General features: G+C 47.3%; 1 protein-coding gene across 2 annotated transcripts; it reads right to left on the bottom strand.

The window, feature by feature from the left end:
* Positions 1 to 24306: 24306 nt before the first annotated feature.
* ZBED4 (zinc finger BED-type containing 4) lies at positions 24307 to 75492 on the bottom strand. 2 transcript variants are annotated; one of them, XM_063927127.1, is made up of 3 exons: positions 75161 to 75492; positions 40620 to 40690; positions 24307 to 31523 (listed from the first exon to the last, which is right to left on the bottom strand). In XM_063927127.1, the coding sequence occupies exon 3, from the start codon at positions 31314 to 31316 to the stop codon at positions 27852 to 27854; it is 3465 nt and encodes a 1154-aa protein (XP_063783197.1). In that variant the 5' UTR covers positions 31317 to 31523; positions 40620 to 40690; positions 75161 to 75492; the 3' UTR covers positions 24307 to 27851. The 2 variants fall into 2 exon arrangements, with proteins under 2 accessions (XP_063783197.1, XP_063783198.1); XM_063927128.1 differs by lacking the exon at positions 40620 to 40690.
* Positions 75493 to 121896: the final 46404 nt, after the last annotated feature.

Here is a 121896-nt window from a genome sequence, read left to right as displayed (position 1 = left end):
CGAGCTCCTGGGCCTTCTCCGCCGGGAGAAACACCTTCTTCTGGTCTGTGTCCAGAATCATGCCCAGGAAGGGCAGACGCGTCGTAGGAATCAGCTGCGACTTTGGAATATTCAGAATCCAGCCGTGCTGTTGCAACACTTTCTGAGAGTGTGCTACGCTGATCAGCAACTGCTCTCTGGACCTCGCCTTTATGAGGAGATCGTCCAAGTATGGGATAATTGTGACTCCTTGCTTTCGCAGAAGCACCATCATTTCTGCCATTACCTTGGTAAATATTCTCGGTGCCGTGAACAGACCAAACGGCAACGTCTGGAATTGGTAATGACAGTCCTGTACCACAAATCTGAGGTACTCCTGATGAGGTGGATAAATGGGGACATGCAGGTAATCATCCTTTATGTCCAGAGACACCATAAAATCCCCCTCTTCCAGGCTTGCAATGACCGCCCTGAGCGATTCCATCTTGAACTTGAACCTTTTCAGGTAAATGTTCAGGGATTTTAAATTCAATATGGGTCTGACCGAACCGTCCGGTTTCGGTACCACAAACATTGTGGAATAGTAACCCCTTCCCTGTTGAAGGAGGGGAACCTTTACCACCACCTGCTGGAGATATAATTTGTGAATTGCTGCTAACACTATTTCCCTCTCTATGGGGGAAGCTGGCAGGGCCGATTTGAGGTAATGGTGAGGGGGCATCACGTCGAATTCCAGCTTGTATCCCTGAGATACAATCTGTATAGCCCAGGGATCCACCCGTGAGCGAACCCACTGGTGGCTGAAATTCCGGAGACGCGCCCCCACCGCTCCTGGCTCCACCTGTGGAGCCCCAGCGTCATCTGGTGGATTTAGTGGAAGCCGGGGAGGACTTCTGTTCCTGGGAACTAGCTGTATTGTGCAGCTTCTTTCCTCTACCCCTGCCTCTGGCAAGAAAAGACGCACCTCGGACTTTCTTGCCTCTTTGTGATCGAAAGGATTGCATTTGGTAATACGGTGCTTTCTTAGGTTGCGAGGAAATATATGGCAAAAAATTTGACTTCCCAGCCGTAGCTGTGGAAACTAGGTCCGAGAGACCGTCCCCAAACAATTCCTCACCCTTATAAGGTAAAACCTCCATGTGCTTTTTTGAGTCTGCATCACCTGTCCATTGCCGAGTCCACAGGACCCTTCTAGCAGAAATCGACATTGCATTTATTCTAGAGCCCAGTAGGCAAATGTCTCTCTGGGCATCTCTCATATATAGGACAGCGTCTTTTATATGCCCCAGGGTCAGTAATATAGTATCCTTGTCCAAGGTATCAAGTTCCTCAGATACTTTATCTGTCCATGCTGCTACAGCACTACACATCCAGGCCGACGCAATTGCCGGCCTTAGTAGGGTACCTGAATGTTTATAAACGGACTTCAGGATACCTTCCTGCTTTCTATCCGCAGGATCTTTTAGGGTGGCCGTATCCTGTGACGGCAGGGCTACCTTCTTAGATAAGCGTGTCAAAGCTTTGTCTACCCTAGGGGAGGATTCCCAGCGTAACCTGTCCGTTGGCGGGAAAGGATACGCCATAAGCAACCGTTTGGAAATCTGCATTTTTCTATCTGGAGATTCCCAAGCTTTTTCACATAACTCATTTAACTCATGTGAAGGGGGAAAGGTCACCTCTTGCCTTTTTTCCCCAAACATATAAACCCTCTTGTCAGGGACTGGGTTTTCCTCTGAGATGTGCAATACATCCTTCATTGCTATAATCATGTAGCGGATGGCTTTAGCCATTTTAGGCTGCAACTTTGCATCATCGCCATCGACACTGGAGTCAGAATCCGTGTCGATATCTGTGTCAACAATTTGGGATAGTGGGCGCTTCTGAGACCCTGACGGCCTCTGCACTGTAGGATCAGGCATGGGTTGAGACCCTGACTGTCCCAAGGCTTCAGCTTTATCCAACCTTTTATGCAAGGAATTTACATTATCATTTAAAACCATCCATCCAATCAGGTGTCGGCGGAGACACCACATTCATTTGTACCTGCTCTGCTTCCACATAGCCTTCCTCGTCAAACATGCCGACACACGCGTACCGACACACCACACACACAGGGGATGCTCTATTTGAGGACAGAACCCCCACAAGGCCTTTTGGAGAGACAGAGAGAGAGTATGCCAGCACACACCCCAGCGCTATATGACCCAGGAATTACACAGTAACTTAGTGTTTACCCAGTAGCTGCTGTATATACTGATTTTGTGCTAAATTTATGTGCCCCCCCCCCCCTCTTTTTACCCTCTTTCTACCGTGAATCTGCAGGGGAGAGCCTGGGGAGCTTCCTCTCAGCAGAGCTGTGAAGAGAAAATGGAGCTGGTGAGTGCTGAGGAAGAAGCTCCGCCCCCTCAGCGGCGGGCTTCTGTCCCGCGATTTTGTGTAAAATAATGGCGGGGGCTCATGCATATATACAGTGCCCAACTGTATATATGCCCATTTTGCCAAGAGGTCTCTAATTGCTGCCCAGGGCGCCCCCCCCCCCCCCCTGCGCCCTGCACCCTACAGTGACCGGAGTGTGTGGGTTTAATGTGGGAGCAATGGCGCACAGCTGCAGTGCTGTGCGCTACCTCATATGAAGACTGGAGTCTTCTGCCGCCGCTTTTGAAGTCTTCTTGCTTCTCACGCCGGCTTCTGGCTCTGCGAGGAGGACGGCGGCGCGGCTCTGGGATCGGACGACCAAGGGTGCGTTCCTGTGTTCGATCCCTCTGGAGCTAATGGTGTCCAGTAGCCTAAGAAGCATGACCTATCCACAGTGAGTAGGTCTGCTTCTCTCTCCTCAGTCCCACGTAGCAGAGAGTCTGTTGCCAGCAGATCTCTCTGAAAATAAAAAATCCTAACAAAATACTTTCTTATTAGCAAGCTCAGGAGAGCTCACTAAGGTGCACCCAGCTCGTCCGGGCACAGATTCAAACTGAGGTCTGGAGGAGGGACATAGAGGCTGGAGCCAGTGCACACCAGTATTCCTAATTCTTTCTTAAAGTGCCCTGTCTCCTGCGGAGCTCGTCTATTCCCCATGGTCCTTACGGAGTCCCCAGCATCCACTAGGACGTTAGAGAAAAGTACACAATTTATTTTGCATATAAAATCAATTAATAGAATATTATTAAACAGAAACGCACTGTAGAATTAATATGGTAACCACACATAGATCAATTTCACATCATAGTCCTTTGTAGGCACAAGATCTGTTTGTATATTATTTCCACTAAATCCTCTGAAAAATAGTGCTTTCTATATGTATCCAAGCACGACCACACAATGTCCCATTACTTTACATGGAATAAACTGCAAAGGGTTCTTTGTTATGTAGTTTCATTTGTCAGCAATAGAGGTGATGAAATTCCTCCAAGGGCATGCGTTTGTGCTATGACCCCTGCAATGTCAGATGCGTCTGGACGAAGCGGTAATGGTCGGAGCAACAGTGATTGTAGTGGAAGTCCCGGGGAGGGAGGATGCGGCTTGAAGCTAAATAAGCACTGTGGGTGGTCTGCAATGTTAGCTTCTCTGTAGTCAGCACAGCCGATTTGAAGTTCACACCAGTGCGGTCTGGATACCTTGATGCGTTTCTCCAGCATATAAAAGCATAGGTTTCTTCAGTAGGTAATCCAGATAAGTGGGGAAGCAGTATTTAAAGAGCTCAGTGGCCAATAAGCTTAGTCCATCAATTTAATCAATAGATCTCAAACAGGCGAGCATTAGTATTGTCTCCATTCTGTGATTTAGTATACAAAAGGCATTATATACACAATTTGGAGATCCATATATTATAAAGAACACACTAACCAAATCATACAAATATATTTGTTATTAAACATACAAAATATATCATGATTCAATATATTCATAAGGCATCGTGGAGAGAGAACAAATAAAGTGTGCTTAACAGTAAAGAGGAGTCAAATATATCTTTAGGTTCCAATATACAGTGCCACAGTGGCGCTCAACACACTAGTAACGAGGACAGCTAAGAGTAGGGACCTGGGTTCGAGTCTCATATAAAATTGATTATAATTTTTATTATTCCAATTTTTTATTTTATATATATATATATATATATATATATATATATATATATATATAAAATTATTAAATGTAAATATAGGAACAGTAGTTGATTCTTTATATTGTAGTAATTGCAGTCCTAGATAAATAAAACAAATACACATTACTTGACACCAACATAATATAGTTGGCCTCACAAAGGGCAATTTAGCACAGCATTTAATATTAAAGCTAATGCTTATTAAGACAGATGTTTGGCTTCTTATGTCCAATTGTAATGACACTTTTATTCAGAGAGGGCTCAAGACTGAGCTGCTAAGCATTAGTTTACATCTATTCAATATATTAATGTTCCATATTATTATTAATAATAACCTTGATAGTAGACCTTTCTCCATAATTAACCCTTTCTCCAGACAATTTAATGGGTTATATATAGCACATAATCTGAAATAGGATACTCTTCTTAAGTAATGCAGTTGATATTGTACTTTTATTTATTTATATACATATATATACACACACACACACACATATATGTAAACAACATACACTATATATATATATATATATATATATATATATATATCCAAAAGTAAGAGAAGAATAGAGAGAGAAAGCACACAGGAGGAGGCATTATATGAGAACACTTCACATAGAGACCAAACAGAAGAATTATTACTCAGAATGATTCCATTCTAGGTACAGTTAATATTTTTAGGGGGCTAGATATTATTAATTTCAATGCAATCATTCAGGCCGTTCAGAAATAGGGTACCTAAGGTGTGGATCCAAAAAGCCTCCCATTTGCAGAAGAGGTATCTATCACCTCCCCTGCTAGTAAGCTTCATGTGTTCAACACGTTGTAGTTTTATACATTTAACATCTTCCCTATGTTTATCAATCACATGTTGTACAAGGCTATGCTTACTGGTACCTCTGAGAATATTATTTTTATGTTCAAGAAATCTCGTGTGTAGCCTACGGGTGGTACGGCCCTCATATTCAGCACCACATATACAGCAGTTGATCACGTAAATAACATATGTGGTGCGACAATCTATCACTCCTTGTATATCGAAAAAGGTTCCATAGAAAAACAAGTGAATCCTATTTACCTTATCCATAATGAAATTGCACGTAATACAGTTATTTTTCTTACATTTATAGCATCCCTTCGGTTTTTAACATTTTTGTATCCCTTTGCAGTTTATTCCATGTAAAGTAATGGGACATTGTGTGGTCGTGCTACTATCAAGGTTATTATTAATAATAATATGGAACATTAATATATTGAATAGATGTAAACTAATGCTTAGTAGCTCAGTTTTGATCCCTCTCTGAATAAAAGTGTCATTACAATTGGACATAAGAAGTCAAACATCTGTCTGCACTTTTTTGCGGAGGATATAGTGGAACTAATATACAAACAGATCTTGTGCCTAAAAAGGATGATGATATGAAATTGATCTATATGTGGTTACCATATTGTTTGGAAGCAGGCTGATGGGCGGCCCAGGATTGCTTAGATTTGGGCTTAGTGGTTTTGGAAGCTCGAGCCTGTCTCAGGTACGCCTTACCCTTTGCTTTCTCTGGAGGTAGAAAGGAACGAAAAGTGGTACTCTTTGCCTTCGGGGCAGAAGGATTAGTACTTGGGGGAAAAATGCAGTCTTAGCAGTCGCCAAGTCAGTCAAAATCTTATTTAGATCCTCCCCAAATAGGATGTCTCCCTTAAAAGGGAGCACCTCCAAGTTCTTTTTGGAGTCTAGGTCCACCTTCCAGGACCTCAACTACAGAATTCGGTGAGCCAGTACAGACGTAGTAGATGCTTTGGCTGCCATTACACCTACCTCATAGGACACCTCCTGAATATAGTGGGAGGCTGTGGTAATGAGACAGATATTGTCTGGCAGTGTCAGAAATATCCTGAGGCAGCTCATCCTCTAATGCCTGGAACCATGCTTCAATTCCTTTTGCGGCCCAGGAGGCTGCTATAGTGGGTCTATGTACAGCACCGGTAAGGGAGTAAAAAGACTTCAGACATCTCCCCACACGCTTATCCATCGATTCCTTCAGTGAGGTGACAGGCAAAGTAGATAACACCACAAGATGGGTGACATGAGAGTCCACCGGCGGTGGAGTTTGCCACTTATTAACTCTGCAGGGATAGGGTAACGAGCTAGCATCTTTTTAGCCAGGGAGAATTTCTTTCCTGGAGACGACCAGGATTCCTGACGAATGTCAATTAAATGGTCAGAATGTGGTAAAACTACTTTAGTAACCTTCTGACTTTTGAATTTATCAGGTTTCTTAGACACAGTAGTGCGATCTACCTCTTCAATTTGTAGAATCAGCTTAATAGCCTCCACTAGGTCAGGAACATCAACCTGAGTTGGATTGTGAGGAGGAAGCGGCCCGCTTAGATGACCCCTTGACCCCAGAGGGGCGTGGGGTAGACTTATCTAACCAAAGATTGATTTAATTAATGTATCTGGGTAGACAGAGTGTCCACCCAGGGCGGATTAACTACAGGGACAATATGAGGCAGTAATGGCACAGGAGGTCCCACAGGGGGCATAAGACGTGTCACAAGCGTATTCAGCATACTTGAAAACATTGCCCAAGGTGGTTCTTGATTGACCACAGGTGCTGCAGGCTGACTAGGAGATGTATAACACCCAGTACCTGAACCATCAGTTAAAACTTCCCACTCAGGTAAATCCTTGGTGCAAACACAGCATGAGGCGTCCACGGATTTCCCGCCTGGTGTGGCAGACATTATAGGGAATGTAGCAGTACAATATAGCCAGACACACACAATACCTGCAAATAACCCCCTGATTTATGTGACCGTACAGGACACAAGCAGAGAATTAAAGTGGTATGAGGTGACTGAAATACATTAAAAAACACAAAACAGTATATACTGTGTTGCACTATATAGATATGAGACCCTGACGCACCTAGTCCCCCAGGGTACAGAATATAGTGATAGCAGTAAGTGTGATACACGAGAAGGAAATCCACACAGCAGCTACAGGCACACTCAGTCACAATGCAGAAGTTATTTCAGATAAACAATAAAACTGCACTGGACTAGTAAAATTACATATACCCACATTTTTATATATATATATATATATATATATATATATATATATATATATATATATATATATATATATATGTGATAATATCAGGCGGCACTCACAGCATTGTAGATACTGGTGAATAAACGGTCAAACTCCGTATGAATGTGTCAACGTTTCAATTTCATTTAAAATTGTCGTCAGGATACAAACAATACAGTGGCGTCACAAGGCGGGTGCGGGGGGTGCGGCCCGCACCCGGGTGTGACACCTGGAGGGGGTGACACCAAATGTCAGCTCCTCCGTAGTGACAGGAGCCAGGTGCTGCAGTGTGAAATTCCGCTACAGCACCCGGCTCCTGTCATAGCAGAGGAGCCGACAGCACACTGAGACCGTCTCTGGGGGAAGCCCAGCATCTCCGGAGATGCTGGGCACGCCCCCAGAGTGACGATACCAGTATCCCCGCGAAGCCACGCCCCCTAGTTGTAAGACCACGCCCCCTTTTTGCCGCGATCGCGGCAGTACATCAGGGGTGCGCACCGGGTGTCACCACACCTGGTGACGCCTCTGAAACAATACATTAAGATTCTCACCTTATATCCCCACCGCTGTGTGTGCGTCTCCCGCCCGCTGAGGCGCCAATCCAGGACGCCGAAGCTGAGCGCTATCGGATGACGTCAGAACTGAGCGCCCTCACGGTCGCTCTGAAACCCATCACCATAGCAACAGTAAACATATCCCAGTGCTGCAATTAATTACAGAGGAAAAACAGCTAATAATCTCCATACTGAATGATTGCAAATACATATATCGACTAAATCGCCAGTCATAGTCACTAATCATTATACTAAAGTATATATAAAAATGCCACAATTTTACAAAGCTTAGTAGCCATAATCATCAGATGGTACCATATATTGCAAATCAATTAGCTGAGCCTGTACGATTCTAGCCACTAAATCAATGATTACATAGCTTAAATAGGTATATTAAAATATTAATATGCGAAAAGCATTCGCCCTATTAATTAAAGCATGATAAAGGAAGTTTCTCATTTAATCCACGTGGAGACAGCACATCAAGTTTGAAAATCCACCTAGCCTCACACCTCAATAGAGCTGCCCCCCTATCTCCCCCTCTCATAGACAGAGGGATGTGATCTATCATGCGATACTTCCAGCCGGTCCCACCTGGGTGATCCTCTTACCTCCTCCCTGATGTGCAGCCACGCGATCCTGGAGAGCGTCGGCAGCGGTGTGCCTGTGGACTGGTGCGCCTCCACTGCAAATACCTGGGAACCGGCTGTGGGAGTATGCAACGCTGCTGGGGAGGTTATGGAGCCGCAGCACAGCATGTCATAATGACATAGAAAGTGCTGCGGCCCTTGAAGTCTTCTAAAAAAAAAAAAGCTCTTTTCAGGGCAGCCTAGCGCAGCCCCCCGTTAAGTGACCTGCTATGCAGGCACCAACTTACAAACTGAGCTTCAGTGTCCAGAGGTGGTGCAATGCATCCTGGGAACAGTCAAAGCTTGAGCCTGTTGGTGCCTTGGATCAAGATCTAACTCTACACCCCGATGTATCCCCTGTGGAACACAGTGGGCCCCGCTGCAGAAAAGTCAGATGGAGATGAGGGTGCCGACAGCAGCGGGGAGCCGGGAGGACGCTGCCGTGAGCGGCAGTGGTGAAGTCCCGTTTGCTGGAGCCGGGAGGACGCTGCCGTGAGCGGCGGTGGTGAGGTCCCACTTGCTGGAGCCAGAAGGACGCTGCCGTGAGTGGCGGTGGTGAGGTCCCGCTTGCTGGAGCCGGGAGGACGCTGCCGTGAGCTCCGCTGCTCTCCCCCTCTCGGCACCTTCATCTCAATCTGACTTTTTTTTAAAGTCGGATTGAGAGGGTCACTGAATAGGTCATGTCGGATCCATTCCGACAAATTCATGTTGGAATGGATCCGACATCAATTGAATATACCTCATAGTTATAATTTGTCACTATGGAACAGTAAATGCACTAACTACTGTAGTTTAAGGTACCCCACTATACGAGTTTTCTTTATTTTTTTTTAAGAATATAGGCAATGTTAAAAACGTATTTATCCAAGATACAAAGCATGCCTAGACCTAAAGATCCTAATCAGTATTTTCTACAGGATTTCCGATACTGCTCTGGCGGTTCCGGTATGAATGGTCGACCATGTTATGGTCGACAGTCAGGTCGACATGGCCACATGGTCGACACATGAAAAGGTCGACATGAGTTTTTTTACTTTTTTGGTGTCGTTTTTTGCGTAAAGTGACTGGGAACCCCAATTAGTGCATCGCTTCGCTCGCCATGCTTCGGTCATGGTGCCTTCGCTTCGCTCGGCACAGATTACCATTCCAATCGTAGTCCACGTGGATCGTAAAGTATGGAAAAGTTCCCCAAAAGAAAAAAAAGTTAAAAAACGCATGTCGACCTTTTCATGTGTCGACCTTTCATGTGTCAACCATTTTCATGTGTCGACCATGTGTCCATGTCGACCATGTCAATGTTGACCAATAGTGGTCGACCTAATGACTGTCGACCATAACATGGTCGACCATCTGAACGGATACCGCTCTGGCAGACATAAAAATATAATAAAACAATGATCTCATGAACAGTTCTTATCCAACAGCACAAATCATGTCCTGTGATACCTGACCATTTGGTTCAGCTGGAGGTCCTTTCTGGTTCAGCCACAACTACTATGGTTAACAGGGTACTCATATAACGTTCAATCAATATGGCTAATACACCATATGAAAGTAATTGTAAAAGTCTGACTACATCCAATATAATCATTCATACACTTCTATCCAACTAGTGGAGGAAACAACAGGTCAGAAGGAATGATATCCACCCACCAGCAGTTACCAATATTAGTTCACCTTATAAAGGCATCATAACAGAAATGATTGCCCATATCAGCTGACTGACACAATACAGTAGTGGCCAAAATTGTAGAAACCTTTTGGAAAATTTCTGCTTTTAGGGTTTAATTGCCTATAACTGCATTATTTTTAAAGAAAATCATACCTAATGAAAGTATATACCACTGCAAAGATAATTTTATACACAATATTATGTAGTCCACCGCAATGAATTATCTTTATTAACTAAAAAGTTATAGCCAAATAAAGTTAAGGAGACTTTGTTATGTAAAGAGTGGATTCTGAAACCTGACCAATAGGAGGGTTTGTTCTGAGAGCCAATCAGTTGTTGCGATTCCACAAAATGGATCCTATGAGGGGTTAGCATGAGTAAGCTCACATTTGACAACCAGAATTGATAATCAAAAAACGAAATAAGTTATTTTACTATCACTAAGTTGGTTGCTGTTTTTTATGATTATTTTTACTTTAATTTCTTGCAGTAAGCTGGGCAACTTATTTAGGATGACAAAGTAAAGAGAGCTGACTGGTCACCTATAAAGATACACAAAATAATTACTTTACATGAAGAAGGTAACACCTACAACAATAATAACGAGAAAAAGATTTACCGGTAGGTTTAAAATCTTATTTTCTCTAACGTCCTAGAGGATGCTGGGGACTCCGTAAGGACCATGGGGATTATACCAAAGCTCCCAAACGGGCGGGAGAGTGCGGATGACGCTGCAGCACCGATTGAGCAAACAAGAGGTCCTCCTCAGCCAGGGTATCAAACTTATAGAACTTTGCAAAGGTGTTTGACCCCGACGAAGTAGCAGCTTGGCACAGCTGTAGTGCCCAGACCCCGCGGGCAGTCGCCCACCTTCCTAGTGGAATGGGCCTTAACCGATTTTGGTAACGGCACGCCTGCCGTAGAATGCGCCTGCTGAATCGTGTTACAGATCCAGCGAGCAATAGTCTGCTTAGAAGCAGGGCCGCCAACCTTGTTGGATGCATACAGGACAAACAGTGCTTCTGTTTTTCTGATCCTAGCCGTTCTGGCCACGTAAATTTTCAAAGCCCTGACCACATCCAGGGACTCGGAATCCTCCAAGTCACGGGTAGCCACAGGCACGACAATAGGTTGGTTCATATGAAAGGATGAGACCACCTTAGGTAGGAATTGAGGACGGGTCCGCAATTCCGCTCTATCCATATGGAAAACCAGATAGGGGCTTTTATGTGATAAAGCCGCCAATTCCGAAACTCGCCTAGCCGAAGCCAAGGCTAACAACATGACCACCTTCCAAGTGAGATATTTCAACTCCACTGTTTTAAGTGGTTCAAACCAATGTGACTTAAGGAAACTTAACACCACGTTAAGGTCCCAAGGCGCCACCGGAGGTACAAAAGGAGGCTGAATATGCAGTACTCTCTTCACAAAAGTCTGTACTTCAGGTAAAGAGGCCAATTCCTTTTGAAAGAAAATGGATAAGGCCGAAATCTGAACTTTAATGGAGCCTAATTTCAGGCCCAAATTCACTCGTTTGTAGTAAGTGAAGAAAACGGCCTAGATGGAATTCTTCCGTAGGAGCATTCCTGGCCTCACACCAAGAAACATATTTACGCCATATTCGGTGATAATGTTTAGATGTCACGTCCTTCCTAGCCTTTATCAGCGTAGGAATGACCTCATCCGGAATTCCTTTTTCCGCTAGGATCTGGCGTTCAACCGCCATGCCGTCAAACGCAGCCGCGGTAAGTCTTGGAACAGACATGGCCCCTGTTGTAACAGGTCCTGTCGTAGAGGAAGAGGCCACGGATCCTCTGTGAGCATTTCCAGCAGATCCGGATACCAGGTCCTTCTTGGCCAATCTGGAACAATGAGAATTGTTCTCACTCCTCTTTTTCTTATTATTCTCAATACCTTGGGTATGAGAGGAAGAGGAGGAAACACATAAACCGACTGGAACACCCACGGTGTCACCAGGGCGTCTACTGCTACCGCCTGAGGATCTTTTGATCTGGCGCAATACCTCTGTAGCTTTTTGTTGAGACGGGATGCCATCATGTCTATCTGGGGCAGTCCCCACTGACTTGCAATCTGTGCGAAGACGTCCCGATGAAGTCCCCACTCCCCTGGATGCAGGTCGTGTCTGCTGAGGAAGTCTGCTTTCCAGTTGTCCACTCCCGGAATGAACACAGCTGACAGTGCGCTTACATGATTTTCCGCCCAGCGAAGAATTTTGGCGGCTTCCGCCATTGCCACCCTGTTCCTTGTGCCGCCTTGGCGGTTTATATGAGCCACTGCGGTGATGTTGTCTGACTGGATCAGAACTGGTTGGTCGCGAAGTAAGTTCTCCGCCTGACGTAGAGCGTTGTATATGGCCCTCAGTTCCAGGATGTTGATGTGAAGACAAGTCTCTTGACTTGTCCAGAGTCCTTGGAAGTTTCTTCCCCTTGTGACTGCTCCCCACCCTCTGAGGCTCGCGTCCGTGGTCACCAGGATCCAATCCTGAATGCCGAACCTGCGTCCTTCCAAAAGGTGAGCACTCTGCAGCCTCCACAGGAGATACACCCTGGCCCTGGGGGACAGGGTGATCCGCTAATGAATTTGTAGATGTGGTCTGGACCACTTGTCCAATAGGTCCCATTGGAAAGTCCTTGCATGGAACCTGCCGAAGGGAATGGCCTCGTATGTTGCCACCATTTTTCCCAGGACTTGAGTGCAATGATGCACAGACACTTGTTTTGGCTTCAATAGGTTCTTGACTAGAATCATGAGTTCCTGAGCCTTTTCTATCGGGAGAAAAACCTTTTTCTGGTCTGTGTCCAGAACCATGCGCAAGAAGCTCAGACGAGTCGTAGGAACCAGCTGCGACTTCGGGATATTGAGAATCCAGCCGTGTTGCTGTAACACCTTCACTGAAAGTGACACACTGTTCAGTAACTTCTCTCGTGATCTCGCTTTTATGAGGAGATCGTCCAAGTATGGGACAATTGTGACACCCTGCTTGCGCAGGAGCACCATCATTTCCGCCATTACCTTTGTGAAAATCCTCGGGGCCGTGGAAAGCCCAAACGGCAACGTCTGAAATTGGTAATGACAATCCTGTACCGCAAATCTCAGGTACGCCTGATGAGGTGGATATATGGGAACATGAAGGTGTGCATCCTTTATGTCCAGGGATACCATAAAATCCCCCCCTTCCAGGCTGGCGATGACCGCTCTGAGCGATTCCATTTTGAACTTGAACCGTTTTAAGTATAGGTTCAGGGATTTTAAATTCAATATGGGTCTGACCGAACCGTCCGGTTTCGGAACTACAAACAGGGTGGAGTAGTATCCCTTCCCTCTCTGTAGTAGGGGAACTTCGACCACCACTTGTTGAAGACACAATTTGTGAATAGCATTTAACACTATCCCTTTCCAGGGGAGAAGTTGGTAGAGCCGATTTGAAAAACCGGCGAGGAGGCACCTCTTCGAATTCCAGCTTGTATCCCTGAGAAACAATTTCTATTGCCCATGGATCCACCTGTGAGTGAACCCAGATGTGGCGGAAAAGTCGAAGATGTGCCCCCACTGGGGCGGACTCCCCCAGCGGAGCCCCAGCATCATGCGGTGGATTTTGCAGAGGCCGGGGAGGATTTCTGTTCCTGGGAACTAGCTGTGCTGTGCAGCTTTTTACCTCTGCCCTTACCTCTGGCAAGAAAGGACGATCCACGCACTCTTTTGCTTTTATTTGAACGAAAGGACTGCATTTGATAATGTGGCGCTTTCTTAGGTTGTGAGGGAACATTAGGCAAAAAATTCGATTTACCTGCCATAGCTGTGGAGACCAGGTCCGAGAGACCTTCCCCAAACAATTCCTCCCCCTTGTAAGGTAAAACCTCCATATGTCTTTTTGAGTCGGCATCACCTGTCCACTGCCGGGTCCAGAGGACTCGTCAAGCACAGATTGACATAGCGTTTATTCTGGAACCCAGTAAACTAATGTCTCTTTGAGCATCCCTCATATATAAGACAGCATCCTTTATATGGCCTAGGGTCAATAAAATGGTATCCTTATCTAGGGGTTCAATCTTCGCCGATAAGGAATCTGTCCATGCTGCAACGGCGCTACAAACCCAGGCCGACGCAATTGCCGGTCTGAGTAATGTACCAGAATGTGTGTAAATGGATTTCAAGGTTATCTCCTGCTTGCGGGCAGCAGGATCCTTGAGGGTAGCCGTATCTTGTGATGGCAGCGCTATCTTTTTTGACAAGCGTGTCAACGCTTTGTCCACCTTAGGGGATGATTCCCACCGTACCCTGTCCGTTGGCGGGAAAGGATACGCCATAAGAATCCTTTTGGGAATCTGCAGTTTTTTGTCTGGAGATTCCCAAGCTTTTTCACATAATTCGTTCAACTCATGTGAGGAGGGAAAAGTTACCTCAGGCTTTTTTCCCTTATACATGTGTACCCTCGTGTCAGGGACAGGGGGTTCTTCTGTGATATGCAACACTTCTTTTATTGCAATAATTATATATCGAATACATTTAGCCACTTTCGTCTGTAACTTTACATCATCGTAGTCGACACTGGAGTCCGAATCCGTGTCGGTATCAGTGTCTGCTATTTGGGATAGTGGGCGCTTCTGAGACCCTGAAGGTCCCGGCGACATAGGGACAGACACGGGTTCACTCCCTGACTGTTCCTTAGCCTCAGCTTTGTCTAATCTCTTGTGCATTAAGTTCACACTAGCATTTAAAACATTCCACATACCCACCCAGTCAGGTGTCGGCACCGCCGACGGAGACCTCACATTCATACGCTCGCCTTCCTCTCTAGGTGAGCATTCTACCTCAGACATGTCGACACACGCGTACCGACACACCACACACACAGGGAACCTCTTATCTGAAGACAGTTTCCCCAACAGGCCCGTTGGAGAGACAGAGAGTATGCCAGCACACACCCCAGCGCTGTATGACCCAAGACAAAAACACAATATTATGTTTACCCAGATAGCGCTGCTTACATATACAATATGCGCCAATTTTGTGCCCCCTCCTCCTTAAAACCCTCTGTCTACCGTGGTATAAGCAGTGGAGAGTCCGGGGAGCTTCCTCTTAGCGGTGCTGTGGAGAAAAAATGGCGCTGTGAGTGCTGAGGGAGAAGCCCCGCCCCCTCGGCGGCGGGCTTCTGTCCCGCTGAAAATCTTAAAATTTGGCGGGGGCTCATATGTACAGTGCCCAGCTGTACATATACTTATTATTGCCAAAAGAGGTCTATATGCTGCCCAGGGCACGCCCCCTGCGCCCTGCACCCTTAGTGACTGCCGTGTGTGAGGTGTATGGGAGCAATGGCGCACAGCTGCAGTGCTGTGCATTACCTCAGTGAAGATCATGAAGTCTTCTGCCGCCTCTGAAGTCTTATTTTCTTCTCATACTCACCCGGCTTCTATCTTCCGGCTCTGCGAGGGGGACGGCGGCGCGGCTCTGGGACGGACGGCGAGGGTGAGACCTGCGTACCAATCCCTCTGGAGCTAATGGTGTCCAGTAGCCTAAGAAGCAGAGCCTTGAAACTCACAGAAGTAGGTCTGCTTCTCTCCCCTCAGTCCCTCGATGTAGGGAGTCTGTTGGCAGCAGGCTCCCTGAAAATAAAAAACCTAACAAATATACTTTCTGTCAGGAAGCTCAGGAAAGCTCCCTGAAGTGCACCCATCTCCTCTGGGCACAGATTCAAACTGAGGTTTAGAGGAGGGGCATAGAGGGAGGAGCCAGTGCACACCCAGACCTAAAGTCTTTCTTAAAGTGCCCATGTCTCCTGCGGAGCCCGTCTATCCCCATGGTCCTTACGGAGTCCTCAGCATCCTCTAGGACGTTAGAGAAATTATAAGTAAAGTAGATGGCAGCATAATTAAGAGAGGAAATTCAAAACTGTGAAATAAGTATCAACAGACTCAGTCCATTCAAAACCAAACTGGTAAAAGGTAAGAAAAGCTCCACAACACCATGCCTTGATAGATGAAAAAACGGTGCTTGGGAGCCATAAAAAATAGTCTGCGGCAATACAAAATTATTTACGTGAATGTGGTGTAAACACCAGTGCCAGGACTGTTCAACGCAGACTTCAATATTTTATTTTAAATGCCAGAATTCCAAGGATAAAGTCACTTTTATTTCACATACCCAGACAAGATTAGAATGGGCTAAAAAGCATATTAATTAATCAGCAGAAAAATGTAAGTGTCATTTGGAGTGACGAAACCAGAATATGCATATTTGGTGGTGATGGAATGCATTATGTCCGCAGAAGAATTGGAGATTTGCTACCCGAGTGCACAACACCTACTGTGAAACATCCAGTTCGTGTAATGCTGTGGGGATGTAGGACAGTAAAATGTGTGTGATCAAATACATCTTCAAATACATCAGTGTCACGCAGTGGGGAAGGCGGAGCAGTTGGGGTGGTGCACAAACTATGCAGAGCAGTGGGTAAGCAACGTGTGAATAGATGTGCACATGCACACACCATTTATACTCAGTGCAGAGAGCTCCTGGGGCCAGCCCAGACCCTCGAAGAGTGCTGGGCACGTCCCCACAGCGCCAGAAACAGGAGTGAAATGAAGCTCTGCCCCATTATCCCTGGGCTCCACCCCTTTTCTGACTTGGGCACGCTTTTGGCATGCCAAGTGTCCCGACCCACTGGCCATCAATGTTGGGAGGTATGTAAGTGCGGCAAAAGGCTTCCCAACGAAGTACTAATGAATATTGTGCGAAACTAAGAAAAGTACTTTTCCACAGTTCAGTACATATAATTGTTTTCAAAATGTGAAATTGTGTTATTAAGTTCATTGTATTATGTTCTAAATAAAATTGCCGTTGTAATGATGTATGTGTTTTGGTATAATACTAAAATATTAGTGCTATAAGTTCAAAAACGAGATTTATGGTAAGAACTTACCTTTGTTAAATCTGTTTCTGCGAGGTACATTGGGCTCCACAAGGATTGGACAATGGAGTGTAGAGTAGGATCTTGATCCGAGGCACCAACAGGCTCAAAGCTTTGACTGTTCCCAGAATGCACAGCGCCGCCTCCTTTATAACCCCGCCTCCCTGCACAGGAGCGGTTTTTAGTTAACCAGCCCAATGCAGTAGCAGGAAGAGAGACGTTAACGGTTAGTAGCCACATACACCATACTCTCACGACAAGAGAAGTGTCAGCGGCCAATGCCATACCAACCCAAAGAAGCTAAGTGCGTTAGGGTGGGTGCCTTGTGGAGCTCAGTGTACCTCACAGAAAGAGATTTAACAAAGGTAAGTTCTTACCATAAATCTCGTTTTCTGCTGCGGGGTACACTGGGCTCCACAAGGATTGGACAATGGGGATGTCCTAAAGCAGTTCCTCATGGGAGGGGACGCACTGTAGCGGGCACAAGAACCCGGCGTCCAAAGGAAGCATCCTGGGAAGCGGCAGTATCGAAGGCATAGAACCTTATGAACGTGTTCCCGGAGGACCACGTAGGCGCCTTGCACAATTGTTCATGGGTCGCACCACGTTGGGCCTCCAAAGAAGGTCCAACAGAACAAGTAGAATGGGCCGTAATGGGAGCAGTAGCTGACAAACCAGGCTTCACATAAGCATGTGCAATCACCATTCTAATCCATCTGGCCAGGGTCTGCTTGTGAGCAGGCCAGCCACGTTTGTGAAATCCAAACAAAACAAAAAGAGAATCAGATTTTCGAATAGAAGCAGTTCTCTTCACGTAGATACGGAGAGCCCGTACCACATCCAAAGACTGCTCTTTGGGAGACAAATCAGGAGAGACAAAGGCCGGAACCACAATCTCCTGATTAAGGTGGAACGAAGAAACCACCTTAGGTAAATATCCGGGACGAGTCCTAAGAACCGCCCGGTCACGATGAAAAATCAGATATGGGGAACTACAAGACAAGGCATCCAGATCCGTCACTCTTCTAGCAGAGGCAATAGCCAGCAAGAACACCACCTTAAGGGAAAGCCACTTAAGGTCAGCTGAACCCAGGGGTTCAAACGGAGGCTCCTGCAACGCCTCCAAAACCACCAAGTCCCAAGGAGCCACAGGCGGGACATAGGGAGGTAGGATACGCAACCCCCTCTGAGTGAAAATATGAACATCAGGTAAAGTCGCAATTTTTCTCTGAAACCACACCGACAAGGCCGAAATATAAACTTTGAGGGAGGCCAGACGCAGGCCTAAATCTAGGCCCTGCTGCAGAAAAGCCAAAAGTTTGGCTGTACTAAACTTGGAAGCATCATAATTATTAGATGCGCACCAAAGTATGCCAGACCCTATAGTAAATCCGAGCAGTAGCCGGTTTCCGGGCCCGCAACATAGTTTTAATTACCTCTTCAGAAAAACCCTTAGCCCTCAAGGCGGAAGCTTCATGAGCCACGCCGTCAAAGACAGCCGGGCTAGGTCCTGGTAGACACAGGGGCCCTGAAGGAGGAGGTCTGGGCGTTGTGGAAGCAGAAGTGGACGCTCTGACGATAGGCCTTGCAGGTCTGAGAACCAGGGCCGTCTGGGCCACGCTGGAGCTATGAGAAGCAGAATTCTTTTTTCTTGCTTGAACTTCCAAATTACCCTGGGCAGGAGTGACACCGGAGGGAACACGTACGGCAGCCGAAACCTCCATGGCACCGCCAGCGCATCCACGAATGCTGCTTGAGGATCCCTTGTCCTTGCTCCGAAGACCGGAACCTTGTGATTGTGTCGAGACGCCATCAGATCTACGTCTGGAAGGCCCCACTTTTCCACTAGGAGTTGAAACACTTCTGGATGGAGGCTCCACTCGCCGGCATGCACGTCCTGACGACTAAGAAAGTCCGCTTCCTAATTCAGGACTCCCGGAATGAATATGGCCGGTAGATGGCGTTCTGCCCAACGTAGAATCCGTGAGACTTCCTTCATTGCCAAACGGCTTCAAGTGCCGCCTTGATGATTTATGTAAGCCACTGTGGTGGCGTTGTCCGACTGTATTTGAACAGGACGGTTCTGAATTAAATGCTGGGCCAGGTTCAATGCATTGAAGACCGCCCGCAATTCCAGAATGTGGATCGAGAGGAGAGATTCCTCCTTGGTCCACCGACCCTGAAGGGAGTGTTGCTCCAGCACCGCGCCCCAACCTCTTAGACTGGCATCTGTCGTCAACAGGACCCAGTTGGATATCCAGAAGGGACGGCCCCTGCACAACCGTTGGTCCCGGAGCCACCAAAGTAGCGACAGACGGACCTCCGGAGTCAATGAGATCATGTGAGACATGATCCGGTGAGGCAGGCTGTCCCACTTGGCTAGAATCAGCCTCTGGAGGGGGTGAGAATGGAATTGAGCATACTCCACCATGTCGAATGCTGAGACCATTTGGCCCAGCACCTGCATCGCCGAATGTATTGACACTTGCGGATGAGAAAGGAAGCAACGAATCCTGTCCTGAAGCTTCAGGACTTTCTCCTGAGACAAGAACAACCGCTGGTTGTGAGTGTCCAATAGCGCTCCTAGGTGCACCATGCTCTGAGCAGGGACCAGGGAGGTTTTCTTCCAGTTGATGAGCCACCAGTGGGCTTGTAGAAACCGGACCATCATATCCAGATGACACAGGAGAAGTTCTGGGGAATTTGCCAGGATTAACAAGTCGTCCAGGTACGGCAGTATCCTCACCCCTTGACGGCGGAGTACCACCATCATCACCGCCATTACTTTGGTGAAAATTTGCGGAGCCGTTGTTAAACCAAAAGGTAACGCCCGAAACTGGTAATGAAGGTTGCCAATAGCGAACCTCAGGTATTGCTGATGTGACGCTGTTATAGGAATATGCAGGTAAGCATCCTGTATATCCAGGGAGACCATGTAGTCCCCAGGTTCCAAGGCCAGAACTATAGAGCGAAGGGTTTCCATACAGAACTTTGAAACCTTCACAAACTTGTTCAATGCCTTGAGGTTGAGAATGGGCCGGGAGGACCCATTCGGTTTCGGGACTATAAACAGCGGAGAATAGTACCCCCGGCCCCTCTGAGCAAGATACACCTGTACTACAACTCCTGTAACCAGGAGGGTCTGTACCACCGAATGCAGAGTGTTTGCCTTTGTCTGGTCCAACGGGACGTCTGTCTGGCAAAATAGATGAGGGGGATCGGTTTTTGAAGGCTATGGCGTAACCTCGAGTGACGACTTCCGGTACCCAGGCATCTGAAGCGGTCTTCAACCATTCCTTGGTATACCCTAGAAGCCGGCTCCCCACCCTGGGATCCCCCAGGTGGAGGCCCGCCCCGTCATGCGGCAGGCTTATCGGTCTTGGAAGCTGGCTAACGGGCAGCCCAGGCTCTTTTGGGCTTCGGCTTACCAGGTTTGAAAGTGCGGGCCTGCTTGTGGTACGCCTGACATTTTGCTTTACCTGAAGGGCGAAAGGACGTACCTTTAGCCTTCGACACAGAACGAGCGGTATTTGGTAGACAGGCAGTTTTGGCAGTAGCCAAGACAGCCACTATCTTATTTAAGTCCTCCCCAAACAGAATATCTCCCTTGAAAGGGAGTACCTCCAGGGTTTTTCTAGAGTCCAGATCCACAGACCAGGATCTCAGCCATAATATCCGGCGAGCCAGGACTGACGTAGTAGAGGCCTTGGCTGCTAGGATACCGTCATCCGAAGCCGCCTCTTTAATATAGCGAGACGCTGTGACAATATATGACAAGCATTGTCTAGCATGGTCAGAGGAGATTTCAGTATCTAACTCCAAGGCCCACGCTTCAATAGCCTTGGCAGCCCATGTAGCTGCAATAGTGGGCCTTTGTGCAGCACCCGTGAGGGTGTAAATCGCTTTCAGACAACCCTCCACACGCTTATCCGTAGGCTCTTTTAGAGATGTGACGGTAGTGACAGGCAGAGCTGAGGAAACCACCATCCTGGCCACATGTGAGTCCACTGGAGGAGGCGTTTCCCAATTCTTAGAGAGCTCTGGCGCGAGGGGATAGCGAGCCAGCATCTTCTTGTGAGGCACAAACTTCGTACCCAGGTTTTCCCAGGGTTCCTGACGTATATCCACTAGGTCAGGCATTCCCAACCGCGGTCCTCAAGGCACACCAACAGTGCAGGTTTTAGTAATATCCAGGCTGAAGCACAGATGGTTAAATAAAAATAACTGAGCTACTAATTAAGTCACCTGTGCTGAAGCCTGGATATCGCTAAAACATGCACTGTTGGTGTGCCTTAAGGACCGTGGTTGGGAAAGCCTGCACTAGGTGGTCAGAGTGAGGTAAAACTTGTTTAACCACTTTCTGACGCTTGAACCTATCTGGTTTCTTAGGAGGGACGGATGGCTCGGGATCATCCGTAATCTGTAGAATTAACTTAATAGCCTCCAAAAGATCAGGAACATCCACATGTGATCTACCCTCCCCATCAGCCGTATCTGAGTCAGAACCTGTGGGGTCAGTATACGTGCCATCTTCATCAGACAAGGTGTCAGTGACAGCAGTGGATTGTGAGGAGACAAGCGCTCGCTTAGAGGACCCCCTTGGACTTAGGCGAGCGAAGGTCAGACTTTGTAGTAGTCAGGGACTGGTTCAACTTCTTTAACTGAGCAGATAAATTATCCGCCCATGGCGGGTTAACTGCAGGGACCACATACGGTTGTACCGGCATTGGGGGTCCCATAGGGGGTATTAGTGTAAGAACTAGCGTATGCAGAAGCGTGGAAAAAGCGGCCCACGGTGGGTCAGTATGTGCCTCTGTTGCCACCGTCCCACTGGGGGGCAAGGAGCCCCCAGAGCCTACAGCTGCTATATTCTCCTCATATGGGTCTGTGGCTTCAGCAACACCGGCAGTGTGTTCCGCCCCAGAACTATTACCCTCAGAAGCAGACATGATATAACTTGCAGTATGAGGTAACAGTACAATTATCAGCAGCACTATATCTCTAAACCCAAACCCCTGCGCAGTGTAGTCAGCACTAGCAGAGATAAAGGAGAGATATGGTGACTAAATCACAGAGAAAAATACGTAATACAGTATATCTTTGTGAAAATCCTATATTAGATAAAACCTGATGCACCAAGCCCCCTCAGGTTATAGAATATAGGGATAGCAAGTTTAGTGAAAGACACGAAATGGACACCACTCAGCTATCAAATGCACACACAGATAGTCACAGTTTGTACAATGCAGAGGTTATTACTGACAATAATACTGCACTGGACTAGCTTACACAGCTATATAATAATAGATATAACAGCACACAGTAAGAACTGGATGTATATCACAGGGTAATTGTACTAGAAAACCCTGACTAAATGCACTCTCTTACTAACACTGACTAAAAAAGGCAGGTAGAATACATAAGTGTCATGTAAAGTCACAGCACTGACAACCAAACGGCTTTACACAGGAAGATTTGCCTAAGCAGACCCAGGAACAGTGAGCTGAGGGATAATGGCGGCGCAGACACTGACTGGGAGTGAGGAATAGAGAGATATGCAGCTCCAGGGCGGGAACACTTGCTAGAAATGGCACACTGGTGCTGGGGGAGGGGCTTCAGATCTAAGCCTTATCCCCTCTGCTGGCAAAACCACCGGGTACTGTGGGCGATATAAGAATTGGTTTAGAGAGAAAACCTAACCTGAGCCCATGCCCTGGTGATCTAGTGGGATCGCCTGTATCCACCGCCAGCGCGCGTGGCACGCCTCCCACTGAGCACGCCGGATCGCGATAAAGACCGGGTCCCGCCTCCCTGCACAGGAGCTCAGTTTTGTAAGTTGGTGCTGCAGTAAGCAGGCACTGAACAGAGGGGCTGCTCCAGGCAGCTCTAAGAAAAGCTTTTTATGAGGTGAAAAGTGAAGACTTCCAAGGGGACTTCCAAGGGCAGCAGCGGTGGTAAATGTCTTGTGACATTCACTGCTGCAGCTCCAGCTCTCCCCAGCGGTGCTGTACACTCCTGAACCCTGGTTGCCGGGTACCTACAGCGGAGGCTCCGGTTTTCTTCACGTTAGAAACACGCGGCTGGGGCTCTCCAGCCGCGTGTGTCTAACGTGAAGAAAACCGGAGCCTCCGCTGTAGGTACCCGGCAACCAGGGTTCAGGAGTGTACAGCACCACTGGGGAGAGCTGGAGCTGCAGCAGTGAATGTCACAAGACATTTACCACCGCTGCTGCCCATGGAAGTCTTCACTTTTTACCTCATAAAAAGCTTTTCTTAGGGCTGCCTGGAGCAGCCCCTCTGTTCAGTGCCTGCTTACTGCAGCACCAACTTACAAAACTGAGCTCCTGTGCAGGGAGGCGGGGTTATAGAGGCGGCGGCGTTGTGCATTCTGGGAACAGTCAAAGCTTTGAGCCTGTTGGTGCCTCGGATCAAGATCCTACTCTACACCCCACTGTCCAATCCTTGTGGAGCCCAGTGTACCCCACAGCAGAAAATGCACATTTTCAAAAAGGTTTTCAGTTTTGGCCACTACTGTAACTGCAGTATATGGCTGCGGTCTGTTCGTATAGCAAATCTTCCAACATGCAGGACAAATGCGATAATTGCTCCTCAGATAAGACAGTGGATATACTCCCCACCAGACAGCACAGTTATCTGCCAATGTATGACAATGTCAGATAAATGGTCTGTGATCTGACCGTGCTACTAATGCTGCCAGCATTAGTAGAACTCATCTGGTTATAGTTTATATAAAATTATGCAGAGCAAGCAATTACAGGTTATGCTAGAGTCAACATCCATTTTGGTTTGTCTTCAGCAGTGCCAGTTACAGATGTGTACTTAAATATACGCCAAGCAGCACGATATGTCTGGCGCAAGTAGCCAGGTCCAGTGTACCGCTGCTAGCGAAGGGAGTCTTGATATATGATACTTGTATATTGTGTGACGGAGTCTGTATATGGATAACAGAATTTGTGTTGGAAAAAAACCAAAGCAGCTGCTACTGTACATTGTAGCACTTCGTCCAAATTCACAGACTCAAGTCACACACACCGAAATACGTAGCATATCAAATTAATCAGCACACAGTCTCCTAATTGCATCCGGTTGGGATTCATTTTTAGGGGAAAAACTCCCGCCGCTAGCAGAGTCTCGCGGCACGCGGTATGATGAGAGTCTCTGGCATGGCTGAAGCAATAATGTATGAGGGCACATCTGTACGTTACTCAAACCTTTTGAATCAATGTACCATAAAGAAAACAGGTTGCAAAAAAATAAGCATTGATAGGAGCCCATGTACTTTGGGATTATAAACAAAAGTGTTATTGCACTAGAAGTTTTTAAAAAGGAGACGAGAATGATGTAAATAATGGTTTAATTTCAGAAACATCTGTTGACCATTTATAAATACACTAATACATAGATGTAAAAATTAGGTCAGACTTCAGTACAGTATCTTGAACACAAATTACAATGAATTGTAATAGATATTATACAGCAGAAAAAGAAAAACCCTGCAATGCTTGCCCAACAGGACCAATAGCAAGTATTCTCAAATCAACCATTTATTCAAATCGGTTGACAATTTTACATTTGAAAGTAGAAATTTAGAGAGAACATTTTCACTGATTTGTTACAGATATGTAGAAGGTTTTAAATTTATAACAGTTGGGACAATGCAACTATCAGAAGTATAACAAGATGAGTATAAGCAGTGGCCCGAGAGAATATCAATTTCCACTGTGTGCAGGGCTACATTTTAAAATCAGAGGTACAGCGTTAGACATTTTACAAAGGACTCATTAAAAACACACTAATATTAAATAGAACATTACAATTACTCAACATAAAAATGATTAATGTAGAACAATATTGATGCCCTATATGCAGTGTTACAACTGTTTTGCTGTTCATGAACTGTGCTGTTTCTGTAACGGACTACTTAAGCTAGGTACACACTTGTACAATCATACTTTCAAAGCGATTTTTTATTTTACTTGCGTTTGGATCAAAGTGGCGATTTGTGTGTACACACCTTTACAATCTAACGTGCAATCCCCAAAACGAGTCTTAAATATTGGAAAAAAAGATTGTAACACTGTACAAACTACTGATTTCAGGCTAGACTGAGGCCAGATATAAAGGGCCGTACAGACGGGAGATGTGGAGGGAGAGGTGTGCTGCTCAGCACACCTCTCTCCCCCTGCTCAGCACAGCACGATGTGCTGAGCGAGGGGGACGGACGGACGGATGCGGGGGGGCTTATGGGCGCTCATTTCATCCAGCGGTGAAATGAGCAACCTGCTAGATTGGTCTACATGCAGGCACAATCTAGCACTGGCGATAGCGATGTGCAGTCCTGTCGCCGGCACCCCTACACATGGGGCGATGTGATCTTAATTTCTAAGCAATCTAGTCTGATTGCTTAGAAATTAAGTAAACGTCGCTCCGTGTGTACCCACCTTAAACAATTTGCATAATGGGCTTGAAGAGGGCTAGATAATACATGTAGTTTCTGAATTAAAGTATACAAGGTGTATGCATAAGGAGCCTGCTAAAATACATTTGAACATAGCATTGCTTGAAAACAAGTGACATTTTATGGAGTAGATAAAGTTATTAGGCAGAATTCAATTGATTACTCCAGCATTTCTGCTTGCTGCCTCCTGAGGTAGCGAGCAGAAATGTGCGAAAAAGCAATCCCATTTGGGTGGCCAGAACTTTATTCTGGTTTAGCAGTTTCACACGCCTAACCCCAGCACTGAAGGGCGCGATCACTGCTACACAGCTGAATATCGGCCCCCGATCTCCCGTCACTCAATTGAATCGCCTCCATTACATTTATTGCAGTGTCACAATCTCAATGCCATATGCACCTGTAAACATCAATAAAAGTACGTATCAGTCTGCGGCTGGGGAAGACAGTCATTACCAGGACGCTGTGGCAGTCATTTGTGGTGAGATATTGGTCATACAGGGGGAGGTTAAGCATAGTGCTAGCTTGGGGATTGGCAGCACAGAATACTATGTTCTAATTTCACAAATGCTAAACTGGCTACCAATTAAATTTAATGTAAGCACCACTGTAAAATAATAACTGCAGCTACTACTTAAGCATAAGCCCTGTTAAGACAAGCTCTCCTTACAATATTAGAACAAGTTAAGCTATTGATCACTGTGCAATAATTACTGGCAGTGGGCACAATATGGATTATTCTATAAATATATATGTATATGTTTTGACAATTTTAATTATATGCATCTTAGTCAAATTAATTTTAATTATTGTGGATATGCTTGTTATTAAAAAGCTTTTGAATTGTATAAAGAGTGCAAGCATAAAATTACAATTTTGTCTTGTATCTTGTATTGGTTGAAGTATTCCAGACTGCTTCTTGGGAGCAGCATTTTTTGTGATCAACATATTTATTTAAATTGATTAATTTAAGGTGGTTGCGCCCAAAAATATTTAATTTTTATTAGACTACGTAGCGAGCCACATGACAGATTTAATTATGATTGCCCACAAAGACAGCGCTGCTGCTGGAGAAGCACTGAACAGAACGGCTGAAAGTGCATACACACTTCACTTTTGTCCAATGTCGATCTTCAGATGCAACCTGTTTTCTTCCAATAAAACATGATCGAAGGTGTGCTCACCCTATTAAAATATTGCATGAACGGGTCAGGAATCAAAAGGAATGGCTCGATGATTGTATAGGTGTGTACATAGCTTTAGACTCAAGACCAATCCGACTGAAGATCGTAAACATTTTTTCTTTATTACAAATGAGTGACCAATAGGGCTTATGTCATCTTCATGAACCAAATTCACTATAATGAAAATTTTCTGAAAAAACAAACAATGGAACAATCACTTTCTTAAGAGGTACATTAAATATTGGATAAAAAGGTTTTAATTTCAAACTTGTCTTTGAAAGAATGAAGCTGTACAGTCAGGTAGACTGACCACTTAACGTCTTCTACACTGTAAATGCGACTCTAGAGGCTCTTAAGTTATATACACAGCTAGGCTGTTGGCCAGATCAGTTGCCTAACTAGTTGCGTGCTGCAAACAACTGGAGGCTACAGGATGAGCCTGTTATGAATCACTATTTACAGCATGAAACTAGTTAGCCAGTAAGCTCAGCTTCATACTTAACTCTGTGAACAAAGAATTAAAATGAAAATTGCGTTCTACAGTTAACACACCCGTATTTACCCCCATTGTTTCTTCAAACAGCATTTTTTGCACACTTGATATGGGAGTCTGATTTACTGCAGGAGCCAAAGATCAATAGTTTTATTACTAAGTGATGATGAAGCTGGCTGTGGAAACCACTATCAAAGCACAGCAGGACAGTCCGAATTAGTGCTTAGCACCTGCTTAAATTAAATCTTATGTATTATGCAAATGGCTCTTACAGACTACAATAACTGAGCACCTACGATGGAAAAATAACCTGATATTTAAATGCAGCTTTATTTAAAACACACAAGTACAAACACTATCAAAAGCAATGTGACTAAAATACAGTACCTTTTCATTTTGTACATAATTGAAGTAAAACTACAGAATAAAACTGTTTACATCTTTTTTTTCCCCATTCTATAACAAAAAGGATTCACTTTTTACATATGTATTTACAAATATGAAAACAAAAACTATTTCCTAGGTATGACAAGACTGACTTTCTATAGTGATAAAAAAAAATATACAAGATCTGGCTGCCTGAAGAACTGAGTAAGGCACATGTAGACAATATTTAAAGCGAAAAATTGGAACGCAATAGAAAATTACAGTCACTTATTCAATGTCATACATGGCCCCTATAGGAGCGATTTAACAAACATACAAAATTCAGTTATTCAGTAAGCTACATGAATTTTCACCTGGCAATTTTCAATACTGAAAGTAAATTAAAGGGAGATTAACTTTTAAAAAGATTAGCTGCTCAAAATGTTCCATCATTAACCTAGTTTGGTTAAAACTGCCACTTTCATTTGAGGTGTTAAAAAGTTTTTCGGAAGGAATAACGCTGGGTGGACAACCAAGAAATCGGACTGCCAGTTTGGACAAAACTGGCCATGAAGATTTCTTCATGTTCCAGTAAGTTAGTGGATCACAGTTATGCTCAAGCACCTCCTCTTCTAAATAAGTCAACACAATATCTTCAGGTAATTTCTGTTTTACACTTGTAGACCTTTTCATATTGGCCATAAGTGACCATATGTTGTCATCCTTGTGTTTAGGTGGTGAATGTTTGTTACACCCATTCAGAACAGGTGCATCGTCTGAGGTAGAATTTAGTAATTCCAGTTCCCTGATTAATCCTAGTTTATATTCCTCGGCTTCTTCCTCTGAAAATAATGATGCCTTGTACCGAGGGTCCAGAAGTGTTGCAAAAATGTATCGAGGATCGTGAAGTGTTGAGGATAAGCGGCAAACCATAGCTTCCTTAAGAGATTTAAGCATGGTATCTATTCCCATTGTTTCCTCAAATAGCATTTCAATCTTTCGGTTAAGAATGTGAATCATCGGAATTACCTGACTTAAAGTAGCAGTATGCATGCTCATTTCTTTACTGGCTGCCTCAAAGGGTTTCAGTGCATGGCAGACTGACTGCATGACCTCCCACTGGTCACAACTTATCAGCTCTCTGAAACTGCACTCAATTGACATCTCATCAATAGCGCTTTTCTGCTCAATTAACCGTTGTAACATGTGAAATGATGTATTCCATTTTGAGGGAACATCTTGAATTAAATGATGTGGAGGCAATCCATATTCCTTTTGCAACTCTGCTAGTTTTTCCTTTGCCTTTGTTGATCTGTGAACACGTTCACAAATTTTCCTCGCTATGCTCAGTAGATTTTGGACCATTCTTTGACTTTTAATAGCCTCATTTACAATCAGGTCAACTGTGTGTCCAAAACACTCGACACTTGAATGATCACTTTCATTTAAAGTTTTTCCTATGCTATGATTATCTGTAACTGTTATACCTATCTGAAGCCCAAATGCAGTTATCCAGGACTCCCACAAGTATTCTAGATGTTTTAAAACAGTGACGCCATTATAATCACAATCAATTTGGGAAACGTGTAGAAGTGCTGAACAATGATAATCTTCACTTTGAGGCTTGAAAGTAGAATCAAATGTAACCCAGTGAGCAGTAAGAGTCAAGTATTCTCGTGTCTGACTGCTCATCCAGATTCCTGCGGTAAAATGAATTACACCACTCTCTGCTTCTTTTAAGTGCGAGACAATTATGTGTTTCACATTTTCATACATATCTGGAATTGCAATCCTCGAAAAGTAGGATGGAGATGGCAATGAATATTGAGGTTGAAGGTATTCAAGAAGTCTATTAAAACCAACATTATCTACAAACGAGTAAGGTTGAACATCAAGTGCAATCATTTCCGCTACAAGACTTGTGATTTTTTTGGCAACAGGATGACAATCACTAAATTTATCATTGGTTTCATCAAAAGAGGAGGCAGTAAAACCAGCGTTTACTGGAAGGTGTACATCGGCAGTCGGTAAGGCTTCTGAAACACCATTGTTTTGCAGCACATTGTTGTGAAATCGCTGCAAGTGTCGCAGGAGACAACTCGTGCCTAAATTGGTTGGTTTTTTTCCTCTGCTTATTGTGCGTCCACAGTGCATACATACAACTTTAGTCGAATCTGCAGAACAAATTGAAAAATGATTCCACAGTTTTGAGGTCTTCTTGCTGTTTGAAGGAAAAACAACTTGATTATCATGAGTCGCAACAGATGTAAGTTCAGTCATTTTTGAGGATGAGCACTCTGCAGATGCTAAGGTAGCATAAGGAGAATTGGCCAGACTCACATCAAAGCTTTTTTGGTTCAAAACTATTTCTGGATGTCGCCTATATAAATGTCTCATTAAGCAACTTGTTCCTAAATCCCCCTTTTTACCTCTGCTGATCATGCAATTACAATATCTGCAAACTGCTTTTAAGCTGTCAGTTGGTGATAAAGTAAAATGGTGCCAAACCTCAGATTTTAACCTTTTCATAGCTTTTTTGTTTTGCTGAAAATGGACGGGGGTCTCATATGCTGGTGAACTGTGAAAATTGGACTTTTCAGACGAAGACATCAATGCTTCACCTAGATTTTCTGAGGAATGCAAAACTGTTCCCTTGTCAATTAAATCACCATTTGGAACACTACACTGCAATTCTTCTGATACTCTTTCTGGGGAGGAAGGTACAGAAATAGTTTTTCCAGTCTTTCCTGGAGACACTGCAGTAGCAACTACTTCACTGTCTGCTGGCAAAAGGGATGGCAACAGTGTAGGAGGAATAGAATAAGGAGATGGTAAACTTGTGCCTCCGCTATTTTCCTGCAAAACAATTGAACGATGGGCTCTCCACATGTGTCTTATTAAGCAACTGGTACCAAGGTCTTTCCCATTCTTGCCTCTGCTAAATTCATTCATGCAGTGGATACAAACAGCTTTTGAATTATCCAATGGAGATAAATAGAAGTGTTTCCATACAGCAGATCTTCTTCTAGAACCAGATGAATTTTTTGGAGTTGAAATTTGCTTTTCTGTAATATTTTCCACAGCTTCATCACACGGATGGTTTTGTAAAGATGAAGGAGAAACAGTAACCTCATCTCTACCATTTTTTTCAGATATCGACAAGTCTGAGGATATTTCATCTGAAGAGAGCACAGACGAAGGTTCCTCCACTATTTTTTCTGGAGGAGACATTTTTGATGTGAGCTTTCTGATTTTAGTAGGGGTAATATTGGTGTCCACAATATCTTGAGACTGCAGAGGTAGTACTAATGTAGGGGGAGAGTAGGAGGAAATCCCTGGCATATTACCATTTTCAGAGGTGAGAACTCTAGGGTGTGCCCTTCTTACGTGTCTCATAAGACAACTTGTACTAAGGTCTTTTTCATTCTTGCCCCTGCTAAATTCTTTCATACAGTACATGCATATAGCTTTGGTACTGTCCCGAGGAGAAATGAAAAAATGGTTCCAAGCTGGGGACTTTTTTCGATTGCTAATATTTTTGTTTGTAAGTATGCTTTGTGTAACAGCCTCCATTGCTGCATCATACAATGTGGTAGTATATTGTGAAAATAGGACACCATATTCTTCCTCATTTTCAGTAGATAAAGTGTTTGAGGTATCAGCACAATGTTGTTCTTTGTCTTCTTGTTCATCACTGCTTTCAACTTGTTTTGGGTTCTCAACTTCCAGCTTTACTTGTGCATGACTAACATCACCAACGGTTTCATCATCATGTTCAACGTTTGTGTCTCCTAATTGTTCCACTGTAAGATTAGGTTCCATTTTAATGTAGGAGTCCTCTTTAGCCATGTTCTAATATTGAAGGCTAGTCATAGAATGTTCCAAAATATTTCTCTTCACAAAAGGAATTATGTTTTTCTTGAGATTTCAACAATATCCTGTTTTGATTTTGGCCCACAAGGACATCCTTTTAACTTCTCCAAGGTGAAAAATCATCTGGAGCTCTCTTAGGTAAGAACTACTGCAGCCATCAGGTGTCGTTCACGAAAATTGTTCCTATGTTTAAAAAAAAAAGTAAGAAGTTTCAGAGCAAGGAGTCACAATACTGAAAATAAAATTATAGTAGTCAACATACAATAACACTAAATAGAATATACGTTTAAAATAATAAATGTTTAGTGGCATTTTGAAACCACAGCATAACATTTTTGCAATTATACAGTATATAGTCTATTTATCAAATATAAATAGTAACACTAAAATTATAGTAATTATAAAATAGGCAAGCCATAAAATTGAATAGGCAAGTCATACTAAAATCTTTGCAAACAGCATTTTATTGCAAGCTGTACTAGGGCCTTACAAGTTAAAATTAAAAGTTATAAAAGATCTCATTACACTTCCAAACAGCAGCTAAAAAACCCCCCACCAAAAAACAGATGGGAGTCAGCATGTTTCAACACTATACGGAAACCTTTAATGATCAGTGAACACTATGGCACTGATAACACACAAACCAGTGATAACAGTATAACAATCTAATAAATTAAAAAGTCCAAAGTTCCCTCTTAATTCATTATTCTTTTTTCCACAAAACCATATGAATAGGATTTCACCAAATAAAAACCAAGAAGAGAAAAAATATATTGTAATACCTTTAAAAAGTACTTGTGCACCTCAAATCTTTTTTGATAGATATGGGGGTGTATTCAATAGCAGACGGATGCTGCCGTCTTGTCGGAAGGGGTTCCAAACTACTCAAAAAGTGCATTTTTTCCCCCGACAAGTCTGGAATTCCCGACTTGTTGCAAAACACGTGGATCGGCAGAATAATCACCGACCAGCATGCTTCTGTCAGAAACGGGGCCAAATCCGACAGGTTTTTGCCCCCTTTCCGACTCAAAAAAAAAAAAAAAAAGGTGAGGAGACGGGGAGCGGTGCAGCAGGCTACAGGGATGAGAGGTACCTTGACGGCCGATCTCCGGCCAGGCACCTCTCTCCTTGCAGCGCAGCACTGGGCGGCCGTGATGTGCGGCTCAAGCAGCTCCCTGTGTTCTCACACACGGGGAGCTGCTGACAGCCGCACGGACATCAGCCAAATCCGACAGTCGGATTTGGCCACTCTTATTGAATAGGGGTTGTCGGATCCAATCCGACAAATGCATGTCGGAATGGACCAGAATCTTATTGAATATACCCCTAAGACTACCACAGAAAAACTCCTATGCAAATTGTATTCACTGTACACATGTAAATACACATAGCGTTTTGATTGTGGTAACTGGTTAGTTTTGAGCATACTACACTAAAATACTTTCCTGGATTTGGTCTTCAATTTATGAAATCATAAATGAAGCTTTAAAGGGGGAAAAAAGGATAGGAATAAAGCAAGAACTTAGGTTCCACTTGCTATCTCCTATTACTTTAGGAATCCACAAGGGGGAATCCAATTGTTTAATTAGAGATTGTTAGCTCTTCAGAGCAGGGCCCTCTTTCCTCTTGTCGTCAAAGCCCTCTTCTCGACACATTTTACTCACAGCTCTCTCCTACTCAGCGACCATGTTTACCCACTTTTTCTCCGGCTGGTAAAGGCTCATCTCTATCTATGGCCGCCAGCCCCAAGTAGTACGATGATTACTCCCTCGCTACTTACATCTTAGCTGTATTATGTTTTGAGAATTGTGGTGCTCTTTGATACCTGTACTCTATTTTTGTTATTTATTTACTGTAATGCTAAGTTTTGTCTCCCTGTACGGTCCTATGTACAGCGATGCGAAACACTTGTGGCACCTTATAAATAAAATGTAATAATAATAATAATAATAATAATAATAATTACACCTGATCTCCCGTATAAAAGTGACTGGAGATCGTGGGGCGATATTAAATTGTCCCCCATTATTGTGCCCCATTATTTAGCCGCGTAAAGCCCAAACTGGTCACTTTTCGCACATTTCAGCAAGCCACCCCTGGGTGTAGTGAGCGGAAATTAAGGTCTCATGCCCGCTTGCACAAATATTTGAATAGCTGCCAGTGGGCACGCATGTGTGCAGGAACCCACGATAACAATTGAATTCCCCCGTTACTACACTTTCATTGTATTTAATACAACATAGTAAAGGCAGAATTCAATTATTTTTTCAGGTGCGATAATTAATGGGTGCTCATTGTTGAAAATAAGAATTTACTCACCGGTAATTCTATTTCTCGTAGTCCGTAGTGGATGCTGGGAACTCCGTAAGGACCATGGGGGATAGACGGGCTCCGCAGGAGACTGGGCACTCTAAGAAAGAATTAGGACTACTGGTGTGCACTGGCTCCTCCCTCTATGCCCCTCCTCCAGACCTCAGTTAGAGAAACTGTGCCCGGAAGAGCTGACACAACAAGGAAAGAATTTGGAATCCCGGGTAAGACTCATACCAGCCACACCAATCACACCGTACAACTCGTGATACTATACCCAGTTAACAGTATGAACAACAACTGAGCCTCACTAACAGATGGCTCATAACAATAACCCTTTAGTTAGGCAATAACTATATACAAGTATTGCAGACAATCCGCACTTGGGATGGGTGCCCAGCATCCACTACGGACTACGAGAAATAGAATTACGGTGAGTAAATTCTTATTTTCTCTGACGTCCTAGTGGATGCTGGGAACTGCGTAAGGACCATGGGGATTATACCAAAGCTCCCAAACGGGCGGGAGAGTGCGGATGACTCTGCAGCACCGAATGAGCAAACTCAAGGTCCTCCTCAGCCAGGGTATCAAACTTGTAGAATTTTGCAAACGTGTTTGATCCCGACCAGGTAGCAGCTCGGCAAAGTTGTAAAGCCGAGACCCCTCGGGCAGCCGCCCAAGAAGAGCCCACCTTCCTCGTGGAATGGGCTTTTACTGATTTAGGATGCGGCAGTCCAGCCGCAGAATGTGCAAGTTGAATCGTGGAGCAGATCCAGCGAGCAATAGTCTGCTTAGAAGCAGGAGCACCCAGTTTGTTGGGTGCATGCAGGATAAACAGCGAGTCAATCTTTCTGACTCTAGCCGTCCTGGAAACATAGATTTTCAGGGCCCGGACTACGTCCAGCAACTTGGAGGCCTCCAAGTCCCGAGTAGCCGCAGGCACCACAATAGGTTGGTTCAAATGAAACGCTGATACCACCTTAGGGAGGAATTGGGGACGCGTCCTCAATTCTGCTCTGTCCATATGGAAGATCAGATAGGGGCTTTTACAGGACAAAGCCGCCAATTCTGACACCCGCCTAGCCGAAGCCAAGGCCAAAAGCATGACCACTTTCCACGTGAGATATTTTAATTCCACGGTCTGAAGTGGCTCAAACCAATGTGATTTTAGGAAATCCAACACAACGTTGAGATCCCAAGGTGCCACTGGGGGCACAAAAGGGGGCTGAATATGCAGCACTCTCTTAACAAACGTCTGAACTTCAGGCAGTGAAGCCAGTTCTTTTTGAATGAAAATAGACAGGGCCGAAATCTGGACTTTAATGGAACCCAATTTTAGGCCCATAGTCACTCCTGACTGTAGGAAGTGCAGAAATCGACCCAGCTGAAATTCTTCTGTGGGGGCCTTCATAGCCTCACACCAAGCAACATATTTTCGCCATATGCGGTGATAATGCTTTGCGGTCTCATCTTTCCTAGCTTTTATCAGCGTAGGAATGACTTCAACCGGAATGCCCTTTTCCATCAGGATCCGGCGTTCAACCGCCATGCCGTCAAACGCAGCCGCGGTAAGTCTTGGAACAGACAGGGCCCCTGCTGTAGCAGGTCCTGTCTGAGAGGCAGAGGCCAAGGGTCCTCTGAGATCATTTCTTGTAGTTCCGGGTACCAAGTCCTTCTTGGCCAATCCGGAACGATGAGTATATTCTTACTCCTCTCTTTCTTATTATCCTCAGCACCTTTGGTATGAGGAAGAGGAGGGAACACATAAACCGACTGGTACACCCACGGTGTCACTAGAGCGTCCACAGCTATTGCCCGAGGGTCCCTTGACCTGGCGCAATATCTTTTTAGCTTTTTGTTTAGGCGGGACGCCATCATGTCCACCTGTGGCCTTTCCCAACGGTTTACAATCAGTTGGAAGACTTCTGGATGAAGTCCCCACTCTCCCGGGTGGAGGTCGTGCCTGCTGAGGAAGTCTGCTTCCTAGTTGTCCACTCCCGGAATGAACACTGCTGACAGTGCTATCACGTGATTTTCCGCCCATCGGAGAATCCTTGTGGCTTCTGCCATCGCCATCCTGCTTCTTGTGCCGCCCTGTCGGTTTACATGGGCGACCGCCGTGATGTTATCTGACTGAATCAGCACCGGCTGGTTTTGAAGCAGGGGTCTTGCCTGACTTAGGGCATTGTAAATGGCCCTTAGTTCCAGAATATTTATGTGTAGGGAAGCCTCCTGACTCGACCATTGTCCTTGGAAGTTTCTTCCCCGAGTGACTGCCCCCCAACCTCGGAGGCTTGCATCCGTGGTCACCAGGACCCAGTCCTGTATGCCGAATCTGCGGCCCTCTAGAAGATGAGCACTCTGCAGCCACCACAGCAGAGACACCCTGGCCCTCGGGGACAGGGTGATCAGCCGATGCATCTGAAGATGCGATCCGGATCACTTGTCTAACAGATCCCACTGAAAGATCCTTGCATGGAACCTGCCGAATGGAATTGCCTCGTAAGAAGCTACCATCTTTCCCAGGACTCGCGTGCAGTGATGCACCGACACCTGTTTTGGTTTCAGGAGGTCACTGACCAGAGATGACAACTCCTTGGCCTTCTCCTCCGGGAGAAACACCTTCTTCTGTTCTGTGTCCAGAATCATACCCAGGAACAGTAGACGCGTCGTAGGAACCAGCTGCGACTTTGGAATATTCAGAATCCAGCCGTGCTGTTGTAGCACTTCCTGAGATAGTGCTACTCCGACCAACAACTGCTCCCTGGACCTCGCCTTTATAAGGAGATCGTCCAAGTACGGGATAATTATAACTCCCTTCTTTCGAAGGAGTATCATCATTTCGGCTATTACCTTGGTAAATACCCTCGGTGCCGTAGACAGACCAAACGGCAACGTCTGGAATTGGTAATGGCAGTCTTGTACCACAAAACGGAGGTACACCTGGTGAGGTGGGTAAATGGGGACATGCAGGTAAGCATCCTTGATGTCCAGTGATACCATGTAATACCCTTCTTCCAGGCTTGCAATAACCGCCCTGAGCGATTCCATTTTGAACTTGAACCTCCTTATATAAGTGTTCAAGGATTTCAAATTTAGAATGGGTCTCACCGAACAGTCTGGTTTCGGTACCACAAACATTGTGGAATAGTAACCCCGTCCCTGTTGAAGGAGGGGAACTTTTATTATCACCTGCTGGAGGTACAGCTTGTGAATTGCCGCCAGCACTACCTCCCTGTCCGGGGGAGTAGCTGGCAAGGCTGATTTGAGGTAACGGCGAGGGGGAGACGTCTCGAATTCCAGCTTGTATCCCTGAGATACCACTTGTAGAACCCAGGGATCCACCTGTGAGCGAACCCACCGGTCGCTGAAGTTCCGGAGACGGGCCCTCACCGCACCTGGCTCCACCAGTGGAGCCCCAGCGTCATGCGGTGGATTTAGTGGAAGCAGGGGAGGATTTTTGTTCTTGGGAACTGGCTGTATGGTGCAGCTTTTTCCCTCTACCCCTGCCTCAGGGCAGAAAGGACGCGCCTTTAACCCGCTTGCCTTTCTGGGGCCGAAAGGACTGTACCTGATAATACGGTGCTTTCTTAGGCTGTGAGGGAACCTGAGGTAAAAATGTCGACTTCCCAGCTGTCGCTGTGGAAACGAGGTCCGAGAGACCATCCCCAAACAATTCCTCACCCTTGTAAGGCAAAACCTCCATGTGCCTTTTAGAATCCGCATCACCTGTCCACTGCCGAGTCCATAATACTCTCCTGGCAGAAATGGACATTGCATTTATTCTAGATGCCAGCCAGCAAATATCCCTCTGTGCATCTCTCATATATAAGACTACGTCTTTAATATGCTCTATGGTTAGCAATATAGTGTCCCTGTCAAGGGAATCAATGTTATCAGACAGGGAATCAGACCACGCTGCTGCAGCACTGCAGATCCATGCTGAAGCAAAAGCAGGTCTCAGTATAGTACCTGAGTGTGTATATACAGACTTCAGGATAGCCTCCTGCTTTCTATCCGCAGGCTCCTTTAAGGCGGCCGTATCCTGAGACGGTAGTGCCACCTTTTTTGACAAGCGTGTGAGCGCTTTATCCACCCTCGGGGATGTCTCCCAACGTACCCTGTCCTCTGGCGGGAAAGGGTACGCCATTAGTAACTTTTTAGAAATCACTAGTTTTTTATCAGGGGGAGCCCACACTTCTTCACACACTTCATTTAACTCATCTGATGGGGGAAAAAAACACTGGTTGCTTTTTCTCCCCAAACATAATACCCTTTTTAGTGGTACCTGGGTTAATGTCAGAAATGTGCAACACATTTTTCATTGCCGTAATCATGCAACGGATGGCCCTAGTGGAATGTACATTAGTCTCGTCGTCGTCGACACTGGAGTCAGACTCCGTGTCGACATCCGTGTCTGCCATCTGAGGTAGCGGGCGTTTTTGAGCCCCTGATGGCCATTGAGACGCCTGGGCAGGCACTGGCTGAGAAGCCGGCTGTTCCACAGCTGTTATGTCATCGAACCTTTTATGTAAGGAGTTGACACTGTCGGTTAATACCTTCCACATATCCATCCACTCTGGTGTCGACCCCGCAGGGGGTGACATCACATTTATCGGCACCTGCTCCGCCTCCACATAAGCATCCTCATCAAACATGTCGACACAGCCGTACCGACACACCGCACACACACAGGGAATGCTCTGACTGAGGACAGGACCCCACAAAGTCCTTTGGGGAGACAGAGAGAGAGTATGCCAGCACACACCACAGCGCTATATAAACAGGGATTTACACTACACAAAGTGATTTTCCCTATAGCAGCTATACAATACAGTTTTGCGCCTAAATTTAGTGCCCCCCCTCTCTTTTTTTACCCTTTGAGCCTGGAAACTGCAGGGGAGAGCCTGGGGAGCTGTCTTCCAGCGGAGCTGTGAAGAGGAAATGGCGCCAGTGTGCTGAGGGAGATAGCCCCGCCCCTTTTTCGGCGGGATTCTCCCGCTCTTTTATTAATATTATGGCAGGGGATTTTTACACATATATAGGTTTATTAGACTATATTATGTGTTGTTTTGCCAATTTAAGGTACTCTAATTGAAGCCCAGGGCGCCCCCCCCAGCGCCCTGCACCCATCAGTGACCGGAGTATGTGGTGTGCATAGGGAGCAATGGCGCACAGCTGCAGTGCTGTGCGCTACCTTAATGAAGACCGGAGTCTTCAGCCGCCGATTTCCAGGACGTTCTTCTTGCTTCTGGCTCTGCAGGGGGGACGGCGGCGCGGCTCCGGGACCGGACGACCGAGGCTGGGCCTGTGTTCGATCCCTCTGGAGCTAATGGTGTCCAGTAGCCTAGAAGCCCAAGCTAGCTGCAAGCAGGTAGGTTCGCTTCTCTCCCCTAAATCCCTCGTAGCAGTGAGTCTGTTGCCAGCAGATCTCACTGAAAATAAAAAACCTAATAAATACTTTCTTTACTAGAAGCTCAGGAGAGCCCCTAGTGTGCAACCAGCTCGAGCCGGGCACAGATTCTAACTGAGGTCTGGAGGAGGGGCATAGAGGGAGGAGCCAGTGCACACCAGTAGTCCTAATTATTTCTTAGAGTGCCCAGTCTCCTGCGGAGCCCGTCTATCCCCCATGGTCCTTACGGAGTTCCCAGCATCCTCTAGGACATCAGAGAAATTAAATTGCTTTTAGGCGCCCTTTAATTATTGCACCCAAATAGTCAGTGTTTAGCAGTGTAAAGTGACAAAACACAGACTAAACTAATGGACGTCACAGGAAAAGTGCTGGGCACGCAAACAGCAGTCATTTCTCACATTTCCGTTCACCACTTCCGGGGGTGTAGCCAGCTGAAATGGCAGCTGATTGCCACACGCAACAATTGAATTCAGCCCAAAGTATTACCTTTTGTTTTAGTATTTATATGCCACAGAAAAATCACATGTGGGCAGACATCAAATGAATGCACTGTTTGAGCCCCATTAGATGCCAATCATCAAAATAACTGGAAACTGCAATTTTGTCTTGGCCTGTCAGATTTATGGCAAAAGGTCTCCGCTATTGTGGGCAGCCCAATACTGACAGGAAGTCTGGTGTGTAGCTTAATCCATAAAATGTGTGGTCGCACCAGGAAGGGTTTTCCTTGACATCTGCTGCCACCAGTAAGAAAGCCCACTGTGTGGCTGCTGGAAGAGAATATTCCAGCAGCTGCTATCAGAGGGACCTCACAGGCCCTCCGGTTCCCTTCCCCAGCGCTGTCGATCACTGCAGCACCCCCACCCTGTGGCTGCAGAGAGGAGCTTCTGCCTGGAAAATATTGTTGCAGTGGTCTGGTATGTCTGCCATCGATGTTTGTACAGAAGAAATTCAATCATAAAAAAGAATGTATTTTTTTGAAAAAATATGAGCCAGCTCATTGGTTAAACACTGCCATAATATGCTCTTTTTATATCAATTCACTAATCATTTTGCACACTGCAAAAAATGAGAAGGAAAATGTGCGAACAAAGAAGCATCAAGAAGGTTGCCTAATTAAAAACAGTAAACACACAACCTTTTAATTTACCCATCTTTAAAATAGGCGGTTTCACAGAAAATGCTGTGGTAAAACCACAATATTGCTCAACGTCAACTAAGGTTCAGACACTGTCACCCTGACTAATAAATAACTAAAGCTAAGTACTCCTCACTTCAACCCCAAAGTAATATATTTCCAACAAACAAAATAGAATGGCTATAGTTTAATGTTAAAGTATAGTTTATTGCAAAAGTTTAACTGTACACATGTATGAGCACAGTCACTAATACAGATTACTGCTCCAGTGCATACATTGTATTTTCATACAGGTATACTGACCCAGAAAAATTATGTTCTAAAAGAGTCAACGATTACAAATAGTTGTTACCTAAACAGAACTGAAAACATAAAATTGCTGTGAATTTTAAAGAGCAGAAACAACCAGTTACTACTGTACCATTAATATCTTGTTCAACAGCAGCATATTTAACACCACAAAGACTCTTCCATGTTGGACAATTGTATCACCTAAAAAATGAATAGATTAAGAAAATTTAATATTTTAGTAATACCCACATGTATAAATCATTATAAAAACTTGAAAAACTAAAATGACAATTTTCTCATTGTAAAAAAACAAACAGATAATGCAGTTTTTAACTGATTGCCACACCACGGGACAGAATGTTTCATCAATCTAAATATCCCAAGTAATTCTCAGTCTGCTAAAAAAAAAATTGCCTACAGAACCCAAATTTTACCTACACTATTTCTGACAAATGTTTAACATCAGAAAAAAAGTGTGTATATACACACATATATAGGAACAGAGACTATGCTATTATTTATTTCAACAGTATTTTCCAACCTATCTGAATGACTCAATATTTGCTGCGTAAATTTTTGACGCACATTTTAAACACCTAAAGAAATGAAAGCACAATCACAACAGAAGATAAATCAAAGTTACTATTCACATCAAACCCACTTAAAATAGGATATTAATACCTACTGGTCAATCCTTTTCTCCTAGTCCGTAGAGGATGCAGGGGACTCCAAAAGGACCATGGGGTATAGACGGGATCCACAGGAGACATGGGCACACTATAAGACTTTGAATGGGTGTGAACTGGCTCCTCCCTCTATGCCCCTCTTCCAGACCTCAGTTATAGGAACTGTGCCCAGGGAGACGGACATTTCTAGGAAAATAATTTTTTTGGTACACAATGGGTGAGATACATACCAGCTCACACCACAAACACACCGTACAACTGGACTAGCAGGAAACCAGAGAACAGTATGAACGAAAAACAGCAACAAGCTGAACATAACTGATACACAACCTTTGTGTAATCGAAACAACTAATAATACAACTGCAAGCAACAGTCCGCACTGGGATGGGCGCCCAGCATCCTCTACGGACTAGGAGAAAATAAGAATTTACTTACCGATAATTCTATTTCTCGTAGTCCGTAGTGGATGCTGGGACTTCCGTAAGGACCATGGGGGGGGGGGGGGGGGGGGGTAGCGGCTCCGCAGGAGACTGGGCACAAAAGTAAAAGCTTTAGACTAGCTGGTGTGCACTGGCTCCTCCCCCTATGACCCTCCTCCAAGCCTCAGTTAGGATACTGTGCCCGGACGAGCGTACATAATAAGGAAGGATTTTGAATCCCGGGTAAGACTCATACCAGCCACACCAATCACACCGTACAACCTGTGATCTGAACCCAGTTAACAGCATGATAAACGTAGGAGCCTCTGAAAAGATGGCTCACAACAATAAACAACCCGATTTTTTTGTAACAATAACTATATACAAGTATTGCAGACAATCCGCACTTGGGATGGGCGCCCAGCATCCACTACGGACTACGAGAAATAGAATTATCGGTAAGTAAATTCTTATTTTCTCTGACGTCCTAATGGATGCTGGGACTTCCGTAAGGACCATGGGGATTATACCAAAGCTCCCAAACGGGCGGGAGAGTGCGGATGACTCTGCAGCACCGAATGAGAGAACTCCAGGTCCTCCTCAGCCAGGGTATCAAATTTGTAGAATTTAGCAAACGTGTTTGCCCCTGACCAAGTAGCTGCTCGGCAAAGTTGTAAAGCCGAGACCCCTCGGGCAGCCGCCCAAGATGAGCCCACCTTCCTTGTGGAATGGGCTTTTACAGATTTTGGCTGTGGCAGGCCTGCCACAGAATGTGCAAGCTGAATTGTACTACAAATCCAACGAGCAATCGTCTGCGCAGAAGCAGGAGCACCCAGCTTGTTGGGTGCATACAGGATAAACAGCGAGTCAGATTTTCTGACTCCAGCCGTCCTGGAAACATATTTTCAGGGCCCTGACTACGTCCAGCAACTTGGAGTCCTCCAAGTCCCTAGTCGCCGCAGGTACCACAATAGGCTGGTTCATGTGAAACGCTAAAACCACCTTAGGGAGAAATTGAGGGCGAGTCCTCAGTTCTGCCCAGTCTGAATGAAAAATTAGGTAAGGGCATTTATATGATAAAGCCGCCAATTCAGAAACACGCTTGGCTGAAGCCAGGGCTAACAGCATGACCACTATCCATGGGAGATATTTCAATTCTACAGTGGTGAGTGGTTCAAACCAATGTGATTTTAGGAGACTCAACACTACATTGAGATCCCAAGGTGCCACTGGAGGCACAAAAGGATGCTGTATATGCAGTACCCCTTTGACAAACGTCTGAACTTCAGGCACTGAAGCCAGTTCTTTTTGGAAGAAGATTGACAGGGCCGAAATTTGAACCTTAATGGACCCTAATTTTAGGCCCATAGATAGTCCTGTTTGCAGGAAATGCAGGAAACGACCCAGTTGAAATTCCTCTGTAGGGGCCTTCTTGGCCTCACACCACGCAACATATTTCCGCCAAATGCGGTGATAATGTTTTGCGGTTACATCCTTTCTGGCCTTGACCAGGGTAGGGATGACTTCATCTGGAATGCCTTTTTCCTTCAGGATCCGGCGTTCAACCTCCATGCCGTCAAACGCAGCCGCGGTAAGTCTTGAAACAGACAAGGTCCCTGCTGGAGCAGGTCCTTTCTGAGAGGTAGAGGCCACGGGTCCTCCGTGAGCATCTCTTGCAGTTCCGGGTACCAAGTTCTTCTTGGCCAATCCGGAGCCACGAGTATAGTTCTTACTCCTCTCCTTCTTATGATTCTCAGTACTTTGGGTATGAGAGGCAGAGGAGGGAACACATACACCGACTGGTACACCCACGGTGTTACCAGAGCGTCCACCGCTATTGCCTGAGGGTCCCTTGACCTGGCGCAATATCAGTCCAGTTTTTTGTTGAGACGGGACGCCATCATGTCCACCTTTGGTTTTTCCCAACGGTTTACAATCACTTGGAAGACTTCTGGGTGAAGTCCCCACTCCCCCGGGTGGAGGTCGTGTCTGCTGAGGAAGTCTGCTTCCCAGTTGTCCACTCCCGGAATGAACACTGCTGACAGTGCTACCACATGATTTTCCGCCCAGCGGAGAATCCTTGCAGCTTCTGCCATTGTGACTTAGGGCATTGTAAATGGCCCTTAGTTCCAGGATATTTATGTGAAGAGACGTTTCCATGCTTGACCACAAGCCCTGGAAATTTCTTCCCTGTGTGACTGCTCCCCAGCCTCTCAGACTGGCATCCGTGGTCACCAGCATCCAATCCTGAATGCCGAATCTGCGGCCCTCTAGAAGATGAGCACTCTGTAACCACCACAGGAGACACCCCCTTGTCCTTGGAGATAGGGTTATCCGCTGATGCATCTGAAGATGCGATCCGGACCATTTGTCCAGCAGATCCCACTGAAAAGTTCTTGCATGGAATCTTCCGAATGGAATTGCTTCGTAAGAAGCCACCATTTTTCCCAGGACTCTCGTGCATTGATGCACTGACACTTGGCCTGGTTTTAGGAGGTTCCTGACTAGCTCGGATAACTCCCTGGCCTTCTCCTCCGGGAGAAACACCTTTTTCTGGACTGTGTCCAGAATCATCCCCAGGAACAGTAGACGTGTTGTTGGAATCAGCTGTGATTTTGGGATATTTAGAATCCACCCGTGCTGACGTAGCACTACCTGAGACAGTGCTACTCCGAACTCTAACTGTTCCCTGGATCTTGCCCTTATCAGGAGATCGTCCAAGTAAGGGATAATTAAGACGCCTTCTCTTCGAAGAAGAATCATCATTTCGGCCATTACCTTGGTAAAGACCAGGGGTGCCGTGGACAATCCAAACGGCAGCGTCTGAAACTGATAATGACAGTTTTGAACCACAAACCTGAGGTACCCCTGGTGAGAAGGGAAGATTGGGACATGGAGATAAGCATCTTTGATGTCCAGAGATACCATATAGTCCCCTTCTTCCAGGTTCGCCATCACTGCTCTGAGTGATTCCATCTTGAATTTGAACCTTTTTATGTAAGTGTTCAAGGATTTCAGATTTAAAATTGGTCTCACCGAGCCGTCCGGCTTCGGTACCACAAACAGCGTGGAATAATACCCCTTTCCCTGTTGTAGGAGGGGTACCTTGATTATCACCTGCTGGGAATACAGCTTGTGAATAGCTTCCAATACTGCCTCCCTGTCGGAGGGAGGTGTTGGAAGAGTAGACTTCAGGAATCGGCGAGGGGGAGACGTCTCGAATTCCAATTTGTACCCCTGTGATACTACCTGCAGGATCCAGGGGTCCACTTGCGAGTGAGCCCACTGCGCGTTGAAATTTTTGAGACGGGCCCCCACCGTGCCAGAGTCCGCTTGTAAAGCCCCAGCGTCATGCTGAAGACTTGGCAGAAGCGGGGGAGGGCTTCTGCTCCTGGGAAGAGGCTGCCTGGTGCAGTCTTTTTCCTCTTCCTCTGCCCCGGGGCAGAAATGAGTGGCCTTTTGCTCGCTTGTTCTTATAGGAACGAAAGGACTGAGTTTGAAAAGACGGTGTCTTTTTCTGCTGAGAGGTGACCTGGGGTAAAAAGGTGGACTTTCCAGCCGTTGCCGTGGCCACCAGGTCTGATAGACCGACCCCAAATAACTCCTCCCCTTTATACGGCAATACTTCCATATGTCGTTTGGAATCTGCATCACCTGACCACTGTCGCGTCCATAACGCTCTTCTGGCAGAAATGGACATCGCACTTACTCTTGATGCCAGGGTGCAAATATCCCTCTGTGCATCACGCATATATAGTAATGCATCCTTTAAATGCTCTATAGTTAATAAAATACTGTCCCTATCCAGGGTATCAATATTTTCAGTCAGGGAATCCGACCAAGCCACTCCAGCGCTGCACATCCAGGCTGAGGCGATTGCTGGTTGCAGTATAACACCAGTATGTGTGTATATACCTTTTAGGATATTTTCCAGCCTTCTATCAGCTGGTTCCTTGAGGGCGGCCGTATCAGGAGACGGTAACGCCACTTGTTTTGATAAGCGTGTGAGCGCCTTATCTACCCTAGGGGGTGTTTCCCAACGTGCCCTAACCTCTGGCGGGAAAGGGTATAGTGCCAATAATGTGTTAGAAATCAGCAGTTTTTTCTCGGGGGAAACCCACGTTTTATCACACACCTCATTTAATTCCTCTGATTCAGGAAAAACTACTGGTAGTTTTTTCACACCCCACATAATACCCTTTTTTGTGGTACTTGTAGTGTCAGAAATGTTCAATGCCTCCTTCATTGCCGTGATCATGTAACGTGTGGCCCTACTGGACATTACGTTTGTCTCCTCACCGTCGACACTGGATTCAGTATCCGTGTCTGGGTCTGTGTCGACCATCTGAGGTAACGGGCGTTTTAGCGCCCCTGACGGTGTCTGAGACGCCTGAACAGGCACTAACTGATTTGCCGGCTGTCTCATGTCGTCAACAGTTTTTTGCAAAGTGCTGACATTGTCACGTAATTCTTTAAATACGACCATCCAGTCAGGTGTCTACTCCCTAGGGGGTGACATCACTAACACAGGCAATTGCTCTGCTTCCACATCATTTTGCTCCTCATACATGTCGACACAATCGTACCGACACCCAGCACACACACAGGGAATGCTCTGATAGAGGACAGGACCCCACTAGCCCTTTGGGGAGACAGAGGGAGAGTTTGCCAGCACACACCAGAGCGCTATATATATGCAGGGATAACCTTATATAAGTGTTACTCCCTGTTATAGCTGCTGTATTATATATTAGCTGCCAATAGTGCCCCCCCTCTCTTGTTTTACCCTGATTCTTGTAGCAGGACTGCAGGGGAGAGTCAGGGAGCCTTCCTTCCAGCGGAACTGTGAGGGAAAATGGCGCTCGTGTGCTGAGGAGATAGGCTCCGCCCCCTTCTCGGCGGCCTTTTCTCCCGCTTTTTTCAGGAAAACTGGCAGGGGTTAAATGCATCCATATAGCCCAGGAGCTATATGTGATGCATTTCTTTAGCCATATAAGGTTTTTATAGTGTTTTATTGCGTCTCAGGGCGCTCCCCCCCAGCGCCCTGCACCCTCAGTGACCGGAGTGTGAAGTGTGCTGAGAGCAATGGCGCACAGCTGCAGTGCTGTGCGCTACCTTATTTGAAGACAGGAACGTCTTCTGCCGCCACTTTCTCCGGATCTCTTCGCTCTTCTGGCTCTGTAAGGGGGCCGGCGGCGCGGCTCCGGGACCCATCCAGGCTGAACCTGTGATCGTCCCTCTGGAGCTAATGTCCAGTAGCCAAGAAGCCCAATCCACTCTGCACGCAGGTGAGTTCGCTTCTTCTCCCCTTAGTCCCACGATGCAGTGAGCCTGTTGCCAGCAGTACTCACTGAAAATAAAAAAACTATTTAAACTTTTACTTCTAAGCAGCTCAGGAGAGCCACCTACCATGCACCCTTCTCGTTCGGGCACAAAAATCTAACTGAGGCTTGGAGGAGGGTCATAGGGGGAGGAGCCAGTGCACACCAGCTAGTCTAAAGCTTTTACTTTTGTGCCCAGTCTCCTGCGGAGCCGCTACCCCCCCCCCCCCCCCTCCCCATGGTCCTTACGGAAGTCCCAGCATCCACTAGGACGTCAGAGAAAAGGATTTACCGGTAGGTATTAAAATCCTATTTTCTCTTACGTCCTAGAGGATGCTGGGGACTCCAAAAGGACCATGGGGTCCATACCAAAGCTCCAGACCGGGCGGGAGAGTGCGGACGACTCTGCAGCACCGATTGAGTAACACGAGGTCCTCATCAGCTAGGGTCTCAAACTTTTAGAACTTAGCAAAATTGTTTGAACCCGACCACGTATCTGCTCGGCAAAGTTGAAGTGCCGAGACCCCTCGGGCAGCCGCCCAAGATGGGCCCACCTTCCTGGTAGAATGGGCCTTCACTGACTTCGGCAACGGCAAACCAGCCGTAGAATGAGCGTGCTGAATCGTATTACAAATCCAGCATGCAATAGTCTGCTTGGAAGCAGGATTTCCAATCTTGTTGGAAGCATACAGGACAAACAGAGCCTCCGTTTTCCTAACCAGAGCCGTTCTGGCGACAAATTTTCAAAGCTCTCACGACATCGAGAGATTTTGGCACCGTCACGGCATCCGAAGCCACAGGCACAATAGGTTGATTTATGTGAAACGAAGAAACCACCTTCGCCAGAAATTGTTGACGAGTCCTCAATTTCGCTCTATCCACATGGAAAATCAAATATGGACTCTTGTGAGACAAAGCCGCCAATTCCGACACCCGTCTGGCGGACGCGGAGGCTAAAAGCATGACCACTTTCCAAGTGAAAAATTTCAACACAACCTTTCGCAAAGGTTCAAACCAGTAAGACATAAGAAATTGCAACACCACGTCAAGATCCCACGGGTGGCACAAACGGGGGATGGATATGTAGCACTCCCTTCACGAAAGTCTGAACTTCAGGAAGGGCGGCCAATTCTTTTTGAAGAAAATAGATAAAGCCGAACTCTGCACTTTGATTTAACCCAATTTCAGGCCTGCATCCACGCCCGCCTGCAAAAAATGGAGGAAATGACCTAGCTGAAACTCCTCCGCCGGAGCTTTCTTGGCTTCACACCACGACACATTTTCTCCAAATACGGTGATAATGCTTCGCCGTGACCTCCTTTCTAGCTTTAAGGAGAGTGGGGATGACTTCCCCAGGAATACCCTTTCGAGCTAGGATTTGGCGTACAACCTCCTCTCCGAGAGGAAGTGGACAAGGATCTTCTATGACCAATTCCTGAAGATCCGGATACCAGGCCCTCCGTGGGCCAATCTGGAACGACAAGTACTGCTGGAACCCTTGTTCGTCTTATGATCCTCAACACCTTTGGAATGAGAGGAAGTGGAGGGAACACATATACCGACTGATACACCCACGGAGTTACCAGAGCGTCCACTGCACTGGCTTGGGGGTCCCTTGACCTGGAACAATACCTCGGAATCTTCTTGTTGAGGCGAGACGCCATCATGTCTATTTGAGGAATTCCCCAACGCCTTGATACTTCTGCAAATACCTCCTGATGAAGAGCCCACTCTCCCGGATGGAGATCTTGTCTGCTGAGGAAGTCTGCTTCCCAGTTGTCCACGCCCGGAAGGAAGACTGCTGACAGAGCGCTCACGTGCTTTTACGTCCAGCGGAGAACCCTTGTGGCCTCCGCCATCGCCGCTCTGCTCTTTGTTCCGCCCTGGCGGTTTACGTACGCTACCGCTGTTACGTTGTCCGACTGAATCAGGACAGGTAGACCTCGAAGAAGGTGTTCCGCTTGCAGAAGGCCGTTGTAAATGGCTCTTAACTCCAGAACGTTTACGTGGAGACAAGTTTCCTGGCTTGACCATTTTCCCTGGAAACTTCTTCCTTGTGTGACTGCACCCCAGCCTCGGAGACTTGCATCCGTGGTCAGTAGGACCCAATCCTGGATTCCTTACCTGCGTCCCTCCAGAAGGTGAGAACTTTGCAGCCACCACAGGAGAGAAATTCTGGTCCTGGAAGATAGACTAATTTTCCGGTGCATGTGCAGGTGAGACCCGAACAATTTGTTCAGCAGATCCCACTAAAAACATCCGGGCATGAAACCTGCCAAACGGATCCGGCTTCGTAAGCCGCAACCATCTTCCCTAGCACTCGAGTGCATTGATGAATCGACACTCTTGCCGGTTTCAGAAACTCCTTGACCATGCAAAGGATTTCCAGAGCTTTTTCCGCCGGGAGAAACACTCTCTGTAGTTCTGTGTCTAGGATCATGCCCAAGAAGGGCAGCCGAGTTGTCGGGATCAACTGAGACTTCGGCAAATTTAGAATCCAACCATGATGTCGCAGAACCGTCAGGGAGAGTTCCACATTTCTTAGCAACTGCTCCTTTGATCTCGGAGATCGTCCAAGTATGGGATAATTGTGACACCCTGCTTGCGTAGGAGTACCATCATTTCCGCCATCACTTTGGTGAAGACCCTCGGGGCCGTGGAAAGCCCAAACGGCAACGTCTGAAATTGGTAATGACAATCCTGCACCGCAAATCTCAGGCAGGCCTGATGTGGAGGATATATCGGGACGTGTAAGTAGGCATCTTTTATGTCGACTGACACCATAAAATCCCCCCCTTCTAGGCTGGAGATCACAGCTCGAAGAGATTCCATCTTGAACTTGAAAGTTTTCAAGTACAGATTGAGGGATTTTAGGTTCAGGATCGGTCTGACCGAGCCGTCCGGCTTTGGCACGACAAAGAGGCTCGAATAGAACCCTTCCCCCAGTTGGGACGGGGGAACCAGGACAATGACCCTCTGTTGACACAGCTTTTGTATCGCAGCATTTACTACTTCCCTTTCTGGGATAGAAACTGGCAAGGCTGATATGAAAAATCGGCAGGGGGCATCTCCTGAAACTCCAGTTTGTATCCTTGGGACACTATGTCTAAGACCCAAGGATCTAGGCCCGATTGAAACCAGACCTGACTGAAGATTCAGAGACGGGCCCCCACCGGCATGGACTCCCGTAGGGGAGCCCCAGCATCATGCGGTCGACTTGGCAGAGGCGGGGGAGGACTTTTGGTCCTGGGCGCCAGACACAGCAGGCGACCTTTTTCCCCTTCCTCTACCTTTTGAAGCGAGGAAGGACGAGCCACTTTCTTTTTTCTATTTATTAGGCCGAAAGGACTGCATCTGATAATGGGGCGCCTTTTTCTGTTGTGCGGGAACATAAAGAAGAAAAGATGACTTACCCGCAGTAGCGGTAGACACCAGGTCAGCGAGGCCGTCACCAAACAAGACACTACCTTTAAAAGTGAGAGCTTCCATAGCTTTCTTGGAGTCAGCATCAGCATTCCATTGATGAATCCACAGCGCCCTCCTGGCCGAGACTGCCATGGCATTGGCCCTTGCTCCCAAGAGGCCAATATCCCTCGCCGCATCCTTTAGGTAAGCTGCAGCATCCCTGATATAACCAAGAGTCACAAGAATGTTATCCTTATCAAGGGTATCCATGTCAGATGCCAAATTATCAGCCCACTCACCCATGCCGACGATACGGCAGGTCTGAGGAGTGCACCCGTAGTGACATAAATGGCCTTTAACGTCGTTTCCTGCTTGCGATCCGCAGGATCCTTGAGGGCAGCCGTGTCAGGAGACGGAAGCGCCACTTTTTTGGACAGTCGGGACAGAGCCTTGTTCACATTGGGAGATGACTCCCAATTTTCCGTCGTCAGAGGGGAAAGGATATGCCATAAAAACTCTTGGGAATCTGCCACCTTTTGTCAGGCGACTCCCACGCCTTTTCACAAACAGCGTTCAGTTCATGAGAGGGGGAAAACGTCACCTCAGGCTTTTTCCCTTTAAATAAACAAGCCCTTGTATCTGGAACAGGAGGTTCCTCAGAAATATGTAAAACATCTTTAATAGCCACAATCATGTACTGAATACTCTTTACCAATTTTGGATGTAAACTGGCTTCAATAAAGTATACACTGGAATCAGAGTCTGTGTCGGTATCTGTATCCGTCATCTGGGTAAAGGAACGTTTCTGTGACCCCGAGGGGGCCTGTACTTGAGACAAGGCGTCCTCCATGGATTTTCTCCAGGTTTGTGTCTGAGATTAGACTATGTGAATGCAGCCTTCCACTTTTTCTTTGTGTCTGAGAATCAGATTTATCCAGCCTCTTAGACAATAACGCCACATTTGCATTTACTGTACTCAACATATCAGCAGTCGGCTGTGCCGACAGAGTCACTCCCAAATCCTTCTCTGCGCCCCCCGTAACTTCCTCCGGGGAGGAGCACTCAGCCTCAGACATGTCGACACACTGTACCGACACACACACACTCACACTGGCAATAGGGGACAGACCCACAGGGGAGCACCAATTTACTGTGCCCCCCCCCCCCCCGTTTTGCTCCCTGTACTTGTAAAGGAGAGTGGAGGTCCGGGCCAGCGTCTCTGCATGCTCTGTGAAGAGAAAATGGCGCTGGTAAGCTGTGCGGCTAAGCCACGCCCCCACCCGGCGCGCTGTAGTCCCATACATAGTGCCCAGGCACCTCTAATATGTTTATTTGCCAGTGAAAACTCCAGTAACCTGCTGCCCAGGGAACTCCCCCCTGCACATGCCGTTGGTGTGTGGGAGCATGGAGCGCAGCGGTCCGCTGTACCTTCGTTACTGAAGTCTTCTGCCGTCACTGAAGTCTTCTGCCTTCTGTATACTCACCCGGCTTCTTTATTCTGGCTTCTGTGAGGGGGTTGACGGCGCGGCTCCAGGAAAAAGCAGCTAGGCGCACCAAGTGATCGAACCCTCTGGAGCTAGTGGTGTCCAGTAGCCTAAGCAGCAGAGCCCTTAACTCAGAAGAAGTAGGTCTGACTTCTCTCCCCTCACTCCCACGAAGCAGAGAGCCTGTAGCCAGCAGGTCTCTCTGAAAATAAAAAAGCCTAACAAAGTCTTTTTAGAGAAACTCAGTAGAGCTCCCCTGGTGTGTGTCCAGTCTCTCCTGGGCACAGACTCTAACTGAGGTCTGGAGGAGATGCATAGAGGGAGGAGCCAGTTCACACCCAAAGTCTTATAGTGTGCCCATGTCTCCAGCGGATCCCGTCTATACCCCATGGTCCTTTTGGAGTCCCCAGCATCCTCTAGGACGTAAGAAATTGTTTTAAAGTTTTCCTTTTAACCCTCTACATATTTAAGCAAAACAAAAGGTGCCCAAACATGGTGGCCAGGCATCTGGTATACAGCACAATGCCTTCCCAGCAGAAAATAAGATTTTACTCACCGGTAAATCTATTTCTCGTAGTCCGTAGTGGATGCTGGGAACTCCGAAAGGACCATGGGGAATAGCGGCTCCGCAGGAGTCTGGGCACAACTAAAAGAAAGCTTTTAGACTACCTGGTGTGCACTGGCTCCTCCCACTATGACCCTCCTCCAAGCCTCAGTTAGGATACTGTGCCCGGAAGAGCTGACACAATAAGGAAGGATTTTGAATCCCGGGTAAGACTCATACCAGCCACACCACTCACACCGTATAACTCGTGATACCATATCCAGTTAACAGTATGAAACATAACTGAGCCTCTCAACAGATGGCTCATAACAATAACCCTTTAGTGAACAATAACCATGTACAAGTATTGCAGACAATCCGCACTTGGGATGGGCGCCCAGCATCCACTACGGACTACGAGAAATAGATTTACCGGTGAGTAAAATCTTATTTTCTCTGACGTCCTAGTGGATGCTGGGAACTCCGAAAGGACCATGGGGATTATACCAAAGCTCCCAAACGGGCGGGAGAGTGCGGGTGACTCTGCAGCACCGAATGAGCAAACTCTAGGTCCTCCTCAGCCAGGGTATCAAATTTGTAGAATTTTGCAAACGTGTTTGCCCCTGACCAAGTAGCAGTTCGGCAAAGTTGTAAAGCAGAGACCCCTCGGGCAGCCGCCCAAGATGAGCCCACCTTCCTTGTAGAATGGGCTTTAACTGATTTAGGATGCGGCAGTCCAGCCGCAGAATGCGCCAGCTGAATTGTGCTACAAATCCAGCGAGCAATAGTCTGCTTAGAAGCAGGAGCACCCAGTTTGTTGGGTGCATACAGGATAAATAGCGAGTCAGTTTTCCTGACTCCAGCCGTCCTGGAAACATACATTTTCAAGGCCCTGACTACGTCCAGTAACTTGGAATCCTCCAAGTCGCTAGTAGCCGCAGGCACTACAATAGGTTGGTTCAAGTGAAAAGCATATACCAACTTAGGGAGAAACTGGGGACGAGTCCTCAATTCTGCCCTATCCATATGGAAAATCAGATAAGGGCTTTTAAATGACAAAGCCGCCAATTCTGATACACGCCTGGCCGAAGCCAAGGCCAATAACATGACCACTTTCCACGTGAGATATTTTAGATCCACGGTCTTTAGTGGCTCAAACCAATGTGATTTTAGGAAACTCAACACCACGTTGAGATCCCAGGGTGCCACTGGAGGCACAAAAGGGGGCTGAATATGCAGCACTCAATTTACAAATGTCTGAACTTCAGGTAGTGAAGCTAGTTCTTTTTGGAAGAAAATCGACAGAGCCGATATCTGTACCTTAATGGAGCCTAATTTTAGGCCCATAATCACTCCTGCCTGTAGGAAGTGCAGAAATCGACCCAGGTGAAATTCCTCTGTTGGGGCCTTACTGGCCTCACACCAAGCAACATATTTCCGCCATATGCGGTGATAATGTTTTACAGTTACATCTTTCCTGGCTTTAATCAGCGTAGGAATGACATCCTCCGGAATGCCCTTTTCCTTTAGGATCCGGCGTTCAACCGCCATGCCGTCAAACGCAGCCGCGGTAAGTCTTGGAACAGACAGGGCCCCTGCTGCAGCAGGTCCTGTCTGAGCGGCAGAGGCCATGGGTCCTCTGAGATCATCTCTCGAAGTTCCGGGTACCACGCTCTTCTTGGCCAATCCGGAACCATGAGTATTGTCCTTACTCCTCGTTTTCTTATTATTCTCAGTACCTTTGGTATGAGAGGCAGAGGAGGGAACACAAACTGACTGGTACACCCACGGTGTCACTAGAGCGTCCACCGCTATCGCCTGAGGGTCCCTTGACCTGGCGCAATATTTCTCTAGTTTTTTGTTTAGGCGGGACGCCATCATGTCCACCTGTGGCCGTTCCCAACGATTTACAATCAGTGTGAAGACTTCTGGATGAAGTCCCCACTCTCCCGGGTGGAGGTCGTGCCTGCTGAGGAAGTCTGCTTCCCAGTTGTCCACTCCCGGAATGAACACTGCTGACAGTGCTAGTACGTGATTTTCCGCCCATCGGAGAATCCTTGTGGCTTCTGCCATTGCCGTCCTGCTTCTTGTGCCGCCCTGTCGGTTTACATGGGCGACCGCCGTGATGTTGTCTGACTGGATCAGTACCGGCTGGTGTAGAAGCAGGGATTTTGCCTGACTTAGGGCACTGTAAATGGCCCTTAGTTCTAGAATATTTATGTGTAGGGAAGTCTCCTGACTCGACCATAGTCCTTGGAAGTTTCTTCCCTGTGTGACTGCCCCCCAGCCTCGGAGGCTGGCATCCGTGGTCACCAGGACCCAGTCCTGTATGCCGAATCTGCGGCCCTCTAGAAGATGAGCACTCTGCAGCCACCACAGCAGAGACACCCTGGTTCTTGGAGACAGGGTTATTAGCCGATGCATCTGAAGATGCGATCCGGACCATTGGTCCAACAGGTCCCACTGAAAGATTCTGGCATGGAACCTGCCGAAAAGGAATTGCTTCGTAAGAAGCCACCATCTTTCCCAGGACTCGCGTGCAGTGATGCACCGACACCTGTTTTGGTTTCAGGAGGTCTCTGACTAGAGATGACAGCTCCTTGGCTTTCTCCTCCGGGAGAAACACTTTTTTCTGGACTGTGTCCAGAATCATTCCCAGGAACAGTAGACGTGTCGTCGGAACCAGCTGTGACTTTGGAATATTCAGAATCCAACCGTGCTGGTGTAGCACCTCCTGAGATAGTGCTACTCCTACCAACAACTGCTCCCTGGATCTCGCCTTTATTAGGAGATCGTCCAAGTACGGGATAATTAAAACTCCCTTTTTTCGAAGGAGTATCATTTCCGCCATTACCTTGGTAAACACCCTCGGTGCCGTGGACAGTCCAAATGGCAGCGTCTGGAATTGGTAATGGCAATTCTGTACCGCAAATCTGAGGTACTCCTGGTGAGGATGATAAATGGGGACATGCAGGTAAGCATCCTTGATGTCCAGGGATACCATGTAATCCCCCTCGTCCAGGCTTGCAATAACCGCCCTGAGCGATTCCATCTTGAACTTGAATTTTTTTATGTATGTGTTCAAGGATTTCAAATTTAAAATGGGTCTCACCGAACCGTCCGGTTTCGGTACCACAAACAGTGTGGAATAGTAACCCCGTCCTTGTTGAAGTAGGGGCACCTTGACTATCACCTGCTGGGAATACAGCTTGTGAATTGCCTCTAGCACAGCCTCCCTGCCCGAGGGAGTTGTTGGCAAGGCAGATTTGAGGAAACGGCGGGGGGGAGACGCCGCGAATTCCAGCTTGTACCCCTGAGATACTACTTGAAAGATCCAGGGATCCACCTGTGAGCGAGCCCACTGATCACTGAAATTTTTGAGGCGGCCCCCCACCGTACCTGGCTCCGCCTGTGGAGCCCCACCGTCATGCGGCGGACTTGGAAGAAGCGGGGGAGGACTTTTGCTCCTGGGAACCTGCTGTTTGTTGCAGCCTTTTTCCCCTACCTCTGCCTCTGGACAGAAGAGACCCGCCTTTTCCTCGCCTGTTTTTCTGGGTCCGAAAGGACTGTACCTGATAAAACGGCGCTTTCTTAGGCTGTGAAGGAACATAGGGTAAAAATGCTGACTTCCCAGCTGTTGCTGTGGAAACTAGGTCCGAGAGACCATCCCCGAATAACTCCTCACCCTTATAAGGCAAAACTTCCATGTGCCTTTTGGAATCTGCATTCCCTGTCCACTGCCGGGTCCATAAGCCTCTCCTAGCAGAAATGGACAATGCACTTATTTTAGATGCCAGCCGGCAGATCTCCCTCTGTGCATCTCTCATGTATAAGACTGAGTCTTTTATATGCTCTATGGTTAGCAGAATAGTGTCCCTGTCTAGGGTGTCAATATTTTCTGACAGGGAATCTGACCATGCAGCGGCAGCACTGCACATCCATGCTGACGCAATAGCTGGTCTAAGTATAATGCCTGAGTGTGTATATACAGACTTCAGGATCGCCTCCTGCTTTCTATCCGCAGGCTCCATCAGGGCGGCCGTATCCGGAGACGGAAGTGCCACCTTTTTAGACAAACGTGTGAGCGCTTTATCCACCCTAGGAGGTGTTTCCCAACATGCCCTATCCTCTGGCGGGAAAGGGAACGCCATTAGTAATTTTTTAGAGATTACCAATCTTTTATCGGGGAAAGCCCACGCTTCTTCACACACTTCATTTAATTCTTCAGATGGGGGAAAAACTACGGGTAGTTTTTTCTCCCCAAACATAATACCCTTTTTAGTGGTACCTGGGTTTATATCCGAAATGTGTAACACCTCTTTCATTGCCTCAATCATGCAACGAAAGGCCCTAGTGGACATTAGATTAGACTCATCGTCGTCGACACTGGTATCAGTATCCGTGTCGACATCTGCGTCTGCCATCTGAGGTAGCGGGCGTTTTAGAGCCCCTGATGGCCTTTGAGACACCTGGGCAGGCACGAGCTGAGAAGCCGGCTGTCCCGCATTTGGCATGTCGTCAAATTTTTGGTGTAAGGAGTCGACACTTGAACGTAATTCCTTCCATAAAACCATCCACTCGGTTGTCTGCCCCGCAGGGGGTGACATCACTTCTATAGGCATCTGCTCCGCCTCCACATAATTTTCCTCAAACATGTCGACACAGCCGTACCGACACACCGCACACACACCGGGAATGCTCTAACAGAGGACAGGACCCCACAGAAGCCCTTTGGGGAGACAGAGTATGCCAGCACACACCAGAGCGCTATATAATGCAGGGACTAACTGAATTATGTCCCCTATAGCTGCTATAATATTTACTGCGCCTAAATTTAGTGCCCCCCCTCTCTTTTTTACCCTTTCTGTAGTGTAGACTGCAGGGGAGTGCCAGGGTGCTTCCTTCCAGCGGAGCAGTGAGGGAGAAATGGCGCCAGTGTGCTGAGGGAGATAGCTCCGCCCCTTTTTCGCTGACTTTTCTCCCAATTTTTTAAGGATTCTGGCAGGGGTAATTATCACATATATAGCCTCTGGGGCTATATATTGTGATTATTTTGCCAGCCAAGGTGTTTTTATTGCTGCTCAGGGCACCCCCCCCAGCGCCCTGCACCCTCAGTGACCGGAGTGTGAAGTGTGTATGAGGAGCAATGGCACACAGCTGCAGTGCTGCGCGCTACCTTGGTGAAGACAGAAGTCTTCATGCCGCCGATTTTCCGGACTTCTTCTTGCTTCTGGCTCTGTAAGGGGGACGGCGGCGCGGCTCCGGGAACGAACACCAAGGCCAGTTCCATGCGGTCGATCCCTCTGGAGCTAATGGTGTCCAGTAGCCTAAGAAGCCCAAACTAGCTGCAAGCAGGTAGGTTCGCTTCTTCTCCCCTTAGTCCCTCGTTGCAGTGAGCCTGTTGCCAGCAGGTCTCACTGTAAAACAAACCTAAAATATACTTTCTTTCTAGGAGCTCAGGAGAGCCCCTAGTGTGCATCCAGCTCGGCCGGGCACAAAAATCTAACTGAGGCTTGGAGGAGGGTCATAGTGGGAGGAGCCAGTGCACACCAGGTAGTCTAAAAGCTTTATTTTAGTTGTGCCCAGACTCGTGTGGAGCCGCTATTCCCCATGGTCCTTTCGGAGTTCCCAGCATCCACTAGGACATTAGAGAAATAAGCGCACTTGTGAAATTTATTCTGGAGAGAGCACTGCTGGATGGTAGTATAAGGAGGGCATATATATTGTAGCGGTGGTATAGTTATAAAAGCTCTTTTCTCCAGAATAACTGAAAATGTAAAACTAAAGCTCCTTGAAGATAGTGAAACCAATTAAGTAATCGCAGTCATAAATTTTTTTCTGTATTAAAACTCCAACCCTCACCGTTCTAAACAACCACGCTAGATGTATCATATGTTTTACTGGGACAGACACAAAGATCTCTTCCCCATCTTTAAGAGGCAGGGCAGTTTGGATAGGGGGGGGGGGGAGGGGGAGAGATTGCAGAGAGGGTAGAGTGCAGACATATATGTGTGTGTTGCTGTGTCCAGCCAGCTAGTGGGCAATATCTTTAAAAATATCCATGTCTGGCCAGACAACACTGCCTCCACCCTGCTGCTTCTTAAGCCACCCACCTGGCCAAAATTTCTGTGGAGACCACCTTCCAAATTTCTTATCTCCTGTCTCCAGTGTATGGATTTTCTCACTAGCATATTTTTTTAATGATATAACTGTGATGTACCTCAAAAGCCCAACTCTAGAAACACAAACTCCAGCAAAACAAGCTGTGTTTTCCTTTCTCATTCCTCTGTGGGCTGCCAATGAATGGCCTTTGAGCAATCGGAGAAGACTATCAGACTGTGCCTTATGCAACTGAAGAGTCCGTGGCAGTGTGAAACTCATGAGGATCATGCTCACTGACAGGCTGAAGGTGGTGAGAAAGCCAGCATCAACATCTGTTACCTCGACAATAGGAAGTTATAGAGGGGCTGGGAGGCAGAGTGCAGGCTAAGAGGGGATGCAGTCAGTTTACCTCCAATCAAAATAACGACGTTCAAAATCCCTACACCAATTGACCGATGATCAAAATCCCGACAAGGTCAAAATACCGACATGGACAAAATACCGACATTTAAAACACCGACAATGTCAAAATACCGACTTGTAAATGCAGACAGGTCAAAATACCGACATGAGTTTTTCATGATTTTTTCATTGAAACCGACTTGTTCATACTTTACCATCCCAGTGGACCTGGAGGGGGAATATAATAGTGTGCCGAGCGCAGCGAGGCACCGTGCCCGAAGCATGGCGAGCGCAGCGAGCCATGCGAGGGGACGCGGTACACTTTGTATGGTGTCCATGTTGACTTATGTCGACATACACAAAAAACAAAACCGCACGTCGGTATTTTGACCTGTCGACATTGTACATGTCGGTATTTTGACCATGTCGGTATTTTAAATATCGGTATTTTATCCATGTCGGGATTTTGACCTTGTCGGGATTTTGACCATCGGTCAATTGGTGTCGGGATTTTGAACGTCGGGATTTTGATTGGAGGTATTTCATACCGATCCCGCTAAGAGGTAGGGAGACCAGTTCCTTGTGATAAACTATAGTGGTGGGGCGAAGAACGCAGGGGTGATTGGAGAGGGGAGCTGACAAGAGTACTGATGGCCACGTGTCATATGGGCACTAGTAATTACTGTATGGGAACAGTCTTTGTTCTCGTATCACTTTCTTCTCAACAGGTGGCATTATAAGGGTTTGTGATCCCATGACAGTACTACCTTACTTGCACCACTTTGACTGGGAAGCCACTGAGGGCAGGGTAACATATGAAGGATGGGGGGGGGGGGGGGGTTGCTTGGAATGATTATGTTTCAGTGTGTTTTGCATTGTGTGTTTCTGTTGCAAAGGTGTTTAGGGTGAACATGAAACTAGTCAGTACAAACATTTCGGAACCAGATTAAACGCAATTCATCTGCAGTGTCTAGTTTTCGGCATAACATTTGTACATTTCCTGTAATATGTACATGCCCTATGAGATCAGCTTCTCAAGACACAGATTGGTGATTTTTATTATCTTTTAGAAAGGTACTACAAAAAAAGTGTACACAGCACAGTGGACAGTAAACATACAAAACATTTATGCAATAGAGAAAAAAATTCAATAGAGAAAAAATAGCAGAGCTAATGATGTATAATGAATAAATTAAGTTATTGCATGGATGGCTGAAAGTAAAAAACATTTCATAAAAAATATAAAATACATGGCATAGCTTTCAATCTTAAGGGCCCCACACACTGGCAGATAATACTGCACGATATGAACGTTCTCGTTCATTAATGAACGAGAACGAGTTCATATCGTGCAGTATGTAGGCACCAACGATGAACGATGCGGGCCCCTGTGCTTGTTAACCGTTGGTACCCCGTTGCTTATGCATGCAGGCCAATATGGACGAGACTGTCCATATTAGCATGCAGTGCTATGGAGCCGGGTGACGGGAGGAGTGAAGAAGGTTCACTCCCCACCCCCCTTCATCACCTCCCCCCCCGGCGCCACGTTGGCCATGTACGCCGTCGGGCAGCTCGCGGAGGATCTGCCAATGTGTAGGGCCCATTACTGGTCACCACCAACACAATCTGCAACATCTGCTGGCCGTTAAATGTTTAAAAATAAACTGTTTTGGGAACTTAGAACACAGTTCATAACGGGTGCATTTTTACCACACTCTCACAGCTGGAGGTTTAGTTCCAAATGAAAAATGTCCTTTCGTAGATTTTTGGAAGTCCTCACCATTCTTGCGGTGCCTTTAGATGGTAGTGGAATTCCGTCCTGGTGTCAAGTTGTAAAGTCCCAAAAGTTTTGATGCTTTGTTTGGTCCGGACACCGCAAGCCAGGTGAAGCAGTTGTTCGTGCTGAATTAGGCGACAGCAGATGCCCCCCATGAACTGCTGCCTAGTCATGAGCTCCGCTCTGTCCTCGTAAAAAAACAAAGTAGGGACTTTTACACGACAAGCACCCAATTGTGAGACACGCCTAGCAGAAGCCAGGGCCAGTAACATCACCATCTTCCATGTGAGGTACTTGTCTACCGTCATCAGTTTCAAAACAGGAGGACTGTAGAAATTCCAACGCTACATTCAATTCCCAGGGTGCCGTGGGCGGCACAAAAGGAGGTTGTATGTGGAGTACCCCTTGCAAGAAGGTCTGAACATCTGGCAACACTGACAATTTCTTCTGGAAGAAAACCGAGAGCTGAAATCTGGACCTTAATGGAACCCAGACGTAGGTCCTTATCCACAAAAGCCTGCAGGAAACGTAAGAAACGTCCCAAGTGGAACTCTGCTGGCAGATACGTGCATTCCTCGCAACAAGAGACATCTTCTCCATATATGATGATATTGCTTTGACATCACAGGCTTCCTGGCCTGAACCATGTTAGCAATAAACTTTTTGGAAAGGCCTTTGTGAGCTAGGATGTTCCGCTCAACCTCCATGCCGTCAAACGAAGTCGCCGTAAGTCCGGGTAGATGAACAGCCCTTATTGAAGAAGATATCTTCTCATCGGCAGAGGCCAAGGGTCTTCGATGGACATGTCCAGAAGATCCGCATACCACGTCCTCCGAGGCAATCAGATGTGGACTCTGATTTTTTTTATTCGCTTTAGCACCCTTGGGAGCAATAAAATCCGAGAAAACAGGTAGACCAGCCGGTAAGGCCAAGGCGAAACGCCAGTGCAACCACTGCCCTTGCCTGAGGGTCCCTGGTCCGCGAGCAATACCAGGGAAGTTTCTTGTTGAGGCGAGAAGCCATCATGTCTATTTGTGGGCAACCCCACCGGTCGATTATCTGCTGGAACACCAGATGGTGGAGACCCCACTCCCACGTGTGGAGATCGTGACTCAGGAAGTCCGCCTCCCAGTTGTCCACACCCGGAATGAAGATTGCGGACATGGCTTTCGCATTTCTTTCCACCCAGCGGAGTATCTTTAACACCTCTCTCATGCAGGCTCTGCTTTTTGTCCCTCCTTATCGATTGATATATGCCACCGCCGTGGCGGTTGTCCGACTGTACCCAGATCACGTGATCCTTGAGCAGAGGAGAGGCTTGAAGTAGAGCATTCTAGATCGCCCAAAGATCCAGAATGTTGATTGGAAGGAGGCTTTCGTGGGCTGACCACCTGCCCTGGAACTGCGCCCCTTGGGTGACAGCTCCCCATCCGTCGTGAGGAGAGTCCAATTCTGAATCCCAAAACGCCTGCCCTCCAGGAAATTGGAGGACTGTAGCCACCGCAGGAGGGAAAAACCTGGCCTGAGGCGGTGCATCTGGAGATGTGATCCGGACCACTTGCTCAGGAGATCCAACTGAAAGGTTCTGGCATGGAGCCTCCCATACTGGATTGCCTCGTATGAGGCAACAATCTTTCCCAACAATCTTATGCAGAGATGTACGGCCACTCAAGTAGGTCGGAGCACCATGCGGACCACCCCCTGAGGTGTTTTCGCCTTGTCCTCTGGTAGAAACACCTTCTGGGCCACAATATCCAGCAACATCCCCAGGAACAGGAGCCTCTGAGTTGGCTCCAGGTGGGACTTCTGTAAGTTGAGGATCCACCCATGGTCGGACAGAAGACGGAAGATGCATTCGATATGGAGCAACAAAAGCTTTTCTGGACTTACCTCTAGTGCCTCTAGCCGCATTGGAGGCACCTCTGGCCTTTGATTGAAATGTGTGAGACCGAAAGGACTGAACAGACGGTCCCGGATAGCGCATCTACTGCCCTTGCCTGAGGGTTCCTCGTTCGTGAGCAATATCAGAGAAGCTTCTTGAGTTGAGAAGCCATAATGTCTATTTGTGGGCAGCCCCACCGGTTGATGATCTGCTGAAACACCTGATGGTGGAGCCCCCACTCTCCCAGGTGGAGATCGTGACGACTCAGTAAGTCCGCTTCCCAGTTGTCCACTCCAGGGGGTCGATTCTATTCGGCAACTAATGAATAGCGCCGGGAATTAGCTCCCGACGCTATTCAATTCAGCAACTAATTACCTGCAATTGTCGGGAATTCTTCTCTCATCCCCGGGGGATGAGAGAAGAAAGCCGACAAAAGAGCTGCCTCGCGGCCGGCGCGAGGCTGATTCTGTCGGGAATCAGCCTCGCGCCGGGGAGTTAAGTCGGAGAATGCCCATTCTCCCGACAATTCAACCTGTTTTGTCGGCGAGAACGGGCCATCGCCGACGTAACTAGTTGCTGAATTGAATAGCGTCGGGAGCTAATTCCCGGCGCTATTCATTAGTTGCCGAATAGAATCGACCCCCAGGAATGAAGACTGCGGACATTGCTGTTGCATTTCTTTCTGCAAGAGGAGTATCTTTGACACCTCTCGCATGCAGGCCCTGCTTTTTGTACCTCATTGTCAATTTATGTACGCCACCGCCATGGCATTGTCCGACTGAACTTGGATCGCATGATCCCTGAGTAGAGGAGAGGCCTGAAGCAGGGCATTGTAGATTGCCCAAAGTTCCAGAATGTTGATCGGAAGTAGGGTTTCGTGGGCTGACCACCTGTCCTGGAACTGAGCCCCCTGGGTGACAGCTCCCCATCCTCTCAGACTTGCATCTGTCGTGAGGAGAATCAAATCCTGAATCCCGAAACTTCGACCTTCCAGTAGGTTTGAGGACTGCAGCCACCACAGGAGGGAAATCCTGGCCTGAGGTGACAGCCGTATCATCCGATGCATCTGAAGATGTGATCCGGACCACTTGCTCAGGAGATCCAATTGAAATGTTTCGGGCATGGAACCTTCCATACTGGATCGCCTCGTATGAGGCTACCATTTTCCCCAACAATCTTATGCAAAGATGGATGGATATTCGAGTAGGCTGTAGAATCATTTGAACCATCTCCTGGAGCAGTGGTTCCCAAACTTTTTTGAATCACGGCACCCTAGAGTATCAGATTTTTTTTCACTGCACCCCTAGGCCAAAAGTTTTTTATTAAGAGATTTAGAATAAATATTAAATGAAGTAAATTGTGTTTATATGTCATCCTTAGGTTCAATTTGTGGTGGGGGACAGGAATTGGTTCCGTAAGTCCACATATTTTATGATTGGCAGCCACCAGCACTGATTTTGCCTATTACATGGATACTAAATAATTTAAATTGGTCCTGGATCACCAATCCAAGGCACCCCTGCAAGTGCCCTGAGGCACCCCAGGGTGCCTAGGCACACAGTTTGGGAACCACTGTCCTGGAGTGTTCTCGCTTTGTCCTCTGGGAGGAACACTTTCTGGGCCACAGTATTCAGCAACATTCCCAAGAACAGGAGCCGATGAGTTGGCTCCAGGTGCGACTTCTGTAAATTGAGGGTCCACCCATGGTGTGACAGAAGTTGGATAGTGTGGTCTATATGGAGGAATAAAAGCTCCCTGGATCTTGCCTTTATCAAGAGATTGTCCAGATAAGGGACAATATTAACCCCCTGGACCCGGAGTTGGAACATCATCTCCTCCACCATCATGAACACCCTCAGAGCTGTGGACAGGCCGAAGGGTAGCGCCAGGAACTGGTAGTAATCGTTCAGCAGGGTAAAACGCAGGTAAGCCTGGTGTGGCGGCCAAATCGGGATATGGTGATGGGCGTCCTTTATATCCAGTGAGTCCATGAACTCCTGTTCTTCCAGGCCCGCAATCATTGCTCGCAAGGATTCCATCTGGAACTTGAAAACTTTTAGGTAAGGATTCAAGGATTTCAGATTGAAAATGGGCCTTACCAAACCGTGCAGTTTTGGTACCACGAACAGGTTGGAGTAGAAACCCTCTCCCTGTTGTTGCAGTGGCACTGGAACAATGACTTGGGACCGGACCAACTTTAGGATGGCCTGCTGCAGCGTAACACACGTATACTCCAAAGCTGGTAAGCTTGATTTGAAAAATTGTTGGGGAGTAGCGCCGTTGAACTCCAGCTTGTAGCCCTGAGAAACAAGGTCTTTTACCCAGGTATCCTGGCAGGAGCCTTCCCAGATGCAGCTGAGCTCCCACCTCGAGATCCCCTCGGGGTGGGTGGGCACAGTCATGCTGAGGCCTTAGTGGAAGCTGAACTGGTGCTCTGTTCCTGAGAACCTGCGGTTGCTGGTTTTCTTGTCTTACCTCTGGTGCCTCTAGCCGCATTGGAGGCACCTCTGGCCCTAGATCTAAATCTCGGTTCCGGTATGAATGGTCGACCATGTTATGGTCGACAGTCATTAGGTCGACCACTATTGGTCGTCATTGACATGGTCGACATGGACACATGGTCGACACATGAAAGGTCGACATATGAAAAGGTCGACATGAGTTTTTTAACTTTTTTTGGTGTCGTTTTTTTGCGTAAAGTGACTGGGAACCCCAATTAGTGCACCGCGTCCCCTCGCATGGTGCCTTCGTTCCGCTACCGCTTCGCTCGGCACACTTTACCGTTCCAATCGTAGTCCATGTGGATCGTAAAGTATGGAAAAGTTCCCCAAAAGAAAAAAAAAGTTAAAAACTCATGTCGACCTTTTCATGTCGACCATTTTCATGTGTCGACCATGTGTCCATGTCGACCATGTCAATGTCGACAAATAGTGGTCGACCTAATGACTGTCGACCATAACATGGTCGACCATGTGAACGGATACCCTAAATCTCTGGCCATAAATCTAGTGCAGTGGAAACAGCATCGTGCCAGGCACATTCATCAGAGTGCAGGTTCTTGCAACAAAACACCATGTTTAAGGCGCGAGAACCAGCCTTCTCCAACATAACAGCACGCTGAATTGAACAGAGCCCAATGAAATTAACAGTAAAACTACCAATGGTTCTTTTCTATAATCAGAGGTCCACTGATCTTACAGTAAAGGATTACCCAGATATTATTTTTCTTGGCTTTCAATAACTACTTACCATGTGCTCCAATAATGCAGACATTACCTTTTTGCGCACACAAATTCTATCCATGTCAACAGCACATATGACATGTTATATGTGCTGTTTAGTTGATGTAATTTGGATTGGGACACAACATGGCAGAACCCCACACACCTTCAATATACTAAAACTGTACCCAAAACAATTGTATGGGCAGAATTAAATTGTGCCCAATCTCCCGTCTAAAGTAGCAATACTTAATTGATCTTTTTCAGCGTGACTATCGCGCCCATAGGGGATGGGTTTAGCCACGTAAGGTAGCTAAACCCGACCAAAGGGGGTCGATTCAATTCACAGACAGTTCCGGTGCTATTCAATACAGCGCCAAGTGTCACTCAATTGTCGAGAATTCTTCTCTCACCACCGGGGGATGAGAGATGAAATCCGACAAATGTGCTGCTGCGCAGCCGGCGCGAGGCTGATTCTGTCGGAAATCAGCATTGCGGCGGAGAATTAAGTCGGAAAATGCCAGTTCTCCCGACAATTCAACTTGTTAAGTCCGAGAGAACAGGCCTTCACCGATTTAACTTGAGCTGAATTGAATCGACCCCATAGTGCTGAACACAATCGTGAAAAGTGCAGTTAAGGTGCCCAAACAGATCATTTTTTGCACATTTCGGCTCACCACCGACGGGGGTGCGAGATGAAATGCAGACGCTGGCAGACATTCGCACCCTAACTGAGCTATGATTGAATAGCACCGCTTGAGCACCATCTTGTGGCTGCCAATGGAAAAATAATTGAATTCCGTCCTATACATTGCAATGCACAAATTATAAACTTTTGGGAATAGTATTTTATACTGAATACGGTAGACAGGTAACCAATGGATGGACTGAGAGCGGATCAGCAGGCGATGAGCACAACCCCTTAGTCTATTAACACAAGACTCATATGGGACCTTAAATCCGCACCTCTATGGGGTCAATTCCAGTTGATGGCGAATTGAATAGGGCAAGAAAGCGTAATGCTTTGTTGGAGAATGCTCGTACTAGTGAATTAAACAGGGTGCTTATGAAGTCTTTACTTTATCCCACCCCCATGGTTGTAATCTCTGACAGAATAGCACCATTGTGATTACAACGAGTCCACGTTCCAATAGAGACAAGTGGTATCAAGACAAAATGTATTTTACTTAGGCTGGGTATACACTGAAGCTACGGGCATTCATTCCGACATTGGAATGAATGCCCATCATTAGGGATTTCCAGTACATACTGGCACGATATTAATGAAGGACGGAATGACAATGTTCTGTCCTCCATTAGCATAAACATGGACGCTTGTGAAGGACGCTAGGTTTGATGTGCAGCACATCAAACCTAGCATCAATCGCTTGAAACCGCGGGAGTGCGCAAACCTGGGTACACACTGAGCGATGCAAGCGATGTCGCTCCAAAATGGTGGAGTGGCATCACTCCAGTGTGTACCAAGCTTTGCACAAAAAAAAGAATTTACTTACCGATAATTCTATTTCTCGTAGTCCGTAGTGGATGCTGGGGACTCCGTCAGGACCATGCTGGGGACTCCGTCAGGACCATGGGGTTTAGCGGCTCCGCAGGAGACAGGGCACAATAATAAAAGCTTTAGGATCAGGTGGTGTGCACTGGCTCCTCCCCCTATGACCCTCCTCCAAGCCTCAGTTAGGATACTGTGCCCGGACGAGCGTGCATAATAAGGAAGGATATTGAATCCCGGGTAAGACTCATACCAGCCACACCGTACAACCTGTGATCTGAACCCAGTTAACAGTATGATAACAACGAAGGAGCCTCTGAAAAGATGGCTCACAACAAGAATAACCCGATTTTTGTAACAATAACTATGTACAAGTATTGCAGACAATCCGCACTTGGGATGGGCGCCCAGCATCCACTACGGACTACGAGAAATAGAATAATCGGTAAGTAAATTCTTATTTTCTCTAACGTCCTAAGTGGATGCTGGGGACTCCGTCAGGACCATGGGGATTATACCAAAGCTCCCAAACGGGCGGGAGAGTGCGGATGACTCTGCAGCACCGAATGAGAGAACTCCAGGTCCTCCTCAGTCAGGGTGTGCCCCTGACCAAGTAGCAGCTCGGCAAAGTTGTAAAGCCGAGACCCCTCGGGCAGCCGCCCAAGATGAGCCCACTTCCTTGTGGAATGGGCTTTTACTGATTTTGGCTGTGGCAAGCCTGCCACAGAATGTGCAAGCTGAATTGTACTACAAATCCAGCGAGCAATCGTCTGCTTAGAAGCAGGAACACCCATCTTGTTGGGTGCATACAGGCTAAACAGCGAGTCAGATTTTCTGACTCCAGTCGTCCTGGAAACATATTTTCAGGGCCCTGACAACGTCAAGTAACTTGGAGTCCTCCAAGTCCCTAGTAGCCGCAGGTACCACAATAGGTTGGTTCATGTGAAAAACAGAAAACACCTTAAGGAGAAATCGAGGACGAGTCCTCAATTCTGCCCTGTCAGAATGAAAAATTAAGTAAGGGCTTTTATATGATAAAGCCGCCCATTCTGACACACGCCTGGCAGAAGCCAGGGCTAATAGAATCTTCACCTTCCATGTGAAATATTTTAATTCCACAGTGGTGAGTGGATCAAACCAATGTGACTTTAGGAAACTCAAAACAACATTGAGATCCCAAGGTGCCACTGGGGGCACAAAAGGAGGCTGTATATGCAGTACCCCTTTTACAAACGTCTGAACTTCAGGCACTGAAGCCAGTTCTTTCTGGAAGAAATTCGACAGGGTCGAAATTTGAAACCTTAATGGACCCTAATTTTAGGCCCATAGACAGTCCTGTTTTCAGGAAATGTAGGAAACGACCCAGTTGGAATTCCTCTGTAGGGACCTTCTTGGCCTCACACCACGCAACATATTTTCGCCAAATGCGGTGAAAATGTTTTGCGGTTACATCCTTCCTGGCTTCGACCAGGGTAGGGATGACTTCATCTGGAATGCCCTTTCAGGATCCGGCGTTCAACTGCCATGCCGTCAAACGCAGCCGTGGTAAGTCTTGGAACAGACAAGGCCCCTGCTGGAGCAGGTCCTTTCTTAAAGGTAGAGGCCACGGTTCTTCCGTGAGCATCTCTTGAAGTTCCGGGTACCAAGTCCTTCTTGACCCATCCGGAACCACGAGTATCGTTCTTACTCATCTCCTTCTTATGATTCTCAGTACTTTTGGTATGAGATGCATAGGAGGGAACACATACCCTGACTGGTACACCCACAGTGTTACCAGAGCGTCCACCGCTATTGCCTGAGGGTCCCTTGACCTGGCGCAATATTTGTCTAGTTTTTTGTTCAGGCGGGACGCCATCATGTCCACCTTTGGTTTTTCCCAACGGTTTACAATCATGTGGAAGACTTCCCGCTGAAGTCCCCACTCTCCCGGGTGGAGGTTATGCCTGCTGAGGAAGTCTGCTTCCCAGTTTTCCACTCCCGGAATTAACACTGCTGAGAGTGTTATCACATGATTTTTCGCCCAGCGAAGAATCCTTGCAGTTTCTGCCATTTCCCTCCTGCTTCATGTGCCGCCCTGTCTGTTTACGTGGGCGACTGCCGTGATGTTGTCCCACTGGATCAATACCGGCTGACCTTGAAGCAGAGGTCTTGCTAAGCTTAGAGCCTTGTAAATTGCCCTTAGCTCCAGTATATTTATGTGGAGAGAAGTCTCCAGACTTGATCACGCTCCCTGGAAATTTTTTCCTTGTGTGACTGCTCCCCAGCCTCTCAGGCTGGCATCCGTGGTCACCAGGACCCAGTCCTGAATGTCGAATCTGCGGCCCTTTCATAGATGAGCACTCTGCAGCCACCGCAGAAGAAAACACCCTTGTCCTTGGAGACAGGGTTATCCGCTGATGCATCTGAAGATGCGATCCGGACCATTTTCCCAGCAGATTCCACTGAAAGGTTCTTGCGTGAAATCTACCGAATGGGATCGCTTTGTAAGAAACCACCATTTTTCACAGGACCCTTGTGCAATGATGCACTGATACTTTTCCTGGTTTTAGGAGGTTCCTGACTAGCTCGGATAACTCCCTGGCCTTCTTCTCCGGGAGAAAACATCCTTTTCTGGACTGTGTCCAGAATCATTCCTAGGAACATTAGACGTGTCGTCGGAAAAAGCTGCGATTTTGGAATATTTAGAATCCACTCGTGCTGTCGTAGAGCTACTTGAGATAGTGCTACTCCGACCGCCAACTGTTCTCTGGACCTTGCCCTTATCAGGAAAGCGTCCATATTTCTTTTAGGAAGAATCATCATTTCGGCCATTACCATGGTAAAGACCCGGGGTGCCGTGGACAATCCAAACGGCAGCTTCTGAACTGATAGTGACAGTTCTGTACCACGAACCTGAGATACCCTTGGTGAGAAGGGCAAAATTTGGACATGTAGGTAAGCGTCCCTGATATCCAGTGACACCATATCGTCCTGGTTCGCTATCACTGCTCTGAGTGACTCCATCTTGATTTGAACCCTTGTATGTAATTGTTCAAATCTTTTAGATCTCACCGAGCCGTTTGGCTTCAGTACCACAATATAGTGTGGAACAATACCCCTTCCCTTGTTGTAGGAGGGGTACTTTGATTATCACCTGCTGGGAATACAGCCTGTGAATATTTTTCCAATACTGCCTCCCTGTCGGAGGGAGACGTTGGTAAAGCAGACTTCAGGAACTTGTGAGGGGAAGACGTCTCGAATTTCCAATGTACACCTGGGATACTACGTGTAGGATCCAGGAGTCCACTTGCGAGTGAGCCCACTGCGTGCTGAAACTCTTGAGATGACCCCCCACCGCACCTGAGTCCGCTTGTATGGCCCCAGCGTCATGCTGCGGACTTGGCAGAAGCTGTGGAGGACTTCTGTTCCTGGGAATGGGCTGCCTGCTGCAGTCTTCTTCCCTTTCCTCTAACCCTGGGCAGATATGACTGGCCTTTTGCCCGCCTGCCTTTATGGGTACGAAAGGACTGAGACTGAAAAGACTGTCCTTTTCTGCTGAGATGTGACTTGGGGTAACAAAAGTGGATTTTCCAGCTGTTGCCATGGCCACCAGGTCCGATGGACCGCCCCTTTATACGGCAATACTTCCATGTGCCGTCTGGAATCTGCATCACCTGACCACTGTCGTGTCTATAAACATCGTCTGGCAGATATGGACATCACATCTACTCTTGATGCCAGAATGCAAATATCCCTCTGCGCATCTCGCATATATAGAAATGCATCCTTAAAATGCTCTATAGTCAATAAAATATTGTTCCTGTCAAGGGTATCAATATTTTCAGTCAGGAAATCCGACCAAGCCCCCCCAGCGCTGCACATCCAGGCTGAGGCGATTGCTGGTCGTAGTATAACACCAGTATGTGTGTATATACTTTTTAGGATATTTTTCAGCTTCCTATCAGCTGGCTCTTTGAGGGCGGCCGTATCTGGAGACGGTAACGCCACTTGTTTTTATAAGCGTGTGAGCGCCTTATCCACCCTAAGGTGTGTTTCCCAACTCGCCCTCACTTCTGGCGGGAAAGGGTATACCTCCAATAATTTTCTATCGGAGGAAACCCACGTATCATCACACACTTTAATTTATCTGATTCAGGAAAAACTACAAGTAGATTATTCCCACCCTACATAATACCCTTATTTGTGGTACTTGTAGTATCAGAAATATGTAACACCTCCTTCATTGCCCTTAACATGTAACGTGTGGCCCTAAAGGAAAATACGTTTGTTTCTTCACCGTCGACACTGAAGTCAGTGTCCATGTCTGTGTCGACCAACTGAGGTAAATGGGCGTTTTTACAAGCCCCTGACGGTGTCTGAGACGCCTGGACAGGTACTAATTTGTTTGCCGGCCGTCTCATGTTGTCAACCGACCTTGCATCGTGTTGACATTATCACGTAATTCCTAAATAAGCCATCCATTCCGGTGTCGACTCCCTAGAGAGTGACATCACCAATACAGGCAATTTGCTCCGCCTCCTCACCAACATCGTCCTCCTACATGTCGACACACGTACCGACACACAGCACACACACAGGGAATGCTCTGATAGAGGACAGGACCCCACTAGCCCTTTGGGGAGACAGAGGGAGAGTTTGCCAGCACACACCAAAAACGCTATAATTATACAGGGACAACCCCTTATACAAGTGTTTTCCCTTATAGCATTTTCACATATGTAATCATATCGCCAAATAAGTGCCCCCCCTCTCTGTTTTAACCCTGTTTCTGTAGTGCAGTGCAGGGGAGAGCCTGGGAGCCTTCCTCACAGCAGAGCTGAGCAGGAAAATGGCGCCGTGTGCTGAGAATAGGCCCCGCCCCCTAAAACGGCGGGCTCTTCTCCCGGAGTTTGTGAGATCTGGCAGGGGTTAAATACATCCATATAGCCTCAAGGGCTATATGTGATGTATTTTAGCCATAAAAAAGGTATAATACATTGCTGCCCAGGGCGCCCCCCCCAGCGCCCTGCACCCTCAGTGACCGCTGGTATGAAGTGTGCTGACAACAATGGCGCACAGCTGCAGTGCTGTGCGCTACCTTATGAAGACTGAACGTCTTCTGCCGCCTGTTTCTGGACCTCTGGACCTCTTCAACTTCGGCATCTGCAAGGGGGGTCGGCGGCACGGCTCCGGGACGAACCCCAGGGTGAGACCTGTGTTCCGACTCCCTCTGGAGCTAATGGTGTCCAGTAGCCTAAGAAGCAAATCCATCCTGCACGCAGGTGAGTTTACTTCTCTCCCCTAAGTCCCTCGTAGCAGTGAGCCTGTTGCCAGCAGGACTCACTGAAAATAAAAAACCTAACTTAAACTTTTATTCTAAGCAGCTCAGGAGAGCCACCTAGATTGCACCCTTCTCGGCCGGGCACAAAAATCTAACTGAGGCTTGGAGGAGGGTCATAGGGGGAGGAGCCAGTGCACACCACCTGATCCTAAAGCTTTTATTATTGTGCCCTGTCTCCTGCGGAGCCGCTAAACCCCATGGTCCTGACGGAGTCCCCAGCATGGTCCTGACGGAGTCCCCAGCATCCACTTAGGACGTTAGAGAAAGGCCATTAACCATTGTACACCAACATACATCTCTTTGCTTATCTTAAAATATCTCCCTCCCCGACCTCTCAGCTACAGTATGCATGAGATATGCATCTCTCATCCACACTCATTACTCGCTCCCATTCATGACTGCAGGACTTTCTTCGGGCTGTACCCACTCTGGAATGCGGTACCACGTACAATAAGACTCTCCTCCAGTCTCCAAACATTCCCTAAAAACTCACCTCTTCAGGCAAGCATATCAAATATAACCTTTCCTATCTAATTGCATCCCCTCTGCACAGTCCACACATCCTCTTTTTTTTTTTGTTTTTCACTTTCGCATCCACCTAACCCCTGGTCAACATTGCTGTGTGAGCATATCATACAGCCCACTAAGAACCTTTGAAATCTGGCTGGATCATTTAGCTATAACAAGCACCTATCATTGGGCTTGATTTAATTCTGAGTATTGAATAGCGCAGGGAATTCGCTCCCGGTGCTATTTAATTCAGCACGCTATCATGTCGGGGGAAAGCTGGTTCTCGTGGACAAAAAAAAGGTGTTTTGCAGCGAGAACAAGCATTCTCCAACTAAAGTGCCCAACGCGATGCTGTATCCACCACACTAAGGAAAGAAATCAGCATTGCGCCAGCAGTTTTGTCGGATTTCTGCTTGCAAGAAATCCTCCAGTCTGATGTCACATCGCGCTGAATTGAATTGCACCGAGAGCTAATTCCTGGCACCAGGGCAGCCATCAGGGAGGGGGGGGGGGCTGGAGTTCCGAGCCCTTACAGAGAGGGGGACCAACCCCTGGCTCCTACTGCTAATACCTCTAGAGCTGCACCAGTCTGTGAAACAATAGCAGGCTGATGTGCATGGAGGTCTTCTTAATACAAGACTTATCTACGCATCAGCTCTCTGTAAACCGTTTCTGTAGGTTTGTAACACTACACCTATATGTAACGTCACAATGTATGATATCACATAGGGGTGTAGCAGTGCGGCAGAATCTTTTTTTGGGAGGATGGGCCCTGTCTAATTCGTCAGTCCCGGGCCCCACAATTTCTGATGGCAGTCATGCCCGGCACTATTCAATCCATGCAGAATTGAATCGAACCACTTGTGTATCAATGCCTATTTACCTATAGATTGTAAGCTTACGAGCAAGGCCTTCCTACCTCTAGTTCCATCTGCTGTCCAGTTTTTTTTCTATCACTTGTTTCCAATCGTAAAGCACAAGAGAATATGCTGCGCTATATAAGAAACTTAATAATATTGCTGGTAAGAAACTGCTTATTTCTGATTACACCTTGCTGGAGTTAAGTCAGCCATGTTCTGCGCAGTGACTGTATGTGGGATGTTAAGGTATTAAATCATTTTTTCATCATGCATTACAGATGCAAACAAAATTAGACAAGGTTTTACCAACAGTAATAACCAAGAAAGTGCGCAAAAGCATATTGCACAAAGCTCCACTGGGAGCTGACAGCTACCTGAATGTGTTGGAGCAGCAGGATTAAAAGACAAAACAAAAACATACATATGTTAACAAATTCATCAAAAAACTTGCATCTCTTTGCTCGTCAGACCACAGGTGCACAAAAGTCAAACACAAAAACCTTTGTATTTAAGTAATCTGCGCATTTACGAGGTGCCTATAAAGACATGCAACACATCTAAAATAGTTAATGTCATCCACCTTATTTTATTTGCCCACCCAGGAGGTGATGATAAGGATTGCACATAAGCAGATGGCTAATTTTTGCTTTAAAGCAACTACTGACAACTTTTAGGCTATTCAAAATAAAAACCTATCTACACTGCCAGTATAACATGTAAAACTACCTTTAGACGAATACACTCAAAAACAACAAGTGAAGGATGACTATTGCGGGGGGGGGGGGGGGGGGGGGTGTCAATTATTTCCTCACATCACTGTGCACATTCATACAAGACCACCCTTGTTACCCCAACGGTGTGGAATAATACACAACACTATATAGCGCACCAGGCTGCAGCAGACACCGGCATGGGTTATGCCTGTACACACATGAGGGATACGGGAGCAGGTGGCCGCCTGTAACTTCACACACCGCAACACCTTACCCGGCCGTACGTGTAGCCTACCGCCTGAGAGCCGATGCTGGGGACACCGTATCCTTACAGCTGCTCTATACGTACATACACTATCTTCTACAGTATACATGCGGCTGTGGGGCAGATCGGTGGCGCTGTGTGGCCGGGCCCTGCCTGCCTGCCTTACCCCTCCTCATACCGGAACTCCAGCCATATCCTGACTCGAAAGCACAGAGCTGCCCATGGTCGTCGCTGCCCCTGGGCACTCACCTGGCCGCTAGGTGCCCCTGACGTCACTCAGTGGCCTGTCGGTGTTCGCATGCCGGGCGGGCGGTTCTCTCCCCCCATTCATTAGTTTAATGCTTTGTCTCCCTTCCGTTCTTGCGACGCTCCGTCCGACAGCGAGATGAGGACGAGAGGCGGAGCGCTGCGCGGCCTGCGACGTGCGCTACGTCACCGAGTCAAAGGTTCTCAAGATGGCGGCGCTTCCTCGAGACGTCTGCCTGGGGCGCGAGCACGCGCGACTCTCACAGCGCTGGAACGGCAGATTCAGCGGCCCCGCCCACGCATCTTGTGACGCCGGCAGGGGTCGCTGGCTGCGTACACCCGCCACCCGGGTTTGTTTTGGCACCTGACTGACGCGCAGTGCGGGGTTTCCGGAGCACCAGTGGCCTCCAGGCTGGGTGGGGCAAACAGGAACAACAGCCGCAGCCCACCAGAGGTGTATGTTACACACATAACAGGAGAGGGGAGTAACAACAGAGGTGTCCCTGTACTATACATATGCAGCCTGTGATGTAGGGACGTGGCTGGATGCTCTGCAGTGTAGGATTCAATATAAGAAGTGCTTCCACCTCCCAGTGACTGTGTGTCCTGCAGGCTGGGCTGTAATTTGGCAGACGTAAGAATTAAAACTAGTATTCTGCTCACATAGCTTATGCTCTTCATACAAAATATAGTTTTGGGGTTTTTTCTGTATGCTTTGTTCTTAAAGCTCAAACATGCTGTGATTATGGTGCAAATATAATACAATGACATGAAACGGAGGGTAGAGATGGCCTGGCCATTTGTGTTTACAGTCCCAAGATGTCTGGAGAACACGGTGCATAAGGGATTGAAATAATAAGATTTTACTTACCGATAAATCTATTTCTCGTAGTCCGTAGTGGATGCTGGGGACTCCGTCAGGACCATGGGGAATAGCGGCTCCGCAGGAGACAGGGCACAAAAGTAAGCTTTTAGGATCACATGGTGTGTACTGGCTCCTCCCCCTATGACCCTCCTCCAAGCCTCAGTTAGGTACTGTGCCCGGACGAGCGTACACAATAAGGAAGGATCTTGAATCCCGGGTAAGACTCATACCAGCCACACCAATCACACCGTACAACCTGTGATTTGAACCCAGTTAACAGTATGATAACAACGAAGGAGCCTCTGAAAAGATGGCCCACAACAATAACAACCCGATTTTTGTAACAATAATTATGTACAAGTAATGCAGACAATCCGCACTTGGGATGGGCGCCCAGCATCCACTACGGACTACGAGAAATAGATTTATCGGTAAGTAAAATCTTATTTTCTCTAACGTCCTAGTGGATGCTGGGGACTCCGTCAGGACCATGGGGATTATACCAAAGCTCCCAAACGGGCGGGAGAGTGCGGATGACTCTGCAGCACCGAATGAGAGAAACTCCAGGTCCTCCTCAGCCAGGGTATCAAATTTGTAGAATTTTACAAACGTGTTCCCCCCTGACCACGTAGCTGCTCGGCAAAGTTGTAAAGCCGAGACCCCTCGGGCAGCCGCCCAAGATGAGCCCACCTTCCTTGTGGAATGGGCATTTACAGATTTTGGCTGTGGCAGGCCTGCCACAGAATGTGCAAGTTGAATTGTACTACAAATCCAACGAGCAATAGTCTGCTTAGAAGCAGGAGCACCCAGCTTTTTGGGTGCATACAATATAAACAGCCAGTCAGACTTTCTGACTCCAGCCGTCCTGGAATTATATATATATATATATATATATATTTATTTATTTTCAGGGCCCTGACAACGTCTAGCAACTTGGAGTCCTCCAAGACCCTAGTAGCCGCAGGCACCACAATAGGTTGTTTCAGGTGAAACGCTGACACCACCTTAGGAAGAAACTGGGGACAAGTCCGCAGTTCTGCCCTGTCCGAATGGAAAATCAAATATGGGCTTTTGTAAGACAAAGCCGCCAATTCTGACAATCGCCTGGCCGAGGCCAGGGCCAACAGCATGGTCACTTTCCATGTGAGATATTTCAAATCCACAGATTTGAGCGGTTCAAACCAATATGATTTGAGGAATCCCAACACTACGTTGAGATCCCACGGTGCCACTGGAGGCACAAAAGGGGCTGTATATGCAATACTCCCTTGACAAACGTCTGGACTTCAGGAACCGAAGCCAATTCTTTCTGGAAGAAAATCTACAGGGCCGAAACTTGAACCTTAATGGACCCCAATTTGAGGCTCATAGACACTCCTGTTTGCAGGAAGTGCAGAAATCGACTTAGTTGAAATTTCTTCGTGGGGCCTTCCTGGCCTCACCCACGCAACATATTTTTACCACATGTGGTGATAACGTTGTGCGGTCACCTCCTTCCTGGCTTTGACCAGGGTAGGTATGACCTCTTCCGGAATGCCTTTTCCCTTAGAATCCGGCGTTCAACCGCCATGCCGTCAAACGCAGCCGCGGTAAGTCTTGGAACAGACATGGTACTTGCTGAAGCAAGTCCCTTCTTAGCTCCCGAGGCCATTAGTCCTCTGTGAGCATCTCTTGAAGTTCCGGGTACCAAGTCCCTCTTGGCCAATCCGGAGCCACGAGTATAGTTCTTACTCCTCTACGTCTTATAAATCTCAATACCTTGGTTATGAGAAGCAGAGGAGGGAACACATACACCGACTGTTACACCCACGGTGTTACCAGGACGTCCACAGCTATCGCCTGAAGGTCTCGTGACCTGGCGCAATACCTGTCCCGTTTTTTGTTCGGGCGGGACGCCATCATGTCCACCTTTGGTCTTTCCCAACGGTTCACAATCATGCGGAAAACTTCCCGATGAAGTTCCCACTCTCCCGGGTGGAGGTCGTGCCTGCTGAGGAAGTCTGCTTCCCAGTCGTCCACTCCCGGAATGAACACTGCTGACAGTGCTATCACATGATTTTCCGCCTAGCGAAAAATCCTTGCAGTTTTGCCACTGCCCTCCTGCTTCTTGTGCCGCCCTTTTTGTTTACGTGGGCGACTGCCGTGATGTTATCCCACTGGATCAATACCGGCTGACCTTGAAGCAGAGGTCTTGCTAAGCTTAGAGCATTATAAATTTGCTCTTAGCTCAGTATATTTATGTGGAGAGAATTCTCCAGACTTGATCACACTACCTGGAAATTTTTTCCCTGTGTGACTGCTCCCCAGCCTCTCAGGCTGGCCTCCGTGGTCACCAGCATCCAATCCTGAATGCCGAATCTGCGGCCCTCTAGAAGATGAGCACTCTGTAATCACCACAGGAGAGACACCCTTGTCCTTGGATATAGGGTTATCCGCTGATGCATCTGAAGATGCGATCCGGACCATTTTTCCAGCAGATCCCACTGAAGAGTTCTTGCGTGAAATCTGCCGAATGGAATCGCTTCGTAATAAGCCACCATTTTTACCAGGACTCTTGTGCAATGATGCACTGACACTTTTCCTGGTTTTAGGAGGATCCCGATTAGCTCGGATAACTCCCTGGCTTTCTCCTCTGGGAGAAACACCTTTTTCTGGACTGTGTCCAGAATCATCCCTAGGACCAGCAGACGTGTCGTCGGAACAACTGCGGTTTTGGAATATTTAGAATCCACCCGTGCTGTCGTAGAACTACTTGAGATAGTGCTACTCCGACCTCCAACTGTTCTCTGGACCTTGTTCATATCAGGAGGTCGTCCATTTTCTTTGAAGACGAATCCTCATTTCGGTCATTACCTTGGTAAGGACCCGGGGTGCCTTGGACAATCCAACGGCATCGTCTGAAACTGATAGTGACAGTTCTGTACCACGAACCTGAGGTACCCTTGGTGAGAAAGGCAAATTTTGGGACATGGAGGTAAGCATCCCTGATGTCCCGGGACACCATATAGTCCCCTTCTTCCCGGTTCGCTATCACTGCTCTGAGTGACTGCATCTGGATTTGAACCTTTGTAAGTGTTCAAATATTTCAGATTTAGAATAGGTCTCACCTAGCCTTCTGGCTTCAGTACCACAATATAGTGTGGAATAATACCCCTTTCCCTGTTGTAGGAGGGGTAATTTTATTATCACCTGCTGGGAATACAGCTTGTGAATTGTTTTCAATACTGCCTCCCTGTCGGAGGGAGACATTGGTACAGCAGACTACAGGAACCTGCGAGGGGAAACGTCTCGACATTCCAATCTGTACCCCTTGGATACTACTTGGAATCTGCATCACCTGACCACTGTCGTGTCCATAAACATCTTCTTGCAGATATGGACATCGCATTTACTCTTGATGCCAGAGTGCAAATATCCCTCTGCGCATCTCGCATATATAGAAATGCATCCTTTAAATGCTCTATAGTCAATAAAATACTGTCCCTGTCAAGGGTATCAATATTTTTAGTCAGGGAATCCGACCAAGCCACCTCAGCTCTGCACATCCAGGCTGAGGCGATCGCTGGTCGCAGTATAACACCAGCATGTGTGTGTATACTTTTTAGGATATTTTCCAGCCTCCTATCAGCTGGCTCCTTAAGTACGGCCCTATCTGTAGATGGTACCGCCACTTGTTCTGATAAGCATGTGAGCGCCTTATCCACCCTAAGGGGTGTTTCCCAACGCGCCCTAACTTCTGGCGGGAAAGGGTATACCGCCAATAATTTTCTATCGGGGGAAACCCACGCATCATCACACACTTCATTTAATTTATCTGATTCAGGAAAAACTACAGGTAGTTTTTTCACATCCCACATAATACCCTTTTTTGTGGTACTTGTAGTATCAGAAATATGTAACACCTCCTTCATTGCCCTTAACGTGTGGCCCTAAAGGAAAATACGTTTGTTTCTTCACCGTCGACACTGAAATCAGTGTCCGTGTCTGGGTCTGTGTCGACCGACTGAGGTAAATGGGCGTTTTACAGCCCCTGACGGTGTTTTAGACGCCTGGACAGGTACTAATTTGATCGCCGGCCGTCTCATGTCGTCAACCGGCTTGCAGCGTGTTGACATTATCACGTAATTCCATAAATAAGCCATCCATTCCGGTGTCGACTCCCTAGAGAGTGACATCACCATTACAGGCAATTTGCTCCGCCTCCTCACCAACATTTTCCTCATACATGTCGACACACACGTACCGACATACAGCACACACATAGGGAATGCTCTGATAGAGGACAGGACCCACTAGCCCTTTGGGGAGACAGAGGGAGAGTTTGCCAGCACACACCAAAACGCTATAATTATACAGGGACAACCTTTATATAAGTGTTCCTCCCTTATAGCATTTAATATGTATTCATATCGCCAAATCAGTGCCCCCCCTCTCTGTTTTAACCCTGTTTCTGTAGTGCAGTGCAGGGGAGAGCATGGGAGCCTTCCCACCAGCATTTCTGTGAGGGAAAATGGCGCTGTGTGCTGAGGAGAATAGGCCCCGCCCCCTTTTCGGCGGGCTTCTTCTCCGGAGTTTGTGATATCTGGCAGGGGTTAAATACATCCATATAGCCTCAAGGGCTATATGTGATGTATTTTTCGCCATACAGGTATTATACATTGCTGCCCAGGGCGCCCCCCCCCGCGCCCTGCACCCTCCGTGACCGCTGTGTGAAGTGTGCTGACAACAATGGCGCACAGCTGCAGTGCTGTGCGCTACCTGATGAAGACTGAAAGTCTTCTGCCGCCTGGTTCCGGACCTCTTCAATCTTCAGCATCTGCAAGGGGGGTCGGCGGCGCGGCTCCGGGACGAACCCCAGGGCGAGACCTGTGTTCCGACTCCCTCTGGAGCTAATGGTGTCCAGTAGCCTAAGAAGCCAATCCATCCTGCACGCAGGTGAGTTCACTTCTCTCCCCTAAGTCCCTCGTAGCAGTGAGCCTGTTGCCAGCAGGACTCACTGAAAATAAAGAACCTAAAAACTTTTTCTAAGCAACTCTTTAAGAGAGCCACCTAGATTGCACCCTGCTCGGACGGGCACAAAAACCTAACTGAGGCTTGGAGGAGGGTCATAGGGGGAGGAGCCAGTACACACCATGTGATCCTAAAAGCTTACTTTTGTGCCCTGTCTCCTGCGGAGCCGCTATTCCCCATGGTCCTGACGGAGTCCCCAGCATCCACTAGGACGTTAGAGAAAATAGTATGGGCTCTGTTCAGCATGTTAAAAGCACACAAGATTGTGCCTTGCGATTCGGGAAAGTCCTCACTTCATATTCTCTAATTAATGTGTGTAGAAATGAATCTACAGAGTGAAAGACATAGGCCCTCATTCCGAGTTGTTCGCTCGGTATTTTTCATCGCATCGCAGTGAAAATCCGCTTAGTACGCATGCGCAATGTTCGCACTGCGACTGCGCCAAGTAACTTTACTATGAAGAAAGTATTTTTACTCACGGCTTTTTCTTCGCTCCGGCGAACGTAATGTGATTGACAGGAAATGGGTGTTACTGGGCGGAAACACGGCGTTTCAGGGGCGTGTGGCTGAAAACGCTACCGTTTCCGGAAAAAACGCAGGAGTGGCCGGGGAAACGGTGGGAGTGCCTGGGCGAACGCTGGGTGTGTTTGTGACGTCAACCAGGAACGACAAGCACTGAACTGATCGCACAGGCAGAGTAAGTCTGGAGCTACTCTGAAACTGCTAAGTAGTTAGTAATCGCAATATTGCGAATACATCGGTCGCAATTTTAAGAAGCTAAGATTCACTCCCAGTAGGCGGCGGCTTAGCGTGTGTAACTCTGCTAAATTCGCCTTGCGACCGATCAACTCGGAATGAGGGCCATAGTTGCCGACTTCTGGGCTGCTCTCTACGGGAGAGAGCAGCCCGTCGGCTCAGCAGGGGGGGCGGGCAGTGAGGTGACGTGACAGGGGGGCGGACCAGAGGCGGAACGGAGGCGGGCCAGAGGCGGAATGGGGCGTGGCTTCGGGAACACATTATTTAAGCCACGCCCCCGCGGTGTAATGCCGCGATTGCCGGCATTATACAGCAGGGGGCGTGGTTACGATGACGCGATTCAACAAGAATCGCGTCATCGCCTGCCCGGACCGCTCACTTTACTCGTTAAGTGGGCGGCGGGCAGGGGGTGACCCGCGGATATCGGGAGACTTGCCTGCTCTTCCGGGGGGCCGGGAGGGTCACCCGTTTTTCGGGAGCCTCCCGAAAATTCCGGGAGGGTAGGCAAGTATGGTGAAAGAACAGGATTGTCTTTGGTTGGCACACTAAAGGTGTGTACATATGGTGAGACTATCTGTACTTTCGATTTTGTCTACGTACAATTTTGACCAAGTGCCAATTTTGACAATACTTTGTACTAGATAGCATAGGTGCCAGTGTATGTTTTTGCTGGTGGGTGCTCGGCGGGAGCGGGAATGAACGGGCGGCAGTGACCAATGCCCATTACACATTATGCAGCACACAGTAATGTCCGTTACACATTATGCAACACACAGTAATGCCCATTACACATTATGCCAGACACCGTAATGCCCATTACGCAATATGCCGCACACTGTAACGTCAATTACATTTCTCTGACGTCCTAGTGGATGCTGGGAACTCCGTAAGGACCATGGGGAATAGCGGCTCCGCAGGAGACTGGGCACAACTAAAGAAAGCTTTAGGTCACCTGGTGTGCACTGGCTCCTCCCACTATGACCCTCCTCCAAGCCTCAGTTAGATTTTGTGCCCGGCCGAGGTTGGATGCACACTAGGGGCTCTCCTGAGCTTCTAGAACGAAAGTATAGAATTAGGTTTTTTATTTTCAGTGAGACCTGCTGGCAACAGGCTCACTGCAGCGAGGGACTAAGGGGAGAAGAAGCGAACCTGCCTGCTTGCAGCCAGCTTGGGCTTCTTAGGCTACTGGACACCATTAGCTCCAGAGGGATCGACCGCAGGCCCAGCCTTGGTGTTCGGTCCCGGAGCCGCGCCGTCGTCCCCCTTACAGAGCCAGAAGCAAGAAGAGGTCCGGAAAATCGGCGGCAGAAGACATCAGTCTTCACCAAGGTAGCGCACAGCACTGCAGCTGTGCGCCATTGCTCCTCATACACACTTCACACTCCGGTCACTGAGGGTGCAGGGCGCTTGGGGGGGGCGCCCTGAGCAGCAATAAAAACACCTTGGCTGGCAAAAATACCACAATATATAGCCCCAGAGGCTATATATGTGGTAAATACCCCTGCCAGAATCCAGAAAAAAGCGGGAGAAAAGTCAGCGAAAAAGGGGCGGAGCTATCTCCCTCAGACACACTGGCGCCATTTTCTCTTCACAGTGCAGCTGGAAAAAGCTCCCCAGGCTCTCCCCTGTAGTTTTCAGGCTCAAAGGGTTAAAAAGAGAGGGGGGGCACTAAATTTAGGCGCAATATTATATATACAAGCAGCTATTGGGGAAATTTCACTCAAGGGCCCTACACACTCGGCGATGCGCCGCTGAGGTGCCCGACGGCCGATACGGCCGACGAGCAACCCGGCGGCGGGGGGGCAGTGACGGGGGGAGTGAAGTTTCTTCACTCCCCCCGTCACCCGGCTGCATTGAAGTGCAGGCAAATATGGACGAGATCGTCCATATTGGCCTGCATGCACAGCCGACGGGAGATCAGCGATGAACGAGCGCGGGGCCGCGCATCGTTCATCGCTGGAGTCTCCACACTGAAAGATATGAACGAGTTCTCGTTCATTTATGAACGAGATCGTTCATATCTTTCAGAATATCGGCATGTGTGTAGGGCCTATCAGTTATAGTGTTAATCCCCACATTATATAGCGCTCTGGTGTGTGCTGGCATACTCTCTCTCTGTCTCCCCAAAGGGCTTTGTGGGATCCTGTCCTCAGTCAGAGCATTCCCTGTGTGTGTGCACTGTGTCGGTACGGCTGTGTCGACATGTTTAATGAGGAGGCTTATATGGTGACGGAGCAGATGCCGATAAATGTGATGTCGCCCCCTGTGGGGCCGACACCAGAGTGGATGGTTAGGTGAAAGGTATTAACCGACAGTGTCAACTCCTTACATAAAAGGGTGGATGACGTAACAGCTGTGGGACAGCCGGCTTCTCAGTCCGCGCCTGCCCAGGCGTCTCAAAGGCCATCAGGGGCTCAAAAACGCCCGCTCACAGATGTCGACACGGAGTCTGACTCCAGTGTCGACAAGGTTGAGACATATACACAATCCACTAGGAACATCCGTTGCATGATCTCGGCAATGAAAAATGTGTTACACATTTCTGACATTAACCCAAGTACCACATAAAAGGGGTTTTATGTTTGGGGAGAAAAAGCAGGCAGTGTTTTGTTCCCCCATCAGATGAATGAATGAAGTGTGTAAAAAGCGTGGGTTCCCCCCTATAAGAAACTGGTAATTTCTAAAGAGTTACTGATGGCGTACCCTTTCCCGCCAGAGGATAAGTTACGCTGGGAGATATCCCCTAGGGTGGATAAGGCGCTCACACGGTTGTCAAAAAAGGTGGCACTGCCGTTTTAGGAACGGCCACTTTGAAGGTACCTGTTGATAAAAAGCAGGAGGCTATCCTGAAGTCTGTATTTACACACTCAGGTACTAGACTGAGACCTGCAGATCGTGCTGCTGCAGCGTGGTCGGTGACCCTGTCAAACATAAGAACATATTAAAGACGTCATCTTATATATGAGGGATGCACAGAGGGATATTTTGCCGGCTGGCATCCAAAATGAATGTAATGTCCATTCTGTCAGGAGGGTATTAGAGACCTGTCACTGGACAGGTGATGCTGACTTTAAAAGGCGCATAGAGATTCTGCCTTATAAGGGTGAGGAATTATTTGGGGATGGTCTCTGGGAACTCGTATCCACAGCAACAGCTGGGAAGAAATATTTTTACCTCAGGTTTCCTCACAGACTAAGAAAGCACTGTATTATCAGGTACAGTCCTTTCGGCTTCAGAAAAGCAAGCGGGTCAAAGGCGCTTCCTTTCTGTACAGAGACATGGGAAGAGGGAAAAAGCTGCACCAGTCAGCCTGTTCCCAGAATCAAAATCCTTCTCTCGCTTCCTCTGAGTCCACAGCATGACGCGGGGGCTCCACAGGCGTAGCCAGGTACGGTGGGGGGCCGTCTCAAAAATGTCAGCGATCAGTGGGCTCGCTCACAGGTGGATCCCTGTTTCATTCAAGTAGTATTTCAGGGGTACAAGCTGGAATTCGAGATGTCTTCCCCCCGCCGTTTCCTCAAATATGCCTTGCCGACAACTCCCTCAGGCAGGGAGGCTACGCTAGAGGCAATTAATAAGCTGTATTCCCAGCAGGTAATACTCAAGGTGCCCCTACTTCAACAAGGACGGGGTTACTATTCCACACGGTTTGGGGTACCGAAACCGCATGGTTCGGTGTGACCCAATTTATATTTAAAATCCTTGAACACATACATAAAGAAATTCAAGTTCAAGATGGAATCGCTCAGGGCGGTTATTGCAAGCCTGGACGAGGGGGATTACATGGGATCCCGGGACATCAAGGATGCTTACCTGCATGTCCCCATTTACCATCCTCGCCAGGAGTACCTCAGATTTGTGGTACAGGATTACCATTACCAAGTCCAGACACTGCCGTTTGGACTGTACATGGCACCGAGGGTGTTTACCAAGGTAATGGCCGAAATGATGATACTCCTTCGAAAAAAGGGAGTTTTAATTATCCCGTACTTGGACAATCTCCTTATAAGGGCAAGGTCCAAGGAGCAGTTGCTAGTCGGGGTAGCACTATTTTGAAAAGTGCTACAACAGCACGGTTGGATTCTAAACAGTCCAAAGTCACAGCTGGTTCCTACGACACGTCTACTGTTCCTGGGGATGGTTCTGGACACAGAACAGAAATAAGTGTTTCTCCCGGAGGAGAAAGCCAAGGAGCTGTCATCTCTAGTCAGAGACCTCCTGAAGCCAAAACAGGTATCGGTGCATCATTGCACGCGAGTCCTGGGAAAAATGGTAGCTTCTTACGAAGCAATCCCATTCGGTAGGTTCCATGCAAGAACTTTTCAGTGGGACCTGTTGAACAAGTGGTCCGGATCACATCTTCAGATGCATCGGCTGATAACCCTGTCTTCAAGGACCAGGGTATCTCTACTGTGGTGGCTGTAGAGTGCCCATCTTCAAGAGGGCCGCAGGTTCGGTATACAGGACTAGGTCCTAGTGACCATGGATGCCAGCCTTTGAGGCTGGGGGGCAGTCACACAGGGAAGAAACTTCCAGGGACTTTGGTCAAGTCAGGTGACTTCCCTACACAAAAATATTCTGGAACTGAGGGCCATTTACAATGCCCTGAGTCAGGCAAGGCCTCTGCTTCAAAACCAGCCGGTACTGATCCATTCAGACAACATCACGGCAGTCGCCCATGTAAACCAACGGGGCGGCACAAGAAGCAGGATGGCGATGGCAGAAGCCACAAGGATTCTCCGATGGGCGAAAAATCATGTATTAACACTGTCAGCAGTGTTCATTCCCGGAGTGGACGACTGGGAAGAAGATCTTCTCAGCAGACACGACCTCCACCCGGGAGAGTGGGGATTTCATCCAGAAGTCTTCCAAAGGATTGTACACCATTGGGAAAGGCCACAGGTGGACATGATGGCGTCCCGCCTCAACAAAAAGCTATAAAAGATATTGCGCCAGGTCAAGGGACCCTCAGGCGATAGCTGTGGACGCTCTGGTAACACCGTGGGTGTACCAGTCGGTTTATGTGTTCCCCCTCTGCCTCTCATACAAAAGGTACTGAGAATAATAGGAAGGCGAGGAGTAAGAACGATACTCGTGGTTCCGGATTGGCCAAGAAGAGCTTGGTACCCAGAACTTCAAGAAATTATATCAGAGGACCCATGGCCTCTGCCGCTCAGACAGGACCTGCGGCAGCAGGGGCCCTGTCTGTTCCAAGACTTACCGCGGCTACGTTTTGACGGCATGGCGGTTGAACGCTGGATCCTAGTAGAAAAAAGGGCATTCCGGAGGAAGTCATTCCTACGCTGATTCAAGCCAGGAAAGATGTAACTGCAAAACATTATCACCGCATATGGCGAAAATATGTTGCTTGGTGTGAGGCCAAAAAAGGCCCCAACAGAGGAATTTCAACTAGGTCGATTTCTGCATTTCCTACAAGCAGGAGTGTCTATGGGCCTAAAATTAGGCTCCATTAAGGTACAGATCTCGGCTCTGTCGATTTTCTTCCAGAAAGATCGAGCTTCAGTACCTGAAGTTCAGACATTGTAAAAGGAGTGCTGCATATTCAGCCCCCGGTTGTGCCTCCAGTGGCACCTTGGGTTCTCAACGTGGTGTTGAGTTTCTTAAAATCACATTGGTGTGAGCCACTAAAAACCGTGGATCTAAAATATCTCACGCGGAAAGTGGTCATGTTATTGGCCTTGGCTTCGGCCAGGCGTGTATCAGAATTGGCGGCTTTGTCATATAAAAGTCCTTATCTGATTTTCCATATGGATAGGGCAGAATTGAGGACTCGTCCCCAGTTTCTCTCTAAAGTGGTATCAGCTTTTCACATGAACCAACCTATTGTAGTGCCTGCGGCTACTAGGGACTTGGAGGATTCCAAGTTACTGGACGTAGTCAGGGCCTTGAAAAATTATGTTTCCAGGACGGCTAGAGTCAGGAGAACTGACTCGCTGTTTATCCTGTATGCACCCAGCAAACTGGGTGCTCCTGCTTCTAAGCAGACTATTGCTCGCTGGATTTGTAGCACAATTCAGCTGGCGCATTCTGCGGCTGGACTACCGCAGCCAAAATCTGTAAAAGCCCATTCCACAAGGAAGGTGGGCTCATCTTGGGCAGCTGCCCGAGGGGTCTCGGCTTTCCAACTTTGCCGAGCTGCAACTTGGTCAGGGGCAAATACGTTTGCTAAATTCTACAAAATTGATACCCTGGCTGAGGAGGACCTGGAGTTCTCTCATTCGGTGCTGCAGAGTCATCCGCACTCTCCCGCCCGTTTGGGAGCTTTGGTATAATCCCCATGGTCCTTACGGAGTTCCCAGCATCCACTAAGACGTCAGAGAAAATAAGATTTTACTCACCGGTAAATCTATTTCTCGTAGTCCGTAGTGGATGCTGGGCGCCCATCCCAAGTGCGGATTGTCTGCAATACTTGTATATAGTTATTGCCTAACTAAAGGGTTATTGTTGAGCCATCTGTTGAGAGGCTCAGTTATATTCATACTGTTAACTGGGTATAGTATCACGAGTTATACGGTGTGATTGGTGTGGCTGGTATGAGTCTTACCCGGGATTCAAAATCCTTCCTTATTATGTCAGCTCGTCCGGGCACAGTGTCCTAACTGAGGCTTGGAGGAGGGTCATAGTGGGAGGAGCCAGTGCACACCAGGTGACCTAAAGCTTTCTTTAGTTGTGCCCAGTCTCCTGCGGAGCCGCTATTCCCCATGGTCCTTACGGAGTTCCCAGCATCCACTACGGACTACGAGAAATAGATTTACCGGTGAGTAAAATCTTATTATTATGCCCTACACAGTTATGGCCCTGACACCATTTTATGCCCCACACACAATAATGCCCCTTACAAATGATGCTTCTAATTACTTTTAAATTACTTGCCTGTTGTCAGGGGTTTATGCTCTGAGTTCCATGCTCGCTGGGGGCTCCTGCGCATTGTCAGGGGTCTCCTGTGCGTTGCCAGGGGTTTCATGTGCGTTTCCAGGTGCTTAATGCATGTTTCCAGGGGTCTTCTGCACATTGCCAGAAAAGTATGGGAGGGTGGGTGCTGGTGGGCATCACAAAGTATACTGTGCTGCTAGCCCTAGGGCAAATGCAGGATTTTCCTGGGGGGTTTCTGTACATGATTGTTAGGAGTAAATGCAGGTTTTGTAGGGTAGGGGTGGTGGGTGAGTTTCATACACGTTACATAGAACACATACATGTACACACTCAAACTCACACATACATGTACACACACATAGAACACATACAAAGACAAACACATAGAACATACACACAAAGACACACATATAACACATACACACAAAGAACACACACACGTAGAGCACAGACACACCTACATATACAGTATACAGTAATCGTCTCCCCCTGTGCCCCCAGCCCCCGCAGTGGATTGAGACGCGCTGGGGGCTGCGAAAGGGCTTCCGTATATTGCATGTAAAAAAAAAACTTAAAATGCCCACCACTGGGGGGAGACAAGTGCTAGAGATCAAATGTGACCTATAGTGTTTGTCTACTCGGCGGCGGGCAATTTTGGTAGGTCTTTTTACACTGTAATATACGGATGCCTTTCTGCAGCCCCCAGTGCGTCTCAATCCACGGTGGGGGCTAGCTTTAGTGGGTGGCTGGTTCCGTGGGTGCTTGGGCCCGGGAGCACCCACGGAATCGGTGCCTATGCTAGATAGTACACTAGATAGTCAAGATTTACTTGCCTACACAGTCTATATAGCCTTGCGATACCGACCCCGCGGAGTGCGCATCGGGATCGAATCGGTATGGCAAGCTGCTTAACACCTTGCGATTTCAACTAACTTTCCTTGCGATTTTGACTATATTGTCAAAATCGAAAGGAGAAATCTCACCGTGTGTTCACACCTTTAGAGAAAAAGAAGTAATGTATATTTCTACAGTTCCTTGCTAAAGTAATCACCCCCCTTTGCATTTTTCATGTTTTGTTGCCTCACAACCTGGAATTAAAATGGATTGTTTGAAGGTTTGCATCATTTCATTCACAGAACATGCCTACAACTTTGAAGATTTTTTTTTATTTTTTATTGTGTAGCAACCAAAAAATAGGACAGAATAACAGAAAACTTCAGCGTGCATAACTATTCATCCCCCTGAAGCCTGTACTTTGTAGAGCCACCTTTTGCGGTAATTACAGCTGGAAGTCACTTTGGATAAGTCTTTATGAGCTTGCCACATCTTACCGCGGGGGTTTTTGTTCATTCCTCAAGACAAAACTGCTCCAGCTTCTTCATGTTGGATAGTTTCCACTTGTGAACAGCAATCTTCAAGCCTGACCACAGATTCTCAATTGATTTGAGATCTGGGCTTTGACTAGGCCATTCCAACACAATTAAATGTTTCCCCTTAAACCACTCGAGTGTTGCTATAGCAGTATGCTTCATGTCATTGTCCTTCTGGAAGGTGAACCTCCATCCCAGTCTCAAATCACAGGCAGACTGAAACAGGTTTTGCTCAAGAATATCCCTGTATTTAGCACCATCCATCTTTCCCTCGACTCAAAAAAGGTTTCCTAGTCCTTGCTGCTGAAAAACATCCCAACAGCATGATGCTGCCACCACCATGTTTCACTGTGGGGATGGTGTTCTTGGGGTGATGGGATGCGTTGGGTTTGCACCAGACATAGCGTTTTCCTTGGTGGCCGAAAAGTTCAATTTTAGTGTCATCTGACTAGAGCACTTTCCTCCATACATTTGGGGAGTCGTCCACATGCCTTTTGGCAAACTCAAAACATGCCTTCTTATTTTTAACACTAAGTAATGGCTTTTTTCTGCCCACTCTTCCATAAAGCCCAGCTCTATGGAGTGTACGGCTTATTGTGGTCACATGCGCAGATACACCAGTCTCTGCTGTGGAATTCTGCGCTCCCTCAGGGTTACCTTTGGTCTCTGTGCTGCCTCTCTGGTTAATGCCCTCCTTGCCCGGTCTGTGAGTTATGGTGGCCAGCTTTCTCTTGGCAGGTTTGTTGCGGTAACATGTTCTTTCCATTTGAAGATGATGGATTTGATGGTGCTCCAGGGGATCATCAAAGATTTGGATATTTTTTTATAACTCAACCCTGACTTGTACTTCTCAAGAACTTTTTCCCTGACTTGTTTGGGGAGCTCCTTGGTCTTCATGGTGTGATGCCTCTTGCTTAGTGGTGTTGCAGCCTCTTGTGGCTTTCAGAAAATGTGTGTTTATACTGACAGATCATGTGACACTTAGATTGCACACAGGGGGACTTCATTTCACTAATTATGTGACTTCTGAAGGTAATTGGTTGCACCAGAACTTTTGAGGGGCTTCATAGCAAAGGGGGTGAATACATATGCACATACCAATTTTCAGATTTTTATTTTTAAAAATTATTTTTTATATATTTTTTTCTCATTTCACTTCACCAACGTAGACTATTTTGTGCAGATCTATCACATAAAATTCAGATTAAAAAAATAAATAATTTACAGGTTGTAGTGTAACAAAATAGATAAAAAGCCAAGGGGTGAATACTTTAGCAAGGCACTGTATAGTGTTGTAATCTTTCTTAAAATTTAATTTTTATTTCATATTTATTAAAATATATCCTGTTATGTGAAATATCAACGAACATACAATTGTGTAAATAATAAATGTGATGATTAAAAATTATTTTCCTCTGTCTCACTGTGCGTATATTATATAAGTCTTGTATTTATTAATGATTGTTCAGTATAATTGTATGGTTCATGGATGTCATATTAATCATCCAAGTGTTTTATAGAGGGGACTGAAATTTGTAGTATAGTATGTTGTGCATTCCTGAGATATATGGGTTACTTGTTTGTGTCACATCTTGTTATACAGACATAGAGGTATATTCAATTAGAGTTGGAAACTGCCGGCTTGTTGGAAGGGGTTCCGACGTATTCAATCCGGGCTCAGTTTTTCCGACAAGTTGGGAAACTGCAGAGTCGCGTGGATTGACAGAAGTGGGGCAGGTTTTAGCCCAGTTTCCGACAATGTCAATCCGACTTTAAAAAAAAGTCGGATTGACACTGTCAAGACCGGGCCAAACCTGTCGGGTTTGGCCCGGCATTGAATAGAGAGCTGTTGGGTCCTTTCTGTTGGAAAGGACCTGACAGCAATTGAATATAACCCACAGAGTTTTTGGATATATATTGATAAGTCTGCTGACAATGGTGATATCTATGGTAAGTATATTGTTTGTTGATACGTTATCACCTTATAGTTTTATATAGTTCCAATATTGCTTTGCACCATGTCTAGTACACAGACCATTTAATAACGCCTTTCAGCATAATTCAATACTCCTCACTATTTGTCTGTTACATGTAAACACATAATATCTTGTACATCATATGAGTTATTGGTGTCACAGAGTAATTCATACACTTTCATTGACTTCTGCTACATCCATTATACAGATACAGGGGTATATGCAATTGCGATCGAATTGCCGCAAATGTCGAAAAACGGGGCATTTTCGACACACAAAAAATTCGACAATGCAATACAGTACTTTTCGACAAAAAAAAGGACGTTTCAGATTCGACTTTTTGAAATTCGACAGTTGTCAAATTCGACATGTCTGCAATGGTAAAAATGCGGCTTTTCGACAAAAGTATATTCAATTGAAGAATGTCGATTCGACAACAGTGCTTTTCGACAGTAATTTCGTCAATTTTATTCCGCCTCACTTTGCTGGCGGAATCTAATAAAAAAAATTAAAAACATGTTTTTTTTTTGTTTTTTTTATTGCTAATAGCATATCTATTTATATTAGAAGGGATTATGTACTTGGTTTGTCTATTAGGAGACACAAGTATTATTTATATATTTTTTAAAAGAATATATTTTTTTTAACTGACTAAAATAATATGGAGAGATCAGAGCATGGTTTTCAGTGGGAATGGGTTAAAATCAAGAAAAAAAAATGTGTCCCCCTTTCTAAGCATAACCAGCCTCGGGCTTTTTGAGCCGGTCCTGGTTGTAAAAATAGGGTGAAAAAAATGACAGGGGTTCCCCTTTATTTTCACAACCAGCACCGGGCTCTGCGTCCGGTCCTGGTGCCAAAAATACGGGGGACAAAAAGCATAGGGGTCCCCCGTATTTTTAACACCAGCACCGGGCTCCACTAGTCAGAGAGATAATGCCACAGCCGGGGGACACTTTTATATCGGTCCCTGCGGCCGTGGCATTAAATCACTTAAGGGGTCCCCACTAACCCTGGAGGAGTGGGGACCCCTTAAATCAAGGGGTCCCCCCCTCCAGCTACCCAAGGGCCAGGGGTGAAGCCCGAGGCTGTCTCCCCCATCCATGGGCTGCGGATGGGAGGCTGATAGCCAAGTGACACAAAGAAAGAATATTGTTTTTTGTAGCAGAACTACAAGTTCCAGCAAGCCTCCCCCGCAAGCTGGTACTTGGAGAACCACAAGTACCAGCATGCGGGGGGGGGGGGGGGAACGGGCCCGCTGGTGCCTGTAGTTCTACTACAAAAAAAATACCCAAATAAAAACAGTACACGCACACCTTGAAAGTAAAACTTTTTCTCTGACGTCCTAGTGGATGCTGGGAACTCCGTAAGGACCATGGGGAATAGCGGCTCTGCAGGAGACTGGGCACATCTAAAGAAAGCTTTAGGATCACCTGGTGTGCACTGGCTCCTCCCCCTATGACCCTCCTCCAAGCCTCAGTTAGATTTCTGTGCCCGACGAGAAGGGTGCACACTAGGGGCTCTCCTGAGCTCTTTGTGAAAGTTTTAGTTTAGGTTTATTATTTTCAGTGAGACCCGCCGGCCCCCTTACAGAGCCAGAAGAGCGAAGAGGTCCGGAAAAATCGGCGGCAGAAGACGATCCTGTCTTCAGATAAGGTAGCGCACAGCACCGCAGCTGTGCGCCATTGCTCTCAGCACACTTCACACTCCGGTCACTGAGGGTGCAGGGCGCTGGGGGGGGCAGCGCCCTGAGACGCAATAAATCGATAAAAACCTTATATGGCTAAAATAAATGCATCACATATAACTCCTGGGCTATATGGATGCATTTAACCCCTGCCAAAACATACAGAAAAAGGATGATAAGGACGCCGAGAAAGGGGCGGAGCCTATCTCCTCAGCACACAGCGCCATTTTCCCTCACAGCTCAGTTGGAGGGAAGCTCCCTGGCTCTCCCCTGCAGTCACTACACTACAGAAAGGGGTTAAAAAAGAGAGGGGGGCACAAATTAGGCGCAGTATAAACAATACAGCAGCTATAAAGGGAAAAACACTTATATAAGGTTATCCCTGTATATATATAGCGCTCTGGTGTGTGCTGGCAAACTCTCCCTCTGTCTCCCCAAAGGGCTAGTGGGGTCCTGTCCTCTATCAGAGCATTCCCTGTGTGTGTGCTGTGTGTCGGTACGTTTGTGTCGACATGTATGAGGAGAAAAATGATGAGGAGACGGAGTAGAGTGTCTGTAATAGTGTTGTCACCCCCTAGGGGGTCGACACCTGAGTGGATGTACTGTTGAAATTGCGTGACAGTGTCAGCTTTGTATAAAAGACAGTGGTTGACATGAGACAGCCGGCTACTCAGCTTGTGCATGTCCAGACGTCTCATACAGGGGCCCTAAAGCGCCCGTTACCTCAGATACAGACGCCGACACGGGTACTGACTCCTGTGTCGACGGTGAAGAGACAACCGTGATTTCCAATAGGGCCACACATTGCATGATTGAGGCAATGGAAAAAGTTTACACTTTTCTGATAATATGAATACCACCAAAAAAAGGGGTATTATGTTTGGTGAGGAAAAACTTCCTGTAGTTTTCCTGAATCTGAGAAATAAAATGAGGTGTGTGATGATGCGTGGGTTTCCCCCCGATAACAATTGATAATTTCTAAAAAGTTATTGGCAGTATACCTTTTCCCGCCAGAGGTTAGGGTGCGTTGGGAAACACCCCCTAGGGGGGATAAGGCGCTCACACGCTTGTAAGAACAAGGGCTCTACCCTCTCTTGAGATGGCCGCCCTTAAGGATCCTGCTGATAGAAAGCAGGAGCGTATCCTAAAATGTATTTACACACATACTGGTGTTATACTGCGACCAGCAATCGCCTCAGCCTGGATGTGCAGTGCTGGGTTGGCGTGGTCGGATTCCCTGACTGGAAATATGATATCCTAGATAAGGACAGTATATTATTGCCTATAGAGCAATTAAAAGATGCATTTCTATATATGCATGATGCACAGCGGAATATTTGCCGACTGGCATCAAGTATAAGTGCGTTGTCCAATTATTCCAGTAAAGTGGTCAGGTGATGCGGATTCCAAACGGCATTTGGAAGTATTGCCTTAAAAGAGGGGATGTACCCCAGGTCGCCTCTCAAAATAAGACGCCGTATTATCAGGTGCAGTCCTGGTTGGCAAGCGGACAAAAGGGTTCCTCTTTTCTGCTCGTGACAGAGGGAGAGGAAAATGGCTGCAGAGATCAGCCAGTTCCAAGGAACAGAAACCCTTTTCCGCCTCTGCCAAGCCCTCAGTATGACGCTAGGGCTTTACAAGTTCAGGCACGGTGGGGTCCCGTTCTCAATGAATTTCAGTGCGCAGTGGGCTCACTCGCAAGTAGACCCCTGGATCCTTCAGATAATATTTCAGGGGTACAAATTGGAATTCGAGACGTATTCCCCTCGCCGTTTCCAAAAGTCTGTTTTACTGACGTCTCCCGCTGACAGGGAGGCAGTTTTGGAAGCCATTCACAAGCTGTATTCCCAGCAGGTGATAATCAAGGTACCCCTCCTGCAACAGGGAACGGGGTATTATTCCACACTATTGTGGTACCGAAGCCAGACGGCTTGGTGAGACCGATTTTAAAATCTAAAATCTAAAATCTTTGAACACTTGCATACAGAGGTTCAAATTCAAAATTGAGTCACTCAGAGCAGTGATTGCAAACCTGGAAGAAGGGGACTACATGATGTCTCGGGACATCAAGGATGCTTACCTTCATGTCAAAATTTACCCTTCTCACCAAGGGTATTTCAGGTTATGGTACAGAACTGTATCAGTTCGGACGCTGCCGTAGGGATGGTCCACGGCACCCCGGGTCTTTACTGAAGTAATGACCGAATTGATGATATTCCTTCGAAGGAAGGGAATTTTAGTTATCCTTTACTTGGACGATTCCCTGATAAGGGTAAGATCCAGGGAACAGTTGGAGATCGGTGTAGCACTATATCAGGTAGTGTTGCGGCAGCACGATTGGATTCTCAATATTCCAAAATCGCAGCTGGTTCCGACAACTTGTCTTCTGTTCCTAGGGATGATCCTGGACACAGTCCAGAAAGAAGGTGTTTCTCCCGGAGGAGAAAGCCAGGGAGTTATCCGAGCTAGGTCAGGAACCTCCTAAAACCGAACCAAGTCTCAGTGCATCAATGCACAAGGGTTCTGGGTAAAAATGGTGGCTTCCTACGAAGCAATCCCATTCGGCAGATTCCACGCACAGTGGAACCTACTGGACAAATGGTCCGGGTCGCATCTTCAGATGCTTCAGCGGATAACCCTGTCACCAGGGACAAGGGTATCCCTCCTGTGGTGGTTGCAGAGTGCTCATCTTCTAGAGGGCCGCAGATTCGGCATTCGGGACTGGGTCCTGGTGGCCACGGATGCCAGCCTGCGAGGCTGGGGAGCAGTCACACAGGGAAGGAATTTCCAGGGCTTATGGTCAAGCCTGGAGACATCTCTTCATATAAACATTCTGGAACTAAGGGCCATTTACAATGCCCTAAGTCAAGCGAAACCCCTGCTTCAGGGTCAGGCGGTATCGATCCAATCGGACAACATCACGTCAGTCGCCCACGTAAACAGACAGGGCGGCACGAGAAGCAGGAGGGCAATGGCAGAAGCTGCAAGGATTTTCGCTGGGCTGAAAATCATGTGATAGCACTGTCAGCAGTGTTCATTCCGGGAGTGGACAACTGGGAAGCAGACTTCCTCAGCAGACACGACCTTCACCCGGGAGAGTGGGGACTTCACCCAGAAGTCTTCCACCTGATTGTAAACCGTTGGGAAAAACCAAAGGTGGACATAATGGCGTCCCGTCTAAACAAAAAAACTAGACAGATATTGCGCCAGGTCAAGGGACCCTCAGGCAATAGCGGTGGACGCTCTGGTAACACCGTGGGTGTACCAGTCAGTGTATGTGTTCCCTCCTCTGCCTCTCATACCAAAAGTACTGAGAATCATAAGAAGGAGAGGAGTGAGAACTATACTCGTGGTTCCGGATTGGCCAAGAGGGACTTGGTATCCGGAACTTCAAGAGATGCTCACGGACGAACCGTGGCCTCTACCTCTAAGAAAGGCCCTGCTCCAGCAGGGGCCTTGTCTGTTCCAAGACTTACCGCGGCTGCGTTTGACGGCATGGCGGTTGAACGCCGGATCCTGAAGGAAAAAGGCATTCCAGATGAAGTCATCCCTACCCTGGTCAAGGCCAGGAAGGACGTAACCGCAAAACATTATCACCGCATTTGGCGAAAATATGTTGCGTGGGGTGAGGCCAAGAAGGCCCCTACAGAGGAATTTCAACTGGGTCGTTTCCTCCATTTCCTGCAAACAGGACTGTCTATGGGCCTAAAATTAGGGTCCATTAAGGTTCAAATTTCGGCCCTGTCGATTTTCTTCCAAAAAGAACTGGCTTCAGTGCCTGAAGTTCAGACATTTGTAAAAGGGGTACTGCATATACAGCCTCCTTTTGTGCCTCCAGTGGCACCTTGGGATCTCAATGTTGTGTTGAGTTTCCTAAAGTCACATTGGTTTGAACCACTCACCACTGTGGACTTAAAATATCTCACATGGAAGTGACGAGTTAGCCCTGGCTTCAGCCAGGCGTGTGTCAGAATTGGCGGCTTTATCATATAAAAGCCCTTACTTAATATTTCATTCTGACAGGGCAGAATTGAGGACTTGTCCTAAATTTCTACCTAAGGTGGTTTCTGCATTTCACATGAACCAACCTATTGTGGTACCTGCGGCTACTAAGGACTTGGAGGATTCCAAGTTGCTTGACGTGGTCAGGGCCTTGAAAATATGTTTCCAGGACGGCTGGAGTCAGAAAATCTGACTCGCTGTTTATCCTGTATGCACCCAACAAACTGGGTGCTCCTGCTTCTAAGCAGACGATTGCTCGTTGGATTTGTAGTACAATTCAGTTTGCACATTCTGTGGCAGGCCTGCCACAGCCAAAATCTGTAAATGCCCACTCCACAAGGAAGGTGGGCTCATCTTGGGCAGCTGCCCGAGGGGTCTCGGCTTTACAACTTTGCCGAGCAGTTACTTGGTCAGGAGCAAATACGTTTGTAAAATTCTACAAATTTGATACCCTGGCTGAGGAGGACCTGGAGTTCTCTCATTCGGTGCTGCAGAGTCATCCGCACTCTCCCGCCCGTTTGGGAGCTTTGGTATAATCCCCATGGTCCTTACGGAGTTCCCAGCATCCACTAGGACGTCAGAGAAAATAAGAATTTACTTACCGATAATTCTATTTCTCGTAGTCCGTAGTGGATGCTGGGCGCCCATCCCAAGTGCGGATTGTCTGCAATACTGGTACATGATTATTGTTACCAAAAAATTCGGGTTATTGTTGTAGTGAGCCATCTTTTCTAGAGGCTCCTCTATTATCATGCTGTTAACTGGGTTCAGATCACAAGTTGTACAGTGTGATTGGTGTGGCTGGTATGAGTCTTACCCGGGATTCAAAATCCTTCCTTATTGTGTACGCTCGTCCGGGCACAGTATCCTAACTGAGGCTTGGAGGAGGGTCATAGGGGGAGGAGCCAGTGCACACCAGGTGATCCTAAAGCTTTCTTTAGATGTGCCCAGTCTCCTGCGGAGCCGCTATTCCCCATGGTCCTTACGGAGTTCCCAGCATCCACTACGGACTACGAGAAATAGAATTATCGGTAAGTAAATTCTTATTATTACATACATGCCGACACACACATACTTACCTATGTTGACATGAGGTTCGGTCCACTTCTCAAAGTAGAATCCACGGTGTACCTGAAAATAAAATTATACTCACCAAAATCCAGTGTAGATCTGTCCTCTTCTGTTTTGTAATCCACGTACTTGGCAAAAAAACAAACCGACAAACCCGATCCACACACTGAAAGGGGTCCCATGTTTACACATGGGACCCCTTTCCCCGACTGCTGAGACCCACCGTGACTCCTGTCACAGAGGGTCCCTTCAGCCAATCAGGGAGCACCACGTCGTGGCACTCTCCTGATTGGCTGTGCGCGTCTGAGCTGTCAGACGGCACATCGCACAGCCGCTGCATTATCTTCAATGGTGGGAACTTTGCGGTCAGCGGTGAGGTGACCGCAGGAGTCCCGGGGGGTCCCGGCATTCGGACCCCTTTCAGTGCGTGGATCGGGTTTGTCGGTTTGTTTTTTTGCCAAGTACGTGGATTGCAAAACAGAAGAGGACCGATCTACACAGGATTTTGGCGAGTATCATTTTATTTTCAGGTACACCGTGGATTCTACTTGGAGAAGTGGACCGAACCTCGTGTCAACATAGGTAAGTATGTGTGTGTCGGCATGTATGTAATAAAGTTTCTCTAACGTCCTAGTGTATGCTGGGGACTTTGTAAGGACCTTGGGGAATAGACGGGCTCCGCAGGAGACTGGGCACTCTAAGAAAGATTTAGTACTACTGGTGTGCACTGGCTCCTCCCTCTATGCCCCTCCTCCAGACCTCAGTTAGAATCTGTGCCCGGAAGGAGCTGGGTGCATTTTAGTGAGCTCTCCTGAGCTTGCTATTAAGAAAGTATTTTAGTTAGGTTTTTTATTTTCAGAGAGCTTCTGCTGGCAACAGACTCTCTGCTACGTGGGACTGAGGGGAGAGAAGCAAACCTACTAACTGCGGCTAGGTTGCGCTTCTTAGGCTACTGGACACCATTAGCTCCAGAGGGATCGAACACAGGAACTTAACCTTGGTCGTCCGTTCCCGAAGCCGCGCCGCCGTCCCCCTCGCAGAGCCAGAAGACAGAAGCCGGCGGGTTGAAGCAAGAAGACGTCAAAATCGGCGGCAGAAGACTCCTGTCTTCATATGAGGTAGCGCACAGCACTGCAGCTGTGCGCCATTGCTCCCACACTAACCCACACACTCCGGTCACTGTAGGGTGCAGGGGGGGGCGCCCTGGGCAGCAATTGAGTACCTCCTGGCAAAAAGCAGCATATATACAGCTGGGCACTGTAATATGCATGAGCCCCCGCCATTATTTTTACACAAAATCGCGGGACAGAAGCCCGCCACTGAGGGGGCGGGGCTTCTTCCTCAGCACTCACCAGCGCCATTTTCTCTTCACAGCTCCGCTGAGAGGAAGCTCCCCAGGCTCTCCCCTGCAGAATCACGATAGAAGAGGGTGAAAAAGAGAGGGGGGCACATAAATTTGGCGTAAAAACAATATATACAGCAGCTACTGGGTTAACACTAAGTTACTGTGTGATTCCTGGGTCATATAGCGCTGGGGTGTGTGCTGGCATACTCTCTCTCTGTCTCTCCAAAGGGCCTTGTGGGGGAACTGTCTTCAAATAGAGCATCCCCTATGTGTGTGGTGTGTCGGTACGTGTGTGTCGACATGTCTGAGGTAAAAGGCTCCCCTAAGGAGGAGATAGAGCAAATATGTGTGTGAGAGGGTGTCTCCGTCGACAACGCCGACACCTGTTTGGATATGTGTAAGTGCTAAGGTGAATTTATTGCACAAAAGATTAGAGAACAGACAGGAAATCTACCCATGTCTGTCCCTATGGCGCAGAGACCTTCAGAGTCTCACAATGCTCACTATCCAAAATAATAAACACTGATATCGACACAGAGTTTGACTCCAGTGTCGAGTACGATAATGCAAAGTTACAGCCAAAATGGCAGAAAAATATTCAATATATGATTATTGTAATAAAAGATGATTTGCATATCACTGATGACTCATTTGTCCCTGACACAAGGGTACACATGTTCAAGGGGAAGAAAGCTGAGGTAAATTTCCCTCCTCTCATCAGGAAAAAGAGCGGGAATCTCCAGACAAGAGATTGCAGCTTCCCACAAAGAATTCTCAGGCAGTATCCTTTCCCCACTAGGGCCAGGATGTGATGGGAATCTTCCCCTAGGGTGTCACTTTTGCCCAGAAGGTAGCCCTAGCTATTCTCAGGGATCCTGCAGATAGCGTGCACATTCTGGTACACTACTCAGACCGGCGATTGTGTTGGCATGGGTTTATAGCGCTGGGGCGGCGTGGACAGGTACCTTATCAGCAGAAATTGAGACCCTAGTATGTATATATATATATATATATGTATATAGAGAGATATGTATATATATTAAAGATGCTGTCTTAAGAGATATATATAATCAAAGATGCCCAAAAAGACATGAGTATACTGGGTCCTAGAGTCAAAGCTATGTCGATTTCTGCTTGACGTGTCCTGTAGAATATGCAATGGACAGATGATGCCAACATAAGTGGCATATGGAAGGCTGAGGATTGTGTGGAGAAGGGTTCTCGGACCTGGTCTCCACGGCTATAGCTGGTAATTCGGATATTTTGCCTTATATTCCTGCACAGCCTAGGAAAGCACGTCATTATCAAATGCAGCTTTTCGAACAAAGAAACAAGAAAGTCAGAGATGCGTCCTTTCTTGCCAGAGGCGGGGCCAGAGGAAAGAAGCTGCACAACACAGCTAGTTCCCAGGAACAGAAGTCCTCCCAGGCCTCTATGAAAATCCACCGCATGTCGCTGGGGCTCCACAGACGGAACTAGGCCCGGTGGGGGCACGTTTTCGTAAGTTCTGCAACAAGTGGGTTCACTCCCTGTTAGATCCCTGGGCAATAGATATTGTGTCTCAGGGATACAAGCTGGACTTTGAGAAGATGCCTCCTCACTGACGGCTTCCACCCACGAGAGGGAAACAGGGTTAACTGCAATTCACAAATTGTATCTTCAACAGGTGGTGGTCAAGGTTCCCCTCCTTCGACAAGGAGGGGGTTATTATTCGACCATGTGGTAGTCCCGAAACCAGACGGTTCGGTCAGACCCATATTGAATTTAAAATCCCTGAACATATACCTGAAAAGGATCAAGTTCAGGATGGAATCGCTAAGAGTGGTCGTTACAAGCCTGAAAGGGGGAGATTTTATCGTGACTCGGGACATAAAGGAGGCATACCTTCATGTCCCCCTTTATCCACCTCATCAGGCGTACCTCAGAATTGCGGTACGGGATTGTCTTTACCAATTTCAGACGTTGCCGTTTGGTCTCTCCACGGCCCCGAGAATATTCACCAAGGTAATGGCGGAAATGATGGTGCTCCTGCGGAAGCAAGGTGTCACTATTATCACGTACTTGGACGATCTCCTCATAAAAGTGAGATCATGAGAGCAGTTGCTGAACAGCGTATCACTTTCTCTTGAAGTGTAACGGCAACACGGCTGGATTCTATGTATTCCAAAGTCGCAGTTGGTTCCTACAGCTCATCTGCCTCTCCTAGGCATGATCCTTGACACAGACCAGAAAAGGGTTTATCTCCCGATAGAGAGAGCTCAGGAGCTCGTGACACTGGTCAGGAATCTATTAAAACCAAAAACAGGTGTCAGTGCATCACTGCACTCGAGTCCTGGGAAGGATGGTGGCATCATACGAGGCCATTCCTTTCGGCAGGTTCCATGAGAGGACCTTCTAATGGGACTTACTGGACAAAGTGGTCCGGATCACATCTTTAGATGCATCGGTTAATCACCCTATCCCCCGGGGCCAGGGTGTCTCTCCGGTGGTGGCTGCAGAGTGCTCACCTTCTCGAGGGCCGCAGGTTCGGCATTCAGGACTGGGTCCTGGTGACCACGGATGCAAGCCTCCGAGGGTGGGGGGCAGTCACTCAGGGAAGAAGTTTCCAAGGGCTGTGGTCAAGTCAGGAGACTTGCCTTCACATCAATATCCTGGAACTAAGGGCCATATACAACGCCCTAGGTCAAGCGGAGACCCTGCTTCGCAACCAATCGGTGCTGATCCAATCAGACAACTTCACCGCAGTGGCTCATGTAAACCGCCAAGGCGGCACAAGGAGCAGGGTGGCGATGGCGGAAGCCACCAGAATTCTTCGATGGGCGGAGAATCACGTAAGAGCACTGTCAGCAGTGTTCATTCCGGGAGTGGACAACTGGGAAGCAGACTTCCTCAGCAGGCACGACCTCCACCCGGGCGAGGGGGGACTTCATCAAGAAGTCTTCGCGCAGATTGTAAGTCGGTGGGAACTGCCACAGGTGGACATGATGGCATCCCGCCTCAACAAAAAGCTACAGAGGTATTGCGCCAGGCCAAGAGACTCTCGGGCGATATCTGTAGACGCACTGGTGACACCGTGGATGTTCCAGTCGGTTTATGTGTTTCCTCCTCTTCCTCTCTTACCCAAGGTGCTGAGAATCATAAGGAAAAGAGGAGTGACAACAATACTCATTGTTCCGGGTTGGCTAAGAAGGACTTGGTATCCAGAGCTGCAAGAAATGCTCAGAGGACCCATGGCCTCTGCCTCTAGGGCAGGATCCAGCAGGGACCTTGTATGTTCCAAGACTTACCGCAGCTGCGTTTGACGGCATGGCGGTTGAACGCTGGATCCTAGTAGAAAAAAGGGATTCCGGATGAGGTTATTCCTACGCTGATAAAGGCTAGGAAGGACGTGACGGCTAAACATTATCACCGTATACGGCGAAAATATGTTGCTGGGTGTGAGGCCAGGAATGCCTCTACAGAGGAATTCCAGCTGGGCCGTTTCCTTCACTTCCTACAGTCGGGAGTGACTTTGGGCCTAGAATTGGGGTCCATTAAGGTCCAGATTTCGGCCCTATCCATTTTCTTTCATAAAAAACCAGCTTCTCTACCTGAAGTTCAGACGTTTGTAAAGGGAGTGCTGCATATTCAGCCCCCTTTTGTGCCACCAGTGGCACCTTGGGATCTTAACGTGGTGTTGAGTTTCCTGAAATCTCACTGGTTTGAGCCGCTTAAGACCGTGGAGTTAAAATCTCTCACGTGGAAAGTGGTCATGCTATTGGCCTTAGCTTCGGCTAGGCGTGTATCAGAATTGGCGGCTTTGTCATGTAAAAGCCCCTATCTGGTTTTCCATATGGACAGGGCAGAATTACGGACTCGTCCGCAATTTCTGCCAAAGGTGGTGTCATCTTTTCATTTGAACCAACCTATTGTGGTGCCTGCGGCTACTCGTGACTTGAAAGATTCCAAGTTACTAGATGTAGTCAGGGCTTTGAAGGTTTATGTAGCCAGAACGGCTGGACTCAGGAAAACTGACTCACTGTTTATCCTGTATGCATCCAACAAGCTGGGTGCTCATGCTTCAAAGCAAACTATTGCTCGCTGGATCTGTAACACGATTCAGCAGGCTCATTCTGCGGCTGGCTTGCCGCCTCCGAAATCAGTAAAAGCCCATTCCACAAGGAAGGTGGGCTCTTCTTGGGCGGCTGCCCGAGGGGTCTCGGCATTACAGCTTTGCCGAGCAGCTACTTGGTCGGGTTCAAACACTTTTGCAAAGTTCTACAAGTTTGATACCCTGGCTGAGGAGGACCTTGTGTTTGCTCATTCGGTGCTGCAGAGTCATCCGCACTCTCACGTTTGGGAGCTTTGGTATAATCCCCATGGTCCTTACGGAGTCCCCAGCATCCACTACGGACTACGAGAAATAGATTTACCGGTGAGTAAAATCATATTTATACTTTCAAGGTGTGCGTGTACTGTTTTTATTTGGGTATTTTTTTGTAGTAGAACTACAGGTACCAGCGGGCCCGTTTCCCCCCCGCATGCTGTTACTTGTGGTTCTCCAAGTACCAGCTTGCGGGCGAGGCTTGCTGGGACTTGTAGTTCTGCTACAAAAAACAATACTCTTTATTTTGTCACTTGGCTATCAGCCCCCCATCCGCAGCCCTTGGATGGGGGGGACAGCCTTGGTCTTCACCCCTGGCCCTTGGGTGGCTGGAGAGGAGGACCCCTTACCACTCCTCCAGGGTACCCTGGCCAGGGGTGACTAGTTAGTGATTTATTGCCACGGCCGCAGGGACCGATATAAAAGTGTCCCCCGGCTGTGGCATTATCTCTCTGACTAGTGGAGCCCGGTGCTGGTGTTAAAAATACAGGGGACCCCTACACTTTTTGTCCCCCGTATTTTTGGCACCAGGACCGGACGCAGAGCCCGGTGCTGGTTGTGAAAATACGGGGGATCCCCTGTCATTTTTTTCCACGTATTTTTACAACCAGGACCGGCTCAAAGAGCCCGAGGCTGGTTATGCTTAGGAGGGGGGACCTCACGCAATTTTTTTCTGGGTTTTTAAACATTTTTATACCGTACAAAAAGTCGAATCCAGGATGCACATATCCGTCAATTGGTCCGTTTTTCGACAGCGGGACTGTCGAATCCGTTTTTTATTGAATATGTAGAATTCGGGTCCCGGAGGGAGGGTATGTGACTGTCGAATTGTGTCGAATTTAAAAACGGTCAAATTCCAGCCGGAATTCGACCGCAATTGCATATACCCCATAGATGTTTAAAGAATTTATATTGATGTATATACATATATGTATGCATGCAATACTAAGTCTGCTGACAGTGGTATTGAGTATAATAGGTATTTATTATTTGTTGGAAAATATTCACTTGAAGTTTTATATGTTCCTTATGACAGAGACAGCATTATGCTAAAGCATCTATCAGCCATTTTGTATAATGGCAGCCATTCTAGATGTATTTCAAGCTATTTTTTATAGGTTTATAAGTAATGCTGACATTTATATGATATATGCATGAGACCCTTAGCCCTAGCAACCTGTATAAGAAATTTGCACTCCAGCATATTGATAATGGCCAAGGATCAGCTCAGATGCATATATGGGTTATTAATCCTACCTACCCCTTTAAGAGTTTATTAAGTGAATTTTTGTAGTTGCATAAACAAAACTTATTGGTAAAGAATCAGTAGCTTGTTAAAAATGATAATCTAAAAGGGCAGCAACTCCCTATTAGCTTGTTAGGCTAATAAGCCTAAAAGAATTCACACGCACAGATTATAGGAGTTTTTTGGCAAGATTCCCAGACATTGGTGTCACATGCCAGAGGCGGCGTTCGCCGCGCTTACTCCTGCGTGCTTGCTGGGTTGTGTTATGGCCTCCGCCTTCGGTGGTCCACGGGCTCCGGCGTCTGGCTGGCGCGGCTCCCGGCGGTTCTCCGGGGCAGGGGCGCCGCCATGACACCCGGCATAACGTGGGCGGGGAGTAGGTGACGTCATCAGACTGTTCCGCCAATCCAGCGGAGGCGGGAGATTCAAAGTCAGACGCCGGGCAGAGCCTCATTGCCTGAGTATCGTCTCTTTTCTGAAGTGGATGCCAGAGCTCCCGTACGCAGTGTGTTTTCCAGCAGCTATACTCCTGTGCACCTAGCATTCAGGGTGCCTTCCTGCAGTACAGTCTCCAGTGATCCGAGCAACTAGTGTGTTCCTCTGCAGTGCAGTTGCCAGCGCTCCCTGGATTCAGCAAGGCCTGTGGGCCGAACCAACCTTAGTGCTTCCAGCGTTCAGTGTCATTTATCATCGCTCACAAGTTCTTCATTCATCAGTGTCCTTAAACACCGCTCACCAATTCTTCAGTGTCATTTATCATCGCTCACAAGTTCTTCATTCATCAGTGTCCTTAAACACCGCTCACCAACTCTTCAGTGTCATTTACCATCGCTCACAAGTTCTTCATTCATCAGTGTCCTTAAACACCGCTCACCAATTCTTCAGTGTCATTTATCATCGCTCACAAGTTCTTCATTCATCAGTGTCTTTAAACACCGCTCACCAACTCTTCAGTGTCATTTACCATCGCTGACAAGTTCTTCATTCATCAGTGTCCTTAAACACCGCTCACCAATTCTTCAGTGTCATTTACCATCGCTCACAAGTTCTTCATTCATCAGTGTCTTTAAACCCCGCTCACCAATTCTTCAGTGTCATTCACCATCGCTCACAAGTTCTTCATTCATCAGTGTCTTTAAACATTGCTCACAAATTCTTCAGTGTCCTTCATCATTGCTCATGAATTCTTCAGTAACTTTTTGACATTGCCTACAAGTTTACGTTCTTTCATGTGCCGCTGTATTGCTCCCTTCCCTTAATAAAGTTCCTCAGCATTCTTTTACCAAACCTAACTATTAGAGTCTTGTATGAGGAAATCCTATATCCGACCATCCCTGCTCCGACCTACCTGTGGTTCCTTTTCCCGACCATCGGAAGAACCCCCGAGTCCACAACATCCCCAACCCAGGTCAGTGACAATTGGTAAGACATCCATAAAAATTACCTTAAAGTATTTTAAGGGAATTTGAACAGTTTTACATATAAGATCATCTTTATAACTGTTGTAAGCTTTGTATTTAATAACTAAAAGCACGCATAATGTTATAAAATAAGTTTCAACCCAATAATTAGGATGTGATTCTATGTCTCAAAATTTGGTATTGATTAGAATGTTTATTGCAATAATCAATGAACATAGCCAGCTAGTATATGTAATTTCCTTAAATGAATTACATAGATATTTCTGTGAGAAACTATTTTGTTAAGAGCAATATGTTTTCTCCAGCTGCAGTCACAAGGACATTTAGTTAACTCCCAGGCTAAGATAAAACTTTAATTGCATGATGAGAACATTAAAGGAGTGTTTTGGAATGTCCCGGTGACAATGGAAAGAAGGCTTTCAAGATTAATGTCCAGATGGCGATAAAAGAAAGGCCTTCTCATTAAATTAATGAGCAAACAGTGATATGAATATATATACAGGAATGCTATAATTGGTTTAATTAAATCATTGTTTATCTTTGCACACGGTGTACTTTGATTGGCTAACACACTGCCATACCTTTATTCCTTTGTTAATTTGTGTATAAATAAAGGCTCATAAAGCAACGAGTCAGATCAGAAATGACTTGCTGAGCTTCTACATATCTCCTGTGTGTTGTCTCATTATTTCTGGTCTCCAGCCGGCTGCTAAGTACAGAACCATTGACTGATGTTCAAGGGTATTAGACGACCGAAGGATGTTTATATACGAAGTCTATCTCCAACACTTACATGGGGGCTCGTGACCCGGGATCACTAACGCTCCTGCCAGCAGATGACAACGCGGCAGATGCTCGTATACAACCACTGACAAAACCCCGGGTGAGTAATCTAAAGATGGATTTTCAACTTGATTACTCTCTCAGTGTTTGTATACTATCTACCAGTCTGTTCATCTATGTGCAGGTAGTATACGTGATATAGAACCCGTTTGTTTAAAAAGTGCACAATTTGTTGTTTTTCTGTGTTCTCTGATAAAGTACGTACATAAGTTTCAGTTTTTACATTTACAAAAAAATGTTTTTCTCTTTCTCCAATGACATGTCAATATTGTAACTGTTCATTATTATTATTATTTTCTCTAACGTCCTAGAGGATGCTGGGGACTCCGTAAGGACCATGGGGAATAGACGGGCTCCGCAGGAGATAGGGCACTTTAAGAAAGCTTTGGATTCTGGGTGTGCACTGGCTCCTCCCTCTATGCCCCTCCTCCAGACCTCAGTTTTACACTGTGCCCAGAGGAGAATGGGTGCACTGTAGGGAGCTCCCCTGAGTTCTCTGCCTAGAAAGCATTTTTGTTAGGATTTTTTCTGTATTTTTACAGGGAGCACTGCTGGCAACAGGCTCCCTGCATCGAGGGACTGAGGAGAGAGGGGCAGACCTACTTAAATGATAGGCTCTGCTTTCTCGGCTACTGGACACCATTAGCTCCAGAGGGGGTGAACACAGGTTCGTCCTGGGCATTCACTCCCAGAGCCGCGCCGCCGTTCTCCTCACAGAGCCAGAAGAAACGAAGTCAGAAGACGTCTCAGGCGGCAGAAGCCTTCAGAGCTTCACTGAGGTAACGCACAGCACTGCAGCTGTGCGTCATTGCTCCACACACCTCACACACTCCGGTCACTGTAAGGGTGCAGGGCGCAGGGGGGGGCGCCCTGGGCAGCAATATAAACACCTCTCTTATGGCAAAAGACTATATACATGTACAGGTGGGCACTGTACATGTATATAAAAGAGCCCCCGCCATATTTTAGTAAGTATGAGCGGGACAGAAGCCCGCCGCCGAGGGGGCGGGGCTTCTCCCTCAGCACTCACCAGCGCCATTTTCTCTCCACAGCACCGCTGAGAGGAAGCTCCCCGGACTCTCCCCTGCTTGACACACGGTGAAAGAGGGTTTTGAAGTAGAGGGGGGGCACATATTTGGCGATTATACATTACAGCAGCGCTACTGGGTAAACATTCTGTGTTTTTTCCTGGGTCATATAGCGCTGGGGTGTGTGCTGGCATATTCTCTCTCTGTCTCTCCAAAGGGCCTAAGGGGGAACCTGTCTTCAGATAAGAGATTCCCTGTGTGTGTGGAGTGTGTCGGTACGTGTTTGTCGACATGTCTGCGGTAAAAGGATCTCCTAAGGAAGAGATGGAGCAAATGTGTGTGTGTGGTGTCTCCGTCGACAATGCCGACACCTGATTGGATATGTGAAATTAAGTGCTAAGATGAATTTATTACAAAAGATTAGAGAACAGACAGGGAATCTACCCATGTCTGTCCCTATGTCACAGAGACCTTCAGAGTCTCACAACGCTCACTATCCAAAATAATAGACACTGATATCGACACGGAGTCTGACTCCAGTGTCGACTACGATAATGCAAAGTACAGCCAAGACTGGCAGAAAAGTATTCAATATATGATTATTGTAATAAAAGATGTTTTGCATATCACTGATGACTCATCTGTCCCTGACACGAGGGTACACATGTTTAAGGGGAAGAAAGCTGAGGTAAATTTCCCTCCTCTCATGAAGAAAAAGAGCGGGAATCTCCAGACAAGAAGCTGCAGCTTCTCAAAAAGAATTCTCAGGGATTATCTTTTCCCTAATGGGGCCAGGATACAATGGGAATCTTCCCCTAGGGTGTACAAGGCATTGACACACTTACCCAAAAAGGTAACGCTGACTTAACAGCTATCCTCAGGGATCCTGCAGATAGCATGCAGTAAAAGTACTTTGAAATCCATTTACGCACATTCTGGTACACTACTCAGACAGGCGATTGTGTCGGCATGGGTTTATAGCGCTGTAGTAGCGTAGAGAGATACCTTATCAGCGGAGATTGAAACCCTAGATAAGGATGCCATGTTATTGTCCCTAGTATATATATATATATATATATATTTATTTATTTATATGTAAAAGATGTTGTCATATATTTATATTTGACATGCCCATAGAGACGTTAGTCTACTGGATTCTAGAGTCAATGCTATGTCGATTTCTGCTAGACGTGTCCTGTGGAACATGCAATGGACAGGTGATGCCGACTAAAAGAGGCATATGGAGGGTTTACCTTACAAGGCTGAGGAATTGTGTGGGGAAGGGCTCTCGGACCTGGTCTCCACAGCTATAGCTGGTAATTCTGATCTTTTGCCTTATATTCCCTCATAGACTAAGAAAGCACGACATTATCAAATGCAGTCCTTTCGGTCGCAGAATAGCAAGAAAGTATGAGGAGCGTCCTTTCTTACCAGAGGTAAGGGCAAGGGGCACAGCTAGTTCCCAGGAACAGAAGTCCTCCCCGGCCTCTACTACATCCACCGCATGACGCTGGAGCTCCGCTAAGGGAGTCCGCCCCAGGGGTAGCACGTCTTAGACTCTTCAGCCACATCTGAGTTCACTCACAGGTGGATCCCGGGGCAATAAAAATTGTTCTCAGGGTTACAAAGGAATTCGAAAGGTGCCTCCTCGCCGGTTTTCCTTATCGGACCTACCGGCTTCTCCCCCAGAAGGGGAGATTATATTGAATACAATTCACACATTGTATCTCCAACAGGTGGTGCTCAAGGTTCCCCTCCTGCAACAAGGAAGGGGATATTACTCAACCTTGGCTGTAGTCCCGAATTCGTACGGTTCGGTCAGACCTATTTAAAATTATAATCTCTGAACCTATACTGGAAATGGTTCAAATTTAAAATGAAATCGCTCAGAGCAATCATGGCCAGCCTGGAAATGGGGGATTTGATGGTGTATCTAGACATAAAGGCTGCATACCTTCATGTTCCCTTTTATCCACCCCATCAGGCGTACCTGAGAATTGCGGTACAGTATTGTCATTACCAATTTCAGGGTAATTGGTGAAAATGATGGTGCTCCTACGCAAGCAAGGAGTCACAGTTATCCCATACCTGGAGGATCTCCTATAAGGGCGAGATCAAAAGAGCAGTTGTTGAACAGCGTGTCACTTTCGCTGATGGTGTCACAGCAACACGGCTGGATTCTCAATATCCCGAAGTCACAGTTGGTTCCTATGACTAGTCTGCCCTTCTTGGGTATGATTCTGGATACGGACCAGAAAGGGGTTTACCTTCAGATAGAGAAGGCCCAGGAACTCATGACTCTGGTCAGGAACTTATTGAAACCAAGACAGGTGTCAGGGCATCACTGCACCCGAGTCCGGGGAAAATCATTCCCTTCGGCAGGTTCCATGCGAGGACTTCAAATGGGACCTACTGGACAAGTGGTCCGGATCACATCTACAGATTCATCAGTTGATCACCCTCTCCCCCAGGGCCAAGCTTTCTCTCCTGTGGTGGCTGCAGGGTGCTCACCTTCTATAGGGCCGCAGGTTCGGCATTCAGGACTGGATCCTGGTGACCACGGACGCGAGCCTCCGAGGTTGGGGAGCAGTCACACAGGGAAAAATAAAATTTCCAAGGTTTTTGGTCAAGTCAAGAGACTTGTCTTCACATCTTGGAACTAAGGGCCATATACAACGCCCTATGTCAGGCGGAGACCCTACTTAGCGACCAACCGGTTCTGATCCAGTCAGACAACGTCACCGCAGTAGCTCATGTAAACCGCCAAGGCGGCACAAGGAGCAGAGTGGCGATGGCGGAAGCCACCAGAATACTTCGTTGGGCGGAGAATCATGTAAGCGCACTGTCAGCAGTGTTCATTCCGGGAGTGGACGACTGGGAAGCAGACTTCCTCAGCGGACACGACCTACGTCCTGGAGAGTGGGGACTTCATCAGGAAGTCTTAGCATAGATTGCAATTCGGTGGAAACTGCCACTGATAGACATGATGGCGTCCCGCCTCAACACAAATCCGCAGAGTTATTACGCCAGGTCAAGAGACCCTCAGGCAGTAGCTGTGGATGCCCTAGTGACACCGTGGGTGTTCCAGTCGGTCTATGTGTTTACTCCTCCTTCCTCTCATACCCAAGGTGTTGAGGATAATAAGAAGAAGAGGAGTGAGAACAATTCTCATTGTTCCAGATTGGCCACGGAGGACCTGGTATCCAGATCTACAGGAAATGCTCACAGGGAATCTGTGGCCTATTCCTCTAAGACAGGACCTACTGCAGCAGGGGCCCTGTCTGTTCCAAGACTTACCGCGGCTGCGTTTGACGGCATGGCGGTTGAACGCAGGATCCTAGCGGAAAAGGGTATTCTGGAGGAGGTCATTCCTACCCTAATTAAGGCTAGGAAGGAAGTGACATCGAAACATTATCACCGAATATGGCAAAAATGTGTTTCCTGGTGTGAGGCCAGGAATGCTCCTACGGAGGAATTCCTTTTGGGCCGTCTGCTTCACTTTCTTCATACTGGAGTGAATTTGGGCCTGAAATTAGGATCGATAAAGGTTCAAATTTCGGCCTTATCCATTTTCTTCCAAAAAGAATTGGCTTCTCTTCCTGAAGTACAAACGTTTGTGAAGGGAGTACTGCATATTCAGCCTCCTTTTGTAGCGCCGGTGGTCGCCTTGGGACCTTAACGTGGTGTTACGGTTCCTTAAGTCACATTGGTTTGAACCACTTAAGACGGTGGAGTTTAAATATCTCACCTGGAAGGTGGTCATGTTGTTAACCTTGGCTTCGGCTAGGCGAATTGCGGAATTGGCGGCTTTATCACCTAAAAGCCCCTATCTGATTTTCCATATGGATAGAGCGAAATTGCGGATCCGTCCTCAATTCCTGCCTAAGGTGGTCTCATCCTTTCATATGAACCAACCTATTGTCGTGCCTGTGGCTACGCGTGACTTGGAGGATTCCGAGTCCCTTGATGTGGTCAGGGCTTTGAAAATTTACGTGGCCAGAACGGCTAGGATCTGACAAACAGAAGCACTGTTTGTCCTGTATGCAGCCAACAGGGTTGGCGGCCCTGCTTCTAAGCAGACTATTGCTCGCTGGATCTGTAACACGATTCAGCAGGCGCATTCTACGGCAGGATTGCCGTTACCTAAATCGGTTAAGGCCCATTCCACTAGGAAGGTGGGCTCTTCTTGGGCGGCTGCCCGAGGGGTCTCGGCACTACAGCTGTGTCGAGCTGCTACTTGGTCGGGGTCAAATACCTTTGCAAAGTTCTATAAGTTTGATACCCTGGCTGAGGAGGACCTCCTGTTTGCTCAATTCGGTGCTGCAGAGTCATCCGCACTCTCCCGCCCGTTTTGGAGCTTTGGTATAATCCCCATGGTCCTTACGGAGTCCCCAGCATCCTCTAGGACGTTAGAGAAAATAAGATTTTACTTACCGGTAAATCTATTTCTCGTAGTCCGTAGAGGATGCTGGGCGCCCGTCCCAAGTGCGGACTTCTTCTGCATGACTTGTATTTATTTATTGCTTACATAAGGGTTATGTTGTGGTTTGATCGGTTTGGCCGAGACTATATTGTTTGTTCATACTGTTAACTGGATAGTTTATCACAAGTTATACGGTGTGATTGGTGTGGCTGGTATGAATCTCGCCCTTAGATTTACAAAAATCCTTCCTCGTACTGTCCATCTCCTCTGGGCACAGTTTCCCTAACTGAGGTCTGGAGGAGGGGCATAGAGGGAGGAGCCAGTGCACACCCAGAATCCAAAGCTTTCTTAAAGTGCCCTATCTCCTGCGGAGCCCGTCTATTCCCCATGGTCCTTACGGAGTCCCCAGCATCCTCTACGGACTACGAGAAATAGATTTACCGGTAAGTAAAATCTTCTTATTATTATTATGGTATAATCTTAAACCTGAACCAGAATATTGTGAAGTTAAGGGAATATTGCCACAAAGAGATTTCAGTTTTGTAGGGAACCACTGTCTAGATTGTCGTGCACACATTTTAATATATATAGCATATTGTAATTCAGACTTAAGGGTAAGATGGACTCAGTAGAAAGGGAGTTCGGGTATCATTGCCCTAATTGCATGCTGGAGTCAATAGAGAGGGGGCTCAGGTATGATTGCCCAGGGTGTACAGGACACATAATTTTTCAAACTCAAGGGGACCGTATTCCAAGAATAGTGGGGGGTATTCCAAGAATACCAGGGGCAACAGAATACATGATATGGGGAGGAATTTATGAAGGGCAAGGTACAAATTCCTGGAGTAATTTAACAATAATCATAAGGACACACCTCAGCAGTCCAGAAGAAGTAGTCTATTATACAGGGCTCACTTGGGGAGCATTGGTGATTGATTTTCCACCATCACAAGGAGGAACAGGCAATGCCACAACACCAGTCATCTGTCCACAGACGGATTTGAGAAACTCTTTGGCCACAAGGGTAGAGGGGTTTATTCTGAGTCGCCTCCTGGATAATATATATATATGCAATTAGAGACAGATATAAGAGATGTATAACTCAGTGATTGAAGAAGTCTTTGTGGACTAGGTAAAGTCCAGTCAGCAATATCAAAGTTTTATTGTGTCAGAGATTAAGATCCAAAAAGTTTGCTTCATTTGACCTTTTTATTGTTGGTTTGATTAACTTTCCCATAAAGGTATATCCCATATAAAGATAAACTGACTTTGGTTTTTAATACTACGCAGTGCAAGCAATGGTTGCAGCCCATAAGGATATCGCAAGGTAGACTGATCATTCACGCGGTGGGTGCACATGGTAGGACAACCAGGGAGAGGCCTCCCCTGGGGATTGTCAGTGATAGGGAGGGAAAAAGGCACTTAATGGTATTGGTGCGATATTTAAAAGGGCACTTTACGGGTCCCAGATTCCCCCCTCCTCCCTTTTCCCGAGTACTCCTGCTCGAGAGGCGGAGTTTCGCGGTATGACGCGGTTGCGTCGTGACGTCACGACGCAACCGCGTCAATCCGCGAAACTCCGCCCCTCGAGCAGGAGTACTCGGGAAAAGGGAGGAGGGGAAGCCAACTCAGCCAAGCTGTTAAGAGGAGGCGCCGGCGCGAGCATCGGGAAGATCTTCTTGACATGCAAGTTGATCATCTCTCCCCCCCTCCCTCTCCCTTCCCCCCCCCCCCCCACTTGACACTTGCCTGCCCCTCTCCCTCCCTCCCTCTCCCTCCCTCCCCCCCACTGCCGTACTGCATAGAATGGGGACACTTTTCTGCCGCAATGTGTGAAATGGGGACACGTGCCTGCCGCAATGTGTGAAATGGGGACACCTGCCTGCCGCATTGTGTAAAATGGGGACACGGGCCTGCCACAATGTGTAAAATGGGGGCACGTGCCTGCGTACTGTGTAAAATGGGGACACGTGCCTGCCGCAATGTGTAAAATGGGGACACGTGCCTGCCGCAATGTGTGAAATGGGGACACCTGCCTGCCGCAATGTGTAAAATGGGGACACGTGCCTGCTGCAATGTGTGAAATGGGGACACTGGCCTGCCGCAATGTGTAAAATGGGGACACGGGCCTGCCGCAATGTGTAAAATGGGGACACGGGCCTGCCGCAAAGTGTAAAATGGGGACACGTGCCTGCCGCAATGTGTAAAATGGGGACACGGGCCTGCCGCAATGTGTAAAATGGGGGAACGTGACTTCCGGTTCCGGCACTGCATGGAGTGACACGCTGCTTAGAAGCTCCGGTGCCTGCAGCCACTAACCTTTAACATATCGCCCGTTCTGGGCGTCCATTGAGCGGTCACTCATACCGGCCCGCTCCCCGTACACCCGTCCCCCTCTATGGAACGTTTTTTGGCTCCCACGATGCAAGGAAAGCCTCCACGTGCCAAATCTGAAAGCCGCGGCTCGGCCTCTAAAATGGCCGCCGTGACTTCCCTGGAAGCCGGAGCTCGTGCGGCGGTTACCTCAGCTCCGCCCTTGACCTCGGTGCACACTGTCTCTCCATCCCTTGCTGGCTCCGCAGCTCCAGGCTCGTCCCTGCATGCCTCCACCCCCGGGCACTCCTTGTCCTATGAGGACATTGTCAGAGCGGTGAAAGAGACCGTCCAGCCATTATTCCAAGAACAGGCTCAGCTGCATGCTGCTGCGCTGCAGCAAGCTGTCCTGGACATCAAAAGCCAGTATAAACAACTATCCAAGCGTGTTTTACAAGTGGAACATACTGCTGGTGAAAATTTTCAGCAAATCGCTGAACTTTCCGACATCTCCGCTAAACTGCAGAAATCGGAAAACATGATATGGTCAAAAATCGACGATCTCGAAAATAGATCGCGTAGAAACAATCTCAGGCTTATCGGGCTCCCAGAGACGATTAAGGGCCAAGCTCTTTACCACTTCCTTCGACACACACTCCCAGATCTTCTTGGAATCCAAGATGTTTGCTCGGATCTCGTGGTGGAACGTGCACATAGAACAGGCCCAGGTCGCTCCGCTGCATCCACCCGACCACGTGCTGTGCTATTTCGATGCCTCAACTACCTCCATAAAGAGGCCCTGTGGTCTGCTTCCCGCCGCACAAGAGACCTTGTTTGGGAAGATGCCAAATTATTAATCTTTCAGGACTTCTCCCCGGAGCTTACCAGGTTACGCAAGGCGTTCTCTCCCACTTGCTCAAAATTGGCCCATGAGGGCCGTAAGTTTGCTCTACTCTACCCTGCATGCCTGAGGATTTTCGATGGCACGTCCTTTAAGGACTTCCACACCCCGGAGGATGCTGCTGCCTATCTCTCGGAAACCGAAGTCTCCGACCAAGTGCCAAAATAGCCGTCTTTCAAGGACACTGTCCTGTCACCATTGTTACCCTGGCTTGGTCACCATCGTCTTACATTTATTTCTCTTTCCCACCCCGTGGACTACGAGCTCCCCTGTTAGTCTTATTTGGACCTTCTCGCTGTTCCCCCAATGGTTTTCTGGGTGATGTATATATAATCTTAAAGTGACATAAATTTTCTCTAATGCAATGTATTCATATATGCCGGTTCCCAGTTTTATATGGTTTTATATGGTTTTACATGCTTGAATGCCTGTTCTACCCATCCACTTGAGGGTAGGCTGATGTCATTCTGACCGCTCACCCATACCCCTTACCCCCCAACCCCCCTCCCTCCCACTCCATATCTCCCCCCACCCCCCTCCCTTACACCCTTCTCCTCATACCCCCCTCCCTCTCCCCCCCCCCATACCCCCCATTCCCTATGCTGCTCATTAAAGTGGCTGCTGGCTGGGAGCAATGTCCTCCTTGCTGCTCTCGATTGTCACTTTCATTGTAATACCGTGAAGTTGTTGCAAAAATATTGTTGTGGGACCCCCCGGTGGGTCTAATATCTCCTTCTCATCTCTATGTCTCTACTATCTTTGTGTCTTCCCCCTCCCTCCCTTCCTCTTGTGTCTTTTCCCACCCTACATTGCTTATGGGCTTGTAAGATGTCCTCCTGCATGATTACTCATTACTTAATGCCTTATGTCTGCTATTAAGGTGGGCACATGGAATGTTGGGGGTATCCACTCCCCTATCAAGAGGAAGAAGATCCTGCTCTATTTAAATAGATTACATATGGATTTGGTGTTTATACAGGAGACGCATCTCCTCGCCCCAGAGGCCCAGAAATTGGGTGTCCTGGGCTGGCAGGTGCTCTCAGACGCTCCCTATTCTTCTAAGGCCAGGGGTGTGTTGATCCTCGCTAGGCGTAGTTTGCATATTGAAGTCCTCACTTCCCTGTGCGATCCTGCTGGTAGATTTTTAGTGCTTGAAATTTTACTTCATAATACCAAATATGTCTTATGTTCCGTGTATGCCCCAAACTCATATTCAAAGGGTTTTTTCAAGAGTCTCATAACAACTCTGTGCCCGTTTATGCCCTGTCCAATGATTGTGGGCGGAGACTTCAATGTTGTGGTCTCCGCTTATATGGATTCGAACTCCTCCGCTCGTGCACGCTCCCCTCCTACCTTGGGTGTCCCCTTTTTTGCACAACAACTGCATCTGACTGATGCTTGGAGATTTCTTCATCCCACTGACAGGGAATACTCATGTCTCTCGGCTGCCCATGGCACTCTGTCTAGAATAGATTTTTTATTGCTCTCAGATTCCCTGATTCCCCAAAATACTGAAGCACAGATGGAAACAATTTCTCTCTCTGATCGCGCCTTAGTTTGGGTTTCCCTTACCACCTCAATAGATTATGGCTCCTTTAAATGCTGGCGTTTCTCCACTTCCTTTACCTCTTCCCTACAATTTCGGAACAGATTGGAGGTGTTCTGGGAGGAGTTCAGACTGGATAATGCAAGTATTGCTGAAACTGATCCTCTATTGTTTTGGCAGGCCTCGAAGGCGGTTATACGCGGCATGCTTGTGGAATATGTTTACACAAGAAAGAAACAATTTCTTTCATTAGTTTAAGACCTCCCAACGCTGCCTGACTGATGCCTACCAACAATTCAAACAGTGCCCGTCTCCTATCACAAAGAAGGTATATTTAGATTGCAAGTCCCAGTTTGGTGCTGTATTGACATTAATGGGCGACCGTCATACCTTTAACAAAAACCATCGCTTCTATAGATACGGCAATAAAACGGGCCGTCTTCTTTCAAATCTTCTGCGGGGTTCAGTGCTGTCCTCAGTGATTCAGACACTGAAACGAGACGATGGCTCGTTGGCTACCAAATCTGTGGACATGGCGCAGATCCTCTCAAAATTTTATACCGACATATACTCCCCCCCTCCTCTCGACTTAGCAGCTAAAACCTCTTTCTGGGACTCTATTTCCTTGCCTCAGATATCAGCATCGGTGATGGGGGATCTTTGCTTGCCGATTACTACCCAGGAGGTGGAGGCGGCAATCAAACATCTAAAGCCCTTGAAGGCTCCTGGACCCGATGGGTTTTCTGGGGAATTTTACAAAATGCTCTTACCTAAATTACTGAATCCTCTGACCCTGGTATTTAATAAAATTTTATCTTCCCATTCCCTCCCTCTATACTTTAATGAAGCCCTGATACGTCTTCTTCCAAAGCCCGGGAGGGATCCTCATCTCCCCGGTTCATACCGCCCCATCTCCTTGCTCAACGTTGACTATAAACTGTTTACGAAAATCATTGCAGATAGGTTAAAGGGATTGCTCCCCTCCATTATCCACCCCGACCAAACTGGCTTCATCTCAGGCCGACACTCCACTAACAATATCCGAAAAGTCCTTGCTGCGGCCACCTGGTTGCATTCCAGCGGAGACCCCGACCCCCAATACGTCCTCTCCCTAGACGCGGAGAAAGCGTTTGATCTTGTCAGTTGGGATCACTTATACACGACGCTGGATAGGTTTGGGTTTCCGCTGGACCTGATCAACATGATACGTAACCTATATTCCCCCTCCTCATCCCGCATTATGTGCAATGGCTACTTGTCTGCTCCTATTCCTCTTCACCGAGGCACAAGGCAGGGCTGCCCCCTTTCTCCACTTTTATTTGCTATCGCCATAGAGCCCCTGGCTATTAAACTGCGTCACCTCCCAGATTACTCTGGAGTATTGGTTCACGGCCATGAGCTCCGTGTAAGTTTATTTGCGGATGACATGCTCCTCTTTATTTCACGGCCTGAGACCTCTGTCCCGCCGATCATGCAGGCTATCTCTGAATTTGGCACTTTTGCGGGATATCGTGTTAATGCATCTAAGTCTGAACTCTTCCCACTCAACCCGTCTGCCTGTCAGCGCCCCTCGGTGCCAGTTCTTGCTCAATTTAAAAGAAACACCTTAGGCCTTAAGTATTTGGGTATATATATCCCTGTGAATATTTTAGACCTATACTCAGTCAACTATACCGCTGTGTTCAACAAAGTATCCCAATTGCTATCCACTTGGTCATCCCTTCCTGTGTCCCTACTAGGAAGAGTAGCTATTTTGAAGAGTATTGTATTCCCCAAGATCTCTTATCTACTCCAGATGATTCCTATCCAGCCCCCGGCCAAAGACTTAAAAGAATGTGATAGAATGTTCTCCAAATTCCTGTGGAATCGCAAGAGGTCTCGGATTTCTTTACCTAAACTTAAACTTCCCCGTGCCCAGGGTGGCTTAGCTGTCCCAGACCTCCTGGCTTTCTTCCAGGTTGCGAACTTTAGGTACATCTCAGACTGGTTAATGGGCACCTCCTCATATGTTAATTATGACATGGAGCAGGGCCTTGTACATCCTTATGACCTCAAAGCTTTGCTGCACACCCCAAAAGCCTTGCTCCCACCCACGGTACGCCCTAATATTCTTTTCTGGGACGCCTACCGATCCTGGTGGGCCATTAACAAGGCCCTCCATCGCAACCCAGAATACTCTCCTTTTATTCCATTATGCGGAAACCCCTGCTTCACTCCCCCCCTTGAAAATACCAAATTCCTCACGTGGAAATCTAGGGGCATTGCCCTCATTCGTGACGTGTTTGACCCGGGTGGCCATGTACTGTCATTCGCGGATTTAGCCGAGAGACATGGTGCGCCCTCATCTGATTTTTTCATGTTCCTACAAGTACGCCATTTTGTACAATCTCTCCCCATCCCCCCTGTGCACGAGCGGAGAAAGGATCCTCTGTCTGCCCTGTTGGTAACGTTACCTAACTTTTCATATAAGATATGCTGGTTATACCGAGACTTGTTGCCTAGCAGGCCGGAGGTTTTCTGGCCCTCCTTGTTGTCAAAATGGTCGAGTGAGTGGTCCTGGGACCCATCGGTGGAGTGTTTCCTCTCCCCCCTCCCCGCTATCCTGAAAGCCCTGCATTCTGCCCAGCTTCAGGAAATCCATTTTAAATTTTTACATCGGGCATATATTGCCCCGGGACAACACAAATACATGGTCTCCACAGACTCTGGTCGTTGCCCTAAATGTAAAGCACCAAATGCCCTCTTTATGCATAACTTCTGGCACTGCCCGAAAATGAAACGATTTTGGAATAAAGTAGTGTGGTATATAAAAGCCACTTTCCGGATCTCTCTCCCTATGGACCCAGCGGCACTCCTTGGCCTTAATACTACAACCTGGCGTTTACCTCCATCCCAAGCTTACTGCATTCCGTTTTTATATGTACTATTGACCCTGGGGAAAAAGTTAATTTTGAATCATTGGATATATCGAACCTCTCCCTCTCTAGGTAACCTCAAGTCTCTACTTACTAATACACTATACTTTGAACGCCAATCCACTCTTCCAGATCTGGACCGTAACGCTTTGCGGTTTTATAGGAAATGGGGACTATATATTGACTCTCTTCCACCCACACAACGAACTCATATACTGAAGTTGTTTGACTCTCTTAGTTGGGATTCTTACCGCAGACTATGTATCCCTATTGGTGATGATCCACCTTTGGCACCGGGGTGATGCTCGCTCCCACACCTTGATACTGAGCGATTTGATCCCAACGTTCCCTAGGAGTGTGCCTTACCATGTATGATAAATATTCTTTAGGCATCTGCAAACCCCCTCCCCCTCCCTCATACTTCTCATCCATGTCTTTGTTGTTTTTCTTTCCTCCTCTTTCTCTTTCCTTATGATTGTCTAGTTGATTTTGATTTTAGTTTTGTTACATATGTGATAATATGCAGTCTCTCTTACATAATATATTATAGGCCTAAGAATTGCTGTTTATATACACCACTGCTGATGCTTTGATACGGTCCTCTCCACTGCTCGCTTATATACACAGCACCAGTGGTGGTGGTGATGTTTGATGTTATGCCATATCTTTTGTTGCCTACTATGTAATTCATAAGCATAAGCATGTTACATGCATTTTGTATTGCATTGATTCACTGCTTTCTTTCTCTGTATGTCTCTATGTGGAAA

Source organism: Pseudophryne corroboree, chromosome 6 (genome assembly GCF_028390025.1).
Source record: "Pseudophryne corroboree isolate aPseCor3 chromosome 6, aPseCor3.hap2, whole genome shotgun sequence".
Lineage (NCBI taxonomy): Eukaryota > Metazoa > Chordata > Amphibia > Anura > Myobatrachidae > Pseudophryne > Pseudophryne corroboree.
Note: the sequence above shows the minus strand (reverse complement) of the source record. Positions and strands in the feature narration are given on the sequence as shown.

What these genes read in the sequence shown, in the direction of transcription:
- ZBED4 (XM_063927127.1), bottom strand. Translation starts at nt 31,316, where the DNA reads ATGGCTAAAGAGGACTCCTACATTAAAATGGAACCTAATCTTACAGTG.